Source organism: Rhodamnia argentea, chromosome 4 (genome assembly GCF_020921035.1).
Source record: "Rhodamnia argentea isolate NSW1041297 chromosome 4, ASM2092103v1, whole genome shotgun sequence".
Lineage (NCBI taxonomy): Eukaryota > Viridiplantae > Streptophyta > Magnoliopsida > Myrtales > Myrtaceae > Rhodamnia > Rhodamnia argentea.
This window is the reverse complement of record NC_063153.1, coordinates 28193673-28337851: the sequence shown is the minus strand read 5'-3', so window position 1 is coordinate 28337851 and position 144179 is coordinate 28193673. Positions and strand designations below refer to the sequence as shown.

At 40.1% G+C, this 144179-nt stretch overlaps 7 protein-coding genes and 1 long non-coding RNA gene across 8 annotated transcripts; all 8 read right to left on the bottom strand.

Moving 5' to 3' along the window:
- Nucleotides 1-27415: 27415 nt before the first annotated feature.
- Nucleotides 27416-28462, bottom strand: LOC125314869 (probable inactive receptor kinase At1g48480). The gene has a single exon (XM_048278120.1). It carries the CDS (start codon nucleotides 28460-28462, stop codon nucleotides 27416-27418), a length of 1047 nt encoding a protein of 348 aa, XP_048134077.1.
- A 1989-nt stretch (nucleotides 28463-30451) lies between these two features.
- Nucleotides 30452-31477, bottom strand: LOC125314868. Its single transcript, XM_048278119.1, has 4 exons — nucleotides 31353-31477; nucleotides 30851-30914; nucleotides 30630-30751; nucleotides 30452-30529 (listed from the first exon to the last, which is right to left on the bottom strand). Exons 1-4 carry the CDS (start codon nucleotides 31443-31445, stop codon nucleotides 30452-30454), a joined length of 357 nt encoding a protein of 118 aa, XP_048134076.1. The 5' UTR covers nucleotides 31446-31477.
- Nucleotides 31478-58824: 27347 nt separating this feature from the next.
- LOC115727736 lies at nucleotides 58825-67844 on the bottom strand. The gene is made up of 10 exons (XM_048278118.1): nucleotides 66861-67844; nucleotides 65797-65906; nucleotides 65241-65284; nucleotides 63824-64118; nucleotides 63385-63724; nucleotides 62413-62634; nucleotides 61892-62309; nucleotides 60575-61253; nucleotides 59382-60477; nucleotides 58825-59157 (listed from the first exon to the last, which is right to left on the bottom strand). The coding sequence occupies exons 1-10, from the start codon at nucleotides 67842-67844 to the stop codon at nucleotides 58921-58923; spliced, it is 4425 nt and encodes a 1474-aa protein (XP_048134075.1). The 3' UTR covers nucleotides 58825-58920.
- LOC125314931 lies at nucleotides 64943-65219 on the bottom strand. Its single transcript, XR_007198270.1, has 2 exons — nucleotides 65155-65219; nucleotides 64943-65019 (listed from the first exon to the last, which is right to left on the bottom strand). It is a non-coding gene; the product is annotated as an uncharacterized LOC125314931 (long non-coding RNA).
- Nucleotides 67845-73234: 5390 nt separating the features above from the next.
- Nucleotides 73235-74046, bottom strand: LOC115727735 (disease resistance protein Roq1-like). Its single transcript, XM_030658001.1, has 2 exons — nucleotides 74008-74046; nucleotides 73235-73876 (listed from the first exon to the last, which is right to left on the bottom strand). Exons 1-2 carry the CDS (start codon nucleotides 74044-74046, stop codon nucleotides 73235-73237), a joined length of 681 nt encoding a protein of 226 aa, XP_030513861.1.
- A 15588-nt stretch (nucleotides 74047-89634) lies between these two features.
- LOC115733621 (disease resistance protein RPV1-like) lies at nucleotides 89635-94080 on the bottom strand. The gene is made up of 4 exons (XM_048278117.1): nucleotides 92986-94080; nucleotides 91313-92446; nucleotides 91027-91175; nucleotides 89635-90664 (listed from the first exon to the last, which is right to left on the bottom strand). Exons 1-4 carry the CDS (start codon nucleotides 94078-94080, stop codon nucleotides 89635-89637), a joined length of 3408 nt encoding a protein of 1135 aa, XP_048134074.1.
- Nucleotides 94081-98015: 3935 nt separating this feature from the next.
- On the bottom strand, nucleotides 98016-98537 carry LOC115727733 (disease resistance protein L6-like). Its single transcript, XM_030658000.1, has one exon. It carries the CDS (start codon nucleotides 98535-98537, stop codon nucleotides 98016-98018), a length of 522 nt encoding a protein of 173 aa, XP_030513860.1.
- Nucleotides 98538-122261: 23724 nt separating this feature from the next.
- Nucleotides 122262-126487, bottom strand: LOC115731516 (disease resistance protein RPV1-like). Its single transcript, XM_030662184.2, has 5 exons — nucleotides 125921-126487; nucleotides 125112-125176; nucleotides 123945-125019; nucleotides 123674-123808; nucleotides 122262-123350 (listed from the first exon to the last, which is right to left on the bottom strand). Exons 1-5 carry the CDS (start codon nucleotides 126485-126487, stop codon nucleotides 122262-122264), a joined length of 2931 nt encoding a protein of 976 aa, XP_030518044.2.
- Between the last annotated feature and the right edge of the window lie 17692 nt (nucleotides 126488-144179).

Sequence of the window (144179 nt, the reverse complement as noted above, 5' to 3'; positions counted from 1 at the left end):
CAGGGATTTGTGCTGAATTATGGACAAGTTCCTTAGTGGTTTGTACACTGTCACCGCTATCAGCTGATGAGGATGCACATTCCCTACCAGAAGTTATCTCAAAGTTGGTTGCTGTTACAGCTGCTAGAAAGGCAATAAGAGAATCATTGTCACAGTTGCGAAATAGGCAATATGATACATACCTAATTAGATTACAGGTAGCCTTAGCAGGACTTTGGTGCTCAGGAAGAGAATGTTATCAAATCCTATTGCAGAGTTGCACAAGCTATCAAAGATATCTCCCAAGTTCATCGACTTTGCTTAACAATGATTGGTAAGAAACTTAGAGAAAATAATGTGAACCGATGCCATGAATATGCTCCAATCATGTAGTCAAGAGGCTCTGCAGTCATAGGTCATGGCCCTTAATTGCTCAATTCATTTCCTATATCCCCAGTGAGTTTGCCACCAAAATTCCAAAACTGCCCACTATAGATTGGCAAATAAGCTAGACTCTAAGTTGAATTTGCTGGAGAAATTTTTTGAATTGTAAGGAGTCCCGGCACAATTTTATGAAATGTTGCCTAAAGAGGTTATGTAGCTGTTCCGAAGAGTCTTCACCCATTAAAAGCCAAAAAAGAAGGAAGATTCTAATTATTATGGAAGCATCGCATGGTAACACTTAATCAGAACAGTAAACTCATAGAGAAGTTATCTGTCCGCTCCAAGTTTGTGCTGTATTTTACCTCTAAATGACTAGTTAACCTCTGATTATATAATTGGACAGTGGGATAGAAGTTTGAATGCATAAATTTGAGAATTTGCTCAAGTAAAGATAGTTCAGTCCATGTTCATGAGCCAGAATATTTTTAACTTAGAAAGTTCCACCAAATTCTCTGGCCAGCTTGAAATCGATGTGAAAAATTTTACAACGATTCTAAGGTAAACAGAATAAGCTTCTAGTGAGTATGTGTTACCAGAGTGAACATCTTGAGATAGTTCCAAAGAAGAGACCAGCTGCTGTTTGGGGGACTGCAGGGGTTCAATGTTCTTTTTGGTATGCATTGCACTGAAGCTTACAGGAGATCCATCTTGAGATAGTGAAGAGGAGGCAGAGTCTGAACTTGCATGAGATCCATCAAGCGCTGAATGCACTGAAGGTTCTAACTGGGAGGAAAGCGTTGACAGCAGAGTTGGGGTCGGAAAAGCAGTATCGGACTGGATTGGCCATTCTTGACTTTCATTTTCTTCGTGACTTGTACTAGCATCTCGAGAAAGCAGCACACTGTAAACTGCTTGGTCTTCAAACTGCGGTTCTTGGGCTTCAATCTTCTTGACTCCTTTAAGTAATTGATTCTCTTTTCGCTCTTCATTACCGGAAGAATCAACAGAAACCGGAGAAGCAGCAGGATTCCTTTCCAAGATAGAAATCTAATCAAACATGAATAAGCAAAGATGAATTACCTTCCGAAAAATAAACTCAGACTAAAGATGCCTAGTATAAGAGTGAAGGAATACCTCTTCCCTAAAATCCATGGAATACTGACTCTGGCGATCCCACGGCACATCCATTTGATCAAGCCCTAGCATCAGAACATTTTCCAATAGGTATGCTGTATTAAACATGGCACGGAATATTTTCCACTATAGATTTGTTAAGTAATGCCTGTGTACTCTCAGCGGTCACAGAAGAGCCGTGGATTGTGGCCCGAACTAATCACAATTGGTAGTCAAAGTTAATCAAAAGCGACTGCAAGGGCACACCAAACAATTTATTAGGTAGGTAATGCTAATGCAAGGTGGCTTGCTCATCACCGTTTGTGTACAGGAGGCAATTAGTTCAGCTCAGGAGACCCCCAGTCAGATATTACTCTGCTTCTGCAGGAAACAGGTTGCTTCTTATCCTAGACTATGAAATCCATCCTTGAATTTTGTGGAGCCCCATTTTGCACCAAGAAGAAAAAAGACACAAATGCTTCCACAAAATTACTATGGTAACAGTATGCCACGAATGCTTTAGAAGAAGCATATAATTAACTAAACTGTTTCTTGCCCAACCAAAGAGGCTTCCTGTTAATTCTTCTATTGTTGAAGTACCTTTGTCCCAAGAGAAGGTAAATCATAGAATACAAAAAGCAGAGGCCATAAATACCAGCTCAATGAAACCAGAACACTAAAGCAACATAAAGTAGGTAGAATACGGTACCCTGCCAATGTGACACTTCCAAATTATCAAGAAAGAACATTTAAAAAACGTACCATAAACTCTTTCAGAAACTTCTAGAACCCCATCTGGTGGTTTCCTGCGAAAAGTATCTACTGGGTAAAGCCATAGCTCACCAAGATTAAATCAAATTTCTTCAAGTCAAGCATCTGGAAAGAGTTAGAGCAGCACCCACATCGAGAACAGAAGTCATTCCAGGTGGATATATCCAAGAAGATTGACACATTTCTTGTTTGTGGATTGGTAGACGTAACTTTGGCCTAGGGGAAGCTTTGTGTCATTGATTCGCTTATTTTGGGTGGGGCCCTTCTCTTATTGCATGAAAGATTGTTAGTAGGTAGTTACTCTTACATGTTCTCCCTACTACACTAGTAATGAACGACCCTAAAACTCCTTACTGTTTTAATTTCCATCGGAGATGTGGAAACTCACATGTTTCTACTCCTCTCTTTATTATGACATTGACTTCCTCAGTAATTAACTCGTCTATGGGGAACAATGGCAAAGATTAAATTGATCTTATGTTGCTGGTCATGATGTAGTCAGGCAAACGAAGCTTTTCTGCTAGTCTCTAAATCGACTCACCGAGGACACATATCTTTGTTCACTTGGCTGAATTGGTTGAGCTGCAAGTCCCCTTCTACTTGCATCAGAGAAGATCCATCCTTATTCCCTTCCCTGACCTTGTCAGGCTGTGAGTCCCCATCTCGCTGTCCCCCAGGCCTACACAGTTGCTCAATCTTCCTCCTCACTTCAGACATCCCAGGGCGCTCATACAAATTCGGGGATACACAACTGATCGCCACCTCCAACAGCTTAACCATCCCCCCCTCAATGTGCTGGTACCTCACGAGCTCCGCATCAAAAACATCAGCAAACCTCTCATCTCGAAGAACGTCCTGGACCCACCTAGGAAGATCTAGACCTTGACCTTGCTCCTTGAGGAGAGTTTGGGTGCGCGGCTTCCCGGTCAGGAGCTCCAGAAGCAACTCCCCAAAGCCATACACATCAGCCATTCTCAGTTCGGCTTCGCCCTCCGAGACAGCCGTTGTGAAGAAGGTGAGGCCGTAGCCAGAGACCCGGACCTCGTAGGACGGCATGAGGAGTACTTTGGACGAGTTGATGTTCCCGTGCTGGATATCCTGGGCGTGCAGGTGCTCGATGGTCCGGGCAGCTCCAAGGCCAATTGAAAGCCTGACTTCCCAGCTCAGGGGAGTTCCTTTCCATCGACTATATGGATGCAATCGGTCCGACAAGCTGCCCAGAGGCATGTAATCGTACAAGAGGAACTTCATGTCCTTGCTGTAGAAGTAGCCTCTCAGAGGGAGCAGGTTCTCGTGGTCCATCGCACTGATAGCTTCGACCTTGTCCCAGAAATCCTCAGCTGACAAGACCACATTCTCGAGCATCTTCAAGATCACCGTGATTGTGCCATCCTCCAGGTCAGCCTTGCAAGTCGTCCCCAATGTGCCTTTCCCCAATTCCTGCTTACTGGCCCTCAAAACATCCTCCAAATCGAACTTCTTTGTGGGGTTCCCCAACAACACCAGCTTGTTCCTCGCCGGGCTACACTGCTGCTCGATCTTCCTCCATACCTCAGACATCCGAGGGCGCTTACCCAAATTAGGGGATACACAACTGATCGCCACCTTCAAGAGCTCAACCATCCCCTCAATGTTGTTATACCTCCTGAGCTCCACATAAAAAATTTCAACATTCCAGTCCTCAAGAGCAATGGACAGGACCCACGCAGGAAGATCTACTCCTTCCACCATTTGGCAAGGATGGGTGGGCAGCTTCCCAGTCAGGAGCTCCAGAAGTAACACCCCAAAGCCGTACACATCCGCCGTTCTTGGATCGGCCCCGGTCGCTGTGGTAGGCCTTGGAAAGGGGGAAGGACTTGTCAGGGGGGTGAGCCCATAATCGGTGACCCAGGCCTCATAGGATGGTGTGAGGAGCACGTTGGACGACTTGATGTTCCCGTGATGGATATAGGGACGGCGTTGTGCATGCAGGTACTCGATGGCCCGGGCAGCACCGAGGGCAATCGATAGTCTCACTTCCCAGTTCAGGGGACTCCCTCCCCCTTCTCTGCATCGATGCAATTGGCCCAACAAGCTTCCCTGGGGCATGTAATCGTACAGGAGCCATATCTCGTCTTTTCTGTAGTAGTAACCTCTCAAAGGGAGCAGGTTCCCGTGGTCCATCGCTCCCAAAGCTTCGACCTTGTCCTGGAAATCCTCGGTTGACAAGACCACAGGCTTGGCCTCTTCACAACCACCTTGGTGAAGTCGCCCAGGTCAACATTGTAAGTCGTCCCGAAAGTACCTCTCCCCAGTGACTCTGCACTGGCCCTCAACATATCATCCAAATCGAACCTCTTCGCGAGGTTCCCAAACAACATTAGCTCATTCCTTGCTGGCTCAGACTCTTGCGGCTTGTTGTCAGTCACATTGTGATTCGACGCCGGGTTACTGCGGCTTTTCCTAATGCCGATCCTTCGCCACAGGTTGTTCATCGGTGCCACTTCTTACGCAATGAATGGAAATTGCAAATGGCTCTGGTTCACCACCCAAGCACAACAGCCTTGTTCATTCTTCTTCCCCCCTTTTTGGTTTGGTTCTTCTCATCATTTACTCATCCCATTTTCATCGTTTATCACAAGGAGGTCAATGGCACTGTGCCACGTTAAAGTCCACGTCCCCTAGGGGCCAAAACATGATTTGGCGGGAAGACAGAGGAGGAATGTGACAAAAAGAAAATGTTCTCCAAAAGCTCACTTTTTCGGGGAAAAAACACAGCCTAAGCTACATTTGTGTTACTGTGCAAATAGGACTACCGGACATGCAGCCAAAAGGATGAAGACCAAATTAGAGAGAAACAGAGTCATGGAGCTTAGATTGCAGGTAGTTCATAAAATCAGAGTGATGGAAAAACAATCATGGTTTATGATTAGTTTTGCGTGGAATAACAAAGAATTGGTATCGATGAGCATAGCCAGCGCACAGATATATATTACGGATATACCGTCCTGAGCTCTCAAACATGTCTCAATGTAAAACTTCATAAAATCGTCAAGAAGGACAATCGAATTAGCTATTTCTTTTTTTCGTTTCTCTAATTGATTCAAGTTAATGTGAAGCTGGACAAAAAACGACTCCTACCAAGCTTATAGGATAGCGAAGGAGGCAAAATTGAACCAGACTACACACCGAACAGGGGATGGCGATTCTAAATTATAAAATTAGAATTAACTAACGTAGCTGCCTTTTGACGCAATGACAAGTTTTGCTTTGAAACTCCAAAGTAAAATATGCTCGGGTGGGAGCACTTCCATGATGGGTGACCTCTTGAGAAGGTGCAAATACCTCGAGTGAGTTAAATCCAAGGTAGTGCAATATGGTATCAAAGTAGTGCCCCATCCAATAGGTGTGGCTTGGGGAGTGATCGCCAGGGCCAGAGAGCCTAGATAAGAAGTGATGAGAAGTGGTCACTAGGGCTAGAAGGCCTGGACAAGAAGCGACTTCTTGTAGGAAGCACCTCCTAGCAAGTTTACAATATGGCTAAGAGGGCAGCAATGAACCGAATTATGCATTGAATAGGGGGATAGAGAATTTGGAGCACGGAGGTGCCTTTTGACCTATCGACAAGCTTTGCTTTGGAACTCTAAAGTTAAGTATGCTTAAGTATGGCTCTCAAATTTTATGACATGTAGTTCAAAGAGCAAACCTGTAACGGCCTGGGCCCCACGCGCTCCGCCTGCGCCACTCTGCAAGATATTGTCCGCTTTGGACACACAATCCTCACGGTTTTGTTCCTCCGAGCGTCGCCCATACAACGCTCGCAAAACGCGTCTTAAAAGTCTAAGGGCACCCAAGCTTTATAAACAAGGCCAAGGCTCTCCTCCTAGGCGATGTGGGACGGGGATATCACATAATCCCCCCCTTAGCGGCACAGCGTCCCAGCTGTGCCCTCGGCGGCACCAGCGAGAGCCCGTTGCGGCCCCACATGCGGTCGGAGGTCGGCTCCGATACAAATTGTAACGGCCCGGGCCCCACGCGCTTCATCTGCGCCACTCTGTAAGATATTGTCCGCTTTGGACACACAGTCCTCACGGTTTTGTTCCTCCGAGCGTCGCCCATACAACGCCCGGAAAACGCGTCTTGCAAGTCTAAGGGCACCCAAGCCTTATAAACAAGGCCAAAGCTCTCCTCCTAGGCGATGTGGGACGGGGATGTCACATAATCTCCCCCTTAGCGGCACGGCGTCCCCGCACAGTGCCCTCAGCCACCCACCAGCCCGAGCCCGTTGCGGCCCCACATGCGGTCGGAGGTCGGCTCTGATACCAACCGTAACGGCCTTGGGCCCCACGCGCTTCCATTGCGCCACTTTGCAAGATATTGTCCGCTTTGGACACACGGTCCTCACGGTTTTGTTCCTCCGAGCGTCGCCCATACAACCCCCGGAAAACGCGTCTTGCAAGTCTAAGGGCACCCAAGCCTTATAAACAAGGCCAAGGCTCTCCTCCTAGGCGATGTGGGACGGGGATGTCAAATAATCCCCCCACAGCGGCGACGTCCCCGTGGCCCTCGCTCGCCTGCACGAGCCCGTTGCGGCCCCACATGCGGTCGGAGGTCGGCTCGATACCAAGCAATGCGGCCTTGGGCCCAGCGCTTCCATTGCGCCACTTTGCAAGATATTGTCCGCTTTGGACACACAGTCCTCACGGTTTTGTTCCTCCGGCGTTGCCCTAACGCGCCCGAAAGCGTCTTGCAAATCTAAGGGCACCCAAGCCTTAAAAACAAGGCCAAGGCTCTCCTCCTAGGCGATGTGGGACGGGGATATCACATAATCCCCCCTTAGCGGCACGAGCGTCCCATTTGCCCCTGGCTGTGACGCCCGTTGTGGCCCCGCATGCGATCGGAGGTCGGCTCGATACCAGCTATGCGGCCTTGGGCCCACGCTTCCGCTGCGCCACTTTGCAAGATATTGTCCGCTTTGGACACACGGTCCTCACGGTTTTGTTCCTCCGGCGTCGCCCATACAACGCCGGGAAAACGCGTCTTGCAAGTCTAAGGGCACCCAAGCCTTATAAACAAGGCCAAGGCTCTCCTCCTAGGCAATGTAGGACGGGGATGTCACATAATCCCCTCCTTAGCGGCACAGCGGCACCAGCGAGCCCGTTGCGGCCCCACATGCGGTCGGAGGTCGGCTCTGATACCAGCTGCATCGGCCTTGGGCCCCACGCGCTTCCGCTGCGCCACTTTGCAAGATATTGTCCGCTTTAGACACACGAGTCCTCACGGTTTTGTTCCTCCGAGCGTTGCCCATACAACGCCCGGAAAACGCGCCTTGTAAATCTAAGGGCACCCAAGCCTTATAAACAAGGCCAAGGCTCTCCTCCTAGGCGATGTGGGACGCGTTTTCCGAGCGCTGTATGGGCGACGCTCGGAGGAACAAAACCGTGAGGACCGTGTGTCCAAAGCGGACAATATCTTGCAGAGTGGCGCAATGAAGCGCTGGGCCCAGCCGCTACAATTGGTATCGAGCCGACCTCCGACCGCATGTGGGCCGCAACGGGCTCATGGTGCCGCTGGCAGGGCATGCTGGGACGCCTGTGCGCTAAGGGGGGATTATGTGATATCCCCGTCCCACATTGCCTAGGAGGAGAGCCTTGACCTTGTTTATAAGGCTTGGGTGCCCTTAGATTTGCAAGACGCGTTTTCCGGGCGTTGTATGGGCAACGCCGGAGGAACAAAACCGTGAGGACCGTGTGTCCAAAGCGGACAATATCTTGCAAAGTGGCGCAATGGGAGCGCGTGGGCCCAAGGCCGTTACGCTTGGTATCGAGCCGACCTCCGACCGCATGCTGGGCCGCAACGGCTCGCCTGGGCCGGTATGAGGGCACAGCTGGGACGCCGTGCCGCTAAGGGGGGGATTATGTGACATCCCCGTCCCACATCGCCTAGGAGGAGAGCCTTGGCCTTGTTTATAAGGCTTGGGTGCCCTTAGACTTGCAAGACGCGCTTTCCCGGCGTTGTATGGGCGACGCTCGGAGGAACAAAACCGTGAGGACTGTATGTCCAAAGCGGACAATATCTTGCAAAGTGGCGCAGCGGAAGCGCGTGGGGCCCAAGGCCGTTACAAAACCTGTGAGGCTTGATATGGGACGGTTTAGGGGACAACATCTCAAGTGAGTTAAAATCCAGGTGTGACGCTTTTTATTCATCGCTGATGAACAATGTGATGTGAATTTATTCCGCGGGATTTAATCGGTCAGACACATGATTTCTAGTGAAAGTATGGATAGAGTTTCATTCAAACACCAACGGCGGCACCGGCATGACTTCTCTGTCTCATTCACAATTGTAAATATTAAAATTTTCTCTTTCTCCCCGTTCTTTCAAAATTGCTGTCCCGGATGCGATGTTCCTTGCGTTGACACCGACGGCGGACTTTAGGAACCCCCTCAACCGCCGCCCCCACAACAAACACACGCCGCCCCCCCCCCCCCACAACAAACACACGGTTTCTACTCTACGTCTGCGCTACTTCCCATTGATCCCACTTGGTTTTTCCTACGACTTTCTAAATTCCAAAAATCAATCGATTGATTGAAGGATCGCGTCATGTAAATTTCATAATATATATATATATATATATATATATATATATATTTTTTACGATCATGCTTTCGGACGAGCGGATGCTCTCCTTCTATAATCACAAGCAGCCAATCCTTTTGTCGCAAGCGACAACCTTTTTCGTGGGAACGAGCACTGTCATTATGCAATCACATAAAAATGACAAAAAGAAAGACGAAGCCTACTATTGAGAGAAAGAGAAAGCGTTTGACGAAATTAATGGCCAATGGCCAGAACCGGCTAGTTCCGATTCATGAACCGGCGGTTCGGGCTCATGGCCATAGGTGAACCGGAACCGGAACCTTAAGGGCGATTCCGGTTTCGATTTTGAATCGGCGGTTACGGGCCGGTTCAAGGCTTGGTTCTTGTTCAAAATCGAAAATGGAACCATCGATTCCGGTTCCGGTTCCGGTTCCATTTTTTAAATTTAATTTTAAATAATAAATTATGGAATTATGAAATAATAAATTATCAAATACAAATTGTAAATAGTAATCAAATTTGGGGGAAAAAAGGCAGGGTAAAGGGGCTTGAATTTAATGAACTATCATTAAGTGGCTACATATCTTTTTGGGGATAAAAGAATCAAAGTCCATGTAGTTCTTTTACCTTTGATAACCCATACTTACCTTATCGTCAATCGTCGCTATCTGTTTCGGTACCGGTACCCATGACGGTGGTATCTCCATCATTGAAAAATTCGGCTTCATTGCTGCGATCCATTTCTTGTTGTTGATATTGAGCTTTGTCCAATCATCGACACAAACTTGAGCCTCCACCGAATCCAGAGCTAATCTTAAACGTCGGTCGTCCAAAATGTTGCCTCCAACACTAAATGCTTGTTCAACCATTCTTGTTAAACAAGGAGTTGCTAAAACCTGTCTTGCGATGAGAGCGAGAATTGAGAATTGGGTTAAATGCATCTTCCACCACTCTAGAATTGAGAAAATCGTGCCGCCTTCGGATTCACCAAACTCAAAAGAAATGGTTAAATAGGTCTCTATTTCAGAAATATTTCCTATTGCTCTATTTTGTCTTTTTTATATATTCATCAAAAGTTTGTGCCCTCTACTAATTTTATCTACGTCCTCGCTTTGTATCTCACTAGGTTGGGAAGATCCACTATCACCTAGATTATTTACTACAAAATTCATTATATAATTCTACTATTGTGTTTTTAACCAATAATTGTATAGCTCTAGCATTTACCATTTCAATCAAATGTAAACATTCATAATACGTAGTCAAATAATCACCCAAACCATCTAATTTGATACGTGGATCGAAAATAGAAGCAACCAAGTAAACAAGAGGAATTTCGGTATAATAATGCAATCATTTTGTTCGCATTGCTAATAGTCTGACCTAATTGATAATCTTTTTCATTTTCTTCAAAAACACCATCAATATTAATACACTCTATTAAAAATAAATGCGTAGTAAGATAATAAACACCTGATAAAGAATAAGTTTCATCACTAAAAACTTTTAAAAAATCTAAATTTTTTTTGCAAATATTCCATTCTTGTGGGAACAAATTAATTTTAGAAACATTAGTATAAATAAATGTACATAATGAATCTTTATATGCAAAAGATTGATAAAGCAACTCATACGTAGAATTCCAATAAGTTGGAATATCTCTCGAAAATTTTTTTGGTTTTCTTCTATTTGCTTTACAAAATCTATCCCATTCTTTCATAATTTAGGGATGTTTTCATAAAAATTGAACTGCTATTTTTATTGGGTTGAGAAAAACATCAAATTTTTTTAAACTATCTTGTACACATAAATTTAAAACATGGTAAGCACATCTAATGTGAAAAAATTGGCCACCAAAAGCGGGTTTACAAATCTTTTCTAACTCAAGAATTGAAGCGGTATTTGCCGCATCATTATCAAAATCAACTGAAAAAATTTTATTAAGCAAAAAATATTCTTCTAAAACTTGCCTAATTATTCTATAAATATTATTTGCCGTATGCCTATCATCAAAAATCGAAATGCAATAACTCTTTTTTGAATGTTACAATCATCATATATCCAATGACATGTAATACCCATATAAGAATGAATTTGCCAAGGATCACTCCAAATGTCACTACCTATATACACAGGCCAATTAAAATTCATAAAAAAAATTTAAAACTTATTTTCCTCTTTAAAAAGATCAAAAAGTTAGCGTTTAAGCATATTTCTATAAACATGTTTTGCTTGTGGAGTATATGTAATTTGTATAAAATGATTAATATCAAAATTTTCACCAAAATTAAAAAATAAAAGTTCAACGGCAACACATCTAACTAATTCTTCCTTGTAAACTTTGTTACTGTAATGAAATAAAAGAGGAGTGTTAAGATTGGCGTACCCTGAAATTTATCGTTGGCTAGTGTTGATCCCCGCTTACATTGGATGTTTCAACCTCAGATGTTGCTTAAATGTTCCATAGCCGCCTCCACCTGTGAATTTGTATGTTACCCCACAATATTTACATTTACCCGATACTTGTTTGCGCCTAAATGTTTCTTCGTGAAGTGTTCTCATGTGTCGAATGTGACCTCCCGTTTCGGCTCCTTTGTTGTTGACATTTCTTCGATACCGATAAGAGGATGAAGACTTTCTTGCATTGGGACGTGCTTGACGTTGAGAACAATGTTGATATCATCAACATCGTCTCCTCAATATGCAAAATCACGAGGATCGTGAGGATAATTGGATTCCCCCATCGAACTCTTTTCTCTGTCCTTAGCTCTGCTTCCACTTGCCTTTTTTAAGAGAATTGAGTAGAAAGCGGGTTCAGAAAATTGATAGAATTGAGCAGATTGAGAGAAATTATGAGAAAAAATGAAAAATGAAAATGGGTATTTATAATAGTTAGGATAGAATTAATAAATTAACTTAAAAAGAAAAAATAAAACCAAAAAAGGGGTGGGAGAAAAATGACCGTTGCAAGGCAAGATCGGGGGAAAGAGCCGTTTCCCCACAATTTTTTTATTTTATTTTATTTTTTTTCGAACGGCTATAAAGCCGGTTCATCTATACATGGACCCGTAACCGGCCCATATGGGACGGGCTAGTTTCTATTTGGAACCGGCAAACGGGCCGATTACGGGTTTGACCGGGGGCGGTTCCAAAGTCGGTTGCCGCCCAAAGCAGCCCGTGGCCACCACTATTTGAAGATCTTCAAGGAGTTTTTGGGTTTTTAAAAATGCGTCATGAGTTCAATTGGACTTTTCGATCTTTTGAAGTCTCGGTCCGGAGACATGCTCGAGCCCAATTCAAATTGAATATTGGCATGAAGGATCCGACTAGTTCGGGCTAGAGGAAAGGACTGAGCCGACTTTTCACGAGTCGATTGTTTTCTCTAGCATATTATTGTTGTAGCGATGCGAAGTTCAAAAGCCCGAGACTTTCATTTGAGGAAATCATCTAGAGGAAGTCCGAATTCGAGCCTATTTATTAAAATTAATATCACGAAAAATTCAAAGCTAGTCATTTGATAAATTTACTTTATATTAATTTTTACATCGCCAAAAACTCCAAATTTGTATACGTGTGATAGATTAACCCGAAACTAACTCTTGGGTCACCAAGAAGCATAAACTAATACACGCATGATATATCAACCCTCTATTAGCTTTAGTCAAATTTGACTGTAAATTTGTTAAGCTGGATGACCATAGCGATAACTCAGTTGACTTGACAATTTAATTTAAAAATTCTAGTAGAGGGTAAATGTATCACGCATGTACTAGTTTAGAATCTTTGGTGACTCAAAATTAGTTTGAAGTAAGTTTGGTACGGGTGTCTTGGTATGAGGTTTTTGATAATCCAACATTAATTTGGGATAAAATTGTCATAGGTGTACCGGTATGAGGGTTTTGATGATTCAAAATTAGTTTTGGATAAATTTGCCATAAGTGTACCAGTTTGAGGTTTTTTGTTGTATTAACCGTTTATTATAGTCAATTCGACTCACCTTTACTCAAAAGTTTAAATCTCCGAGTTACATGCGAACTAGCGTATATTTACTTCTCCACACCACATCAAATCCCCAATATGGAATTATTATTTTTTTAACGTGTACTTCAACAATTGAAAGCACCTAGGATCTTCACTGATGTGGAGAGTGAAAGAGTGAAATGTAATGTATACCGTAATTTTCCAATATCAAAGCATTATTTAATACTAAGTTGATAAAAATCGAAAAATAGTGGAGCGTCATATTATCTCGAGGGTAGGAAAGCTCTTCACTTTATCCTGGCCGTGTGATCAAAAGAACGGAATCTCAACTGTCGGAACGATTTGAGCAAAATATGTCGACACCTCAAGTTTTCCTCTATATTTCACAAATCAAACAGTTGTCCTAGGGTTGACCAAAAGTTGACCAAAGTTTGACCGAAGATATCGTGCAGATTGGAAGAGGCATTACGTGGGAATAGTCATAGCATATAAGTAAACGTATGGCAACTGTCCCGTGACAAGAGCCAGCGCTGTCGTAAAAGGATCGGGATAAGCATTCTTCGAGGGGTAGTTGTAATATGTCGTTTGATGAAAGCCGATACATCGTAATGAAGGTTTACATTGTATCGACTGATCTTTAGTGAGCAACATATGAAAGTCTTGCTTAAAAGTTTGTCTCCACCCGTAATATCGCCAAAATGTAACTAGAGAATGTCCTTACACTACGCGGCGTGTGTCGTAAGCTCTGGAAGATCAGTGAGTCTTCCACTTGGAGACATCGAAATGGTCAATCCACTCGGTAGTCGCAAAGCACTGAGACAACTATTGGCTCGATCTCTCAGGACGCTGTTCGATTTTATCAAGTGTCGACAAGAGAGGTTGATTTAGATCTATTGTATTCAGGAAACTCCACTTAATGTATGACGAGAGGATGACCTAATCATCTCTTGTTTTGGACACAGATTGTAATGACAAGAAGATGACATGATCAACTCTGTTTAGATACAATGTGTACATTGTATGTCTGCTTGTCTTCAATATGGAAGGGATGGCAAAAAGAACTGTCTACCTAGCTGACAAACACAAATTCCTATCTTACTCAGTACCTTACATGTTGAATTTTCATATACTCTATCAGATATTTCGAATTTCGAGACCCATATACTGTCAAGATGCAACTTCTCGCAATCATGTATTCGCAAAGATTTTAGTTTCTTGAAACTCGAAGCTGGATCAAGCACCTCATCTAAAGATCTGCATCCTTGTATACACAAGTACTCCAATGACTCCAATCTTCCTTGAATCTTCACAAGATTATGACATCGTCGTACATCAAGTTGTGTAAGCTTCTTCAAGCTTGACAAATTGGGCAACCTCCCAAGTAGAGGAAGTTCATCCAACGTTAACATCATCAAATTCTCCAAACCCTCAAAACTTTTAATTTCAGTTAGACCATGACAGTACCGCAAGTGAAGTTTAGTGAGCTTCTTCAAGTTTGACAGTTCAGGTAATCTCTTCAGTTGTGGAATTTCTATGAGCTTCAAAGTTCTGAGATTCCCCAAATCGTCAATGCTTTTGATGTCGATTAGATTATGGCAGTGCCCCAAATGCAATTCATTGAGCTTCTTCAAGTTTGATAGATTAGGTAACCTCTCCAATAGTGGAATTTCTATGAGCTTCAAAGTTCTGAGACTCGCCAAGCCTTCAATGCTTTGAACATCGATTAGATTAGGGCAGTCCCCCAAATGCAGAATGACTATGTTCATCATGGGAAATCTGGTAATCTTAACTTCCAGGGGAAAATGATGCCACGAAAGCCATCTCAACTTGGAAAGCATAACCATATTGTTTTGTAGATTGGCTGGGAAATCATTTGAAGGCCAATGTTCCTGGAGAACCCTCTCTTCAGGGTATCTTAGACTAGACGGCCTCTCAACTTCTTCGCTCGCAAAATGGTGCAGCAACTGAGGGTCAAACTTTCGCCAAAGAGCTTCAAATTTTTTTATTCCCTGCAACAGTAAAACAAAAGGGCAAGTATATAATATTGAACAAGTATAATCGTCTTTCTGAACATGAAAAACGCTATAACCAAAAAACAAGTTATAAAAGCAATAATGAGATAAGAAAAAACTTCCCTTAAATGTTATAGGGCAAACAATCATAGGGAAAATGTATGAAATTTGCCAGCTTGATGGGGATAATGTAATTGAAATGCAACTTTACCTTCGTTTCCATCACCATTTCCAAACCTTCCTCATGGTTCCACAACTGAGTCTGTTTTTCTCGTTCATCATTACATTCTCGACGTACAATGTCTCTAGCAAGGTCTCTTAGCTGATCGTGCATCCATAACTTATTGTCTTCGCCGATCTTTATCAAGGACATTTTCTGAAGGACCTCGAGACCTTCCTCCGGGAAAAGATTGGAATCTTTCCACGAGTGGAGCACTATCCTTGGATCAAATCCAGTGAAAAGGCAAGCAATATCAAGAAAGATATGCTTTTGCCTATCATCCAAGGCATCATAACTTATTCTCAACTTTCTTTTTACTTCATTGAGAGGAACATGTTTCAACTTCCTCAATATCACATCCCAAACATCTTTGCTTCTGCATGGAAGTAGCTTACCTATAGCCTCCGATGAAAAACATAATTGACATTAACTTAATTCTCGGATTACATCATCTATATATATAGTGAGCATTAGGGCTCACTAATTATAGAAAAGACTAAACTACCCTTTCAACACTCCCCCTCAAGTTGGGGCATAAACATCAAAGAGTCCCAACTTGTTACACAAAGCAATTACTCTACTTCCCTGTAATGACTTAGTGAAAAGATCAGCGAGTTGATCTTCGATCCTTGTGTATTGAAGTGTTATGCTCTTGTTTTGAATTTTTTCTCGCACAAAATGACAATCTACTTCAATATGCTTCGTGCGCTCATGAAAAACTGGATTTGAAGCGATATGCATAGCGGTCTGGTTATCACAACATAGGACTGAGGGACCCGACGATGATATTCTGAGTTCGGATAATAACATCCTCAACCAAATCAACTCACTAGTCACATGAGCCATGGCCCGATATTCCGCCTCAGCACTTGATCAAGACACCACCTGTTATTTCTTACTTTTCCAACTCACAAGATTGCCTCCCAAAAATACGCAGTAACCAGAAGTTGATCGCCTATCAAAAGGACAACCAGCCCAATCAGCATCAGAGTAGCCAATAACATCAAGATGTCCATGATTCTTGAACAATATCCCTTTGCCCGGTGCTCACTTCAAGTATTTAACTATACGTAGTACTGCCTCCCAATGTGTAGTACGAGGAGCACTCATAAATTGACTAACAACACTAACAAAGAAAGATATATCCGGTCGGGTAACAGTTAAATAATTGAGCTTACCCACCAGCCTCCGATACTTACTTGGATTATGAAGTAATTCGCCATGTTCTGCATCAAGCTTCACATTAGGATCCATCGGAGTATTAACGGGTTTCGCTCCAAGAAAACCAGCCTCACCGAGAATATCCAATACATATTTTCGCTGTGATAATGAAATACCATCACGTGAGTAAGCCACCTCAATGCCCAAGAAATATCACAAATAGCCCATATCTTTTGTGCTAAACTCTGCCTGTAAAAACTGTTTCAATTTTTTTATGCCCACAGAATCACTACCGGTAATGATAATATCATCCACATACACAACTAGGAGAACACACCCAGCAGGGGAAGTAGAGCTAAAAAAAGAATGATCTACGATGCAGTGATCGCAAACCAAACCGAATAAGCTGCATCACCGAAACGACCAAACCAGGCACGAGGAGACCGTTTCAACCCATATAATGCCTTGCGCAGCGACAAACAACACGGCAGACTCCCCCTGAGCAACAAATCCCGGGGGTTGCTCCATATATACCTCTTCCGCCAAGTCCCCATGAAGAAAAGCATTCTTGACATCAAGTTGGTGAAGAATCTAACCATAATGGACGGCAAGAGAGATGAAAACACGAACGGAAGGTATCTTTGCTACAGGAGAGAATGTATCATCATAATCAACTCCATATGTTTGGGTGTAGCCTTTGGCTACTAAACGTGCCTTCGACGCTCAACGAGTGCCATATGGTTGAAATTTTATTGTGAAAATCCAACGGCACCCCACACTGTTTCCCGAGTAACGATGTAAGTTGCCATGTCCCATTATCTCGTAGCGCCCGCATTTCATCCTCCATAGCCCGTCGCCAACCTGGATGAGCAAGAGCCTCTGCAATGCACGATGCCAGCACAGACACGGTAGATAAAGAAGCAACAAACGAGGAATATGTAGGAGAAAGACAATCATAGGATAAAAATTGAGAAAGAGGGTAACGAGTATGTGTATGACAAGATAATCCACTATAAGGAGTAAATCGAGGATTAGGTTGACCAACACAAGAACGTGTACCTTTGCGCAATGCAATGGGAATGTCAATAGTAGAATCAGGCTCGGAGGCGACCGGAGGATCAGAAGACGGGACATCGACGGGTGGAGAAACATGAATATCCAAAGTAGGCGGCGACCGTACTACCTCACGTTGAACGGACCGGCGTCGTTGATAGGTCTTGTCGGCGAACTCAAAAGTAGATGATGATGTTGATGGCTCAGGTACACTCGCTAAGGGAATAGGCGGTAGTGGAGCCATAGTCGAAGACAGAACATCTTCGGAAGGAACTACCGTAGAGGAGTAATATGATTGATCCTCGAAAAAGGTTACATCTGCTGAGACATATAATCGCCGTCCCACTGGACTATAACACTTATACCCTTTCCGAGTTCGAGAATACCCAAGAAATACACACTTATAAGCCCGTGGATCGAGCTTATCATGACCAGGAGCAAGACGATGCACAAAACAGACACATCCAAACACACGAAGTGGCAAAGTAAAAAGTGAACTTGTAGGATGGATAATGGAGAAAGGTATGCTCCCATGAAGCACCGAGGATGGAAGGCGATTTATGAGATAGCATGCTGTAAGAATAGCATGCCCCGAGTATATTTTGGGGAGGTTCATATGAAAAAGGAGGCAATGGGCCACATCTAGAAGATGGCGATTTTTTCGTTCAGCTACCCCATTCTGTTGGGGGGTATAGGGACAAGAAGTCCGATGCAAAATCCCATGAGATATAAGAAATGATTGAAAACCAGAGGAAATAGCCATATATTCTTTTGCATTATCGAAACGCAAACATTTAATAGAAACATGATATTGATTGAGAATTTCAAAGTAGAACATACGGAAACAAGAAAAAACTTCAGTTCGATCTTTTATTAAATATAACCACGTCATTCGGGAATAATCATCCACGAATGTAACAAAGTATTTATAACCAGATATGTCACTTACACGACATGGTCCCCAAACATCAGAATATACCAACTCAAAAGGACTTGACACACGACGCCGGACACGAGAAGGAAATGATAACCGATGGTGTTTGCCAAATTGGCAAGCATCACACCGAATATGACTCATAGATTCTGAAATAGGTGAAAAATGACGAAGAATATCGGTTGGTGGATGACCCATACGACAATGCATCCGGAATAAGTCGGAAGCGCTTTTCTTTTGAGCAACTGCGGCAATAAGGTCTTTGTTCAAGTAGTAAAGCCCATTGGACTCATGTCCGCCACCAATCATCCGTTCGGTCCTCGGATCCCGAAAGACACAACGAGTGGAAGTAAACGTTCTTGAACAATTCAAATCTCTAGTAAGAGAACTAACAGAGAGCAAGTTATATGGGAAAGGCGGCAAATGATAAATAGATGAAAGAGTAAGAGAGGGACCCAATGTTGCATTCCCTTGACCAATGATATGGGACCGTGAACCATCGCCGAGTGTAACGGAACTAGGTGATATAGAAGTAATACCAGACAACAACTTAGAATTACCAAATATATGATTTGTGGCGCCAGAGTCTATGACCCAAGTTGTGGGCGCAGAAGAGAGTAAACAAGTTGGACTACCCGAAGAAGTCTGTGCCAAAGTAGCAATAGGAGCATAGGAATCCACCACCTGGTTGGGACGCACTAAGGATTCGTACTCACCGCGAGTTAGCATAATGGTACTAGGTAACTCTTGTGATGATCAAGAACCTTCTGCACAGGAGATTCTACTGCTTTAGCATAAGCAACCGTGGACGAAGCTCGGGATGTAGGATATAGCAATAAGGCTCGGTATGACCAGCTCGCCGACAATGATTGCAATAACGAGAACTTCCAGCACCCTTACCACCATCTCGGCCACGACCTGGTAAAAAGAGAGACCTATCACGACCTCGAGGACCACGCCCCCGGCCTCCACGACCGCCAGCAGACCGAGAAATCATGGCACTTGCTATAGGTGCTGATGATGATGAGTCGTGCACGCATCGAAGTACTCGAGAAAAAACCTCATCTACTGATGGAAGAGTACCCCGAGAGATAATCTGCTGTCGAAGAGAAGAATGAGTAGGACCAAGCCCCCGAAGAAATAACACAACTCTCATATCCTATTGGCGCTTAGCCAGCTCTCTAATGTCATCAGTGGCAGGCAAATAAGTATCCAGTTTCTCACAAAGTGTAGTGAACTTAGAATAATAATCAGATGCAGACATGTCTCCTATACGAAGGTCAAATAGTTCCTCCCACACATCACAAACACGGGTCATATTATCACGACCTGAAAACATAAGAGCACATTTGTCCCAAATAGCTTTGGCCGAGGTACATCGCATAAATTGAGGACTAATCTTGGAATCCATGGTATTCCACAACAATGTCCTAATAGCAGCATCGCCGTAACGCCAATCATCCTCCTTTGTTTTATCCATAGGTGGAGATGAAGTCAAATAACTCAGTTGTTTTGTGGCCAAAAGATATGTTTCGACTGCCATAGACCAAGAAGGGTAATTGGTCCCATCGAGCTTAACAGAGGTCAACTTCAGATTAGTAAGACTAGTATCCATGTTTCCAGAATTACTAGCCATAGTTCAATAATAATATAAAAGTGAACTTACGAAAATTGGCACCTTGTGCACTAAAGGTAATAATTACCACCAATTACCACCAATGGAAATAACTCATCAGAACATAAGCACGAATCAATATAGGGCATTACCAAATCAACATTGTCTTCCACACTCACCGCACCACCGCCGAAGAAAAAGGTTGGTCCGCATCCTTGAAAAAAAAAGAGACACGTGTTCATCCGCAATTGAAGCAAGCTTCGCCCTAACGCTGTAGATCTGGGTTTCAACAACGATTGTGCTAAACTCTGTGAATATGAACAAGGTACTGCAGACAACGAATTCGCCGCCAAGAATCACGGGTGCATACAACACCAAAAAAAAATTGAAACCAAGAGCTCTTCAAATTTCAATGCCGAAACTGATGATGAGCCTCCTAAGCTAATCTTCACCGCAAGAGACCCAACATCATGACTGCAATCTTTCTGTTGCAACACAGAATGAAGCACTACCAAAAAAGAACTTTCTGGCAACCAACCAACCGAACACCATAAATGAATAGAAAACCAAAATTAAAGCATCAGCTCGTGATCTCGCACCATTCCAAGCTGGTGGTGGACATGAACACGTGATTCTTCTTGTTGTTGCAATCATTCGACGAAGGAATTCATTGATCCAATAACAGGAACAGTGGCTGCAGCTGTGGATTCACGTCGCCAGTTTATAATTCGACGAAGGAATTCATCGATCCAACATGGAGACGGAGAGACGGACAAGGGCTCGCCTGGTGGAGTTAGACGACGGCGCCAAGCGTCGAGCGATGCTGGATTTGGGCTGCGTCGGGTGACGTTAGGCAACGCCGGTCGCTATGGATCTAGGGTTGGGTGGTGTCAAGCAATGCCGGGTGGCGTCGGGGCAACGTCGGGTGGCGTCGGGGCAACGCCGACCGCTCTGGATCCTCCTTTCTTTTTTTTTTTTTACTGAAAGGGGAGAAGGGTTTTGGTGACCATAGGCTCTGATACCATGATGAAAAACATAATTGACATTAACTTAATTCTCAGATTACATCATCTATATATATAGTGAGCATTAGGGCTCACTAATTATAGAAAAGACTAAACTACCCTTTCAACAGCCTCAAGAGCAAGAGGAAGACCTCCGGTACTTTTGACCACTTCTGTGGAGAAAGCAACATAATCGTCCGAAGGGTAATCCCTTCCAAAAGCATGTTTGCAAAAAAGTTGAAGAGATTGGTTGAAGTTCATGCTCAGAAGCTCATATGAATAACAAACCTCGGGAACATCGACAATATCCTTGTTTCTACTAGTTATGATAATCCTACTTCCTAAACCGAACCATGCAGGTTTTCCTATCAATGCATCCCAATGGTTCATTTGATCAACATCATCAAGTAACACCAGAACCTTTTTACCACATAACCTTTCTTTTATTATCTTCATTCCTTCCTCAGCATTGCTGATCTTTGACCACTTTTTTTTTAGAATGTCAGAGATTAGTTGATTTTGTAAAGACTCAATGCCCTTTAGCTGTGATGTTTCTCTGACATTAGAAAGAAAGCAACAATCTTCAAAACAATGTGATAGCTGGTTGTATATGATTTTGGCGAGAGTAGTCTTTCCTACACCCCCCATACCATGAATTCCAACAATTTGAGGGTCCTCCGAATCACCACATACCATTTTGTTGATTTCCTTCACATGATGTTCAATGCCAACCAAGCAGTCGGTCACCAGCAGATGAGCCCTTTTCAACTCAGCTAAGACCTTCTGGACAATAAGTTTCACAAGTTCTCCTTCACGCCTTATATTGTGAAAACAAAAAAGAGAAGGAATTAGAAGTATGAAGAAAGAGGTACTTTGAACATTACATAGAAGCCAAGAGGAATCCGGAAAGTAGAAACCACAAAACAAGGTACCTTATGGTCATTGAATCAATGTCCCGCCCTTTTAGGTTGCTAACCTCCTCGAGAGAAGCCTTCCACTTGCTGATAACCTTATCGTCAAATTGCTTCTCGTGAGAAACAAAGGCATCTCCATAAGACCCGGTTTGATGACGAACCTCAGAGGGAGTAACATCATAAAAAATGGGCATGATCTTCTGTCTCCTTGATTTCCTACACTCCACCATTTGGACCAACTCATTAAGACACCATTTACTAAAGGCATAGCCCTTGGAAAAGATGGGAATTGAAATTTTTGAATGGTTGATCGCTTTGAGTAATTCAGGACTGATCTCTTCTCCAATTGACAGCTCTTTATCATCTCTGTATGTGTGGATTCCAGCAGCTATTAAGCACGTATACAAGAAATCCGTAATGCCCGAACGAGTATCAGGTCCTCTGAAACTCAAAAAAACGTCATAGTCATATCTAGATGACATAGAGCCCGATGATGTCACACCATCAAGCTGGCAAGGTTTTTCTTCTTGCAGCATTGTCATTTCAGGGGTTTGCACTGAATTATGGACAAGTCCCTCCATACTGCCACTACTAGCAGCTGACGAGGATGCACAGTCCCTACCAGAAGTTATCTCCAAGTTGGTTATTGTTCCAGCTGATATTTCTCCTTTGCACTCGTGAAATTGAACGTTCTCACCTGCCTTTCAACAGACGTTACGCCAGAAAGTCCATAAGAGAATCTTGGCCATAGCAGCAAAACAAGCATTATGATATTTACCTAAAACTGATTTTTACAGAAATTGGATTACAGGTAGCATTAGCAGGATTATGCTGTTCAGGAAGAGAATATTATCAAGTCCCATTGCAGCAATTCCCTTGTTGTAAAATATATCTCGCAGGTTCGTTAACTTTACTTAACAATAGTTAGTAAGAAACTTTGAAAAAAGAATGTGAACTAATGCCATGAAGATGCACAAATCATGTAGTCAATAACATATGCAGTAATAGGTCATGGCATGGCCAATAATTGCTCGTCATTTGCCAATTACAAAATGAGTTTGTCACCACAATTTCAACAATATCCACTATACATGGGCAGATAAGCTAGACTACAAGTTGGACTTACTAGAGAAAACTTTTGGATCATAGGAAATCCTAAAACAATTTCATGAAATGTTGTCTAAAGAGTGCTGTGTAATGGTTCCATAGAGTCTCAACCATTAACAGCCAAAAACAAGAGAGAAGATTCTCTGGTACTTATTGTGCAAGCATCGCATGGTAGCACTGACCAGAACACTAAACTCATCGAGAAGCGATCTGCCTGCTCTTTTACCTCTAACTGACTGGTTAACATCTTTAGGAGATGATATAGCTGGACAGTGGGATCGAAGTTTGAATGAATAGATTTGAGAAAATCCTCACGTAAAGACAGTTTAGTCAATGTTCATGAGCCAGCATATTTTTACATTTTAAAATTTCACAAAATTTATGCCCAACATAAAATTGAAGAAGCTTGAGGTGAATTATTCACAATGGATGATGGAAGAGTTCCTGAAACAAGCAAGTTCGGAGAAGGGGCATGATGAAGGGGAGCAAATGGGACCCTTTTTATCCTGCTCAATGATGATAAAATAAGTTGGAATGACAGCTGTCTGCAATGTGTCTTCGATTGCAAATTCGTGGTGGCGATGTCAAAGTTAAGAGTTCCTTTAGCTCAGAGCTAGTTAAAGACTAGCGGATAACCAGCCGATAGTGACATGAGGACTATGAAATCATGATGTGAAAGCCAACGAGGATGTCAGGGATTGTACAGAGGAAGAAGAAAATGAACCTGTGAGATTGGACAGTGAGGATGACTGACCATTCCCTTCCACGGTCATGCCACACTGTTGATCCAACTCGAAACTTGGTGAAGTACAGGGTGATTTTGAGGCTAATTCAGAACTTACGAAAGATCCCTCAAGAGCTGAATGAATCGAACTTTCTGACATCGAAGGTGGCACTGGAGGCAAAGTCGCTGCGGACTCAATATTGGACAGTACTGACAGTTCTGGAACTTCATTCTCGTAAGGACTTGTATTGGCATCGGACAGTGTTATAGAGTGGACAGCTCGCCCTTCAGTGGCGAGCTCCTCGGGTGCAATCATTATGAGCGAAGTAGCAACATCCACTTGCAAGAAATCAATCTGCTCATAAACGGATAAGAATCACAAACTGCTTTTGTGGGTTAAAGGAAGGGTCAAATAACAGTTGATTAGTTTGACGTCGAACCAGTACCTCTGCCATAAATTCCTTAGGATATTGGTCCTGGCGATCCCACAGGACATCCATATCCTCAAACTCAAGCTTCAGAACACTGTCCGATATGAATGCAGTATTAAACATGGCCCGAAACCTTGATTCTCCATATTTAAGGTCAGCATCCAAACTCACACACTCAAGCACAACATCGCCTTGAACAATACAATGGATGTCCAATTTAACCGTTTCGCCATCTGCCTGCACTTGCAAAAAGGCACAATTAAAATAGTGAACTAGCATGATATCTATATATTTTGCTTAAACATCCACGGTGAATGGGTGAGCTCGCAGAATAAAATGGATTGGTGGATGAGGCAAGAGGGATAAAAATTGGTGCTCAAGAGGGAATATATATTTTCTTATAATCTTGCATTCCTCAGAGAAGTAGTCAGTACTATGAAGCAAAACGCTATTCCCAGAAAGAAAAACAAAAGAACGTAGCATGTATGATAATTATAGACTCAATATGAGACTCTCTAGTTGTCGCACTGAAGTCATATGCTAAAGTTACATTTGACTACACATCTAAATAGTAGAATGAATGCATCATTTTGCAAAGAGGAAGTTAGGCAAGTTCTCAAATGCGGCATACTTGACATTTTTACAGAATGTGATATGTAAAACAGTGCAACAACGATCTTTTGCAGCTTGATTTTAACAATGTAACAGATTTACAAAGTGAGAACTCCGTTACTAAGACATTCACAACACTAAGATAACTGTGACTGCCTGCAGCTCCTATCCACAAATCCAGCAAGGTTTTACAAACGTCTGAGGTGAAAAAGTTCGGTACTACAAGCCAACCAATACACGGGAGAGCAAATGGAATCACACCTGGCAAACACATAAAGGGTTTACCTGTTTGAGATTATACAAATTACCAACAAAATCAGAATTACCTGTTTGTAATGCCTCACATAGTCACTCCCGTGTGTTGAGAACAGAACTTTGGGAGTTTGACCAGCAACAATAGAGGGGTCCCGTCCTATTATCTTAACAATAGGACGACAACCCCCTTCAGCATCCAAATGAGGAATGAAACTTAGTTTAACACTTTTTATCACAAGTGCTTTATCTGGTGGAGGCCAATCAGAACCAGCGTTCCATGTGGAAACATAGTGGAGGTATCTCAGCTGGGAAGGCAATGGATTCAGGGTCGACGTCAGCTGCAAGAGTTCACGAGGCGCTTTCTTGTAAATCATGTCAAGTGTTTTCTGCTCCCCATCCTGCTTCTTCCTATATAATAAAAGAGAAGCCAACATGAATGCCAAAACCGGCCATGCACCCCTTTGGCAATCCATCAACAGCACGTTCTTTCTCGTATCAGATGACAACCATTCATCGGCATATCTCAAGAAGTTATGGATAATCTCCACTCTCGGTATGGGGCAACCTCCAAAATTTTGAGGGAGTTCCACGACAGTTATATCATTTTCAGACAGCACTTTAGCCATTTGGCTTTGGTTTTCTTGCTCTCCAAAATTGAGCACCATTAAAGAGGCAGCAGGACATTGGTCTTGGATTTTTGCAACTATGCCTCTCATGCAATACTCATACTCTTCATCTTTTAACCAGTCCTTGGTGATTTGGCCCAAAAAGGACCAATCCGTGGTAAGACAGTATTCAAACACTGCATCCACATCCACATATGTAAATTAGTATGTGCGTAAGATTATCGCACAAATATAGATGAAGCTTACAGGAGACATCTATCATCGAGTGTGTGTTCCTTTGGGCACATTATAAACATGATAGACTATGCAATCAATTTACTTCTAGAGGTAAAATTAAGTACCCACTCAAGATAGCGTCCAAATCACGTGTGATGACTTGCTATGCTGTCAAAAGTTGTTTAGAAACGAAACCGAAGAAATGAACTCATAAACTTCCAGAAAAGAGTGACTAGGAAAGGTTCTTGCAAATTAGGAAACCCATGTAATGCAAATCATCTCCATAGAGATGCAGTGCCAGGCCTGACGTCGCACGACCCAGGCAACCGTCAATTGATATTTCCAGAGAAGTGATGAATCAACTAATGAATGCTTATGGCCTTTCACCAGCCAATTTATTTGGGAACGGTGAAATATGCATTTATGACTAGACTGTAGCATCCGCAAGAGCCTGTGATTAACAAGGAAGCAATCACAGAAAGTGCTTGTATCATGTTAGCTCCACCTAAGTATACTTCTTTCTACTCCTAGGCTTTCTAAGCTTTCCAGCCTTTCAAATCAAATAATATCCATTTCAACATCAACATCAACATCACCTTACTTGGCAGGCAAAGTTAATCAAAAGCGACTGCAAGGGCACACGAAACAATTTATTAGGTAAGTAATGCTTATGCAAGGTTGCTTGCTAATCACTGTTTGTTGCTAGAGGCCAATGATGTCAGCTCAGTAGACATCTAGTCAGATGTTACTCTGCTTCTGCAGGAAACAGGTTGTCTCTTATCCTAGACTATGAAATCCATCCTTGATTTTTGTGGAGCCCCATTTTGCACCAAGAAGAAAAAAGCACAAATGCTTCTGCAAAATTACTATGGCAACAGTATGCCACGAATGGTTTAGCAGAAGCATATCATTAACTAAACTGTTTCTTGCCAAACCAAAGAGGCTTCCTGATAATTCTACTATTGTTGAAGTCCCTTTGTCCCAAGAGAAGGTACATCATAGAATACAAAAAGTAGAGGCCATTAATACCAGCTCAGTGAAACCAGAACACTAAAGCAAAATAAAGTAGGTAGAATATGGTACCCTGCCAATGTGACACTTCCAAATTATCAAGAGACCAGTATCGAACATTTAAAAAACTTACCAAAAACTCTTTCAGAAACTTCCAGAATCCCACCTGGTGATTTCCTGCGAAAAGTATCTACTAGGTAAGGCCACGGTTCACCAAGTATTATCGGATTTATTAAATCAAGTTTCTTCAAGTAAAGCATCTTGAAAGAAGTAGAGTAGCACCTACATCGAGAAGGGAAATCCAGAAGCGATCCAGTTCGACATGTCCAGGACCATTTACACATTTCTTTTTGCGGATTGTGACACCTCACTTTGGGCTAGGGGAAGCTGTGTCATCAATTCATTTATTTTCAGTGAAGCCTTCTCTTATTGCATGAGAGATTGTTAGTAGGCAGTTACCCTTACTTGTTTTCCCTACTATACAAGTAATCAATGACCTGAAACTCCTTACTGTTCTCAATTACATCAAAGATGCAAAACTCGCGTGTTTCTATCCCTTCTTCCCAACTCCTCTTCTTTAGTTTGACATACACTTCCTCGCTAATTAACTTGTCTATGGAGAACATTGGAGTTGATTAAATTGATCTTATGTTGCTAAAAGGAGTCATGTAGTTAGGCAGCGAAGCTTTTCTGCCAGTCTCTAAATCAACTCACCGAGTATACATATCATTGTTCAGTTCGCTGAATTGGCCGAGCTGAGAGTCCCTGTCTTCGTCTGGACTAGGAATAAGCAAAGAAGATGGGGACTCACAGTCGGTCCCTTCGCTGACCTTGTCGGACTGTGAGTCCCCACCTTGCTGTCCGACATGGCTACACAGCTCCTCGATCTTTTTCCGTATGATAGACATCCAAGGGCGCCTATGCGGATTCGAGGATACACATCTCATCGCCACGTCCCAGAGCTCAGTCAGCTCCGCATCAAGAACTTGAGCAGTCCCCTCCTCACGAGCAACTGACTGGACCCACGCAGGAAGATCGACACCTTCCTCCCATAGGCGGGGCAGGGTGTGCCGCTTACCGGTCAGGAGCTCCAGAAGAAACACCCCGAAGCCGTACACATCCGCCAGTAACGGGTGGGCCCCACCCGACTGGGAAGACCTTGCGAGGAGGGCAAGGCCGCAATCGGAGACCCGGGCCTCGTAGGACGGCGTGAGGAGGACGTTGGATGACTTGATGTTCCCGTGGTGGTCATTGGGACGACGTTGGGCGTGCAGGTGCTCGATGGCCCGGGCAGCTCCGAGGGCAATCGAAAGCCTGACTTCCCAGCTCAGGGAGGGCCGTCGCCATTCATCGTATTCAAAATGCAATCGGTCCGACAAGCTTCCCAGGGGCATGTAATCGTACAAGAGCAACTTCTGGTCTTTGCTGTAGTAGTAGCCCCTCAGAGGGAGCAGGTTCTCGTGGTCCATCGCTCCCAAAGCTTCGACCGCGTCCTGGAAATCCTCGGCCGACAAGACAACATCCTTGAGCCTCTTCACGACCACCGTGGTGGTCCCGTCCTCCAGATCAACCTTGTAAGTCGTCCCGACCGTCCCTTCCCCCAACACCTCCCAATTGGCCCTCTTAACATCCTCCCAATCGAACCTCTTTGCCGGGTTCCCCAACAACACCAGCTTGTTCTGAGTCGCATTTTTGTCCGACGACGATTTACTGCTGCTGCTCTTCCTTTTGCCGATCCTCCGCCACAGATTGTTCATCGCGGCGTCACTTCTTATCCAGTGATAGCAAATTCCAATGCGCACGTTGGCTCTGGCTCTCCACTTCACCACCCAAGCACAACACCTCTCATCCCATTTTCTTCGTTTACCATCAGGAGGTCAACGGCACTGGGCTGCAACATATCCAAGTCCATTACTTGGGCATTAAGATGGAGGAGAATGTGAAAACAAAATTTATATATACACCAAGTCATTTTGAATATATGTACGAGATTTATTAATCACTTATTAATGTTCATCAAGTAAAAACGCCACTAATCACATTAATCTATCTTGTTTTTCTTTCAAATTAATCTTAATTCTTTTCAGCAGCAAGGCAATTTGTACAGAACATCCGTGCGACTATATTTAGGCATTATGCTAATATCGAATATAAGACAATTGATATGAACTCTAATGACCTAATCAATTGCTAGAACCAGATGAAGACCCAACCCAGCTAGAAGCATAGGGAATTTGGTGCATTGGATCATCTTGGAACTAAAATAACACACAATAAGAGATTGAGTCAACTTGTAAAAGCTCTATAATTCTGCCTTCATACTTTTGGCTGCCTGTTGTGATACTCCAATTGGTACATGAACGCACGAATGTAGCTTAGATTGCATCTAGTATCTTATGCCAAAGAATTGGTATCAATGTTCATTATCGCAAAGGGAGGGCCCTCGCGTGCAAAGGCCATGCACTACAAAAATGGAAGGTTTTAGCCACGAATTTAGCGACGTAAATTTTGGAAAAATTCGTCGCTAATCTATTTTGCGACGAAAATTACGACGGAAAACTATTCGTGGCTAATACGGCGTCTCAAAATTTAGCGACGAAAATTTAACCATTCGTCGCCAATTTGCGACGAAATTTGTGACGAAAAAATATTCGTCGCTAATTAGCGACGATGTTATTCGTCGCAAGTTACCGACTCACTTTGCGACGGAGTACATGCGTGGCAAATTAGCGACGAAAAAGTTAATGGTCGCTATTTTGCGACGGAGTACGTGCGTGGCAACTTAGCAACGAAAAGGTTATTGGTCGCTAATTTAGCGACGAATTATAACAAATTAGTGACCAACAGTTCAGCGACGAACTTTGCAACGTAAAGGTTCCATGGCAAATTAGCGACGAACACATGTGTCGCAATGTGGCGACGAACTTTGCCACGAAGCTTTTTCAGTAGCAAATAATAGGTTTGCGACGAACAGTTTTCCCTAGCAAAGTAGCGACGAACTTGTTCGTCGCAAAGCTCGGCGACGAAGTTGGCGACGAATTATTTTCATCGGTAATTACGTTTCGCTGCCTTTTCGTCACTAAAGCCACATTACTGTTCAAATATTTAGCGACGATATTGGAAATATTCATCGCTAAATTGCGACGAAAATTGGAGGGCGTCGCCGTATTCAGGCTCGAATTTGGGGCATTTGCGTGGAAAAGTTTTGTGGGTAAAATGATTTGTGACGAAAATAGCAACGAAGTGGCTGAAATTAGTGATGACATTATTCTTTTTTGCGACGATTTTTTGTTTATTCTTTAGAGATGAATTTTGCGATGAAAAAACGGACGACGAATTTAGTGACGACCAGGTGCAGGAGGATTTTATAATTTGTGATGATCGTATGGTAAAATAATTTTTTCATTCTTTGATTTTAAATCTAAGTACAAGCAAAATAAATTTCTAGAATTTATATTTACCATTGAGTAAGCAAGTAATAACATGTAAATATTCAAGGACAGATGTTATAGTCACCAAAGAAGAAATTGTAACATCTTAATCCAAAGTAAATATCGACCGATACAGTATATCTTTACATCTATATCATCAATAGGAGATTAGGAAAATGATACAATATTAGATTTTCCTAATAGAAATCCCGAACAGAGAGTACAGAGGAAGTATGAAAAAGTGCAATCGATTATCTCTAGAACCTGACCTTATTGAAAAGGATATCCTTATTGTTTGTATGCATTATGCCATCCTCAAGTGTGCACTTCCACCTGCTCTTCGTCCGTGTCACCTAGCCACACAAAACTACAAACTGCAAACATAGTTTCTACCTAAACAAAGTATGATAGCTCCAAGGCAGATCATCATTGTCATCCTGAAGCAACTGTCATCTTGTCAAATTGAGCTAGAAGTAGGTGCTGAGTATTTTACCTCAGCTCCCTCATCCACATCATCCTCATCATCATCATTTTCATTCAACGGTGGCTCATCTTCATCTTCATCGTCTCCAACATCATTATGAAGTCCAACAGCAGGAGTAGCTCCCTGTAAGTCTGAAGAAAAACAAGAGGGAGATCATCTGAGTCTTGTAATATACTAGTGACACCAAAGGACTGGCTCGCATGTCATAAACTTGCAAAAGTCGCAAATACCATTTGGAGCTGGTGTACTAGCAATGTTGTAATCTTCATTGACGACTCCTTCATAATTGTAAATCTGCAATGCCAAGAAAAGAAACCACATCAGAAGGGAACCAACCAATGAGATTGCTCGTTATCTCCCTTATTCTTGCGAAAGTTGCTCATCTCAAATTGAATCAGCCTTAAATGCAGGGCACGGTATGGATAACAATATTTTTAAGTTCTTTTTTTTTTTTTTTTTTGAGGTGGGAGGAGGGTGGTTATTTGGAATTTTAGGTCAGATCATGGTATACCGTTGCACCTTATGAAGACTTGCTAAAATCTGCAATGACATATAGTTTATCAAGATACGTGCTCATGACATGGATCCTGAAGGCAACTACGGAACTTCCTGCCCACAGCATGAAAAAGGGAAACGCATGAACAAGGAAAATTGACAATTCTATTATTAGAAAAAGCAGAAGAGAGGATGAAGCATTCAATTCAGTGTTGTAATATGTTAAATGTTGCTCACATTGGGAGTAGAAAGCATCTCGTCATAAGGATCAGGAGTTTGCCCATCTACTTGAGGTATCTTTGACAGTGGCCTTCCGACATGTGCCAGCATTTACCTATTTCTGGAGTCTATAGTGGATAGAACAGCCATCTTCTCTGTGATGTGGAAATTTACTGCACCTGAGTTAGCAAATATACAACTAAGCAAATTACAAAAGTTCTGAAAGTGATGCTGAAACTAAATCCACCAGGAAAAGGATGAAATATCCTGCAGCTGGTAAACAGTACATACGTTGGCCCAGGATAAAAAACTGCTTCAACACTTGAAGTAGAAAACAATAACCGAACTTCAAACACCAGATCTACAAGTTTATACTCCCAAAACTCCCCCTGGTTCAAAATCATCTGGCTCATTCGGTTACAAAAAGTATTCATAGAGACTATGAAGTATCAAGGCCTGAGAAAATGGCATTATAGCAACATAAAAGACCAGAGAAAATGTGTGCATGTCGCGCTACCACTAGTGATTCTCTGAGCTGGTCTGGATTTCCAATGCCTTGGGAAACTGAGCACACGTCAATAGTCACTTTCCTTGCTCAACATCTACATAGTGCAGCTTTTTTTTTTTTTGGTAAGGTAAGTATGTATTGATCTTCCAAAAGCTAGATACAAAAAAAACCGTTCACAAAAACCATGAACTCAACATGACACATAGTGTGACATGGAGAGTTCAACGCGAAAAACCCAGAGAAAAACCAGAAAAGTAAAAAAACACAAAAAAAGAGCAGATTAGCTAACAGGCTAGTGGATGAAGGCCAAACATAGTGTGCAGCTTTTTTTTTTTGCTAGAGCTTTAAACCACTAAAACAAAGAAAGTGCTTACAACAGCAACCACCTAAACTGATTCCATCAATTGCACATACAAAATCTGCTTTACTCACAGGACCGTCTTATCTCTCTCTCGATCGACTGAGAGAATAAAGAAACTGGAATAAGCAATTGGCCATATTCAGCAAAATAGAGCCGAAAATATTAGCCAAACCAAATAACAATAAGTACACCTACGTATTTTCACAAGAATTAAAGATCACATAGTAATAGAAATCCTAATAGAAATGATACAGTATTAGATTTTCCTAATGGAAATCCCAAAAGTAATGGAGAAAAAACTCTCATGATTGCACATGATGAAATTAATTGAAGCATACCAAAGAACTGATAACATTTTAACCCAAAGCAAATGCTAACTGATACAATATATGTTTACATTACCCTTTGGTTACTCCATGTTAACTTGGTATTTATAACTCCACAGCCAATCTTGAAGACATATCCGCAGCAGCTACTTTCTGTCGAAGTCTTTCAACTAGATCCTGTGGAAAAAGGAAACAGCAAAGGTAAAGAAAAAGAAGATGCCGGTTAACGTTGACTCCAGCATAATGGAAAGGGATACATCATAAGTGAATGGCTTATACAGCTCGATTAAATGGTTCATTAGTCATCACTAAATGGAAATGTAAAAATGAATGTAGGCTTTAGTATAGATTTTTAACTAGCAGAATGGACTGACCAATACAGCCCTACATACTAATAGAGACAACTACAACATCATTTAGCAAATCAATGAACATAAGAAAATTTTTGAAAAATGAAACAGGCTGAAAAGGAACACCTTGTCAACTCCAGTTCCTCTTCTGCTAGAAATCTGCATAGATTACGAGATATCTCAGGAAAAAAAGCAAACAAAACTACATATTTACAAGCACAAATTCTGCACTAACAAATTGTTGTGCATTGCTTGAGATAGCAGTGAGTAAGTTGGATGACTAGCCTCTGCATGTGCATAAAGAGCATATAACATGAGCAGTTCCATCCTTTAGCAAGCACAAAATTCAAGCGAGAATAGTCTCTCCGACAATGCATATATAAGCTAATCTGCGATTCAATGCATGCAACGAAATAAGTAGCTGTGCACAAAAGAACGAAACCTGAGGTACAGTATCGACAATGATAAATTTGCAAAATACAAGCAAGGAAAAAATGAAACAGTAATGGCCATTAAAGGTGGAAAAGGACTTAAATGAAACAAACGGGTCAAAAACTTAATGGCATAGTAATGGTTTTTCCAATGACTCAGGCAATATATATTTGTAAACTTTGAAGGCGCATGAAAAGAAACAATGAGGGAGCTTCAAAGTTACATATAGTTGAGATAGAGGATTATAACCAAAGGTAGTAAGCCTTCCAAAACATTACTAATAAAAATCAATAAAGCTATAGACAGCTGCAAAAACCTTTCTAACTTACTGTTTATGGAATTAAATCACGGAGAAGAGCCTCAGCATCAATGTCATCATCATTGCGCTGCTCCTCATCGTGCCCATGACCTATTTGATTACCCAAAGGTACAGGAGGAACCTCAGCTGGATTTATGTTGAGGGTTTGCAACACCATTGCCATTTGAGCCTGCAGAGATCTGATTTGGTCATCCTTCCGTGACAATCGTTCTTCTTGCCGTTTCATTTGTTCGTCCTTCTCTGCAAGCAATAGTGTCGGTCGGCTCACTTGTTGTGCTGTTTCATCATCGAGTCGTCTCCTCTTTGAAGCACCCGCATTGGAGGATGAACTTCCACCATCCTTTCCGACCAATTCCCTTGACAAGTTCCCCCAGCCATATATTTTTCCTCACTTCACCCCACCCGACGCCTCTAACCATATTGCCGTATTGTCGGCTGCTGGCTCAGACGCATCCCCACCATCACCGCCACCAGCCGCACTCATTAAAAACTCATCATATTTTTCCTACATCAAAATATTTATGAAAATAAAATAACTTCATATATGTAACTGCCAAAAATATTGCAAGCATTCATGGTTTTGATTCTAGTTTCCATAAAGTCAAAAGTATAACGTCACATACCTTAATAGATCTCGCTCGGTCGCCAACCCATGTCTTATCTTTCTTTTGGAAAACAAGTTCGAATGTGGCTGTATACGTTGGTTCAGTCCCCAAATCATGTGCCTACCAAATTGAAACATAAATGAGTGATTGAATCAAATTAACTTACAACATGTTTAACAAACTTACCAATCTTTTTCTATGCTCCCCAATGTTGATAGAACCCCCAGCATATGTTGTAGACGCAGAAGACCCTTCACTAGAACTGGAAGCTCGATTCTTGGCATTTTGTGCACTTCTTTGCTTCATTTTTTCACCTTCCCAAGTTCTGTTCATTTCAGTCCAATCTTCACCGGTAATAAAGTGTGGCTTCACCTTTTTTGTCTTTGCTTTATTCATCACATTGCGGATGTGATCACCAACTTTTTTCTTAAATATTCTTCTAATTTCATGCTCTTGCAATTCATCCAAGCTGAATTTCCGCTGAAATGAATAGAAAAACAACTAGCTTTATTTACGGCAAACTTTGTTTTGGAGAAAATTGAAATAGAAAACTTACCTTGAACTCGTTCCACCACAACTCTTTCACTTCTTCCGGCGCGCTACTGTAACTAATCCACGGGCCTCTCCAATAGTTATTCACTATTTTATTAAGTTCCCGCACGACCTCCGTAGCATCTTCAAATCTGAAAACAAGGACAATTCACTTGACATCCATATCTACCACCCAAATGATACCCTAAATATTACATTTACTGAAAAATTGAAGTACTTACGAGTCTCTCTACGGGCATATCACACGCTGGCCATGTTCCGTAGCTAAGCTCTCCTGATCATTCGATTGTTCCACTGGAGAAGGTGGAATTGAGGCAGATGGAGGGGTACCATGTAGTGGTGGAGGGCAAGATGAAAGGGAAGGGGAAGATTGTTGGGATGGGGACGGGGACGAGGACGAGGAAGGGGTAGACAAATGGGAAGGGGTTCCTCGGCTTCCTTGTGAAAATGCACCACGCATGTCACCGCCACGTCTATAGTACTGAGAAATAGAAATGTTAGAGAAATATCAGCAAAAATAGACACAATGTATTAGGGACACATAATGACGTACATCGTGAAGCTTACCATTTTGGTTCGGAGAGCACATGAGAAACTTGAGAAATCGAAAGAATCAATGGTTGTCTCCGATAAGGAAATGAATAGGTAGCTAATCATAATGTTCCATCTAAGTAATATGACCAATACCATAGAAAGCATAATGCCAAGAGTTCAAACTCACTTGGGTATTTGCTAAGCGAGATTGGAGGTCCACTTCGTAATCCCTATGCTTCAATGGCTTCCTTTGCACAAGTGGAGCTTTCGCTGCACATAAATATCGACATTACTCCTCCAACATCTACACTCTAACACACACAAGCACCAGCTACCAAGGTATACCATCTCACACCATAAGTGCCAATCTGTCCTATGCGTAGCACCATCTCAACTAGTCCAACCGATTGAACCATTCCTAACCCGAAACCCGAAACCGAAATTTCACAACTAGTCTTTCGTTTTCATCCATTCGAAACCCCAAACAGAAATTTCACAACTAGTCTTTCGTTTTCATCCATTTCAACCCGAAACAGAAATTTCCCAACTAGTCTTTCGTTTTCATCCATTCCAAACCCGAAACAGAAATTTCCACTCAAAGCCTTTCAATTCAATCCTCGTATCCATCCTTCGTATGACCAGAACCCGAAATACATCAAGTCAAGAATTGAACTACAAGTACCCACTAGTAGCAACATTGCTATTCGGATTGCGCATGCGCGGGTGAAAGTGTCTATTGATGATTGATCTCAATTCAGAAAAGTTAAAATTGACATTCTCATGGTTCCGATGACACCTCGTTGATAAAGGGCGTCTCGAGGATAAGGGAATTGAAACCCGTAAGGAAAGAAAGCACGTAAGAAATCTGCATTAATTCAACACATGTGCACCAAAAGGGTTTCATAAACCACGATGATGAGATCGACTAGATCATGATGTCTGTCTATCGATGCATGTATACCGAGTATAATAAGCGTACAAATGCCAAGTACAACTTTTGACGAGGCGGTTTCATTCAATCCTAAATACCATTCGGTAGTCCATACATAAGGTCTACTTGAAAATAATTGGAGTGGGTGTGGTCGAAAAAGCATTGAAACTAAGCAAGACGGCTCGGACTCTATTATCACTATTATTTTTTATTTTCGTTGTGAAGAAAACCGAGTAAATACAAAATGCATCCACACCACCATTGGTCCGTGCAGCAATTTTAGCGTTTGGTGTTTTGCGGGGAAGATGGACACAATGAAGCCATGCCTCCCACCAGCTGTTCCATGAAATAACAATTGTTCTCTTATCTCCGCCAATATTTTAATGTACTACTTCTGGTTCTATATGCCAACAAAACCCACCAAATTGAAACTATAGTCCGGCCAAATTATTCACTAAACTAGATAGATAAAAAAAAAATTCAAGATAAATCGAGATGTAATCAGATAGGAGTCACTGTTATACAGCCCTGCGTCAGCTCCAACCTAATGCCCAAGTACTTTATGGCATTCAATAACTACTTTGACCTTTCTCATTTGGTTATCCTGTGATTTGTTTTCATGGACGTATGTAATCTGCACGACCCCACCCATTCTTTGTCCGTCCTATGAGAAATTGCCTTTCTTTTCTACCAATTATGCAAAATCAAGAGCGTGCCCAACAACTTCCACGCAATTTTTTAAAAGAGGTGCCCAAAGAGAATTGTGTTCATTTGCTCCAAGAGAATCATGGGGAAGTGAATACCTTATAGTACCCACTCGACAAACCCACCTTCCCTTGACAATGTCGCTTGCGTTCGTTTAGCACCAACTCCCAAATCCTGGTACCGTAGTGGAATCGGCACACATACTTAGAGAATTTCGAAGATCGAATGCAAAATAGGGCGACACCCATTCGGAGATCGAAGACTCACCTCAACGCTGGACTTCACCGAAGACAGGAAATTTTTTACGGAGCGAACACCGGAGCTATATCCAGCTTGGTGGGTGACTCGACGTGAACGCTCGTCGATGGTTTCGTCGGATCGGTTCCAGCGGCTCCTGGTGTCGAAGTTGAAGCCCTAGCAAGGAGGCGACGAGCGAGAAGGACGCGAGTTGAGGCACTCGGGCTATTAGGGTTGTTCTTCACACGGCCAAAGCGGAAAAGGCATTTCGGCGTTAAGTTTTTTGTGGACGTTTAGCGACAGACTAAAACATTCGTCGCCAATTTCAACCAAGTACATTAGCGTCGCTAATTAGCCACGAAAAAATTTTTTTTGTTGCTAATGTAATAATTAGTGACGAATATTTTCGTCGCTAATTTGTATGAACTAAAGTAGCGACAAATAGCCCTTTCGTCGCGAATTTACCAAGACATTTAGCGATGACATAATATGTTCGTAGCTAATTAGGGAGGACCGACACTGTCGTCGCGAACCATGTACACAATATTAGCGACGAATGACGTCGTTCCTCACTAATTTATGTCTATGTCTTTCGCGACGATTTATATTAGTTGTCGCTAATTAGCAACGTACGGGTTACGTCGTCACTAAATTTTCAGTATTTAGCGACGTACAGGTTACTTCGTCGCTAAATTTTCAGTATTTAGCGACGGACACATTTTTCGTCGGTACTTGCCAGGAAGTAAATTTGCCACGATAACATCTTTCGTCGCAAATTAGTGAGGAATTTGGTATGTTCGTGCCTAATTAGTGATGAATATTATGTTCGTCGCTAATAGTCCGCCACGAACAAAGTTTTCGTGACTAATTTATTTGGGGACTATTATTAGCGATGAATCATGTAATCGTCGCCAATTTATCAAATTAGCGACGAAAAGTATGTGTCCTCGCTAATTTCGCGACGTGCACCCTATTTCGTCGCAAATTAGCGACGAACTTGGTTTTTTCGTGGCTAATTTGTGACGAATGTTATGTTCGTCGCTAATAGTCTCCGCCGAACAAACTTTGCGTGGCTAATTTATTTGGGGACTATTATTAGCGACGAATCATCTATTTGTCGCCATTTTATAAGGCAAATTAGCGACGGAGAGTATGTGTCGTCGCTAATTTCACCACGCGCATCCTCTTTTTATCGCTATTTCCGGGACAAATTCCTTTTTGTTTAAATTTTGTGCGGTATTGCTTTTAGTTGCAAAATTAGCCATCAAGTTTATATTACTCGCCAACTTTGGCAACGCATAACAATTGTCTTCCACATCATAACAATTAAAATATATAATAATATTCGCAACAAAATTATAATAATAACATTTAAATTAACAAACGTCGTACTAATAATAATAAGTACACATATCATGAAAAAAAGTGTCAAAAGGTCTAATATTCGTCTTCATCTTCACTTCCATCTTCGTCTTGATCTTCATCTTCATCTTCATCTTCTTCGTGAGTATCATCTTCATCCTCTTTCCCAAAATCAGATTCTTCATCAGCACCTACATTTGATTCACGAATTTCAATTTCATCCACATCTATGACTGCTCCACATGGATCTCGTAAAGTTGGAATGTTATATTCCTCAACTTCAATCCTGTCAGAAACTTCCTCTTGTTGATACGTTGTATCCTTCCAGTGTGCCTCGATTTTCCTTCGTGCTTTGGTTTTGCATACAGCCCACCAATCGGCTTTGTCGCATTTCAAACTAGGATATGATGTATAATATACTTGAATTGCTTGTTGTATCAAGACAAATGGTTCATATTTCATATACTTTTTCTTGTGATTTACTTCAACCAGATTAAACTTCCTATGCACCTTCATTCCTCTGATGGGGTCGAACCACATGCACTTAAATAAGATAACCCGCATTAATGGTCCAGGGTACTCTATCTCTATGATTTCATCTAACAAGCCATAAAAATCATCTTTCGCACTACCACCATTGGATGACCGAACACACACACCACTATTCATTGTGGCTTTTCCCATTCCGTATTCTCGAGTGTGAAAATTGTACCCGTTTATGAAATATGCTGGCCAAGTTCGTACCCTTCTTTGTAGACCCCATGACAGATGATATAGCAATCTTTGCTCCTCGACTTGATCAAGATTGCTGTGAACCTGAAGTCGCACACGCAAAGTCAATTTTTTTTTTAATTAATGAATTATAACACATTAATAACTTGCTTTTCCTCCATAAGCAACTTACATATATTTTGAACCATGTTGCAAATTGTTCATCGCACAAACGGTCAAACTCGTTTGGTGGTAGTCCATACATTGAAGTTTGAAAAATCCTATTAACAAATACCATTTATATATTAGCAAATGTTTGGAACACAATAAATATATTTGCAGAAGTACACTTACTTGAAGTATGGCTCCACTTCGGGACAGTTCAGCAAAATATATGTATGGATTGCTCGCCATTCTTGGTCTGTTAAGTAATGAAACTTACTTGCGCCACTTGGTTGACCAAGATAATTGAAAATAGAGAATGATTTGCAATTAGGATTAATGGGCCCCTCATCATTTCTTCCTGCTCTCCGCCTCTTGCAATGCACGTGCGGCTCAAAATAATATGATGCAAATGTTGTCACTTCTTCTACAATATATGCATTACAAATTGAAGCTTCAACACATGCCTTGTTCTTTGCTTTTCTCTTCAAATGATATAAGAACCTAGTTGGAATAGGAAAAAATTCATCGGAACATAATAAGTAATAAAGTAATTTCAAATTTATTAAGCAAATATTTTACCTTTCAAATGGATACACCCAGCGAAATTGGACGGGACCTGCCACTTTGGCCTCGGAAGGCAAGTGAACTAAGAGATGCTCCATTGAATCAAAGAACGATGGAGGGAATATCCTTTCTAAGTTGCAAAGAATTATTGGAATATCTCTCTCTAACTTCTCCATGTGTGATGTTTTTAACACCGTTGAGCAAATATCATGCAAAAAATTACTTAACTCTGTGATGGCACCCCATACAAAGTTCGATAGAAATTCCTTGAAAGCTATTGGAATTAGTCTTTCCATAAATATGTGGCAATCATGGCTCTTCAAATCTGTCAATTTGCATTCATTCAAATCAACACATCTCCCAAGGTTCGAAGCGTATCCATCGGGAAATCGCACGGATTTCAACCATTGACAAACAACCCGTCTCTGTTCCCTGTCCAACATATAAACTGCTTTTGGTTTTGGTCCCCCGCTGCTTGCATCCACATCTAATGCTGGTCGATCACAAATAACTCTCATATCTTTTCTCGCATTCAAGTTATCTTTCGTTTTTCCAGTGACATCCATCACAGTATTGATGACATTATCAAAAACATTCTTTTCCACGTGCATGACGTCAAGATTATGACGAATAAGATGGGTCTTCCAATATGGTAGATCCCAAAATATACTACGCTTAGTCCACTTATGTGTGCTTCCGTATGCAAAAGTCGTGCCATGGGGGTTTTCAACAACAATCGGGAAGTCATGCACTCGCTCCCAAATTTGATCACCAGTCAACCTCAATGGTGGGGGTATTCTTTCAATCCTATTTTTGATGAACTCTTTCTTATTCATTCGAAATGTATGATTTCTGGGTAAAAATTGTCTGTGATAGTCAAAATAGCTGGCCTTCTTACCGTGTTTTAATCTGAATGACTTTGATCTCTCCATACATATCGGACATCCGAAGATCCCAACCGTACTCCATCCAGATAACATCCCATAAGCTGGAAAGTCATTTATCGTCCAAAGAAGTGCAGCCTTCATTATAAATGTTTGATCGGTAGAAATATCATACATAAGAACACCTTCATCCCATAACCGTCGTAACTCCACAATCAATGGTTGCATATAAACATCTATCAATTTTTTCGGATTTTGCGGGCCAGGCACGATCAATGTCAAAAACATATAAGGTGTCTTCATACACATACCGGGTGGCAGATTGTACGGAGTTAAGATAACCGGCCAACATGAATAGCTTTTTCCCGATTTTCCAAATGGGGCAAATCCATCCGCACAGAGACCTAACCCGATGTTTCGAGGCTCCATCGCAAACTCGGGGAATGTTCTACCAAAACATTTCTAGGCCTCTGCATATGAAGGATGACACATCAGACCCTCTTCGGTTTCATGATTTGCATGCCAAGTCATGTGTTCAGCAGTGGCTTGAGACGCATAAAGCCTTTGCAATCTGGGGATTAAGGGCGGATAAAACATTTGCTTGTATGGTCTACGCTTCTGATTACGACCCTATCTCCTGCTAATCTTGTACCTCGGTTGGCTACAAAATTTGCAAAATTCATCATTTTCGTCATCCCCCCAATATAACATACAACCCCCACTACATACATCAAGCCTTACAACTAGAAGACCTAAGTCATCAACAAGCTTCTTCATGTCGTAAAAATCACCTGGCATGATATTATCGCGAGGCATTGCTTCCCGCATTACGTCAACAAAAGAGTTGAAGCATTTCTCGGACACATTATGCTATGCCTTGATATTTAACAGTCTCGCGGTCACCGATAACTTAGTGTGGTTATCACAACCTGCCCATAAAGGTTCATCTGCTGCTTTTAACACTTCCCGGAACCGATTAGATGTAAAAGTTTCATTGTGTACATTCTCATCGGAACCCGTTACTCCTGCCTCTTCAAATTGTGATGCATAACTAGTGCCCACTTGTTCAAATGTAGGAGCAAAACTAGTACTCGCATGGTTTGTTTCTGAAACGAAGTTCTCACCAGCTGCATCAATTACCATCCTCTGGTATGGGTTCAATTGGTTATAATAGCTACATTCTTCCCTAACTGAAAATTGATCACTTCTTCGAAATTCTCCATCGGATGTAAATTGTTCACCATGGCAAGTCCAATTATAATAGTTCGGAGTGAACCCAAATCTACAAAGATGTTCTCTAACTTGATCACACTCATGAAATTTATTATTACTACACTTTTTACACGGACACCTTAACTTACTTCCATCCATCAACTCAAATTTACTACTAGCAAAGGCCAAAAACTGTTCCAACTCGATACGAAACTCATCGGTCAATCCTCGTCGTCCGGATAAGTTCTTATTATACATCCAAGCTCTCTCACTTTGCATTGTGTCTGTACAAATATTACAAATCTCACAAAATATTAAAAATACCATATGCACTATTTACTATTCTTAATTAAAATCATAATATCGTCAAAATTAAAATTCTATCTATGACAAAACAATTACTTTCAAATTGAAAAAAAATGAAAAAAATACTATGTTAAGAAGACATACCTAGGTATTTGACTTAAATCTTTATAGTAAAAAGCGGTCAATTTGATGAGAAGTGCAAGGTTCACTTGTATTGTGAAACCTTCAAATGGACACGTACCTAAAAAAAAAAAATTACTTAAGATTCATGAAGCTTACGGCAATTGATAGAAGAAAATGGTGAAATAAACAACAGTTTATTTTAGGAATAGCATAACACACGAATTTAGAAACGGAAAAAATTAGTTCGTTGCTCATCAGCCACGGACAGATTTGTACGTCTCTAATTTGCGACGGAAAAGCGTGGTCGTCGCAAATTCGCGACGAATTAAATTTCCATCGCAAATTAGCGACGGTCACGCAAATTTGTCTCTAATTACCGTTATGAACATAAAAAACATTTTGTCACAAATATTATCAATAATTTCGCATTACTACACATTTTACAGAGATAACTTAACTTATTTCAATCCATGAGCTCAACTTTACTTTGAAATAAAAAAAAATAACAATGTCGACAAGACTTATCGAACCATCCGATTGAATTTTTTTGTAGGAGAAAGTGGTCAATGATGAAAATTCCGATGCTCGCTTGGATTGCGAAACCTTCAAATGGACACGTACCTAAAAAAAAAAAAATACTTACGATTCATGAAACTTATGGCAATTGATAGAAGAAAAAGGTGAAATAACAACAAATTATTCCATCGTTACCATAAGACACAAATGGGAATAGAGAATACGGGAGGCAAAAAAGAAGCGAGAAAACAGTGGACGAAAGACTTTCACAAGCGAGAAGGTAAAGGGATTTTAAAGAGAGAAGATAAAGTCTAAGTTTTCCTCTTTCACAGCTGATTTATCGCCATTTGCTGCTTTGCCCGCAGCTATGATAGTTTCTGATGAGGTGTTTTCTTTTCGGTGAGCAGAGACTTTCTCTGACATATGTGAAGCACTTGTACTTAGCGACGAAAAACAAATTTCATCGCTAATTAGCGACGATATAACAAATTTCGTCGGTAATTACCGACGAAAAAAATTTCCGTCGGTAATTAGCGACGAAAAAAATTTTCGTCGCTATATTTAACAAATCCATTTTACGACGGAAACAGAAGTTCGTCACTAATTTACAATGACCGAAGCCTTCGTCGCTAAATCTGTCGACCCAATTTACGACGAACAACCGTATTCGTCGCCAAATTCCACGTAAACAGTGGCGACAAAAATCAACGTTCGTGGCTGCATAGCGACGAAACTAATTTCCTCGCAAAATTCGGATGAACATTTAGCGACGAAATATATTTTCGTCGCTAATTAGCCACGGAATAAATTTCCGTCGCAACATTCAAGTACCCAATTAGTGCGGTTGAGCGTCTCGGTAGTACGGTCGGTAAACTCGGTTTCACATCAAGTTCTTCAATCTGCTTTAAGTGACATTATGTCGGTGGCCGGAGGAAGTGACATTATGTAAGTGGGCATTTAATTATAGCTTCGTGCAAATGCAAGGGTGAGAGAAGTTTTCGATTTGCGACGGGAAAAGTATGTCGTCACTAATTAGCTACGAACAGGTATTTCGTCGCTAATCATGTTTCGAAGACAATTGGCGACGAAGAAACAAGTTCGTCGCTAATTAGCGACCGACTTATGATATTTCGTCACTAATTTCCCACTATTCTCTGCTTTGTCGGTACGGTTTGTGCAGGCTTTCTTTACTTTCCTCTAATTGCTCCTGGCCCCCCTCCTTTCTTTGTACGACCAAAAGGAGAGCCCCACTTTTTTCTCAAAAGGAGAGGCACCCTTTTTCCTTTTCAACGTTGAAGAGGCAAAAAGCTTTTGCCTGCAAAAGAAAGCGTGTGGCCGTGCCAATTTTGGGTTCATAAAGCGAGGGGCTGCAGCGAATGTTTAACATTTTTTCACTAATTTTCGACAAAAAGTTCAAAATCGTCGCCAACAGTCGATTGTCTCGTTAGCGACGAAGGACTTTATTTGTCACTAACTAGCGACGAACATAATTTTCATCGTCAAATTATAATTTAGCAACGAACTAATATATTAGTCTCGTCACTAAATTTTAGTTGTCACTCATTAGCGACGAACACTTTTTTCCGTCGCTAATTTATCCAATAAGCCACACTTGACATCATCTTCATAAATTTGGGTCTACATTTCTTAGATTTCATGGATATCACTCTTCTACAAAAAATATCACAGAAAATGAGTGTATCCAACATGCGGATGATAACTAATCGTGCGTCACAAAATGTGACCATCTACACATGGAGCTGGGGCCAAACACTTACTTGGATTTAAGACATAAGCTGGAAAATGATAGTGAAGGACATGAACTTCATATTTAGGAGGATATATATATTTTTTTTGTCAGCGTATAATTTGGTTATTCGGCTGCTATGTTTATATGTATTTTGGATAATGAAACATTTAAAGAAAAAAAATGAGTTCTTAATATAAGAACTATCTCGTGCTTCAATCGAACTTCAAACGTCATGCATTAAAATTTGGATTTCATTTACGACGTGCTAAAAAAATAACGTATTTTAAATTATTTTAGCATGCATTGAAAATTAGTCTTCAATTTATGAAGAAATTTTAAAAAGTAACTAAATAATTAACCCGATAATTAGCGACGAAAACAGATTTCGTCGGTAATTGCTGCAGATGCATTTAGCGACGAAATATACTTTCGTCGCTAATTAGCGATGAAATACTACTTCGTCGCTAATAAGCGACAAAAAAGACTTTCGTCGCAAAATTTTGTTGTCCAACGGTAGTGACGAAGCAATTTGTCATGGCCATTTTCATCGCAAATAAGCGACAAAAATATTTCATCGCTAATTTCGTCGCCAATTAGCAACACACACTTTTCCATGGCCATTTTCGTCTCAAATGAGCTACGAATATTTTATTCTTCGCTACTGTCGTCGCAAATTAGCGACAAATTATTTTCCGTCGCTTATTTCGTCGCAAATTGGCGACGAATAACATATTCGTAGCTAATTGTGTCGCGAATTAGAGACGAAGTTATTAGTCGCTAAATCTGTCACAAATAGCTACAAAAGTTATTTTCGTCGCAATTTAGCGACGAAAATTTTTCCTCGCTAATATTTCGTGGCTAAATCAGTGTTTTTTTGTAGTGATGCGACCATTGAGCTGGTTTTTACAGTTCGATTAGTTTTGCATGACTATATGAATATTCAAACCTCGATAGAGTGGACATTAACTGAAAAAAGTGCTGTGGGAGTTCTATTATAGGAAAGTTAGTCTTATTGTTTGTGAAGAGAGGTGCTAGAGCAAGAGCGTACTTATGGAAATTTAGTGATTCATGCTATTACTTTAATTTGTCATCCGATTAGTGATTAATGCGTCACTCGGATTGATAACACGACTTCTAATGAGTCTAACAAGTTTGGATATATGACTGATTAAAATACTTGACGCCACACCGACCAAGTTTCTTCCGTTATCCGATACCTTAAAAATGACTTGCAATATATGACATTCGATTGAATTGATGAGCACCATTCTAGCGTCCTATGTGATCATCTACTCAACGTGGTCATCCCATTCAGGTAGTCTATCCCGAAGTTTCGTTGTCATGTATTCCCGTTCATGTTAGGGATCATAATTCTGCTTTAGAGCATGAGAACATGTTGTGTCTTTGACTCTTAGTTGGCCTACTATACTACTACACATGCTTCTCGTGCTTCTTTGGGAAGACAAGTTGTCTATCTTTTCTTTCATGAAGAGCGAAATACGATTGGGGTCCACACTTTTACCTTAAGTAACGTAGTTTGTGCTCATCAGAATGATTTGAAGAAGTCTATGAAATTTTCACAAGCATTTTACGATGAAAGCTATTTTTATTCACCAATGATCAACAGTGCCATGCGAATCTATAGAACACGTTGTAATTGGTCAGCCGCGTGATTTCTAGTGCAAGCAAGGACATTACGTCCTCCTATGGTAATGGCAGCATGAGACGGCTTCCTCTTGGTATTTCCCTCCTGGTCAACCACATCACTCGTAGGAAGTGCCCCGGTCACTGACAGCGGACTTCAGTAGTCTCCAACGCGGTTTCTTTTCTACATTTCAGCTCTATGTCCTCGTTGACCTCACATGGCTTTTCCCACAACTTTTTCGAAAGTCTAAATTCCTAAATCAATCAGTCTTCGTAATGAATGTGTCGTGAAAGATCCCTGATTTATTACGAAATCGACACCTAATTACAAATGGAATGGAATGCTCATAGCCTTACATGCGAATGGAACTCTAGACACCAAAACGACTATATTTTGCCAAGAAACGGGCCATGTTGCAATCAGAGATCCCAAATCTCGAGTCTTTATCTAATTAGACATGTGGGCGAAAATTCAAGTGCCAACAAAAGTGAACTACGTTCTTGGTTTAGCCATACCAAAAGCTTTTGATTTGGGGTTGAACATTAGGTGATTCATGTTCTTACTTTAATTTGTCATATGATTAGTGATTAATGCATTACTCCGATTGAAACCATGACTTCTTAATAAGTCTAACAAGTTGTATTTATGACTAATCAAAATTCCTGAGGCTACATGAAGTAAGTCTCCACTTTTCCTGTAGTTAAAACTAATGAAAAAAAAAATTGCAAATGTTATGAAGGGATAACACGGACAAACTAAATATAAATAAGTAGGATTAAGTTCATGAGTTTGTGATAATTTTAATAATTATAGAACGTGAATAAGTTCAAAGTATTATATATATATATATATATACACACACACACACACACACACACAAGGAATGCGATCCCTTGCCATGGTCCATCGCTCCGACAACTACGACCTTGTCCCAGAAATCCTCAGCCGACAAGATCCACATCCTTAAGCCTCTACACGGCCACTGGGGTGGTCTCCTCCTCCAGGTCAGGCTTGAAAGTCGTCCGGACCGTCTCTTTCCCCAGTACCTCCGCACTGACCCTCGAAAGATCCTCAAAATCAAACGTCTTTCGCTGGGTTCCTCAACAACACCAGCTCGTTCCTCTCTGGCTCAAGCTCTCAATGCTTCTTCCTGGTCGCATTTTTCTCTGATGATGATTTACGTATGAATTATGTTACTTATTGAACTGTTATTAACCAAATTAGTCTAAATACTTTTCTATATTAACGCTTGCTAATCATATCGCAGTGAGGGAATTGTATGTAACATTCATAATCAATAATACAAGGGAAAATTTCAAATAAAAGCATGAAGTGATCTCATTTTCTTAAATAATGGCAAGAAATTATCTCATATAAGGAATTTCGGCCTATCGGCGAGCATATGACTATTCCAGCCGTCGTAGAAGGGGTTTCTTAGCCAAAAAAAAATTCTACATATATATTTTTTATTTTTTATTTTTATTTTACTTTACTTTTCTCTTCTTTTCTTTTTTCCTTTTTCTTTTTCCCTCTTCCCTTCAGACGGCGAGGTCGGATCCTTCTTTGAGACCGATATGATCATTTCAAATCCTTATTTGAAATAAGTTTCGCTTCAAATTCTTATTTGAGAACATGAGTGCATTTTATGCTTTTATTTAAAATAATCTCTTATTTAAAATTTTCTCGTAATATGATTTATGAGAATACGGGAGTAGTAGGGAACATTCATTCCACTAATATCTTCAGGCATTCCACTAATGACCTAATTAAATATTGGAAACAAATTAAACCTCAATCCAGCTGGATTTCATGAAAGTTCAACCCTCTTTCGGTTTCTTGTCTACTTTTCCATTGATCTCGCTTAGCTTTTCCCACAACTTTTTCAAAGTCTCAATTCCTAAAATCATAAACTGATTGATTTTAGGAATTTCTTTTTTGGATCAAAAAAAGAAATTCCTAAAATGAGTAATTATGTCGCGAGAGTTGCGAGAGTTCCCTAATAATTTGTTTTTCTAGGGGGACCCTTTCGTGAAAATACACGCTTCCATTCAACAATCAAAAAACTGCCAAAGTGACTCTAATCAGAATTTGGATTAAAATCGTTGTCATGTACCCCCTAAATCTTAAACCCCACTTGTTTTTTTGGTACGAGGTGGCTTCCTGTTGGGGTGGGCACCGGCCTTCGTACTAACAGACTTCGGTTCCATCTGGCCCAGTTTGAGCCTAGCTGGCTAATTTTGTTAGACATATTTCCTATTTGATGATTTTGGTAGAAAGAATTATATTCGTTTGAGGATTTCCAAGGTGTTTTCTGGTATGAATAACCTATTTTTTTTAAATCAAAATGTGTTTCAAAAATATATTATGAGTTGGATTGGGTGTTTCAAACTTTCGAAGCCCAGGTCCAAACACATGCAGAGCCCAAATTTCTTATTGAATATGCACATGAAGGATCGAACTAGTTCGTGGGCCACATTCGATTGAGGAGATCATTGAGAGAAAGTCCAAATCATATATATAGTCGAAGACTAATAAAATATTCAGTTAAATATATAATATATTATGTTTTGTGCTTTGTATCTCGCCCATCAACTATCAACTCTTGGGCAACTCTGGGTCAAACTGATTTTATGAAAATTGAGGCAAATTTTGAGGTGACAACAGTAGGGTTTTAAATTTTAAGAGTTTTAGTCGTATTTATTTATTGTTTGCACAACTATGCAACTTAATTTCCCTTAATATTATTACGTCAGTCCTATAGACATTTTGCAATTATGGTTAACTTTTTTTCAATTGGTTTTCTATTAGTTGGTTTTTTATTCTTAATATTAATTATTCGTAAAGCTGTTAATATAATTTTGTTTTTATGATGATGGATAGTATTTATAATCCTCTAATATCATTTGCTTCTCCAACAAAGAAATTTCTATACTATTCCACTTTGTGAGCGTTTTATTTAGCACAAATTTAAATTGATACTTGCATCAATGAATTGTTGAACATGGGCTATAATGGGAAGAAGTACACTATAAGTGCCATAAGTTGTATACGACACCCACTTTAATGCCAAAAGTTTCAAAACGATTACTTAAGTGTCAACTCCGATTTGCTTGCCAAAAATCCTATGTGCCCAACTCGATAATTGTGGTTTGCATTCTAATTTATATGCAAAACAAAAGATAGAGCGGTTAAGAAGGCGTCATAAATCAATTGGTAACTATTAAAGAAAATGACCGTTAGAAGTTTTATGAAGACAAAAATTAAACATTACAAAACCATTAAATGGTCGTTATATGGCTGTTAGAAAACCATTATGATACCGTTAAAAAACTTGCATTTGGAAATAATGATGGCTAATCACAATGGTCATAATTTTTATCAAAATCATTTTAAAGATATTTCAAAACTGCTGAAATATTCAACAGTTCATTTCCATCGTCTGCAAGGATGCAATCGGCTTGACAAGCTTCCCATGGGCATGTAATCGTACAAGAGCAACTTCATGTCTTTGCTGTAGAAGTAGCCTCTCTGAGGGAGCAGGTTCTCGTGGTCCATCGCTCCCAAGGCTTCGACCTCGTCCCGAAAATCCTCAGCCGACAAGACCACATCCTCGAGCCTCTTCAAGATCACCGAGGTTATCCCATCCTCCAGGTCAACCTTGTAAGTCGTCACAAATGTCCCTTTCCCCAATATCCACTTACTGGCCCTCAAAACATCCTCCCAATCGAACCTCTTCGCAGGGTTCCACAGCAACACCAGCTCGTTCCTTGCCAGCTCAGGCTCTTGCGGCTTGTTCTGGGGTTGCATATTCGTCCAACGACGATTTACTGCTGCTCTTCCTGTTGCGGATCCTTCGCCATAGGTTGTTCATCAGTGTCACTCTGTTATGCAACGAATGGAAACTGGCACTCGTTTGGTTTGGCTCTGGCTTCAGCACCCAAGCACAACAACCTTGTTCATTTTTCTTCCCCTCTTTTTTTGTTTGATTCTTCTCGTCATTTGCTCATCCCATTTTCTCCGTTTATCACATGGAGGTCAATGTCTCCAAGGGGTCAAAACATGATTTGGCGGGAAGACAGAGGAGGAATGTTACTGAACATGCAGCCAAAAAAGGAAAAGGAAGCTGATATGAGTAACTTGTATGAGCCTGTTGGTCCCCTTACGATGAACAAGCCGTCATGGAGCTTAGATTGCAGCTAGTATCCCATGCCATTAATAAAGCGCATCACAGCAGAGAAAATCAGAGTCATGGAAAAACAATGATTGTTTACTTTTGGTTTTGCATGGAATAACAAATAATTGGAATTGATTAGTGTTGGGGTCCATGGAATTTACGGTAGTCCTTTCATGTAAGCAACCACCTCCATGCCCACTGTTGATAGGACAGTTATCAACATCCGTGAAACGACGTGATATTCGTGTTTTTATCTATCATTCCTCCCTCTGCCAAGTTCCTTTAACATAATAAAAGAACAGAGAACAGTGAGAGGATGACAACGACAATTCTCCTTCTCCTTTTCCGAACATGATATTGGGACGAACTCTCTTGCTACATTATGGACATTTAATATGTGAAAAATCGAGGTGCGTTTGTTCCGTGATGCACTTTTCCGATCAGTAATTTAAAATTGATTTTAGGGCTTGTTAATTCCGCATAATCCACTGCGTATATAAATAGGATTCGTTCCCTTCATTGGTATCAGAGCATTTGTTTTTGAATTCTAATCTTGTCTATGTTTATAGTTGAATTATTTGAATTTTGATAAATTTCGTGGGATTTTTGGATAAATGGTTTTTGCGGCTTTTGTGGCTGGCGGGATTTTTAGCCAATTCCTGCCAAATTCCGACAAGTCACAACCTGGCTTTGGACCAGTAGGGTTGGCTCGCAATGGGGGAACAAAAACCCTAAGGTATCTCAACATTTGGTTGTTCGCCAGAGATGAACTTCGCAAAGGAAGTTCGCGGTTAGGGTTTTTGCGTCCGGGTGGTTTTCGCTTGATTCCAGAAAAATTACTTCACCGTTTCCGTTGAATCTTGGACCTACATGGTTGTGCCGACATGATTTTCAAAACCCACTAGTAATTACTAATTTTGGTTTATGGTGTGTTGTCAAAGGAGAATCGGCCGGTGGAAGATCGGCGAAATCCAGCGGATGAATAGTAAAAGGGGGAATTGTTCTCGCAATTTTTGGGAAAGAAGAGCAGGCCCAAAAAAAAAAAAAAGGTAAAAAAAAGAGAAACCGCTCCAGTTCAAAGTGGGTTTCGAACCCACCACCCCCCACCAATCAATCAGGCGCCTTAGACCACTCCAACACGCTAACTTTTCCTCTTAAATTTCGCACGTTATTTTTATTAAAGAAAGAATTTGTTCGTGCAAATTGACGCACGTGAGTGGCACACGCCTGATGGTGAGATACCCATTTTGTCCCTCCACACCAGAAATTCTAGTTTTACCCCTTCCACGCGGTGATTCACCAATATTGCCCCTGGATGCGTGCATTACCCTTTTGACCCCTAATTTGTGCCAAAATTTACATTTTTGCCGCTAGCTGATTAATTTAAATTTTTACCCTTCAGTTAATTTACAATTCAATGCTTGCCCACGTAAATTTGTTGTTTTGCCCTTACATGTAATATTATAAATTTTTTGCATGAAATTAAATATACTTGTCATTTATATCTTGTATCGTGAAATTGGAGTATGATTTGATGAGTTAATTATTTATGTATTAGTTCAAATCATGCTATGCCATGTTATTATTATTATTTTTTTATTACAAGATAGGTGGATCATTATATGAATTATGATCTTTATTTGAGTGGGGAGTTCTATAAAGTTTTAGTAACTTTAGTGAACTCAATTTACATAAATAATTATGTTAATGATAATTTCAAGTGAGTATTCTTAGACGATAATTGGGAACATAGTGAACTTTCGAATTTGAGGCCTTATGTGAAATTATTCATTAATGTAATTAATTAGTGTAAAATAGATGCATAAATGTTAGGCATTAATAGTTCGTAAATACATGTCTATAGAACTTCGTGTTAAGATACAATGGCTACATTATTTTAGAATATCGTAGCTAAGCTTAACGAAGTAGAGATTTTGGACGGCAATGATTATGAAAACTGGAATATTGTAACCCATTATGTGCTGGAAAAACAAGAAGCACTAAAGGCACTTAACCTAGTTATGCAAGAGTCCGAAAATGGGAATACCGCACAATATAGAAGGGAAAGAGAGACATTTGCTACATAGAAAAATATGAACTCTATTGCTCACATTATGTTGTTGAGTAGCATAAAAAAAATTGTTTTATGCGTGAGTTCAGGCATTTATGAAAATACCAAAGTCAAGTGGGAAGCATTAAAGTTAAATTTGGTTTGACATCGGTCACCAAATTGAGACAGATTACTATAAAGTTTGACACTTATATGATACCTCATGTGTAGAATTACGAAATAACTTTTGAGGCGTATGTCAAACATGATAAGTGAACTATAAGATGCAGGCCATATTCTTGATTGATTAGTAGCAACAGTAATCTATTATTCACCTCATAGCTGTGTGCATATGAAAATCTACTTGATCTATAATGAAAAGTAAAGACTTTTTTTTGGATGCTATGCGGCATCTTGAACTAGAGGTGGACCACCTTCTTGCTGCTAAACCAGAAACCAACATTTGTTATACTGGTTCTAGCTCGGATGAGACTTCGTGCTCCAAGCATAAGCATCAAGGTGGGCTCGAGAAGTGGAAGAGCAAGAGAACAGATTCTTCAAGATAGAAACGGAATTTTAACCGATATGGGATAAGAAAGTGTCCTTCTAAGAAAAACATCTCAAATGTGAAATTTTTAACCGTGGCAAGAAGGGTTACTTCATTCATGACTGTGGTGAGCCAAATAAGTTAGATTCCCTTTGTACACTTAAGAGTGTAATTTATGTCTCTAGTTCAGTTTTTGTAATTGAACATTATCCTTTGTGGATTGTAGACTTAGGGGCTACGGATCATGTAGCGAATGATAGAAATACCTTAGTGGAATTTCAACGAATTTCACATGGAGCAAAGTGGATAAATGTGAGAAATAATTCCTGGGTGCAAGTTAAAGGGATTGGCAATACGAATTGAATATGCGTGGTGTTTGCACCATGTTCCTACATGAGGTGTTACATGCTCCAAAAACTTGACAGTTTTTGTTTCTGTATAAGGATTGATTAAACTTGGTTTCAATTTGAACTTTCATTATGATGGTGATGACTTGTCATTAGGACCAAGAGCTGAGTTTCCTTTGTAGTTGATCCATTTGGACGTTTGTGATTCAATGAATGTGAGAACAAGGCATAAGCTATTTAATTCGTCACATTTATAGATTATTACACTCGATTCTGATATGTTGTTTCATGATTTCTCATAAATCTGAGGCATAAGTTGCTTTGAGAATTTTTTTGAGCTTTTAGAAAATCATTTTAAATATAAAAAAAACCCGATCGAGGTTGAGAAAATCTATCCGATCGGTTCAGATGTTTATGTGATAAAAAAGAAATAGAAAAATAGTTGTTTATTCCAACGATTCCTCAATAGAATAGAGTTGTAGAGAGAATGGTCAAGTCTATGATGGCACAAGCTAATTTGCCCATCACCTTTTGAGGTGAAGTTATTTGTTGATTGTTGTTTAGATACTTAATCGTGTGCCTTCTAAATTAGTTACTTTCACTCTATATGTGTTGTAAACAGGTCGAAAATAAGGTTTAAATTTTTTTAGACCTTGGGGATCTGTGGCCTATACCTATAAATTTTCCCACAAGCATGGAAAATCAAGTTCTAGAAACAAAATGAGTATCTTCATAAGATACTAAGAGCACTCGAAAGGGTATGTGTTTTTAGGTTAGCAAGAAAGTGGAAAATGTAATTGAATTCGAATCACGAAATGTCATATGAATTCGAATCACGAGATGCCACATTCTTAGTGAATGAATTTCCGAAAAAGGGTGAGATAATTAAATCTATTCTCTGTTTGAAATCTTGGATAGTGATAATGATTTTAATGGAGCATCTCATCCGGTGGGAGTACTTGTGAGAAGTTGGGAATTTATTTCGAACCAGCCTCACTTGCAACCACCTAATGTGAAGAAGATGTCGTCGTTATCTAATTCGAGTGGGAGTGTAATGGAGAATGAAGTACTAAGTGTACAATCTCTGATTTGGCGAACAAGTCGTAAAAGCTTTTCTTCGTCGATATGTTGACGTTTAAACATTGAAAATAAAGCTTTCATGATCACTCCACAAGAAGAGAATGAATCAAGGAATGTAAATGAGGCCCCGACTTGCCCCGATAAGGAAAAGTAAATATAAGCAATGGAAAAAGAGATGGAGTCAATGACATCAAATCAAGTTTGGGAACTAGTTGATTTTCTGAACGGAAGCAAAACCATTGGGAACAAGTGGATTCTCAAAAGAAAAAGTAAAGCTGATGGCTTGATTGAGAGATATAAGATTTGCTTTACGGTGAAATGGTATAATCAACAAGAAGGAATTGATTATGAAGAATTTTTTTTTCTTGTGGTGAGATTTACCTCAATTCACCTTATTCAGGCAATAGTGATTATTAATATGGATCTTGAATTACATCAGATGGATGTAAAGACTGCGATTCTCAATGGAGAATTGAAAGAAAAAATTTATATCAAATAACCCGTTGAGTTTGTTGCGGAAGGCCAAGTACAAAAACATATGTCAACTTTTGAGATCGATATATGGCCTTAAGCGATCTTCAAGGCAATAGTATATACTTCTTCGTAATATCATAGTGACATATGATTTTGTAATGATTGATGAAGACCACTACATATATATCAAAAGATTCAAATATCAATATATAATCTTATCATTATATGTTGATGATATGCTAAATTGCTAGGAGCAATATGGAGTTTGTTTATACAGTCAAAAATTGGTTATGCTCCAATTTTGAGATAAAAGATATGGTGAATCCGCATATATTCTTGGAGTTAAGATTTCAAGATATTTTTCAGAGATATTGTGATCTCTTTCACAAGAGACTTATATAGATAAAGTCCTTGAATGATTTCGTATGCAATATTATAAACCCAAAATACTCCTATTGTAAGAGGTGAATGTCCGAGCCGCAAAATGTGTTCTAAGACTTCATAAACAAATGAAAAATGGAAAGTGTTCCATCTGCTAGTGCTGTGAAAAGCTTAATGTACGCTATGGGTGTACAAGACCTGATATTTGTTATATAGTTGGAATGGTAAGTGTGCCAATCCAATTCAAGTTAAGCATATTGAATTGCCGTCAAGAGAATCTTGAGGTATTTGAAAGGTACTGCCGAGTTTTTTGCTGAGTTATCAAGGTAGAGATCCGTGCTTTGAAGGCTATATTGATGTTAAATAAGGAAGAGGTTTAGATAAGAGGAAGTGGTTTAGGATTGTGTTCTTACTTAGCAATGGCGCTATATCATAGAGTAGTAAGAAGCAAACATATATAGCCTTATCCACGATAAAAATTGATCATGTGGTGTCATTAGCAGTAGTACAAGAGGGTGTTTGGCTTAAGAGATGTTTGGGTCGGTGAGGTATTGCTAAGGATGCTGCAAGTTCATTTATTTGTTAATTATGATAGCCAAGCAGCAATAGCATATACTAAGAATCCATTACAAGACCAAACACAAAGTCACGAAATATAATTTTGTGAAAGACATGGTTGTATGAAAAGATGTGAACGTACAGTACATATCTACTCATAGAATGATAGCATATCCAATGAAGAAGTCAATTCCTAGAGATGTTTTCCGTAATCATGTATTGACAAATGGATTAGTTCCCTATATTGAAATCTCTATAAGTGCGTTGAAGTGAGAGTACTGGATATTTATATTTCCCAAAGTTCACAATTAATGGTATTTGTTATTATTATTGGTGCCTATAAGCTAGTATAACATTTATACATGTTGATGCTTAGTGCATTACTTTGAGGAGGTATGTCGGGCAGATGAAGATTAACCCACTCATACGGGTAATCGCCTCTATTTACTATGTGATAAATAGAGATAAGACAATTTTAAACTCATTATCTAGGTGACAATTGAGAGCTCGAGCTTAAAATATAGATGTCATCTTGATAGAGTGTCAATATGAGGTCATAATATTTATTATATCCAAAAGTGAAATAACCCACATATTTCACTTTATCTGTCTTTAATGCCAGATGTGAGTTCTGGTGGATTATTTCAAAGAGAGTAGATTTGTTAACTCAAGCTAGACATTGAGTATGTCCGAGCTATCATATGTACGGTATTAAGTTGAAAGACATACGCTCCATAGGAAAAGAGAAAATACCGTAATACGTACTTCATATTACGTATGCATGAGACGACCAATAAGAGTTGGCAGAAGTTTTGATCTCAACTTTTAAGCCGTGTGAGACTCTTGAGGATAAGAGTTACTCAATTAAGTCCCCTCACGACTTTTGCTTATTCTCAAGATTACTATTCGATGTTTGCTATCTTAGGGTGTTACCAATGGTTATGAAATTGATTCGATCTAATGGGACATTTCTAAAAAAGCGAGTTGAACCGAGATTGAGAGGTTTAAGGGAAGAGGAAGATCAACTTATTTTGATGTCACATTCTATCTTTGTGTTCACATGTCGACCAACTATGATTATTTGAGTTTAATCATGATTGTGAATATAATGCATATTCAATACTTAAAGAGATCAAGAGAGATATGATGTAAATGTGATCGATTGATCTAGGGTATTGCATACTGGATCTACTCTAAGTTAATATGCCCATTTTGAGCTGCTATATACTCCCAACGGATGTATGGCAATGAGTTCTCACAGTATGCTGGTCGCACGAATTATTTGTTGATGTGAACTTTGCGTAAAAGAGAGAGAATTATGTTTACCCCTTCGTGGGCGAGTAGGAATTGTTAACCCTTCGTGGGCAAGTGGGAGTTTTTTGCCCTTCGTGGGCAAGTGGGAGATGTTGGGGTCCATGGGATTTACGGTGGTCCGCCCATGTAGCCAACCATCCCCATGTCCACTATTGATAAGGCAGTTATCGACATCCGTGAAACGACGTGATATTCGTGTTTTTATCTATCGTTCCTCCCTCTACCAAGTTCCTTTAACAAAACAAAAGAACAGAGAACAAGAAGAGGACGACAATGACGATTCTCCCTTCTCCTCTTTCGAACGTGATATCGGGACGAACTCTCTCTGTATTGTGAACATTTAATCCGTGAAAAATTGAGGTGCGTTCAGTCTATGATGCACTTCTCCGATCGGTGATTCAAGATTGATTCTAGGGCTTGTTAATTCTGCATAATCCCCTACGTATGTAAATAGGATTCGTTCCCTACAATGAGCATAGCAAGCACACACATATATTTTTCAGATATATCGTCTTGAGTTCTCGAGCGTGTCTTAACGTAAAATTTTATAAAATCGTCAAGGAGAATCGAATTTGCTAGTTTTTTTTCTCTTTTCCAAATTGTTTCTCTGATTGTATCAAGTTTATGTGAAGCTGGCAGTGGGTGTTCGCCATCGCCACAGTTGAAGGAGAGAGGGCCCTCATGCGCAAAGGCCATGTGACCATGTAATCTGTTCTTATAATGATCAATGCCGGCGCCGTCGGTGGTTGTCATCTGTAGTTATGAAATGGAATGTCTTTGAGCTGGTTTTTTACTCTGCAGTTTGATTAGTTTTCGTATGACTAACTGAAAAAAGTGGTGTAGGACGTCCTATTATAGGAAACTGTGTCTAATTGTTAGCGAAGAGAGGTGCCAGAGCAAGGGTAATAGTAATTGGAACTGGGTGATTCTTGTTCTTACTTTGATTAGTCATATGACTGACTTCTTATAAGTCTAACAAGTTGGGATTCATGACTAATCAAAACTCCTGAGGCTACATGAAGTAAGTCTCATCTTTTCTCCACTACCTTAAGTATGACTTGCAATATATGACACTTCCTGGAATTGATGAGCACCATTCTAGAGTCCTATCTGATCAGCGCATCTTCTGTAATAATAGGTATACTCTGGTCGATTGCTGTCGTGAAGACTACTACTTGATGTGGTCATCCCACACAGGTTTTCTTCCGTGAAGCTAGATATTATCATTCACATTAGGGTCACAAAATAGTAAGGAATTGTCACGTATTAACATTCATATTAGGGGTTTTAGAGCATGAGAACTTGTTGTGCCTTTCACTCTTAGTTGGCCTACTATAGTACTATGATACGTTATTGTGTCCTTCTTTACCGTCTGCCTTTAGTGTAATAGCTTTTCGGAAGATATGATATCGAGTGCGCCCAACGAACATTGACATGTTGACAAGAGCCCTCGATGTTGGTCTATTGTACTCGGTAAAACTCCAATTATTTCACGACGAGAGGATGATCTAATGAAACTCTTGTTTAGATATAATGTGTACATTCTATGTCTGTTTATTGTCACTATTGAAGGGACGGCAAAAAAAACTGTCTACCTAACTGACAAACACAAATGCCTATCCTACTCATCATCAAACATGTCGAATTTCCATGTGATCTGTCATTCGAAGGCCTGTTATCCTGAAAAACCCTCACTTCACGGCATCTTAGATATGATAGCCTCCCAACTTCTTCGTTCGCAAAACAGCAGAGCAACCGAGGGTCAAATTTTCGGCAAAGAGCTTCACTTTTTTTTGTTCCCTGCGACAGTAAAACAAAAGGGCAAGTGTATTTTATTGAACATGTATAATCGTCTTACCGAACATGAATCTAAGCATTAATATGAACAAAACACAAGCTACAACAGTAATCATGAGATAAAAAAAAAATATCTTCCCTTAAATATTATTGATCAAACAATCACAGTGAAAAGGCAGGAAATTTGTCAGCTTGATGGGGTTAAAGTAATTGAACTGCAAATTTACCTTCGTTTCCATCACCGTGCCCAAACCTTCCGCATGGTTCCACAATTGTGTCTTCTTTTTCCGTTCCTTATCACACTCTCGACGAATAATGTCTCTACCAAGGCCTCTTAACTGATCATGCATCCATAGCTTATTGTCCTCACCGATTTTTATTAAAGACATTTTCTGAAGGACCTCAAGACCTTCCTCTGGATAGAGATTGGAATCTTTCCAAGAGTGGAGCACTATCCTATGATCAAATCCAGTGAAAAGGCAGGCTATATCAAGAAAGATATGCTTTTGCCAATCATCCAATGCATCATAACTTATTTTCAACTTCCGTTTTACTTCATTGAGAGGAACTTGTTTCAACTTCTTCAACATCACCTCCCAAACATCTTTGCTTCGGCACGGAAGTAGTTTACCTATAGCCTCAAGAGCAAGAGGAAGACCTCCGGTACTTTTGACCACTTCTGTGGAGAAAGCAACATAGTCGTCCGAAGGGTAATCTCTTCCAAAAGCATGTTTGCAAAAAAGTTGAAGAGATTGATTGAAGTTCAGGCTCATGAGCTCATATGGATGACAAACCTTAGGAACATCAATAATGTCCCTATTTCTACTAGTTATGATAATCCTACTTCCTAAACCAAACCATGCAGGTTTTCCTATTAGTGCATCCCAATGAATCATTTGATCAACATCATCAAGCAGCACCAGAACCTTTTTACCACATAACCTTTCTTTTATTATCTTATTTCCTTCCTCAACATTGCTAATGTTTGACCACTGCTTTTTGAGAACATTAGAGATTAGTTGATTCTGCAAACCTTCGATGCCCTTTAGCTCTGCAGTTCCCCTGATGTTAGAAAGGAAGCAACAAGCTTCAAAATGATGCGACAGCCGGTTGAAGATGATTTTGGCAAGAGTAGTCTTTCCTACACCCCCCATACCATGGATTCCGAGAATTCTTATTTCCTCCGAATCGCCACACATCATGGTGTCGATTTCCTTCACATGATTTTCAACTCCTACCAAGCAATCTGTCACCAGTAGATAAGCTGTTTTCAACTCTTTTATAACCTCCTGGACTATCTCGTCTACCAGTTCTCCTTCACCTCTAATGTTATGGAAGGGAAAGGGAAAACATAATTAGAAGAACATGGTAATATTATGTTATTGCGCCAAAATGCTAACACAGAAAACGACACACATACCTATTCTTCTTCGAATTGTCCCATCCGTTTAGATTGGCAATGTGGTTGAGAGCAGCTTTCCATTTACTGATGTTCGCACCAAATTTTTCCTTGTGCGAAAGAAAGGCTACTTCATAAGACCCAATTTGATGACGGACCTCCGCCGGACTAACGTCATAAAAAAGGGGCATAACCTTCTGTCTCCGGGTTATACTACACTCCATCATTTGGACCAACTCATTAAGACACCATTTACTAGAGGCATAGTCCTTAGAAAGGATGGGAATTGCAACTTTTGATTGGCCGATAGCTTTGAGCAACTCAGGACCAAACTCCTCTCCAACTCGGAGCTCTTCATCATCTTTAAATGTGTGAATTCCAGCAGCTAACAAGCTGGTATGGAGGAAATCTGTAATGCCTGAGCGAGTATCTGGCCCTCTGAAACTCAGGAAGACATCATAGTCATATCCAGAAGACATGGAGGCTGATGACGGTGAGCCATTCTGCTGGTATAGTTTTTCCTGTTTTGGCAGCATCATATCAGGGAATTGCCTTGAGCAGGAGACACCTGAAGCAGTAGCTTCCACACTGCCACTATTGACAGCCGACAAAGATGCTGAGTCACTGACAGAAGTCACCCCAACGTTTGTTTCTGTCACAGCTGCTATTTCTTCCCCCCACACAGATTCTGTGCTATCACCTGTTTTATGAAAAATGTAGAGCAATAATGGCCATGAAGAGAATCCAGGCAATTGCAGAACGCAAGGCAACTTTAAGGAATTTGATTTCATTCAACAGAAATTTCCTCATAGTTATAGATCGTGGAGATATGAAGCCTATCCCCGCAGGACGTAGTTACAACTTGTGAAATTTTGAGTCCAACGTGATTTTTTATTCATCTAATTAAATGAAAATAGAGAAGGAAATTTTTTGGTAGTTACTATAGAAGCATTGCATGGTACTATTAGCCAAAAAAGGAAGAGGCCAAAAAAGGAAGAGGAGGAGGAGGAGGGGGAGGAATACAAGAAGCTTGAGGTGAATTATTCACAATGGATGATGGAAAAGTTCCTGAAACAAGCAAGGTCGGAGAAAGGGCACGATGAAGGGGATCAAATGGGACCTTTTTTATCCTGTTCAATATAAGTTGGCATTACAGACATCTGCCATGCATGTTCGATTGCAAATTTATGGTGGCGCTGTCGAAGTTAGAGTTCCTTTGGCTCGGGGCTAATGAAAGGCTAGCAGATAACTATCCAATCATGACACCGGGACTATGAAATCACAATGTGAAATCCAATAAGGATGTCTGGGATTGTACAGAGGAAGTAGAAAATGAACCTGTGAGATCGGACGGTGAGAATGACTGACCATTCCCTTCCAGAGTTGTGCCATATTTTTGATCCAACTCGAAACTTGGTGAAGTGTACAGTGATTTTGTGGCTGATTCATTACTTCCAAAAATTCCCTCAAGAGCTGAATGAACCAAACTTTCTGACAGCGAAGGTGGCATTGGTGGCAAAGTCGGCGTGGACTTAATATTGGACTGTACTGGCAGTTCTGGAACTTCATTCCCGTCAGCACTTGTATTGGCATCATAAGATAGTGTTATAGAGTGGACAGCTCGCCCTTTAGGAGGCAGCGCCTCAGGTGGAATCTTTTTCATGCTTTTCTGTATTCGGTTCTGCTTTTCCTCCTCATCACTGGCAAAATCAACCATTGCGAGCGAAGTAGCAGCATTCACTTGCGAGAAAACAATCTGCTCATACACAGATAAGAATCATGAACAGCTCTCTCAGATTTATAAAATAAAAATAAAAAAAGTCAAATAACAGATGGTTAGTTTGACGTCTAACCAGTACCTCTGCCATAAATTCCTTAGGATATTGATCCTGGTGATCCCACAGGACATCCATACCCTCCAACTCAAGCTTCAGAACACTATCCGATATGAAGGCAGTATTAAACATTGCACGAAACATTGATTCTCCATGTTGAAGATCAGCATCCAAACTCATATACTCGAGCACAATATCGCCTTGAACATTACAATGGACGTCCAATGTAACCGTGTTGCCATCTTCCTGCACTTAAATATATGAACAATTAAAATAGTGAACTAGCATGAGATCTATATTTTTTGCTTAAGCATCCAGGATGCATGGGTGAACTCACTGATCAAAATGGACTGATGGATGAGGCATGTGAGATAAAATTGGTGCTCGAGAGGGAAAATTTAATTTCATACATCTTATTGTATTCCTCAGAGACGAAAACACTATTTCCAGGAAAGCAAAACAAGAGAATGTAGCGTCTAAAGAAGAAAAATAATAGAGTGAAACTCATCCTTCTGACTAGACTGGACGTAAGCATGTATGATGTCTAAGACTCAAAACGAGACTCTCTAGTCGTCGCACTGTGGTCATATTCTGGAGTTACATTTGACTACATATCAGATTATTAGATCGAATGCATTGTCTTGCAAAGAGGAACTTAGGCAAGATCTCAAATGCGGCATACTTCTATTTTTACAGTACGTGATATGTAAAATAGTGCAACAATGAGCTTTTGCAGATTGATTTTGACAGTTTAACAGATTTACAAAGTAAGCACTTTGTTACTAAGACAGTCACAACTCTAAGATAACTGTAACTGCCTGCAGATCCTATCCACAAATCCAGCAAGCTTTTACAACCGTATAATGTGAAAAAGTTTAGTACTAGAAGCCAACCAGTACATGGGAGAGCAAATGGAATCGTACCTGGCAAACATATGCAATAACATTTCGTAAATAATTTGAGATTATACAAATTACCTAAAAAATAAAAAATTACCTGTTTGTAATGCCTCATGTATCCATTCCTTCTTGGTGTTGAGTACAGAACTTTGGCAGTTTGATCAGCAACCATAGAGGTGTCCCGTCCTATTATCTTAACAATAGGACGCCATCCCCCTTCAGCATCCAATTGAGGAACTGAACTTAGTTTAACACTTTTTATCACAAGTGCTTTAGCTGGTGGAGGCCAATCCGAACCAGCTTTCCATGTGGAAACATAGTGGAGGTATCTCAGCTGGGAAGGCAACGGATTCAGTGTCGATGTCAGCAGCAAGAGTTCATGTGGTGCTTTCTTGTAAATCATGTCGAGTGTTTTCTGCTCCCCATCCTGCTTCTTCCCGTATGACAAAAGAGAAGCCAACATGAACGCCAAAACCGGCCACGCACCCCTTTTGCAATGCATCAACAGCATGTTATTTTTCGTATCAGATGACAACCATTCATCGGCAGATCTCAAGAAGTAGTGGATAATCTCCACTCTCGGTATGGGGCAACCTCCATAATTTTGAGGGAGTTCCATGACAGTTATATCATATTCAGACAACACTTTAGCCATTTGACTTTGGTTTTCTTGCTCTCCAAAATTGAGCACCATGGAAGAGGCAGCAGGAAATTCGTCTTGGAGTTTTGCAACTATGTCTCTCATGTGAAACTCATATTCGTCATCCTTCAACCAGTCCGTGGAAATTTGGTCGAAAAAGGACCAATCCATGGTAAGACAGTATTCAAACACTGCATACACATCCACATATGTAAATCATTAAGTGCATAGATTTCCAAACAAATATGGATGAAGTTAACAGGACTCCTATCATCAAGTGTGTCCTTCCTTTGAGCTCAGCATAAACTTAATAGACTATGAATTGACTTCTTGAGGTAAAACGAAGTACTCATACAAGATAGCTTCCGAATCGCGTATGATGACTTGCTATGCTGTCAAAAGTTGTTTAGAAACTAAACCGATTAACCTCATAAACTTCCAGAAACGAGTGACTAGGAAAGGTTCTTGCAAAGTAGGAAACCCATGTACTGCAAATCATTTCCATAGAGGTGCAGCATGATTGATATTTCCAGAGAAGTATGAATCAACTAATGAAATGATGCCCTGAACTTGAAGGATAAGCACCTCATGAGAATCTTCTGCTGATAATAAACCTATTGAATGCTTATGACTTTTCACCGACACGTTCATTTGGGAATGGTGAAATATGCACTTATGACTAGACAATAGCACCCGCAAGAGCCTTTGTGATTAACAAGGAAGCAATCACAGAAAGTGCTCGTAGCCAACTAGCTCGATCGAAGAATACTTCTTTCTACTCCTCATGATTGGCAGACAAAGTTAATGAAAAGCGACAGGAGGCGATTAGTTAGGTAGGTAATGCTTGTGCAAGGTGACCTGCTAATCACCGTTTGTTGATAGGAGGCAATTAGTTCAGCTCGGTAGACCTTCAGTCAGATATTACTCTGCTTCTGCGGGAAACAGGTCGTTGCTTATCCTAGACTATGAAAGCAATCCTTGATTTTGTGGCCCTAGAGCCCCATTTCACACCAACAAAAAAAATTAAATGCTTCTGCAAAATTACTATGGTAACAGCATGCCACGAATGCTTTAGCAGAAGCATATCATTAACTAAACTGTTTCTTGCCAAACCAAAGAGCCTTCCTGTTAATTCTCCTATTGTTGAAGTACCTTAGTCCCAAGAGAAGGTAAATCGTAGAACACAAAAAGTAGAGGCCATTAATACTAGCTCAATGAATCCAGAACCTAAAGCAAAATAAAGTAGGTAGAATATGGTACCCTGCCAATGTGACACTTCCAAATTATCAAGAAAGAACATTTAAAAAACGTACCGTAAACTCTTTCAGAAACTTCTAGAAGCCCATCTGGTGGTTTCCTGCGAAAAGTATCTACTGGGTAAAGCCATCGCTCACCAAGATTAAATCAAATTTCTTCAAGTCAAGCATCTTGAAAGAGCTAGAGCAGCACCCACATCGAGAACAGAGGTCATCCCAGTTGGATATATCCAAGACAATTGACACATTTCTTGTTTGTGGATTGGTAGACGTAACTTTGGGCTAGGGGAAGCTTTGTGTCGTTGATTCATTTATATTGGGTGGAGCCTTCTCTTATTGCATGAAAGATTGTAAGTGGGAAGTTACACTTACTTGTTCTCCCTACTATACAAATAATGAACGACCCTAAAAACTCCTTACTGTTTTTAATTTGCATCGGAGATGCGAAAACTCACATGTTTCTACTCCTCTCTTTATTTTGACATTGACTTCCTCAGTAATTAACACGTCTATGGGAAACATTGGCAAAGATTAAATTGATCTTATGTTGCTAAACGTGGTCATAATGTAGTTAGGCAACCAAGCTTTTCTGCCAGTCTCTAAATCAACTCACCGAGTATACATATCAGTGTTCAGTTCGCTGAACTGGTCGAGCTGCGACTCCTTGTCTACCTGTGCACTAGGAATAAGCGAAGAAGATGTATCCTTGGTCCCGTGGCTGACCTCGTCGGGCTGTGAGTCCCCAGCCCGCTGTCCCCCAGGGCTACACAGCTCCTCGATCTTCCTACGTACCTCAGACATCTGAGGACACTTTCCCGATTTAGGGGATACACAATTATCCGCCACCTGCAACAGCTCAACCATCCCCGTCTCCACATCGTCGTAGCAAGGCGAGAGATCCTCATCCAAAACTCCAACAATCCCCATATTGAGAACCATGCAGTCGACCCACACAGGAAGATCTACAGATTGACCTACCTCATTGCGGTGCTTCGAGTTGGACAGCCGCCCAGTGAGGAGCTCGAGAAGCAACAACCCGAAGCCATACACATCCGCCATTGACGGGTTGGCCCTGGCCTCCTGGTCAGGCCTTGTGAGGTGGGGCAGGTTCCAATCGGAGAGCCGGGCCTCGAAGGACGGCGTGAGGAGGACGTGGTACGAGTTGATGTTCCCGTGGTGGATATCCCGGGCGTGCAGGTATTCGATGGCCCGGGCAGCTCCGAGGGCAATCGATAGCCTGACTTCCCATCTCAGGGGAGTCCCTCCCGATTCGTTCCATCCATGCAATTGGTCCCACAAGCTTCCCAGAGGCATGTAATCGTACAAGAGCAACTTCTGGTGTTTGCTGTACAAGTAACCTGCCAGAGGGAGCAGGTTCTCGTGGTCCATCGCTCCCAAAGCTTCGATTTTGTCCCGGAAATCCTCGGCCGACAAGACCACGTCCTTGAGCCTCTTCACGACCACCGTGGTGCTCCCGTCCTCCAGGTCAACCTTGTAAGACGTCGTGACCGTCCCTTCCCCCAGCAGCTCCCACTTGGCCCTCTCGACATCCTTCCAATCGAACCTCTTTGCCGGGTTCCCCAACAACACCAGCTTGTTCCTTACCGGCTCGGGCTCCTGCGGCTCGTTTTGGTCCCGTGGCTGTGAAGAAGATGTATCCTTGGTCCCGTGGCTGACCTCGTCGGGCTGTGAGTCCCCATCTTGCTGTCCCCCAGGGCTACACAGCTCCTCGATCTTCCTACGTACCTCAGACATCCGAGGACGGTGGCCCGAATTAGGGGATACACAACTGATCGCCACCTGGAACAGCGCAACCATCCCCGTCTCCACATCGTCGTAGCGCCTTACGAGATTCGCATCCAAAACTCCAACAATCCCCATCTGGAGAACCATGTCGTCGACCCACCCAGGAAGATCTACAACTTGACCTACCTCATTGCGGTGCTTCGAGGTGGACAGCCGCCCACTGAGGAGCTCGAGAAGCAAGACCCCGAAGCCATACACATCCGCCTTCGACGGGTCGGCCCTGGCCTCCGGGTCAGGACTTGTGAGGTGGGGCAGGCTCCAATCGGAGACCCGGGCCTCGAAGGACGGCGTGAGGAGGACGTTGTACGACTTGATGTTCCCGTGATGGATATCCCGGGCGTGCAGGTATTCGATGGCCCGGGCAGCTCCGAGGGCAATCGATAGCCTGACTTCCCATCTCAGGGGAGTCCCTCCCGATTCTCTGCATCCATGCAATTGGTCCCACAAGCTTCCCAGGGGCATGTAATCGTACAAGATCAACTTCTGGTCTTTGCTGTACAAGTAACCCCTCAGAGGGAGCAGGTTCTCGTGATCCATCGCTCCCAAAGCTTCGACCTTGTCCTGGAAATCCTCGGCCGACAAGACCACGTCCTTGAGCCTCTTCACGACCACCGTGGTGCTCCCGTCCTCCAGGTCAACCTTGTAAGACGTCATGACCGTCCCTTCCCCCAGCAGCTCCCAATTGGCCCTCTTGACATCCTTCCAATCGAACCTCTTTGCCGGGTTCCCCAACAACACCAGCTTGTTCCTTACCGGCTCGGGCTCCTGCGGCTCGTTTTGGGTTGCATTTTTGTCGGACGACGACTGACCGCTGTTGCTCTTCCTGTTGCCGATCCTTCGCCACAGGTAGTTCATGGTGTCACTTCTTATCCAGTGATAGCAAATTGCAAAGCACAGGTTTGGTTTGGCTCTGGCTTCACCGCCCCAGAACAACAGCCTTCTTCATCCTTCTTCCCCTCTTTTTTGATTTGGTTCTTCTCTTCATTTGCTCATCCCATTTTCTTCGTTTATTACCAGCGGGGTCAACGGCACAGTGCTACACCAAGTCCACGTCCCCCAGGAGCAAGTGTCCCGGACACCGACAGCGAACCATAGTAGTCCCCAACGCGGTTTCTTTTCTACATTTCACCTCTACGTTCTCTTCTCAATCAGTCTTCGGAGTGAATGTGTCGCGAAAGTTCCCTAATATATATATATGCCCAAACACACGGTGTCAACCTAAAAAGTCAACCCTTGATGTATTACGAAATCAGCACCTAATTACAAATGGAATGGAATGCTCTTGGTCTCTAAATGCGAATGGAGCTCTAGACACCAAAACAACCTTTTTCTTTTTTTTGCCGAGAAACGGGCCCTGTTGCAACCAAAGATCCCAAATCTCAAGTTTTTATCTAATTGGACATGCGGAAGAAAATTCAAGTGTCAACAAATGTGAACTACGCTCTTGGTTCAACCGTATCAAAAGCTTTTGATTTGGGTTTTAACATTAGGTGATTTATGCCATGAGTTTTATATCCCATTGAATTATTTATTAGACCTGGGCAAGGTCGAGCTTCGCCGTGGGTTTGCGAGGTTGAGCCTCGATAGGGGTCACCAAGCCTCCCCTCATCCGTCCCTCACCCCTCCCCGGCCATTGCCGACGAATGATGGGGCGGCGGGAGCGAGGGCTCACAACCTCGCCACCATAACTGCTTCCCCCTTCCCCTCCCCCCCTTTTTAGTTTTTTAGTTTACTTTTATGTTTTTCAATATTATATGGATTTTTTTATTGATTTTTAATTTATTTTTTTGCTGATTTGGAAGTTCCGGCAAGCCATGTAGATGCCACGTCAAATTTCCGGCGAAGCTCATCGGAGTTGGCACTGAAATAAACTTTTTTTAGAAAAAATTGACACTCAAATGATAAAAAAAAAATATTTGCACTAAAGTTAGCACCGTAGATAAATATTGACACTCCTAGTGTCTTTTTGCCGAAGAAAAAGGTAATATTACTCTGTGTCTTAACCACATATCCCACAAACTTCCCACGAATCGATCAAATTTTAAACTCAAAGTTCCATTAATTGTGAGATGAGTTATTTTGCCATATACTACGAAGGCCTTTTTTTTTTAACCATTTCTCATATGAAATGAATTTTTATAGGAAATAAAAGGTATTTCTATTGTTTATGACATTAAAGACGTGTTTACTAGGAAGAGGGATACTTGAGAACACGTCATCATGAAAATGAGGCTTCTTACCATATTTTTCACACACAAAAGGTTAAATGTCGTTAACGACGTTACCCGTAAAACAATGTTTTAACACTCGAAGATGCCTCTCACTACATTCGAAAATATGTTTTCACAGAATGAATATTCTTACATAATTTATGACATATCTAATGTTCCATGAGCTCAATTATCATCACAAAAAAAGTTACCACATTAGACACGTATTTACCTCAGATAATTCGTCAAGTAAGACAGCAAATGTGTCCTAGAAAAGACTTTTCCTCCTTGGTAAATATATAACTTGAGTAGGAAAACTGCAGAATTGCTAGAAAAAATTAGATTTTGTGGTCAAAGATCTCGTTTGATTTTTCAATTCTAAATGTAATAAAAATCCCCAGGTCCTCACTAACGTGTCTAAAAATGTGTCAATATGTGTAATAAAATAGGATAACATATTATTGACAAAAAAATAATTAAATAGGATAACATATTAAGATTATCGCAATTTACTACATTGTTGACACATCTCATACACGTCCTTGTCAATTGACTAAAAAAAAATCCGCAGTCATTTGATCCTTAACAAGCGGCCCGTTGTTCCCATGGGCTCTCGAGAGTCGCCATTTCATTAACGGGAAGCACAGGCTTAGGAACCAATATAATTGATGTAATTAGAATAATAAGCTGGTGTGTGGACCTAGACTTATCGAAGTGCTTAGGGGTTGCCTTCTAGGCATTATCCGGTGAATGAGCATTCCCATTATTGCTCCAAGTAGGGTTTTTCCTTTCACTTCTAGTAATCTTCCTCTGCGAGTGCTTAGTCGTTGCTTTCTAGGCATTATCCTCGAGAGTTTGCCAGTCAAGAATGAGCAAATCTTACGTGCGTCCCGTGCATATGAGCCCACTCCACCACAACCATCAAATTACGTGGGTGTCTCTATTATCTAATTGCCGAGATGAGGTGAGCTCATGTTCGGGATTGCATACAAGAATTCTTGGCGCGGAGCCTCGGCAACTAGTTCACACAAATACAATTGGGGACGGTTCTACCTCTATGTTCAAATTCAAAAGTTATCGGTAGTTGGAGAGTTCTCTCTCTGTTTAATGATAATTGAATGACAGAGGCAGTATCAATCACATGCTTAGGCTAAATTTTTTCCGTACATTGGACCTTGGCCCTCCATTTGCAGTAAACATATGTCCTAATTATTTGTATAAGTAGTAGTTAACATGGCAAGACATGGTTGGCTACCTCCTTTTTTTTTTTTTTTTTTTACTACCAACCAAAACATAGCCACCTATATATTATTTCTTTAGAAAAAAAAAATTCCGCTCAAATCGTTGGCGCCTAAATGAAAATCCACACCTCATTTTGAAATTAATCTATATCCCTTCCACTACAAACGGCAAATTCACTACATGTCTGGGCCCTTCTTGCAATGAATCGCATCTTTTGAATGATTGAGAAATCTTCGAGGCACTCGTTATAATAATCATTACAAGTCGAATTTGATCTTTCAGCTCCAACCATATCCGAAGAGCCCACAGTAGAGAGCTAATAAGTAATAATAAACAAAATGCGTATACCTTCTCCTCGCCAAAAAGCACAAGAAATCGCGGATAAGCAGAGAGGAAGGCACTTGAAATTGGGTATTGCCCATTAACGATGTAAACCATTTGACGGGAAAAACCAAATCTCGGGTGAAATGCCCGATGACAAGGAGGAGTGAGCTATTTCAAAGAACGTAAATCGCTGGTTTATGATCATTCAATTTGGAACTAAGTATACAAATTTACTTGAATGTCTTCGTTTAAGTTCTTGTGCCGTATTGTAGTCTTAACGGTATTTAGGTAAATGGAGGGGCTTCTATTTAGAAACATTACCATTTGCCTCTTGAATTCGGGATAGTTACCAAAAAAAAAAAAAAAAAAAAATCGTAAACATAATGAGATTGTGTCAATTCTGTCCCACCTTTTAATTTGGCCAATTTAAAAGGTCATGCCCAGCTAAAATTTTCCCTAGTTCAGCGGAAAAGCATTTCTACTTAAACTATAAAATGACAGTTGCCACAGTAGGAAACCAATCTAAAGGAAATGCAACATCTGAAGGAGAAATGTCGTAAGCTTTTAGAAGTGTGTTGGAAGCCGCGAATGTTTGATTAAGGATGAGTCGTAGGGGTATAAAAAAGTAAATGATCAATACCATGAAAAACCTTAAACTAAAATACATGTGACAAATTTATCCTAAATTATTTTTTTAACTACCAAAAACACTAAACTGGTACATTTGTGATCAACTTACCCTAAATAAATTTTTTTAAATGAAAAACCCAAAACTAGTACACCTTTCACCAATTCAATCTTCGTTAAATTAGGTTAATACCATGAAAAAAATCTTAAATTGATACACATGGGAAAAACATAGGATAGAAACCCTAAACTGTTACATCTATGTACTGCCACATGTTATCCAACTCAGCAATTTGACTGTTAGATTTAACGAAAACTAACGAAGGGTAAACTAATTATAAGTGTACCCGTTTGGAGTAAATTTGTCGCAAATATACTAATTTAAGGTTTTTTTTGTGGTAAAAAAATTGTTTGGGAAAGATTTTTCACAAGTGTTCCAGTTTAGGATTTTTCGTGGTATTAACCAAAAAAAAAATGCACAAAAATGAAAAATGAAATACTAAGCCAAATACCCCGAAAACACCTTATTATAAGATAATGGTAAAGACAAAGAACCATAAGGGTAGCTATGGAAGGTAAGAGGTTGTGAGGTTGTCTGATTCCGAACTCTAATAATTAGCGTCATTCACAGAGGGAGAGATTCTCATCATGGAAAATGAGACCAAGCGGAAAATTACAAAAAAAAAATCATATATTTAATTTTTTGGTCGAAGTCCTAAACCCGTTGAAATTGTACCAACTTAGTCTTAATTTTTTTTGTCAACTCAGTCTATTTGGCCGACCAACGCTGACATAGAAAATTTTTAATAATATTGCAACACTTTTTCAATTTTGTAATTATTTTTATTTTTCTAATAATTTTTTCTATCTCTTTTTTTTTTTCATTTTTCTTTTATTGGTTGGGCCGGCAAGAGGCTGTTGGCCCCTGGGCGAGGGCCTGTGGGTTGTTTAGCGGGAATCTGGAAGATTCATAGGTATTTTTGTATTCTTTACCGAGTTACGGTTCTAATGCTGCTCATTTCGTGCGATTTGTTTGCGCGATTATGGAAAACGAGGCCAAAAGCGCCCAAGCGATTGATTTCCTTCGACATTACATCAATACTTGCAATATTTCGTGGGTTGTTTCCATAATTACCTGAATCTTTTGAAACCAGTCATGGACGACAGAGTTGCGGGGTCTCAAACTTGGTCGCTCGAAACCTCAAAATCCGGAAATTTGTGTTCTTTTGGGAGTGCCAATGGCTTCAAATGGCCCGTGCGGATTCGGCTGATATCCGGCTGCATTTTTGTTTTTACTACTGGTATCAGCACTGAATTTTCTTTACTCCGTGAAGTTTTCGTTGAGGAAATTATAAGGAAATTCTGAGATTTTTAGTTCTGGATATACAGTCACTGTCAGTGGCGGATGGATGCTAAGTTGCTAACTCTCCAGTTCATAAGGATGTGAAAATATTACAATACGATTTTCTCATTGCAGGAACATAGAGAAGTACGATTTTCCACTAATTTTATCTTACTTCTCGTCCTTCTAGGACGTCCAGGACCTACGTTTCCTCCTCGTTGCCCACCACCTGATAATGTTGCCGTACTTGTACTCTGTCTCTGCTTGACAAGAGAATAGGAGGACAAGGTTCCAATATCAGAGGGAGCTTCCACTCCCATTGTGCTCTGAACAATGTCAAATAAATGTTCTGCCTCATCACAAACGTCCAAAGCTCCCTCATGGATTCCTTTAACTGGTCTGTTCTCTAGCTCCCTGTCACGTTCTTGGCGAACAATGTCTCTACCAAGGTCTCTTGGCTCAACGTGACAACCATAGCTTATTGGCTTCTACAATTCTTATCAAAGACCTCTGCGGGAGGGCTTGAAGACCTTCACCTGGGAAGAGATCGGAAGTCCACATGTGAAGCACATTCGTTTTATCAAATCCAACGTTAAAACAGGCCAATTAAGAAAGATCTGCTTTTGCCGATAATGCAAAGCGTCATGACATATTTTTAACTTTCTCTGAGCTTCCTCATGAGGAACCGTTTCCAGCTTCTCCAATGTAACACCCCAAACATCTTTGCTTTTACCCCATAGTAGTGAACCTATAACCTCAAGAGCAAGAGGAAGACCTCCTGTAATTTTTACTGCTTCATTGGGGAGAGCAGCATACTCATCCGATGGATGATCTCCTCTAAAATCATGTCTGCAAAAAAGTTGAAGAGAATGTTTGAAGCCCATTCCAGTAAGCTCATAAATGCAACACACCTCAGGCACATTGAAGACACCCATGTTTCTACTGGTGATAATCATCCTACTTCCTTTTCCAAACCACACTGGCCTTCCCATGAGTGCATTCAAATGAATTCTTTCATCAAAATCATCAGGTAGAACCAGAACCTTTTTGCCACACAACCTTTCTTTTATTTTCTTTATTCCATCATCAACATTACTGATATCCGACCAGTTTCTTTTGAGGATATCAGAGAGTAGCTGATTCTGCAAACATTCAATTCCTTTTAGATGGGAGGTTTCTCTGACGTTAGAAAGAAAGCAACAATCTTCAAAATGATGGGATAGTTGGTTGTGTATGATTTTGGCAAGAGTAGTCTTTCCTACACCCCCCATACCATGTATTCCGAGAATTTGTATGTCATCTGAATCGCCATATACCATTCTATTGATTTTCCTTCTTATGATGTTCCATGCCGGCCAAGCATTCAGTGACCAGTAGATAAGCCTTTTTCAACTCAGCTATAGCCTTCTGGACAATAAGGTTTACAAGCTCTCCTTCATGTCTTATATTGTGAAAGCAAAACCGAAAAACAATTTGAAGTTTGAAGAAGATGGTATGTTGAGCACTATATAGAAGCTACGATGAATCAGATAAGTAGAAACCACAAAACTGAGTACCTAGCGGTTGTCGAATCAATGTCCTACCCTTTTAGATCACCAACCTCCTTGAGAGCAACCTTCTACTTGCTGATAACATTAGGGTCAAATTGCTTCTCATGCGAAACAAGGCCACTTTATAAGACCCAGTTTGATGACGAACCTCGGATGGTGAAACATAGTAAAAAATTGGCACGATCCTTTGTCTCCTTGATTTCCTACACTCCATCATTAGGACCAACTCATTCAGACAACATTTACTAATGGCATAGCCCCTGAAAAAGATGGGAATAGAAATTTTTGAATGGTTGATTGCCTTGAGCAACTCAGGACTGATCTCATCTCCAATTCTCAGCTCTTCATCATCTCTATATGTGTGGATTCCAGCAGCTCATAAGCTTGCATACAGGAAATCCGTGATGCCCCAGCAAGTATTAGGTCATCTATAGCTCAAGATAACGTCATAGTCATATCCAGATGACGTGGAAGATGAAGATGTTACTGTTGATGCATCAAGGCTGCACGATCTATTTTCTGTTGAGTCAGTTTGTTAAAATCCTATTTTGTAGGGGAATTTAGTTGCATGTTATCTATTTTGTTAGCTTGTTGCAGATTTATTCTGTTAGTTTGTTACAGATTTATTTTGTTAGTTTGTTGATGACTTTTGTGGATCAAGCAATCTGTTACTTAGTGGGTAACGTGTGTTTAGTGGGCAACCAAAAAAAAAAAAAGATTTAGTCTGTATTTAAGTATTTTTTTCAGTTTTCTGAATAAGAACATAAGCAGTTTTCCTTTCCATACGTTCTGCTTGCTGCAAATACACAGCTTTTGCTATCAATTTTTCTTTTGTTCTTTGAGAAAACAACATTGGTATCAGAGCCTTCTTGATCTTAAGGGGCTGTGAGTGACTTGTGAGATTGATTGAGAGGAGTGTCCGCATCCATAGAAGACGAAGGCAAGATGGAGGCGGGATCGAGTGTTTTTTCAATGGCTCCACCGGTGTTTGATGGAGAAAATTATCAAACCCGGGCGGTGAGAATGCGAGCCTATCTAGAGGGTTGTGATTTTTGGGAAGTCATGGAACAAGATTATGAAGTTGCTCCCCTTCCCGACAATCCAACCATCAATCAGATCAAGTTTCACAAGGAGAAGACGACAAGGAAGGCAAAGGCAAAGTCTTGTTTATATGCTGCGGTCTCACCTGCTATTTTCAGCAGAATTATGGCTTGTGAATTAGCCAAAGCTATCTGGGACTTCCTCAAAGATGAGTATCAAGGAGATGAGAAGATTAGAAGCATGAAGGGGCTAAATCTGATCACGTACTTCGAGAGACTGCAGATGAAGGAGTCCGAGACAATTAAGGAGCATTCCGATAAGTTGATAAGCATTGCAAATCAGGCAAGAGTTCTAGGCACCGACCTCTCCGATAATAGGCTAGTGCAGAAAATTCTTGTCTCTTTGCCCGAAAGGTTTGAGGCAACCATTGCCTCTTTGGATAATACCAAGGATTTGTCTCGGATCAAGTTGGCAGAATTGCTTAGTGCTCTACAAGCACAAGAGAAGAGGAGGTTAATGAGGTTGGAAGGAAGTACAAAAGGTGCTTTGCGGGCCAAAAAACAACGGAATGTAGGAGGGAAAGGCAAGAAGTGGAAAGGGAAGAAATGGAATAGCGGTAGTGGTTCGGAAGCTGCTGCAAGAGAGAACGGTGCATACAACTCCAAGAACAATTAAGGAAGGTATTCCTCATGTCAGCACTGTGGAAAACGGAATCATCTGCGCTTTAGGTGTTGGAAGAGGCCGGATGTAAAGTGCAGAAAATGTCATGAGCATGGACACATTTGAGAAGTTTTGCAAAGAGAAGGGAGATCAACAACAAGGTGAGGCACATGCTGCAGCCCAGCAAGAGGTAGATCAACTGTTTGTTGCCTCTTGTTTCTCTTCTAGTACTCCATGTGAAAGTTGGCTTGTTGATAGTGGTTGCACAAATCACATGACAAGTGATGAAAAGTTATTTATAGACCTTGACAAGTCATTGAAGTCAAGAGTGAGGATTGGGAATGGGGAGTATTTAGAAGTGAAAGGTAAAGGGACCGTAGCTATAGAGAGTTGTGCTAGAACTAAATTGGTTTCTGATGTGATGTATGTGCCCGAGATTAATTAGAATTTGCTGAGTGTGGGACAGTTGGTAGAAAAAGGATTTAAGGTGATATTTGAAGAGGGGAAGTGTTTAATCTTTGACTCCGGTGGTCAGGAGTTGTTCAAGATAAAAATGCAACAGAAGAGTTTTTCTCCGAATCCTTGCGAGAAAGATCAGGTGGCATTCAAGTGCCGGGCCGTTGCTTCAGAGATATGGTACAAGAGGTGAGGGCACTTTCATCATAAAGGCGTCTTGTTCATGCAGAGGAATGAAATGGCAACTAGGTTACCAAGTCCGGAGGAGCAAATCACAAAGTGCAAGGCCTGTTTGCTGGGCAAACAGACAAGACTTCCCTTCAAAGAATCCACTTGGAGAGCTACGGAGAAGCTGCACCTGATTCATACAGATCTCTATGGTCCACAAGTGACTCCTTCACTAAATGGCAGCAGATATTTCATTATTTTCATTGATGATTATACCATAATGCGTTGGATTTACTTCATGAAGCAAAAGTCAGAAGTTACCGAGGTATTTCTGAAGTTTAAAAGATGGGTTGAGAACCAAAGTGGTCGCAAGATTCAGGTCATTAGATCCGATAATGGAACAGAATACACTTTGCGTAGGTTTAACTCTTTTTGTGAAGAGGCTGGAATTGAGCATCAGCTTAGTGCTCCTTACTCTCCACAACAAAATGGAGTAAGTGAGAGGAAGAATAGAACCATTATGGAGATGACTAGGTGTCTGCTGCATGAGAAGAATCTGCCAAAAGAATTTTAGGCAGAAGCAACAAACACGATAGTTTTTCTGCTGAATAGACCGCCTACAAGGGTATTGGAGAAGAAAACTCCCTTTGAAGCTTGGTTTGGTGTCAAGCCAATTCTAAGAAATTTGAAGGTGTTTGGTTGTCTATGTTTTTCTCATATTCCACAGGTCAAGAGAGACAAGCTCGGGGAGAAAGTCGAACCTGGAATCTTTGTTGGCTATAGTTTAGTGTTAAAAGCCTACAAAATCTATCAACCACAAACAGGGAAGGTGATCACAAGCGGGGATGTTCGGTTCCTGGAAGATGAGCAATGGGACTGGACAGAGGAGTCACAAGGCAAGCACAAGGAGGTCTCACTGGAACCCGACAAGTTGGTAGATGATGTTTCGGTTAGAGGTACCAGATCTCTAACCGATATATATCAGAGGTGTAGTGTGGCTGTTTTAGAACCTGTTGGTTATGAGGAAGCTAAAAGTGATCAGAGGTGGATGAATGCAATGAAGGAAGAGTTGGCCATGATAGAAAAGAACCGGACATGGGAGCTAGTGGAGAGGCCTAAAGACAGGAAGGTAATTGGAGTAAAATAGGTTTTCAAGACCAAACTCAATCTTGATGGCTTAGTGAATAAGCATGAGGCCAGGTTGGTGGTGAAGGGATATGCACGGGTTTGGGGAGTTGATTTCTCAGAAACCTTTGCTCCTGTTGCAAGATTGGATACAATTAGAATGACTCTTGCTTTGGCAGCTCAACAAGGATGGAAGGTGTATCAGTTAGATGTGAAATCTGCTTTTTTGAATGGAGTGTTGTCGGAGGAGATTTATGTTGAGCAGCCAGAAGGTTTTGTCACACCAGGCCAAGAGGAGAAAGTTTATTTGCTGAAAAAGGCTCTCTATGGCTTGAGGCAAGCTCCCGGAGCATGGTATAGTAAGATGGATGAGTACTTGTTGTGTCTAGGTTTCAAGAAAAGTCTCAGTGAATCCACTCTATATGTCAAGAAGTTAGTATCCGACTTAGAGTTGGTGTCTCTTTATGTGGATGATATCTTGGTGACGGGAAATAATAGTGCTCTAGATATCGCATTTAAGTAAGAGATGATGAAGATGTTTGAAATGACCGATCTTGGTGAGATGTCGTATTTTCCGGGGATGGAGGTTAGGCGGACTCAAAATGAAGTTTTTATTTGTTAGAAGTACTTGAAGGAGATCCTGAAGAGATTCAACATGGAGGAGTGCAAGAGTGCGAGTACTCCAATGGGTCAGAAGGAAAAGCTTCAAAAGAAGGATGGATCGAAACCCGCAAATGAAAGAGTTTATAGAAGTTTGATTGGCTGTCTTATGTATCTCACCGCAACTAGGCCGGACATCATGTTTACTGTAAGTGTCTTGTCTAGATTTCTTAATTGTGCAAGTCGCTTGCATATGGTAGCTACAAAGAGGGTGTTGAGGTACTTGAAAGGTAGTTTTTCATATGGAATTAAGTTCTACAAAATTCAGGAGTTTAAGTTGCGGGGGTATTCTGATAGTGACTGGACAGGATCAGTGGATGATATGAGGAGCACTTCAGGTTATTGCTTTACATTTGGGTCGGCATATTTTTCCTGGTGTTCAAAGAAGCAGGAAATAGTAGCACAATCAATTGCGAAGGCTGAGTTCATTGCAGCTACTGCAGCTGTGAATCAAGCATTATGGTTGAAGAAGTCGATGGATGATCTGTATTTGGAGCAAGAAGAAGGCATAGAAGTATTTGTGGATAATCAAGCTACTCTGGCCATTTCACGTAATCCAGTATTTCATGGAAAAACAAAGCATTTTAAGGTCAGATATTTCTTCTTGAGAGAAGTGCAAAAGGCTGGAGAGGTGAACCCGATGTACTGCAGTTCGAAAAACCAAATTGCAGATATATTTACTAAGTCGTTTCATGTTGGTTGATTCAAACTTCTCGGGGCAAAGTTAGGAGTGTGCAACACTTGATCCAGGAGGAGAGTGTTGATGCATCAAGGCCGCACGATCTATTTTCTGTTGAGTCCGTTTGTTAGAGTCCTATTTTGTAGGGGTGTTTAGTTGCATGTTATCTATTCCGTTACCTTGCTGCAAATTTATTCTGTTAGTTTGTTACGGATTTATTCTATTAGTTTGTTGCTGACTTTTGTGGATCAAGCAATCTGTTACTTAGTGGGTAACGTGTGTTTAGTGGGCCAAAAAAAAAAAAAGCTTTAGTCTGTATTTAAGTATTTTTTTCGGTTTTACGAATAAGAACATAAGCGGTTTTCCTTTCCATACGTTCGACTTACTGCAAATACACAACTTTTGCTGTCAATTTTTCTTTTGTTCTTTGAGAAAACAACAGTTACACGATTGAGCTGGTGATGTTTTTCTTCTTGCAGTATTGTCATTTCGGGTACTCGTGCTGAATTACGGGGCAAGTTCCTAAGTGGCTTCTATACGCCTTGTGCTAACTGCGGATGAGGATGCACAATCCCCACCAGAAGTTATCTCCAATTTGGTCGCTTGCTATTCCTTCTTCCCGCTTGTGAGATTGAAAGTTCTTACCTTTTGTTCAGAAACATACGCCGAGAAAGGCCATTAGAGAATCTTGGTCATTGCAGCAAAAAAGTGCACTAGGCTTTGAGTTGCATCAGGTACTTTCCAATGCCCACTAAACCTCCCTAGCCTCCTTCAACATCAAATTTCCGACCAAGGCATCTTACATAATGCCTCAACTTTTTAGTAAATCGCGAACCACTCATCTCCATGTTACCGTCCACAATATTCCTATTAACCAAACAAGACTCATATTGACAAAAAGGGCAAAACAAAAAGAAAAAAAGAAACTTCACTTCGAAGAACATCCCCGCAACCACCGCACTTGTAAAAAGGGTAATGGGCAAGCTCCGGCAAGCAGCACACGGAAATGGGACACCGAAACAGCCGAACTTTGGCCGCGTCCGCCATTCGTAAATGGAAAACCTCGGAGAACCAAAGGGATAGCCCCAAGCGGAAGATCAAAAGCTTCTTCTTTTGTTAGATGGGAGAAAATCGGGAGGAGAGAAGGTTACTGAGCTGAATTCGTAAGGCATCTTTGTGGTCCCTAACGTGAGGCGAAAGGGACATGACATGCGGGTTCACGAAGAGTTGACATTCCAAGTCTTCGATTTTGCAAGTCACGGGGCTTTTCCCGCTCCGAATCTACTAGGATGTGAGGTCCTAAATTACCGAAGGAGGGCGGGGCTCGAGATGCATGTGTGGGAGTAGCTACATGTATCACGGGAGTATCTAAAAATAACTATCAGATGACATATTATTTTATGTATAAATGAGTATTTATATGTTCGACCAAAAAAAATTGAGTACGTTGCACGGTAAAAAAAAAAAGGCGGAAGGATACCTCAAGTGACAATATTTGTGTATAGCACTCACTTTAGTGCCATTTTTTTTTTGGGATCATTTAAGTGTCAATTTTTTTGTAAAACGGTTATTTCAGTGCCAACTCCGGTGAGTCCGGCAGGAAATCATAGTTCACAATTTTTTATTAATTAACTAATCATGCATGGCTCGCGAGAGATCCTAGTTAGCTTCTAAAGTACAAACGACGTCATTTAGCCAATTTCTATAAGAGACTTTTGGTGTCATAAGTTGTAAATTATGATCGTTTGAGTATCAAGTTTTTCTGAAATTGATTACTTAAGTGCCATAAGTCGTAAAATGTGATCATTTGAGTGCTATAAGTTTAAGACATCCGAGCCATATCGATCAATTGATGTCGTTCTCTTTGCACACGTGGAGTTGATCTTTTTATCTAAAAGAGCCATGTCACTAAATCATTTGAATTAAAAATGCCATGTTACTAAATTGTTTTAAATAAAAATGCCACGTGTTTACTTTGAACGGAATCTTTCGCCATTAGCACTTAAATGATCGTTTTTTCTCTGATTTGACACTTAAGTGAGCCGACAAAAAATTTTGGTATCAAAGGAAGCACCGTATAAAAATATTATCACTTAAAGTGTACTCTTGCCATTAAAAAATATTACTTTTTATTTGTCGGAATTTTTGTCCGCATTAGATTCTGAAAAATACAATATTAGTTTTGAGGTATCTGGTGATTGAAATCAAAGGTCACTGATATGATTACAAATTCCACGAGAACTTATTGACCACCATGAAATTTACTTCTTTTTTTTCAAACGCGAGAGAAGCGACTATTTAAATGAGTGGTACAATGAGCGATATGACACATATCAAGTCTAGACTTAAATATGTAAGTCCGATGGGTACAGTAATAGTATGCTACATTAATTAGCATACTAACTTTGTTGACCCATATCTTAATATGGGTCAACAAATCCCTACTCAAAATTTACGCAATGATCGTTCATTATATACAAAATAAAAGACGGAAATTAAGCTAAAAAAATTCACCTTATGAAAAATATTTATTGACAAAACAAAACCTTTAGTTGAATGAAGATTATAACAAAATCCATTGTTATATCAATTAATAAAAAAAATGAATCTCCATAGATCCCGATTGAAATAAATTCTTTTAACACTCCCCGTCGAATTAGAGCATCCAGCTCACATATGACAAGTGCATCTTTCTCTCAAAGTTTGTGACCAAGCACTCTGTAAGCCAGACCTTACACTAAATAAGAATGTGAACACATTGAACCAGATTTGACAAGCGGAATAACACACGTCATCATAATGTTGACACATCTTTCTTACACATACTTGACAAAATCATGTAGAAACTCCAGTTGAATTGCGGCAAACTAAACCGCATCACCCTACGATTCTCAAATTTGGTTGCTCGATGAAGGTGTCCTCAACTCCAGCTCTTACATCTACGCGGATACTTTGCGGCGAGTTCGCTCCTCCATTACACTCACAATTGAAGATATGTCCTACCAAGGATAACATCCATGAAGGCTTTGTATTTTTTAATGACTTAAATAAAATTTGTATTAGAAAATCACAATTTTGACCAAAATGATGTCCTTTTAGCCAGTCAACACCACGCAGGATAGAGGAAATAAATATTAACCATGTTAGCTTTCTTGGTTAATCAAACTGAATGGAGCAAACGGAAGGACTCAACTGCATAAATTCAATAATTTTTAGGATATGGTTGCGCTTTGTGTTAAAAATATGTATCGAGTTGAGCATGAAGCGAAAATCTAAATATTTCGAAGTGAATATTTCCTGTTTTGTCTTGATATCAAGTTAGAATCATCCAAGCAAAATAGAGAAGGAAAATATTGTCGGATTAATATTCGGATTCCGTAGATTTTGTATGGGATGAAATCTGTTTTGAAATCTATCGATATCTATCTTTTTGAGTAGTTAGAGCCGACCAAGGAAAGCAAAAAACAAAAGTCAACTTCGTTGGCCGAATTCTGTTGGGACTCCTTGGCCAAGTGAGACTCCATGCATTTATAAATATATTTCTTGATGATAGTGAGGTGTGCCTTTCAGAGAAGTTGCGAGTGATGCTGTGAGCGCTCAAAGTCCAAAAGGAAGCATCGCATACGTGAGTGCTTGGGCCGCCGCTCTTGATTTGCAGAAGGACTTCATCGTGGGCATTCAAACTTTCAAGAATTACATCCGAAACAATTAGTGTCCAAACTAATTAAATCTTGTGAAAAGATTTGTGTAATTCCTTTATGAGATTGAGAGATTATTTTGTGAGGAATTGGAGGCTAAATACTGTGTGTTATTGAATGTAATTAGGGGGTTGGGAGAAACTAAGAGTGTTTGAGTGACTCGAGTATGACCTGTAATTTGTGTATCGTTTGTTTTACAGTGGAATTCGTTGCTGCTCTCTCCATGTACATAGGTCTCTACAACCAAACCAAGTACATCTATTATCCGATTTATTTTCTTGTTACGTCTATATATCGTTTGATCGCTTGTTTCGCACAACCGGTATCAGAGCTAGGCTTGCTTGAGTTGAAGCGAATCGATGGCGACAAATGAAGTTAAAGTGAAAATCGAAAGATTTTAGGGAAAAAATTTTGGTTTCGGGAAGATACTGATTTAGGATTATCTATATTAGATGAGACTGCACTTGCCTCTTTTTGAGGAGAAACTAGAGATGATGAAGCATGCTGATTGGAAATTGCTGGATAGACGAGCAATGTGTGTTATTCGGGCGACGTTAGTTCGTAATGTTGCGTTTAATACCGTAAAAGAGAATACTACTACGGGTGTGATGAAAGTCCTATCGGATATGTACGAGAAGTTATATGCGATCAATAAGGCCTATTTGATATGACGTCCGTTTAATTTGAATATGAGCAAAGGTGCGTTAGTTGTCGATCATATCATCGAATTCAATGTGATTGTTAGTCAATTGAATTCAGTTGATATTAACTTTGAAGATGAGATATGTGTTTTGATTCTATTATCCTCATTGTCCGATTATTGAAATACTACTATTACTACTATTAGTAATTCTTCCGGGTTAGCAAGTTTGACGTATGATGGGATTCGAGATGTAATTCTGAGTGAGGACATCCATAAAAGAGAATCCGGCGAATTTGTGTCTACTGCTTTAGGAGGTGAAAATAGCGGAAGAAATGGCACTCATGTTAGTAGAAATAGTATGAACTTGAATAGACATAGTCGGTCTAGGACTGGTGGTGTTGTTCGTTGGAATTGTAACAAGAGGGTCATCTTAGAAAGGACTGCTTTAAGCTAAAAAACGAGAAATGTAAGAAAATTAGAGTTGAATCTACGGATGATGTTGCAATTATGGCTGATAATTCTGATAGTGTCGATAGTATCTTGTCCGTCATGGAGGATTCATTATTTGATGGATGGATCATGGATTCTAGTCGTTCGTTTCACATTACACCAAATAAAAACCAGTAAATTTTATTAGTGCACTGGTAGTGGTAAAGTATAGTTAGGGAACAACGCTGAATACGATATTGTGGGTATTGGTGATGTTAAAATCAAAATGCATGGTGGTATTGTAATGACATTGACTGAAGTAAGACAGGTTCTAGAATTGAAAAAGAACTTAATTTCCTTGAGTGCACCCTAGATTTAGTTGGATGCGGGTGTTTTTCACAAGATATAGTCTCGAAGGTGGTTCGAGGTGCCATGGTGATAATGAAAGGAATCAAGCATGGTGGCTAATATGACCTTCAAGGTGAGACATTGATAAGTTTCGCTCCGGAGACATCGGCATTTACTCGAGGGGTATAACAACCGCTTGAAGAAAATTTAGGTGTTTGTGCAGATGCACAAGTTTAATGTTGTTGTTAGGAACATGTGGTCGAGAGCTTTGAACGAGATAAGGACTGGTAAGTCAATCAATTATGTGCGAACCGACAATAGCATGAAGTTTTGCTCGGAGTTGGTAAATAAATTTTGCCCGAAAAAGGGCATAATGAAGTACTACACTAGTACCATTAAACCACAACATTTTGCAGAATTTATGAGCAGAACATTACTAGAGACTTCCAATAAAATGATCTCTAGTGCTAGTATGACTAGGAGAATTCTAGCGAATGCACTTAGTATGGTGAGCTACTTAGTGAATAGATCTCTATTGATTGTGATCGGATATCGGACTCCTGAAGAAGTGGTCGGGTAACATTGATGATTATTCTATTTTTAGAATGCTTGATGGTTCGTGTCATTATTGAGTAAATGATGGTAAACTCGATGTGAGGGCAAAGTGTATAATCCATGGCTATGCACGAGGTGAGTGGGGCTATCAATTGTAGTGGCCGAATATAAATTCACCTGTTCGTAGCGGAGAAGTTACTTTGGGCAAGTTTCAGTACTTCAAGCTAGGAGTGATTATAGCGGTATTCATACGGATCTAGACGATGTTCGGTTTGAGGTGGAGTTACAACAAAAAACTCTTGATGTGGCGAGTACTAGTGAAATAATCGACACGGATAGTGCTTGTAATGAGATGGAGCCCGTAGAGCCAACTGTTGCTGTAATCGCCAATATTGACAAGGTACGTATTCAATTTCCCGACATATGTGGATGCAATAGTGATTTTGCTTTATCTACGGCTGAGAAGGTTATGTCGGGAAGTCCTTATGGACTAGTTAAAAGTGCATATGGAGTTGGTGTTACGATGAGGTCCACCGTTATGTCGAATTTCAAGCGTGACTTGGAGTTGGATGAAGTTTGTGGTAGTTGAGCCCATCGGAGCATGTTGGGAGAGGAGTAGCTATGAAATTCGAATTAACAACACAACGATTGTGATATGACTCCAACGTCAAGTTAAGGTGGAGATTGCTAAAAATATGTTTCAAATTTAATCTCGAAGTGAAAATCTAAATATTCCGAATTGAATGTTTCCTATTTTGTCTTGAAGTCAAGTTAGAATCATTCAAGCAAAATAGAGAAGGAAAATATTGTCGGATTAATATTCGGATTCCATAGATTTTGTATGGGACCAAATCTATTTTGAAATCCATCGATATCTGTCCTTTTGAGTTGTTAGAACCGGCCAAGGAAAGTAGAAAAACAAAGTTGACTTCGTTGGCCAAATTCTATCGGGACTTCACGGCCAAGAGGGACTCCATGCATTTATAAATATATTTCTGGAGGATAGCAAGATGTGCCTTGTAGATAGTCACGGCCGGTTCGGTGGAACCGCCGGTTCCGGTTCCACGAAAAGGTGGAACCGGAACCGGCCGTGTATAATGGCGGTTCCGGGCCGGTTCCGGTTCCGATTCGGAACCGGCGGTTCCGGTTCGGAACCGGCGGTTCATTCCGATTCCTTTTTAAAAATAATTTTTAAAATAATAAATAATAAAATAAATATAATAAATTATAAATTATAAAATACAATTAAATTGTACATTGTAATAAAATATGGGGAAAAAAAGAAGAAGGAATGGGCTTGAACTTAATGAATTATTATTAAGCGCCTACATATCTTCTTGGGGATAGAAGAATCAAAGCCCATGTAGTTCTTTTACCTTTGAGAACCCCAACTTACCTCATCGTCAATCGTCGCTACCCGTTATGGTACCCGTGGCGATGGTATGTCCAACATCATCGCTAAAAAATTCGTGTTCACGATCTAACTCTTGGTGTCGATATTTCGCCCTCGTCCAATCGCCGACACAAGCTTGAGCTTCCACGAGTCCGGGCTTAATCTTGAAGGCGAGAGTCCAAAATTAATCCTCGAGAACTAAATGCTTGTTCAACTGCAACCGTTGAAGAAGGGGTTGCTAATATTTGACGAGCGATGAGGGCGAGAACTGGATACTCGATTTGGTGACTCTTCCACCACTTCGGGATTTCAAATCTGTACTATGTTACGCATCACGAAACTCAAATTGAGTGGTTAAATATTTTTCTAATTCAGAAATACTACCTGTTGCCCCTTTTTGTTTTTTTTGCCTACTCTTAAGCATATTATACCCACTACTAAGTGAACTACCACCTTCGCTACGTGAGGCGGGAGATTGTAAAGATCCAGAATCACTTAAACCATATCTACTACAAAATTCTCCATATAATGCTACTATAGATTCTTTAACATGTCATAATATATTTGAAATATCTATTAAATCATCCAAATATAAACAATCATGATAATACACATTCAAATAATCTTGTAAACCGTCTAATTTAATACGTGGATAAAAAACAATACCAACTAAATAGACAAGAGGAATTTGCAAATAATAATGCAACCATTTTTCTCGTATTACTAAAATAGTTTGACCTAATTCGGTATCATTTTCATATTCACTAAAAACACTACTAATATTAACACACTCTATTAAAAATAAATGCGTTGTAGGATAATAAATACCAGATAAAGTCTTAGTAGCATCATTAAAAATTTTCAAAATATCTAAAATTTTCTTGCAAACGTCCCAATGTTGAGGAAGTAAAGTAATTTCGGGAATATTTTGTGAAATAAACATACATAATAAATCTTTATATTCAAAAGTTTGCCGAAGCAACTCGTACGTAGAATTCCAACGAGTCGGAATATCTTTTGGAAATCTTCTTGCCATTCTCCCATTTTGTTTACAAAAATTTCCCCATGATTTCATACATTGGGGACGACTCCATAAAAATTTAATTGCACTTTTTATTGGGGCGAGAGAAGTGTCAAAAGTTCGTAAACCATTTTGTACACATAAATTTAAAACATGACAAGCACATCTAATGTGAAAAAATTGTCCGCCAAAAGTGGGTTTGCAAATATTTTCTAATTCGGGAATAGAAGAGGTATTTGCGGCGGCATTATCAAAACCAATTGAAAATACTTTATTTATTAAATTATATTCTTCTAAAACTTGCCTAATTATTCTATAAATATTATGAGCCGAATGGCTTTCATCAAAAACTCGGAATGCAATAAGTCTTTTTTGAATCATCCAATTGTCATCTATCCAATGACACGTGACACCCATATAAGAATGAATTTGCCAAGGATCACTCCAAATATTGCTACCTATATGCACACGTCCATTGAATTCGGCAAAAAATTTTGCTAAAGATTTTTTTCCTTTTTTATAAAGATGAAAAACTTCGCGTTTAAGAGTATTTTTTGGAATAGTTGGCGCTTGCGGAACCAACGCAGTATTTATCAAATATTTCATATTAAATTTTCACCAGTATTAAACGGAGCATGATCAAGGGCAACATATTCACCTAATGTTTGTTTATAAAGTGCTTCAGTGAAACGAAATAAAGGATGAGGCTTAGAAGTGGCGTACCCGGAAATTTGTTGTTGCGTATTGTCGATCCCCGTTTGCGTTGGATGTTTTTTCGTCAAATGCCGACGGAATGTTCCGTAGCCGTCTCCTTTCGTGAATTTAAATATTTGCGAACAATATTTACATTTTACATTATACTTACCTTCGACTTCATCACGTACCTTGTCGAAGTGTAGTCACAAGTCCGATGTATTATCTCGGCCCTTCCGTTCCGGCTCATTTGCCGTTGACGTTTCTTCGACACCAGTGGGAGGATGAAGACTTTCTTGTGTTGGGATGTGCTCGACGTTCGGAATCGGGACATAGTTGATATTATCGTCGTCGTCTTCCCAACTTGCATACTCACGAGGATCATATTCGGGAATAGGATACTCGGAATCTCCCATAGTCATCTTGCCCTTGTCAGCATTTCTGCTTCCACTTGCCATTTTTGAGAGAATTGATCGGAAATCCGATTGAGAGAATTGAGTCGGGATTGAGAGAATTGGGAGAATTTGAGTGATTTGAGAGGATTTCGAAGAGAATTCGAGAGATTGTTCAGAGAATTTGTGACAAAAATGAAAGGGGAAGCATATGCATTTATAGGCAAGAATCATTTTTAATTCTTTTTTTTTTTTTTATCCAAAGCAACGGCCAAATTGGCCGTTGCACATTGGCAACGGCCCAAAGGGGGGAGAGGGGGGGCCCGGGGGCGAGAGCCCAATTGGCCGTTGCACATTGGCAACGGCCCAAAGGGGGGAGGGGGGGCCGGGGCGCGAGAGCCCAACGGCTCTCCGCCCAGACTTTTTTTTTTTTGGGACGGTTCCCACGTTTCCGGAACCGGAACCGGCCCGTGGGCCCGGTCAACGGGCCGGTTCCGGGCCCACGGGCCCAAATGGCCCCCTCTACTTGTAGAGAAGTTGCAAGTGATGCCGCGAGCACTCACAATCCAAAAGAAACACACACGAGTGCTTGGGGCGCCACTCTTGATTTGCATAAGGACTTCATCTTGGGCTTGTGAAGTTTCAACAATTATATCTAAAATAATTAGTGTCCAAGCTAATTAAATCTTGTGGTAAGATTTGTATAATTCCTTTATGAGATTGAGAGATTATTTCGTAAGGAATTGTGGGTTAAACACTGTGTGCTTTATTGAATGTAATTGGGGGTTTCAGAAATACTGAGAGTGTTTGAGTGACTTGGGCGTGGTCTGTAATCTGTGTATTGCTTGTTCTATAGTAGAATTTGTTATTGCTTTTTTCGTGAATGTAGGTCTTTACGACGAAACTACGTATATCCGATATCCAATTTATTTTCTTACTCTGTCTAATTATCATTCGATTGCTTGTTTCGCGCAATATTTTGTATATTTTAAAATTCAATTATACTTTTGTTACAAGTTTTAGGAGTTTCAATATACTTGTAAAAAAAAAAAAGAGAGAGAGAGAGAGACAACTATGTCTATGCTTTTGTACCTGGTATGGATGACTTCGAATATTCCTTGGTTGTCCCTTTCGCACTCTGTGACATCATCTCATTTCATTACTCCAACGTCAAAGAATGTCGTCTTCGAATTGTTTTTTCCAGACAAAAGTAACAACGAAAATTTTACATCAACAACAATTGCAATTTCTGCTGAAGAAGATTCCAAGCATAACAAAGCGCGGAACATAGCGGACAATTTCAGCGACATCGCAGGTCCAATCTTCAAATATACCCTCGTGTTCATAACTCGCATAGAACTTCGTAGCATGACAGCGTCAAATCTAGAGTTAGAGCCCATCAAATACCATTTGAAACAAATTATTGCATGAATGTGCAGATGCGCCTGAATGTCCAATTTTTTCTATCTTGCACTCTAGCAGATTGTCCAGCAGTTCACGCCCGGAAAGATCCTCCACCGGTGTACCTACAATATAAAGCTCTGATAGGTTCTTCAAATTCGAAATATCAAGTGTGGTCAGTGACTGGCAATCCAAGATATGAAGCTCTGAGACAGTCGAGGAGATCTGCGGAATGCATTGGAGACTTTCGCAATCTTCGAGGTAAAGAAACTTCAAGTGAGAAAGGGCACTTAGATCAGGAGATAGGTTAGTCATGTGTGGGATCTTCAATGCCAAGACTTGCAATTTGTATAACCTCCCAAGCCACCAAGGCATGGGAACTTGCTCCGACTCAGATGGCCCTCCCATTAACAACACCAGTTGTTTCAAGTTGATCAGGTTCGAAAGATCGGGAAGAGCTACCAGGGATTCTGACCAGATTGCCAGAGAAGTCAAGCTCACTGGAAGTTTAGGCATGGCAGATATACCCTCTGAACTATAGCATTGCCATATTCTCAGCACTTGCAGGTTCTCCAGCCTTTCCATAGAATCGGGCAACTCTGTGATAGTTGAAAAGGACAGATCGAGCTTAGTCAACGACTGTAGTTGTCCAATGAAGTATGGAAGTCTGTTTATGAACAGACTTCCATACAACGACAAGAGCTCGAGACTTGCCATTTCTCCAATGGCGTGAGGCAAGTGCGTTATAGCTGTGTTTGCCAAAGAAAGCTTTGACAAAGAAGTTGGAAGGTTGACTGAACCCGATATTTCTCCGACACAAGTTCCATCAAGGAGAAGTACTGTTAGACTTGGCAAGCCACCCAGCTCTTCAGGCAGATGCCGGAGTTCCCTGCAACCCATTAAGCTCAAGAAAACCAAGTTCTTCAATTCACCGATTGACGAGTCAATTTCAGCCAATTCATCACAGTAGTCAAGAATCAATCTCTCCAATGTGAGTAATTCAGACAGATCGGGAGTCCTGATCAAGCGATCGCATCGCGTAAGTTTAAGAACTTTCAATTTGCTTGCTGTCTGCAACACCAATATGGTAACTTGTACATAAATTTTATGGGGAGAGAATGAAAATAGTAAGAAGATTGTTCTAAAACAAAAGGTACCTTGACATGTCTCCATCCGTCCCAATCATGTGTAATTTTACTCCGTGAAAAATCAAGGATGACTAAATTGCTCATTGAAAAATAAGTCAATACCGGTGCCCGCCGAGGAAAATTATGCCACATGAGCCATCTCAAATTTGGAAGGAATTCTTTCTTCTTTTTTAATATGTTCATCCGTGAAAAAATCAAAGATTTGTTATGCCAGAGTAGGATAGCTTCTGACATGAGACGCTCAACCGACTCGTGACGGGGGGATGAGCTGTCCACTTCAAGGAGCTTTAGATTTCGTAGATCCGCAAATCCTTCAAGAGGGAAATGGTACTCCAAAACTTCCTCAAACTCCAGAGAGAGGGCTTCAAGCTTTTCATTTCTCTGAATATTGAAACAAGACAAATTTATGAAAAAGGAAGGATACAGTTCGATAATTAAGAGACAAATATAGGGGCAAAGTTGGAATTTCACAAGGACAGACCACAATTACATAGAGTAATCAGGCACCCAAGTCTTACCTTCTTTCCTTGTAGTACGTCCAGTGCCTCCTTGTTCCGGGCTGATCGACCTCCACTTTCTTGAGAAGCAATTTTCCTACCAAGATATTTGAGATGATCATGCATCCAAAACTTATTGTCTTTTTCAATCTTAATTAGTGACATCAATTGAAGAACTTCAAGACTGTGTGTTGGGCATAATTCACCATCTCCCCACATGTACATAACCATATTCTTATCATATCCGATGAAAAGACAAGCTATATCAAGAAATATTTGTTGTTGGCAAGGATCTAATGCTTCGTAGCTTATCATCAATTTACTTTGAATTGCTTCAATACGACCCTTTTTCCACTTCTCCTGGTACTCCTTCCAGATAATTTCTTTTTGTGCACATAATGATGAACCCATCACCTCAAGAACCAATGGAAGACCTTGGGCTATCTTCACAATTTCTCTAGACTGCTCTAATTTTTCTAGTGGAGGGTGATCTCTTCCGAAAGCATGCTTGCTGAATGGCTGGAGCGATCTCTTCGAATCCATCTCACCAACTGGATAAATCAATTTAACATCAAATTTATGAAGAACAATTTCATTTCTTGTGGTTATAAGTATCAAGGTTCCTGGACCGAAGCAACAGCGCCTCCCCAAGAGTGCAATTAATTGACTGTTTTCGTCAACATCATCAAGAAGAATAAGAGCTTCCAAACTGGAAAATCTCTCTTCTATCATCCTTATTCCCTCGTCGACACAATCAACAGGTGGATGTGCCTGTCTTGAAAGGTTTGAAATTAGACGGTTCTGCAAATATACAATTCCTTTTGAGTTTGAATTCTCTCTAACATCATCAAGGTAACAGCAACGAGCAAAGTTCCGGGAAAGCTTGTTGTAGACTACTTTGGCAAGAGTCGTTTTTCCAATGCCACCCATGCCGTGAATTCTCACGATTTTTACATCATCCATGTTGGTGCCTATCATTTCCAGAATTTCCTTCACGCTGTGGTCAACTCCAACCAAGGAGTCAGTAACCACCAAATAAGCCTCTTTCAGCTCACTTAAAACCTTGGTAACGACATGTTTAACCAGTTGTCCTTCGTGCCTGACGATGGAAACGATGAGAAAGGCCAAGACGAAAAGAAAGTTAGAACCGGCAAGCTGAAATGCACGACATCAGGAATTGATTACACTTGCGCTGTGGAAGCCGAAGGAGGCAACAAGAAGAGCAACTGCAAGTGCAACTTATGCATTGCGTTAATCAGGAAGAATAAATTCATGGACATGCTAGGCAGATGCTCAAACCATGTGCAGATTTAGAACAGCTACTCAACCATCAAGTACAATAGATTTTTTTTTCCCCGTGTATTTCGGATGTGTACACTGAAAGAGATATTGAAAATTCTCTATATTGATAATGAATAATTGTTTACACTTTTCATGATTTTATAGGGAAATGTACAGAAGATTGATTGCTTAGTTTAAGCAAAGAATCCCAAAATATATGCAACAAGAAAGGTAACAAAATAACAGAAAATAATATCAAAAAATCAGACTTGATTACATTCCTTTATACGCCCCCGCAAGATGGAATTGCCATCAGAAACACCAATCTTGTGTCGAAGTTGATGAGCTCGTTGTCTTGATAATGGCTTTGTGAGAATGTCGGCGAGTTGATCGTATGTCGAGATATGGGAGACTTGAAGACGGTGTGTCTGGACAAGCTCTCGAACAAAATGGTAGTCAATAGCAATATGTTTCATGCGAGAATGGAAGACCGGATTAGCACAGACATATGTTGCACCAATATTGTCACAATGGATGATAGGGGGTTGTGTTGAATGAATTGCCAGCTCTTGAAGGAGATTTTGGACCCAAAGAATTTCAGCCGAGGTTGTGGCGATGGCCCTATATTCGGCCTCGGTAGAGGAGCGTGCAATAGATTTTTGTTTCCGAGAACTCCATGAAATGGGATTAGCACCAATGTAGATAATAAATCCAGAAGTGGAAGTACGGTCATCCGAATTACCAGCCCAATCGGCATCGGAGTAAGCATGAAGTGTCGGAGTGGTATCACGACGCAAGTGTAAGCCGTGAAAGATAGTACTCTTGAGATAGCGCAGTAGTCTCTTGGCTGCCGTCCAATGGGTATCGTTGGGTTTATGCATGAACTGTGATAACTTATTGACCGTGTAAGCAATGTCTGGTCGGGTAATAAGAAGGTATTGTAAGCCACCAATTAAACTTCGAAAATCCGTTGGATTTGTGAGTTCGATGCCACCATGAATAGTCAAAGAAGTACCCGTTGCCATGGGTGTGCTAACCTCTTTAGCAGCAGTCATTTTATGGCGCTCAAGAAGGTCCCAAATATACTTGTGTTGGGATAAAAGTATACCATGTCGAGTAGGTACTACTTCAACTCCCAAGAAGTAGTGTAGAGACCCAAGATCTTTCCCAGAAAATCGGTGGGAGAGCAAGGCAATGAATTGGTTCACAACTTTGGAATCACTTCCAGTGATGATGAGATCATCAACATAGACTAGAAAATACATGTATTTCCCATTTTTGGAGTAGATAAAAAGAGAACTATCCACTTTGGAGTTGACGAAAGAATGATCAAGGAGAAAGGCACTTAACTCATTGTACCATGCGCGGGGAGCCTGTCCGAGCCCATAAATTGCTTTGCGTAATTTACAGACATGATTGGGTTTGGTAGGATCCCCGTAGCCAGGAGGTTGCATCATATAGACTTCTTCTTCAAGAGTGCCTTGTAGAAAGGCATTATTTACATCCATCCGTCGTAAATCCCAACCACGCATAAGAGCCAAGGATAGAACCGTTCGAATGGTGGTAGGTTTGATAACAGGACTCAAGGTTTCTTTGAAGTCCACACTAGGCATTTGATGAAAGCCTTTGGCCACCAAACGAGCCTTGTACCGTTCTATACTACCATCGGATCGTCGCTTGATTCGATACACCCATCTGCAGCCAACAATGTTAAATGAAGGATTATGGGGAACAAGTTCCCAAGTGCCATTGCGAAGTAAGGCATTGATTTCGTCCGACATAGCAGCCCGCCATTTGGGATCGATTGAGGCTTGAGTAATCCCACTTGGTTCAATGGGTTGAGGTAACGGATGTTTAGTGGTGAGGGTATGGATTTGTTTGGGTTTGTAAATATTGTTTCTTGAACGGGTAATCATAGGGTGGGTACGGATGGGAGGGTTTGGCTCGAGTTGGGTAGTAGGATTGACGGGTAAGGTGGTGGTGCGCTCGGGTAGGAATTCGTGAGTAGGACTTTGGTTTGGGACATTACCATAGAGAGAATCGGAAGGAGCATGTGTGGTGTCAATTTGGATAGCAATGTCAAGAGTGTGGTGTGGCTCATTTGGTGCTGGTGCGGTATTGGGAAGTGCATTTGTATTCGAGGAAGACAATACAGGCCGAGGAGTGAGTTGCGATGTTACCCGCGGGCTTGGCAGAGGCGGAGCAGGATCAGGCAGCGGCACAGACGGAAGAGGTGGAACCGGACAGGATGCTAATGGTGGAGTTGGATGATGTGAAACAGGTCGACTGAGGGTGACATAAGGGAAAATATGTTCTTCGAACACAACATGACGAGAGAGAAAGAGACGTTTGCTAAACGGGTCAAAACATTTGTAAGCACTTTGCGTCAAGCAGTAACCGAGGAAAATACATGGACGAGATCGGAAATCCAATTTGGTTTTGGTGTACGGACGTAACCAAGGGTAGCATAGACATCCAAAAGTACGAAGTTTGAGATAATTCGGTTTAGTACCAAAAAGAGCATGATAGGGAGAGTGAAGATCTAGGGTGCTGGTTGGAAAACGATTAATGAGATAACATGCGGTTTGAAAAGCATAACTCCAAAATTTAGATGGAAGAGCGGCTTTATGGAGGAGTGAGAGACCGGTTTCAACAATATGCCGATGACGACGTTCTGCAATGCCATTGTGTTACGGTGTGTGAGGAGGAGTGGTAAGGTGAGATATACCATGTTTTATAAAAAAACTTTTGAGTTTAATGTATTCTCCTCCGCCATCAGAGTAAAAGGTTCGAATAGATTGTTGAAACTGTTTTTCCACAATTGGTTTGAATTGTTCAAAAACGGATGTAACATCAGATTTTTGACGTAATGGATATAACCAAATGTATCGAGTAAAGTGGTCAATGAAGATAACATAATACCGAAAGCCATCAATTGATAAAGTGGAAGCTGGAGCCCAAACATCAGAATAAATTAAATCAAGCGGATGACGACTAACAAGTGTCGAAAAATAAAAAGGCAACTTGTGACTCTTGCTACACCGACAAGCGTCGCGGGACAACTTATTATCTGAACTAAACTCATTAGATGAAGGAAGCATAAAACTCTTAATAATATGGTGCAGAATTTTGGAAGAGGGATGTCCTAATCGATTGTGCCAAACTACCGTCCGAGCTCGTTCTCCAACCAAGGCCATTGGATATTGTAACGAAGAGGGTAATCGATACATTCCATCGCTAAGCTCTCCTCGGAGTATTGTCGCCCCCGTGCGAAGTTCCTTCACAATAAAATAAGAGGCAAAAAATTCATGGGAAACTTGATTAGAATGACAAAGTTGCGATACCGAAAGTAAATTTTTGGTTATATTTGGAGCACACAAAACATTGGTTAGGCGGAATTTAGATTGAGGATAATGTAAAGTGGTAGAACCAGTGTGGGATATTTTCAAACCTGCACCATTACCAATGACGATTTCGTCGGGTCCTTCATAATCATTGTGCAGCGACAAGTTGGCGAGATCGTTTGTAACATGATGAGACACTCCGGAGTCAACAATCCATCCCGAATCGCGACTAGCTTCAGCTATATTCATCTCGGGTTCACGACGGGTATCTTGAAACCGATAGCACATCTTTGCTAAGTGCCCGGGTTGATCACACAATTGACATACAATGCGTGAACCATATGAAGAACCATCACGGTTATTGTTTCGGCCTTCATACTCGCCATCATTCCAACCGATTCTGCTATCATTGCGGCCTTCATTTCTATTGTGAAAGCGGCTATTTTTGTTGCGTCCATTGTTGCGGTAGGTGCCAGCAGACCGGTTGTATTGATTAGAGAAACGTGAACTGTCCTTCACACGATTATTACGGCTTGTGTAGTAAGCAGAAACAGGAGTTGTATCTCGGGCGGATTCTTCTTGTTGAAGAAAGATTTCGTACGCGATTAGCTTATCATGAAGTTCTTCAAAGCTAATGGGATTTTCCCGAGCACGTATCGCAGCGGATATCTCCTTGAACTCCGATCCAAGTCCGCGGAGAACATGAATGACAAGATCATCATTACTTAAGGGAGTATCGATGAGTGCCAATTCATCCGCAATGGACCCGATGTGTTGCAAAAATTCGGAGACAGATCTTGAGTGACGGCGAACCGAGGACAATTGATCCTTCAAGTGCATAACCCATGAACGCGAGTTATACGCGTATAAGTTGGTGAGTTTCACCCATGCTTCTCGCGAGGTTTGGCTCGACGCAATAAGAGGAACAATATTTTCAGAGACGGAGGCAAAGACCGCATGAAGAAGCAGCTGGTCTTGTCGAATCCAGCTGGTATATGCGGGAATGACAGCAAATGCAGTGCCGTCACTAAGCATTGTTGGAGGACACGAGAGTGTGCCATCAATGTAGCCCTTTAAATCGTATCCAATGAGCGGGGCATTGAACCGGGCCTTCCAAGAAGGGAAGTTGGTGTCCGTGAGTTTCAACGGCAATTGAGCGGCGGCCGAAAAAGAGATTAAACCGGCAGGAGCAGCAGAAACACCATCGGTTGTAGTCGAAGATCCTACAGAGGCGGCCATTGACGAGCAACAGAAGAGAAAACCGGGATCGAGAAGGAAACTCCGTGAGAGCAAATTAGGTGTGCTATGATACCATGAAAGAGATATTGAAAATTCTCTATATTGATAATGAATAATTGTTTACACTTTACATGATTTTATAGGGAAATGTACAGAAGATTGATTGCTTAGTTTAAGCAAAGAATCCCAAAATATATGCAACAAGAAAGGTAACAAAATAACAGAAAATAATATAAAAAAATCAGACTTGATTACATTCCTTTATATACACAAGCTTCTCTTTCACAAAATAGCTTTACCATTAGAAAATGATATACATCTCAAGTGTTCTGGACAATAAGCGAGAGATCCACTAAGTTTCTCCATTAATTTCCGGCAGACAATATGACGAATGTTTATATGCACCGCTGATTATGTAGATATGCATAAATGTTTTCAAATCGTAGGTCATAAATATTTTTGTGGATGAACGCGGAAAAGTTAAATTAAAATGTCGAAACATTATTCGAACAAAGGGAACCAACGGAGCTTCAATTTTTCCAGGTAAAACAAAACATAATTTTTTCAAACCTCGCGCGTATACTGGCTTTCTACTGGGAAGTACAACAGAAAAGTATTTGTACTTAAAATTCTTGTGTACCATAAAGGCAACAAAGCATCCAATGTGTCATGGTCTCTTGCATTCGCGCCAACATGACACAATCCCATTTGTGCAATTTCTATGGATTGATAAGAGAGAATGATATCATAAGATTCGTAGTCCACACAGCAATTGAAAAGAAACTGCAAGCAAGAGAGCTTCCATTTTGGCATGCAATTTAAGGATGGAAGAATCGGTACCTGTCTCCGTTTACTATGTCCTACCCCTTTAACCCTCCAACCTCTTTGAGAGCAGCTCTCCACTTCCGGATGGTCGCATTGTCCACACGCTTCTTGTCTTTGTGCACGAGCAAGGCCTCACCATAACCTCCGGTTTGATATCGAACCTTGGATGGTTCGACATAGTAGAAAAGGGGAATAATTATTTGTCCATTCCTCCTACAGTCCACCATATGAGCTAGCTCATTAAGGCACCATTTGCTAGAAGCATATCCTTTAGAGAAGATGGGTATGGAGATCTTCGATTGCTCAATCGCTCCAAGAAGGTCTGGGCCGATCTCTTCACCGATGCGAAGCTCTTCGTTGTCACAGTATGTGCGGACTCCTGCTTCTTTGAGACGGCAGTAAAGATGATCGGTGATGCCCGTGCGCGTATCCGGTCCTCTAAAGCTCAAGAACACTTCATGGTCACACCCTTCCACTGTTTCAGGCATTTGCATTGGTTTCTGGTTCCCAGAAGAACCAGCTTCTCCAATGCCACTGATGGATGCAGGGGCTTCCATAGCGCAGACCAGTTGCAGAGAAAATGAAGCACCACAGGAGTTACATAAGGAGGGCAATTAGTGCGGCAAAAAAATAATAATAATAATAGCAAGGGAAACGGAAGTGCCAGGGCCGTGGGGGATGAGGATAGGGCCACTAACTATGAAAAAGAGAGAGAAGAAAAAATGTGAATAGAAAGTAAAGGGGAAAATGACGCAAATAGTTATTGAATTTTGGTTCAACGTCGTTGGAGTTTTAATTTGTTCAATGTGATGCCTTGATTTAGCTTTATGTGTAATGTCATTTCTAAACTTTTGGTGTATATAAAAACGTTCAATTTATCTTTTCATTAATTGAAGGAATTTGCTGATTTGTCTTCCAATCGGGTAGCTTTGCTCAAACCAGGATATAATCATCTTGCTATGTCTCATTTGTTCTATTTGAAAAAAAATAATTATCCATTACATGGATAATTCACGTGTAATTTATTTTTTCTTTTTTTGTTCGATGTTCAAACTTATCAAATTAAAAACCAAATCAACAAAACTTGAAATTATGAAAGGATAATATTATATATTTTCATATAGTTTGTGAACTAAATTTAATATTTATTAAAAGTTCGAAGTTCATAATGAACAAATTAGAATCGTAGAGATTACATTTTGCCAAGTTGATGAACAAGAATAAATATTACCGCAAATTAAAACAAGCACGATCTTTTTATAATTTATCTTATGGATCTCAAGACAAAGTTTCTCAGGGCCATCAATCTGGAGGACGCAAGCTCTTCGGGAACTGCGCCTGGCCTGGAAGGCAGAGCCAATAGCCCATGCTCTCTAGTTTTATAATGATAGTTTTGGCCTCTCGTGCACGCATTTGAAGATGCCAACACTATCAGAAAATAATTTCAATTGACAAAAAACAATTCCCCAGTCGTTGCCTTCTCGTGGTCCCGACTTACGCTCTCTAGCGGCCTTAGCAACCAGTCCTTCCTATTGGCTCTCAGAGTCACCATTTCATTATTGAGAAGCATAGGCTTACGCGTTTACATTATTGAAGTTATTAGAATAACAAGCTCGTGGATTGACCTAGACTTTGGAAAGTGCTTGGTCGTTGCCTTCTAGGCATTATCCTCGGATTTTGCTAGTTTAAGAATGAGTAAATCTTGTATGCATCCGTTGCATATGAGCCCACTCCACCTCAGCCGTTAAATCATGGGATGTCTGTATTATCCAATGGCCAAGATAAAGGGGGCTCATGTTCGGGGGGGCATACAAGAATTTTTAGTACGAAATCTTGGCAATTCATTCAGGCAAATATAACTAGTGGCAGTTCTACCTCTATATTCTAACAAAGAAGTTAACGGGAGTTGGGAAATTCTCTCTTTGTTTAAGAAAGATTGAATGATTGAGAGCTGTATTAATCACATGTTTAGAATAATCTTTGCCTTCTTGTGGACCGCGGCACTCAACTTGCAGTAAACAAATTCCCTAATTATTTGCATTAGTCGTAGTTAGAATAATCTTTGCCTTCTTGTGGTCAGCTACGTACTATTTCTTTCTAGCAGCCAAAACATACCAGCCTTTATTTCTTCAAAAAAATAGTCCTGCCGACACCCTCGCCACTTGAATAAAAAGGCCAACATGATTTTTGTTAGCTGTCACAACCAAAACATAACTACCTATGTCAGCTCAATACATAGTGAACGTTCATACACTTGAAATTTCGCATGGTATATAAGCAGTAAATGACGACATAACAACCACAAAACATCCTAATAGTACATCAAAATTCAACATTAAGCTGTTATGTCCCTTCCACTACAAACTGCAATTTCACAACATGTCTGGCCCTTTCTTGCATGTACCCAAAAAAAGCAAACTTATAAATACAGGCTTGCAATTAGTCGAACTGAGTCAGCTTTACGTGTGAATCCCATCTTTCTAAAGTTTGTGAAACTGCAACACTGGGCGACAATGGCGCAGCATCCAGTCGTACTTGTCCAATAGTCTGCCCTTATCCCTTTTATGGATCGTAATAGGGATGGACAAGACAAATCGGTCGAACTGGGAACCATCCAGATCGAGCCAACCCTGACTTCTAAGGATTCAAAAATGCAGAACATGAGATCCTCATTCTACTACCCCTTCGAATTTGCAGATCATTTCACTGAACTTCGTAGCCTGATGGAGGCGAATCTAGAGTTCCAGCACCGAATGATCTGGGCAGCTGTGCCGGTCAAACACCATTTTAAGCAAATTCTTCACCACAATATTCTGAACATATGAATTTTCATTTTTTTTTTCTATCTTCCACTGTAGCAGATTGTCTAGCAGTTCACTCGCGGAAAGATCCTCCACCGGTGTACCTAGAATATAAAGCTCGAGTAGGTTCTTCAAATCTGAAATATCAAGTGTGGTCAGTGAACGACAATTCATGATATGAAGCTTCGAGACACTCAAGGAGATCTGTGGACTGCATTGGAAACTTTCGCACTGTAAGAGGTAAAGAAACTTCAAGTGAGAAAGGGCACCTAGCTCTGGAGAGAGGTTAGTGATGTGTGGGATCGACAATGCCAAGGTAGTCAGCCATCGACAATTCATCGATTGCTTCCACGTTTGCTACTCTTCATGAACTGCTCGACCACATTCTTGTGTAGTTATTTCTAGCAGTTATTTCTACCATATATAAGAGGTTTATACCCATCGATAGCCTTGTGACGTTTTGCAGCGACTTGAATCTGTTGACAAAACTTTCTCTAAAATTCTTTATTGCAAGTACAACATGTGGATGAAAAAGCTTATACCATTCCAAACCTGGTGTTCGGACTTAAGACGAAGTCATCACGTATTTGTTTCTGAATAAATTGAATCATATTATTCAGATGGAGTTGGATATTACTTCTGAAGATTCAACTTTTATCTTTGGAGAAGACTTATGTGAAACATCAACAAGAACTTTATCAAAGCTCATGTTCACTGTTCTAGTCTGTTCAGATTCAAGAGACTCTTTTACTTGAGAAGACTGCTTTTGAATTATGTTCAGATTTTGTAATATATTCTTTTCAAATTCTGAAGACCCGCATTAACGGGTTTCCGTTTTGGCTGCGTTATTTATGAAAGTTTTTAATCTTTGATTGACACGATTATTATATAAACAGAGTGGTAGAATACCCTTAATTGGAAATTACCTTCCATGGGATAAGAAAACTTTCATATTTGAACAACTATGCTTATGAAAACTAAATATTTAGTTGTATGGATGACTGAATCCGAATGGTTTAGATTCTACACCAACCGTAAATCTCTCTAGATACGGTATCTTCTAATGATGATTGATGACATCTAATCGGTGATTGAAGAGCGATCCTTGAGAGGACCTTTGCAACGGCTAGTTCAAAGTCAAAAGAGTATAAAAGGGGATCCATGGTGATAGATACGGTGTGCGATCAGAACTTACAATTCCAAAGTGCTTGAGTTATACAAATTGATACACTTGTTCTTAAGAACGAAATACTTTGTCTTTGAGAGGTCTATAAGAGTGTGAAAGTATGATATCACTTGTAGCCTTTCAACAATTCATCTAGTAAAATCCAACCTGTTGGCTCTCAGCATGGGAGAGTAGACATAGGTTTAATCTAAGACCAGCTATTATAAATTTTGTGTGCAATTCTCTCAAATTCTAAACTTATTCTACTATGTTTAGACTATTGCACTTTCTCGTTATGAATCATATACTAAAGTTTATTCAAATTCTGTTTTAACTTGCTTAATTCCGCATTAAGTTTTAATTTGTTCAAAATCACTTATTCACCCCATCTAGGTGATATTATTAGAAACAACAAGTGGTATCAGAGTAGGTTGCACATTATTCTGAAGTGTTTTACTTCAGAGTTAACGATCTGTCATGTCTAGCAATAATTTTTAGGATCATGTGATACTCGGTTCAACAACAAACCTTCTCACTTTGATGGAAAGGACTATAATGTTTGATGCAACAAAACGAAATGGTTCTTCAAGGCATCGGATAATCTAATGTGGGATATTGTATTAACGGAGTAGTTCCTACCACTAAAGCAACTCCCTTCATAGGAAATGAGGGAAACAATAATACTAATGCTGCAACTCTTTCGGATATTGAAAAAGAGAACATAGACTTGACTCTAAAGCTGTTTATTAAGTAATTTATGCTTTATCTACTCCTATGTACAATCGTGTTGCAGAGGAAGAATCATCAAAAACTATATGGGACAAACTCCATGTCACATATCAAGGAACTGATAGAGTGAAAGAAACTAATCTTAGCATTCTGCCGAGTGACTACGAAGCTTTGAGGATGAAGCCAAATGAATCAATCGTTGAAATGATTGACGGGTTTCAAATATTAGTCGGTGTCTTGCTCGACAAGGTGCTCCTGGCGCCGAATCCCTATAGGTCCGAAAAATCCTTCAAGGATTAACAAACTACTGAAACTATATCAAGCCATCCTTTCAAGAATATCAAACAATCAACTCCTTATCCATTGATGAGCTTGTTGGAATCTTACAATCGTATGAAATGAAACATGTCAACAAAACAAAGGACACAAAAGATAAGAAGCCAATTGCTTTAAAATCTAACATTTATTACAAGTTGCTAGATTCTGAAGATGAAGAAGAAGATGATAAAGAGCTTGCATTGATGGTAAAGAAGTTCAAAAAGATGGCCCGAAAGTGTAGAAACTTCAAAGGCAATAAATCATTCAAACAAAATGATCAAAAACAGCCAAGTAATAACAAACAAGAAAGCAAGGACGTTGTTTGTTTTCATTGCAAGAAGGTAGAACACATCAAGTCCGAATGTCCACTTCTAAAGAAAGGACAAAGTCAAATATGAAAAATACAAGAAGGCACTGAAAATAGTGATGAAGACTATGCTTACATATGTCTCATGGCGAAGTCAAATTCAAATTCAGATTTAGATTTAGATTAAGACTTAGATGTTGAGGTATGTTCTTCCGAAATCCCAAATGAAGTTTCCGAGTATATTAAGGAACTATGTACAAACTATGAAGAAGCTCCCAAAAAGGTCTCTAAGTTGAAAAAGGAAGTTTCAGTGTTAAAGCAACAAAATATTTCTTAAAAAGACAAGATCGAATTTCTGCAAAGTAAATTTCATCAAATAAAGAAAATCGAGATTTGATTTTGAGAAAAAATGATTCTTTGAAAATTGATATTGAAAATATTTCAAAAAGATTTTTTTAAAGTTCGAAAATTTTATAAAATATTATTTCCAAGCAAGTCATGTACAAAGACAAATATGGCCTTAGTCTTAAAAAGGAAAGCAATCTTAAAAATAAATTTCCTGAAACCGGTGATAGGATTTTGCAAAAGCCTTACCAATCTACATATCAACATCATTCTCATAAATAATTTACAAAATCTGCTGGCCGAATGTATATCTCAAACGGTGGTATTTCAAATCATCTCAGATATAATTGTTTGAAAGTTTGGAGACCTATCAATAGAAATGTTTCAACTGCGACTAACTCTAAAGGACCCAAGAAAATATTGATACCAAAGAAGCGGTGAGTTGTCTCCATCTTGCAGGTACCAAGAAGAAGAAAGAATAAATGGTTTCTTGATAGTGGTTGTTCAAGCTACATGACTGCTGATCGATAAAGATTTATTCAATCGACATAATTCATTGGTAGAAGTGTGTTTTTTTTAGGAAACAACAAGGAAAAAGTGATGGGCAAAGGAACTATGAAAATTGAGAATCTTACCATCAATGACGTCTCCTTAGTCAAAAGACTGAACTACAATTTGATCTCAATTATGTGATTCTGGATATCAAATATTATTTCAATATACAAAATGTTTAGGAAGACAAGAAACAAAGCTTCACCGGTCGACGACATGGAAACATCTACCTTCCGGATTCTGATTACGAAGACATCAAGTGCCCCATCTCTATCAAGGATAAATCTGAACTTTGGCATAGAAAGCTAGATCATATCAGCGTCAAGCATATTGCAAAACTATCATCCAAGAAATTGGTTTGAGGCTTACCACAAACAAAGTTAAAAAAATCTAGACTTTGTTTAGCATGCACTCTTGAAAAACAGGTGAGAAGTTCTCTTAAAGCAAATAATCATGTTTCCACTAAACGTGTACTAGAGCTTCTACATATGGACATCTTTAGGCCAAACATAACTCTAAGTCTTAGAGTTAAGAGATACTGCCATATTATTGTTGATGAATATTCAAGATTTACATTGGTTTTATTTCTTGCTCAAAAAAACGAAGCCTTCTCTTCTTTTTCAAAGTCCACCAAAAAGGTTTAGAATGAGAAAGGTTACACTATTTTCTACATAAAAATCGATCATGAGGGAGAATTTAAAAATCAATTTTTATTTTTTTATTTTTGAGGTGATTTTGGAATTCAACACAATTTCTCTTCCCCTTACACGCCTTAACAAAATGGGGGTGATGGAAAGAAAAGATAGTTCTCTGCAAGAAATGACAAGAACTCTTTTGACAGAAAGAAATAGCTTCGCATTTTTGGGCTGAAGCTAGCTCAACAGCATGTTATATTCTAAACCATGTTTCTTTGAGACCTATTCTTGAGAAAACCCTCTATGAGCTCTTTAAAGAAAGAAAACCCGATCTTGCATATTTTCATGCGTTTGGTTGTAAATTTTTTATACTAAAGAATGCTAATGATCATGTTAGTAAGTTTGATAAGAAGTCATATGAAGGAATATTCTTAAGATACCCAACAAATGAGCAAAGCATACTGCGTTTACAATAAAAACTCTCGTGTTGTTGAAGAATCCATAAACGTCAAGTTTGATGAAAATATTGAGAAACAGAATGATCAATCTGAATATGCTTAAGTGTAACAACTCGAATTTTCATCGGGTTAAGTCCATGAGCGGCATAGGTTAATTTGAGACTTTGTCGATGGCACATAGGATTATTGACAAAAGGACAAGGCACGCTTATAATTATTTTCGGTCCAGTAAAGTGAGATTATTTGAAAAATTAGTACGTCTAGTGGAAATTATACTAGTGGGCTGAATTACACTTGGAAGAGTGCTTGATGGACAATTGTTCAAGCTAGGGTGTGCATGAATGACAAGTGGCACCCATGTATTAATCTTCCCCACCACTATATAAGCTCGCTCTTTGCTCTCTCCTCTCATTTTTGCATGAAACTCACAAGAACACTCTTCTCCTCTCTTGGCCGTGAGCTCTCTCTCCCTCTTGCTCTTGCGCTGACTCAAATCTCTCCCAATCTCTCTCGTTCGTGAAGAGGAGGGTGAGTTCGAGCGGCATGGTGGTGGCCCCGTGGTGGTTTTCGTGCGCGAATCTAAGGCGGGTAGAATTTGTAACCCATCAATTATTAGTTTTCTGATTTCTGGGAGCATGTTGCCTATCTTAGTTGCGTGTGTTAAATTTTAGTACGATAGACTTCCTCGAGACTTGAATAAAATGATTTGATGGTTGGGTCGTCGCAATAAAGCGACAAATGGTGGATTGGGTGCATAAAACCCGAAAGTGAGATTGTGGACGCGAAGGGCCCTGACCGATTTGCATGTCTCAAAATCTTGTTTGAGGGATTGCTATTGATGTTGGATTAGCGAATATTGAGGTTAATTGGGTGAAATGGGTGTTGGATTGTGGTTGGGTTCTCATGAGAAGGTCGGCGGTGGCTTTGTATGAACATATGACTAATTTCAGCGGCTTGTAAGTTGTTTTTCTTGCGTGAACAGCATGCTTTGAGTTCTGATTTGAGTGGTTTAGTGGTCGACTTTAAGATATTGGACGTTGATGGTCTGACCCGAGTACCTTTGGGATTTGGTCTTCATTGTGGATTGTTTTGAGTACCTTCAGTGTGCAATTTTTATGACTCACAACTTGATTGTGTGGCATGATTATTCCATGAATGACAATTGCTGATTATTGACGCGCTAGAGATGCAACAGCCGGAATTTTTTTGAATTAATTGACGAGCGGAAATGCATTATTGCTTGATACACACTTTTGGGCTCGAGTTGGTTCGTAGGAAGATCAAGGTTTTGAGATGGCCATTTAACTAGTGGACATGAGGGATATGTGATTGGTAAATTGACCGGTGATCGGTTTATTTTTTGGAACTTGTATGATCGGGAGACGAAAAATTTGGTCCCAGAAACCCCGAGAAATCCCCCTTAATCGAGCCACTCTATCCCCCACATGTATAAGACAACCCCAACCCCACCCCCCCTTCTCGGTCATTTTCTCCTCCCATTTTTTTTTGTGGACAGCACCCTTCCTCCACCGACTCTCTTTCTCTTCTTCCTCTTCATTTTCTTCGGCACCTGTGAGCTCCCTCTTGCCCGAGCTTTGGCCGGCGACAGCCTAGCTTGTCAATGGTGGATTCTCGATCCTTTGAGCCCCGACAACAGCCCTCAAAGTCATGGCTCTCCCTCTCTCTCGTCCCTCTCGGATTTGTGCACGCAAGGACAAAGAAGAGGCCGGTTCAAGCTCGTCCGGAAGGCGAATCGAGCTCCATTTTTTCCTACATGACCATAAGATCGTGCACAATTCAGATCTACGGGATGATCATCGAGGAAGTTAGCAAAACGTTGTGAAATTGAGCTAGACCAAAGTTAGAGGAGGAGACCCACGGTTCGTTCAGTGTCGATTTAAGCTCCGTTTTCTTCGAACGAGATCCCAGGCAAGCAGTTATCTATCCTTACTACTAGATTGTTCATTCTTCATTAGTTTTGGCACGAATTCTTGGTGTTTGGAAATGGGTATGTCGATGCGTTAGTGAGGAAGGCGGCGACCCATTATATAACCCCTTTTCAGATCGACAGCAAGGACGAGGCTGATGTGATACTATGGAATATAGGAAGAACATTGGAGCTTGGAGTTGGTATCCATTAGTCGAGTATAGTTATCGTGCCTTGAAGTTTTCTTGTAATCTTTCAACTTTTGTAAGGAACTATTTATATATATATATATATATATATATATATGTAAACTCAATCTTTCCCAAGTCTATCGCTTGTGAGTCGTGTGTTTTATCGGGTATACAAAACGCATGAGTAAAACTATAACTTTAGGCGTCGTGCCTGTCTAATTGTTTTACATGTACTTGTATTATTTTTATTTTAGTCTTCTGCATGCGCCTCTGTATTATATATAATATAATATCAGAACAAAATGCGTTAAGTGAGTGAGTAAGGACAACCTCTCACATGAGATGGTATTAGAGCTAGAGGATCGAGAGGCCGGGTCCCGACAAGAGATTTTACTTGCGGAGTTTCGGCTCACTTTCGTTGATTGTAACCTTTTTCAGATTAGCTAGCCTTTGATGGTAGCAATGTCGAGCAGCGGATATGCTATGGTGGTGGCGTTGGAGCACGTTGATGGTGCCAATCAGTAGTCGAGAGTAGTTTTTCCCCTTTTAAATCCTCCCAGTGTACGCATTTGTTTTGTTTAAAAGAATTATGTACATTAACGACTAGGTATATTTAAATAAAATCAGTTCAAGCTTTGGCAAATGATCCATTTCTCCACTTGCCCTTTAGTAGTATTAGTAAAGACATGTCCCCTAGCCTAGCACCAACAAGAAGGAAGATCAAATGTCATTTTCAGAACTTGTTGAGCCTATGTAAAGATATTCTCTTTTGAGATCAGGTGGCTTTGGCTTTGGCTTTGCCCCGCCTTTCTGTGGCAACCTCCCAGTCCCGTTACCTACTTACTAATCGCACTATGCTTTAATATGATATTATGTATAAAACAGAGGACACATGCGGAAGACGACACAAAAATAATATGGCCATACAATCACATACAAGTGCATGAGAACAAACTGCAAGCGTGGAGCCCTAAAGGATATGGTCTCATAGGGTTCACTAACCTGTACGTGATAGACAATAAATACACCGCACATGACATAGAACATCACATATCTAAAAGACATCTTATATATATAGTTAGCTAGTTCATATAATATACATTTAACAAAACGAACCAGTACACTTAGAGGATTTCAAAAGATTATATCTACTCCTAAACACTGTCCGCGATCATCAATATCACCCCTACCATGACCTTCAACAAGAATAGCCATCGTATTTTCATCCATAGCCACCCGTATCTGGGTATCGAAAAAAAGGGTAAAAACTATGGAGAGAGCCGAAGCTCAGCAAGTAAAATACCAACCGAAATGACTAAATAACCATTTAATTCATAGAATCAGAGCGAATCTACACAATAAGTACTAAGGCACCCAACAATCAAATCATCACAAAAACGTATGCAAAGGGCACAGTTACGGCTAGTAGAAGTCAATCAACATCGACTATGCACTTCCCATCACAATACCAAAATAGCATTCAGAACTTAGTCTATAAACTATAACCTCCACAAACCGCATCCATTACCCATGGCCAGATGTTCAGGCATGACTCCTCCCCATTTTTTGTCGACTTGACCCAAACTCGTCACCAACTAACCACAATTATCATCTACTAAAAATTATAAGAGATCAATTCGGGTCCTGTACTTAACTTGTAAGCTCAAGGTGCTCTATTGCTCCTATAGGGCTTCTCGGCCACCCTCTCTCTTTCACACCACCACTTCCATTTCAACAGGATTGGTCAACAACCGTGGCGAGTTAGCCTCTAGATACGAGTTTCCCATAGCCGTACGACTGTGATTGAACCAACAAAACCAACATGCAAGGTTATTTAGTCCACTACGCAAAAACAATTTAGTTTCAGCATTCTTCGCGACCATGCCGCCTCAACTACCTCAATTCGAAAACAAAGGTTAATGTAGCGGCAAGTATTAGTAGACTACTTGTCTCAGGTTAAAGCTCGAAGAAAATAGAAGTGAATTCGATGCCAATCGAGCTCGGGCCGATTCTTCCCTTTTTACGCCGCGGTTACCGAGAGGGCGATGGGGAAGAGAGCGTCATGGAGCGACTTCAAGGGCTGGATTGCAAAATTAGAAGGGCTCATAGACCACCAGCGTCAAGCTGCGTTGTCACCGATTAGAGGTGTCAAACGGGTGGGTCGGATCGAGTTTGGGTAGGATCGAATATGATCCGACTCATATTGACCTATTTAACCCGTTTTGACCCATTTTTATATAGTATAAATTTAATGACTCACACCCGACCCGACCCATACTCGACTCGTATTTCTTAGAATTTCTATATTTAACTAAATCAAATAATACTTATTCTAGTAATTTTATACAAAAAAAATAATGTTAAAATACTTTTATGAAATATAAATTTAGTAAATTTTTTTAAACTTTTTTAAAGATATTTTTATTTTATTTTTTGCTTTTTCTTTTCTCGTTTTTCTTTTCTTTCTTTTGTTTCCTTTTTCTTTAATTTTTTCTTTTTTGCTCCTTCCTCCTCCCTCCTCCATCCGAAACTCCTCTTACGTCCGATTGTAGGGCTTCGGCGACGGCCGACAGCCCGACAACCGGCCATGTCTCGGTGACTACAGCTCGGCCGATCCAAGTGAGCACGAGCTCACTCGAGGCCGGCGAGCTCGCGATTCCCCGGATCCCGACAAGCTCGGGGCTCACCGGATCCCATTCCCTAGGCCGGATCCACCGAGCTTAGACTTGAAGCTTACGTCGAATTCGTCAAAGCACTTGTATGCCTTCCGATTCGCCCGCGGGTAAAGTACGGAGCCGACAAGCGTCCTCTACGTATTGCGGGACACCGAAGTTCCGAATTACGCACCCATACATGCCCCTCATCGAGTTCGAGGTGCTTACCTTGGAGCCGTTCTTCTACACCACGAAGCTCCCCCCACAAGTGCCCTACGGTAGCAGCCAGACGGTCGGTTTTTTAACCTGTTCGCCTTCAAACGGACGGTCCCAGTTTCGTTTCATGCCACAAAAACAATCTTTCTACCATCCTCTCGCTCTCTTGCTCTTTAGATCTTCACGTGATTACGGGAGCTTCGGGATCGGAAATGGCAAAGACAAAGCCGACGACTCATGACGCATAGTAAGAGTCTTAGGTAAGAGTCTTACGGCGGAGGACCCGCCGGCTTGAAGGTGCGAATGTTTTTGGGCTCTCGATTGTCTTTGAGATTCATCTCTTTACACACGCATACGCACATATGCATATGAAACTACCACCAGACCGTGTCTGTGTTGAAGTGACGAAGTTTGCCCAAAAAACAGGTTAAAGTAGCTTCCCCCTCATCAGTCATCGGGCCTTGCAGAGTTGAAAAATGGGTTAAAATATGGGTCAATGAAGTGACCCATATTTTAACCTGTTTTTTGGGCTTCACATTTTTACAACCCATTTTAGCCCATTTTAGAAAAAAGTGAGTTACCCATGTAGAATGGGGCCATCTCAAACTGAGTTATAAAATGGGTACATAACCCACATTGCCGGCTCTATGACACCGACGCACAAACGAGAGGAAGAGAGCTAAGGTGAGAGGTCCACCAAGAGAGAAAAAAAGAGAGAATTGAGAGCTCTTGAGTTTTCTTGCAATCAAATGGTGAAGGAGAGAGAGAGTGTGTCATTCGGTGGGGCTTCATCCAAGAAGGGAGGAGAGAGAGAGAGAGAAGTGGGGAGTTGTCATCCAGAAGGAGAAGGAAAGTGGTGAGTGGTGTGTTACGCGGAGGGCAAGTGGCATAAGGGCGGGTTAAAAATTTCTTCATAGTTTAATTACGAACCAAATTCGCATCGGACTGCTTTCGTACTCTTAACGCTCAAATAAAATTTCACCAACGGCCAAATAAAATTATCACGCCCAAAATATACCATTACGCTAATAATCCTTCGCGCCAAAATAAAAATAATCTCCCAAAACATAATTTCGGATAATTCGAATCTGACATCGACCATTCCGCTCGTAAATCCAATTGGGTAAGAATTTAGGCTGTCATAATTTCATCCATTTATGAGGTACGATCAAAGAATCGGTCGAGGGCGAAATAGTCTTTGTCTGGCCGATGGCCTGATGTCGGGTTGGTATGGAGTTGCCTAGGTCTTCTAGCACGACTACAGGTCCTAAGCTCGTGCAAAGATTGTGTAGGGCCGTTTGAGGATTAATCGGGCTAATGCATAGTTGAAGTTAAGAATCTGCCCATTGCCCTTGAATTGATTCGGCAATTCTTCAAGCATTGCCTGAATGATTCGGTAGCGGGTTACTCTATACATTCAGTTGATCGGCTAGTTGGAATGAAAGCGCTCTAGCCTCCAGTAAATCCTGAATGTGGTGTTTGAACACCATACAATTGTCGGTTGCATGCCTAGGCTCATTCTGATGATAATCACATTTCTTCGATGGGTCATACTTTGAGAAAAGTCACATAGTTAGTCGCAATAGCACTGTGTTTAAAAGTCCTTTCTTGTGCAAAACAACCAACACCTAGGATACAGTTCCAGGGAGAGGGGTAAATTGCCGATTCTTATGCTAATATCCTCTTTGATCTTGCGAACCGAAGTTAGCTGGCTGTTGATTATGGACTTACACCTTAGTTGCTTGAGTTGGGGCTTTCTAAATATAAGTCATGTTCACTTGTGGAGCTGATTCTTTGTCCTTCTTTGTTGGGAACCATTTTCCAATAGAACTGGTATCACCATACCATCCTTTTTTCAGGCCAATCTCTACTTATTTACCCATCGCAATGAGTTAACTGAACATTGAAGCGGCGGTTCCAAGCATAGTGACTGCATAGCTTGAGTAAGAGTAAATACAAACAACCTCATGAGTTCTCGTTCCAGTGGATCTGGCCTGAGATGAGCCGCGATATTCCTCCACCTCGTGGCTTATTAATTTACAGTCTCGCCCTTCTTCATCTCCGCTTGCTCAAGGTTTTCTCTAAAGATGACGATACCCAGGTTAAACTTCAAGTGCTTCACGAATGCATTGGCGGCTCCTTCCCAACTTTTCATGCGATTAATATTATAATCGGTATACCAACTCATCACCATATCCTTCAGACTAGCTTGGAAAGTTTGAACCATCAAAGGGCCATTGGGGACATACTTTTTCATCCTTACCTAATACATCTGGACATGCTGAACAAGATTAAATGCGTTGTCATACTTCTCAAAGTCATGCATCTTAAACTTGTCCGACACCTGCACCTAGACGCGGCCGGTTCGGTGGAACCGCCGGTTCCGGTTCGAGAACCGGCCGTGAAAAATGGCGGTTCCGGTTCCGAACCGGAACCGGCGGTTCGAACCGAACCGGAACCGGCGGTTCCGGGCGGTTCCGGTTCGGAACCGCCGATTCATTCCGATTCATTTTTAATAATAATTTTTAAAATAATAAATAATAAAATAAATATAATAAATTATAAATTATAAAATACAATTAAATTGTACATTGTAATAAAATATGGGAAAAAAAAAAAAGGGAATGGGCTTGAACTTAATGAATTATCATTAAGCGACCTACATATCTTCTTGGGTATAGAAGAATCAAAGCCCATGTAGTTCTTTTTACCTTTGAGAACCCCAACTTACCTCATCGTCAATCGTCGCTACCCGTTGTGGTACCCGTGGCGGTGGTATCTCCAACATCATCGCTAAAAAATTCGTGTTCACGATCTAACTCTTGGTGTCGATATTTCGCCCTCGTCCAATCGCCGACACAAGCTTGAGCTTCCACAGAGTCCGGGCTTAATCTTGAACGGCGAGAGTCCAAAATTAATCCTCCGAGAACTAAATGCTTGTTCAACCGCAACCGTTGAAGAAGGGATTGCTAATATTTGACGAGCGATGAGGGCGAGAACCTGGATACTCGATTTGGTGACTCTTCCACCACTTCAGGATTTCGAAATCGTACTATGTTCCGCATCACGAAACTCAAATTGAGTGGTTAAATATTTTTCTAATTCAGAAATATTACCTGTTGTCCCTTTTTGTTTTTTTTGCCTACTCTTAAGCATATTATACCCTCTACTAAGTGAACTACCACCTTCGCTACGTGAGGCGGTAGATTGTAAAGATCCGGAATCACTTAAACCATATCTACTACAAAATTCTCCATATAATGCTACTATAGATTCTTTAACATGTCCTAATATATTTAAAATATCTATTGAATCATCCAAATGTAAACAATCATGATAATACACATTCAAATAATCTTGTAAACCGTCTAATTTAATACGTGGATCAAAAACAATACCAACTAAATAGACAAGAGGAATTTGCAAATAATAATGCAACCATTTTTCTCGCATTACTAAAATAGTTTGACCTAATTCGGTATCTTTTTCATATTCACTAAAAACACTACTAATATTAACACACTCTATTAAAAATAAATGCGTTGTAGGATAATAAATACCAGATAAAGTCTTAGTAGCATCATTAAAAATTTTCAAAATATCTAAAATTTTCTTGCAAACGTCCCAATGTTGAGGAAGTAAAGTAATTTCGGGAATATTTTGTGAAATAAACATACATAATAAATCTTTATATTCAAAAGTTTGCCGAAGCAACTCGTGCGTAGAATTCCAACGAGTCGGAATATCTTTTGGAAATCTTCTTGGCCTTCTCCCATTTTGTTTACAAAATTTTCCCCATGATTTCATACATTGGGGACGACTCCATAAAAATTTAATTGCACTTTTTATTGGGGCGAGAGAAGTGTCAAGAGTTCGTAAACCATTTTGTACACATAAATTTAAAACATGACAAGCACATCTAATGTGAAAAAATTGTCCGCCAAAAGTGGGTTTGCAAATATTTTCTAATTCGGGAATAGAAGCGGTATTTGCGGCGGCATTATCAAAACCAATTGAAAATACTTTATTTATTAAATTATATTCTTCTAAAACTTGCCTAATTATTCTATAAATATTATGAGCCGAATGGCTTTCATCAAAAACTCGGAATGCAATAAGTCTTTTTGAATCATCCAATTGTCATCTATCCAATGACACGTGACACCCATATAACAATGAATTTGCCAAGGATCACTCCAAATATCGCTACCTATATGCACACGTCCATTGAATTCCGCAAAAAATTTTGCTAAAGATTTTTTTCCTTTTTTATAAAGATGAAAAACTTCGCGTTTAAGAGTATTTTTTGGAATAGTTGGCGCTATGCGAACCAACGCAGTATTTATCAAATATTTCATATTAAAATTTTCACCAGTATTAAACGGAGCATGATCAAGGGCAACATATTCACCTAATGTTTGTTTATAAAGTGCTTCGGTGAAACGAAATAAAGGATGAGGCTTAGAAGTGGCGTACCCGGAAATTTGTTGTTGCGTATTGTCGATCCCCGCTTGCGTTGGATGTTTTTTCGTCAAATGCCGACGGAATGTTCCGTAGCCGTCTCCTTTCGTGAATTTATAAGTTTGTGAACAATATTTACATTTTACATTATACTTACCTTCGACTTCATCACGTACCTTGTCGAAGTGTAGCCACAAGTCCGATGTATTATCTCGGCCCTTCCGTTCCGGCTCATTTGCCGTTGACGTTTCTTCGACACCAGTGGGAGGATGAAGACTTTCTTGTGTTGGGATGTGCTCGACGTTCGGAATCGGGACATAGTTGATATTATCGTCGTCGTCTTCCCAACTTGCATACTCACGAGGATCGTATTCATGAAAGGGATAGTCGGAATCTCCCATAGCCATCTTGCCCTTGTCAGCATTTACGCTTCCACTTGCCATTTTTTGAGAGAATTGATCGGGATTGAGAGAATTGGGAGAATTTGAGCGATTTGAGAGGATTTTAGAGAGAATTCGAGAGATTGTTCAGAGAATTTGTGACAAAAATGAAAGGGGAAGCATATGTATTTATAGGCAAGAATCATTTTTTTTTTTTTTTTTTTTTTTAAAAATGAAAAGCAACGGCCAAATTGGCCGTTGCACGTTGGCAACGGCCCAAAGCGGGCGCGGGGGAAGGGGGAGTGGGGGCCGGGGCAGAGGCCCAACGGCTCTCCCGGCCCCCCCCACCTTTTTTTTTTTTTTTGCGGTTCGGAACCGGCCCGGAACCGCCGGTTCCGGGCCGTTTCCGGGCCGGTTCCGGGTTGGAACCGTGGGCCCGGTCAACGGGCCGGTTCCGGGCCCACGGGCCCAAATGGCACTCACTACCTGCACCCTTGTATAGATCAATAAATCAAAGGGAGCTAGGCTATACGTTCCTTCAATCTCACATAAATGTTGCTCCATCCGGGTGGTCCATAACGTAAAGCAAAAGGCATGACATGCAGGGTCACGAAAAGTGGGAAAATTACCAAAAAAGTCATAAACCTATGGTAATTGTGCCAATTAAATTCTAGACCTTTTTTTGGCCAATTTAGTTCTAAACTTTTTATAATTATGCCATTTCAATCCATCCAGTGAATTTTAGCCGGCCGATGCTAACGTGAATGCCAATCAACTGGCAATTGAATATTTTAATATTTTTGAAATTTTTTTATGATTTTTAGTTTATTTTATTTTATTTTTTATTGCTTTTTCTTTTTCCATCTTTTTTTCTTCCCCCTCCCCTCCCCACCTCTAGCCGGTCGCCATATTCCGGCGACCGGCCAGAGGTATGGCCGACCCTCGCCCGATACCGCACTATTCTTGGGCGAGGCAATGATGGCAAAGTTGAGGCTCACCGGGCCATGTGAGGCTTGACCTCGCCGGCCCATATATGGGCTTGCGAGGTCGAGCCTCGCCCGGCCATACCGGGGCCCGACCTCGCCATCGCTGCCTTGCCATGATCGGATGAGGTCGACCCCCGCCATGGCCAAGTTAGGGACAACCTCTCCGATCGTGCCTCTAGCCGGTTGTCGGACTATAGCGATTAGGTGGAGGTTGGAAGGGGAGGCGCAAGGAAAAAGAATAGAAAATAACAATTATCAAATAATATTAAAATATTCGATTGTCGGCCGGTCGATATCCACATCGGCATCGACCAGTCAAAATTTCCTAGATTGATTGAAATTGCACAATTGCAAAAGGTTTAGGATTGAATCAGCTAAAAAAAAATTTATGACTGAATTGGCACAATTAAAATAAGTTTAAGACTTTTTTAATAAGTTTTTCCATGAAAATTTGACTTTCCAAGTCTTAGATTTTGCAAGTCACGGAGCTTTTCCCGCTCCGAAACTTCTATCCATGTGAGGTCCTAAATCGCAAAAGGAGGGCAGGACATGGAGATGCATGTGTGGCAGGAGCTACACGTGTCATGGGAGTATATAAAAAAGGGTTACTAACAGCAAAAATCTCAAGTCACTACTTTTACGACAAGTTTATCTCAAAATAACTTTTTGATCATCAAAAACCTCAAACTTATACATATTTGATAAATTCTCTCCATTAGTTTTCGCTTAATCTTACCGTCAAATTGTTGAATTAAATGATATGTGACAATTGACGGGTGCACTAGTTTAGGATTTTTTATCCTCCGTTTATTACGATTGTACCAATTTGTGATTTTTCGTAATATTATCTTAATTTAACAGAAACCAATGAATAATAAATTTGTGTATCGGTTTGGGATTTTTTTGGAAATATCCACAAATAATTATCAAATAACATATTTTTTTATGTATAAATGAATATTTATATCCCAGGGATATACATATATGTTGCGAAGTGAAAAAGAAATACTTGTTATTTGTTTGAATTTTTGCCTATATTACATTAGATTTGTTTGGCGGAAAATAAATTATTCAAAAAATATTTTTCAAATAATCATTGTTTATATAGCTTGCAAAAATAAATGAACAAAATTCCTTTCATCGGTCACTAAAATATTAAGATATTAATTGTCGCCACTAATAAATTTTTTCATTGGCTAATTATTTCAAACGATATGAGCGACTTTTTTTGAAAATATTTCCCAATAGTTCAATAAGTAAGCCTCCATTTGTTTCGCAAAAAATGAACTATTTAAAAAATATTTTCTAAAAAATGATAGCTGAAATCGCTTGAACTAATTAGTCAATCGAAAATATTTTTAGTGTCGACAATAATATATGTCTAAACATTTTCATGGATGATAAAAATATTTTTGTTCTTTCATTGTCGTTGACAACATAAGCAATCATTTTTAGGAAATTTTTTTTCGAATAACAAGTGAATTATTATCTATTTTATTAGGTTTCTAATTAACCATCATTTCCAATTCACTGGGAAACAAGTTAATTTTAACGTATTTGGCGATTGAAATGGAAGTACAGTGACATGATTACAAATTCTAATAGAACTTAGTGACCACCGTGAAATTGACTGTTTGTCTTTTCCGAACGCTAGAGAAGCGACCATTAAAATGAGTGGAATAGTAAGCAATATGACACATAGTAAGTGCGGAGTTAAAATAAGTAAGTCCGATTTAACATACAATAAGAGTATGCTACATTAATTTGCATACTAACTTTGTCTATCCATATCTAAATATACTCCGTATTGTCATCCACTATTTTAAATGCATTATTATCTAAACGTTGGTTAGAATATAAGGCCTACTATTTAAATAACTTTGCATTTTATTATCTCATGATCGAGATCAAGTGGGCTCATGTTCAAGGTGCATAAATCAAATGCAACTGGTGGCGGTGACGGTCCTACCTCTATGTTTAAACTCAGAAATTATCGGTAATTAGACAGTTCTCTCTCTGTTTAGTAATAATTGAATGACTGAGAACAGTATCAATCTCATGCTTAGAATAGCCTTCTTGCGACTTTGGCCCTCAATTTGCAGTAAAAAACATGCCCTAATTATCCTTATAAGTTCGGATCGGCATTCCAATTTCCAAAGTCAACTCTCTATAATCCATCATCTGTCCTGGCAAGGTTAGACTCCCCTGCTCAGTCAAACGTCAACTCTCCCGACTTCATCAAAATTGTGGAGAGCTAGTCTCGGCACACGCGTGCAAACAGGAACAACGTAAAAGTGGAGTGGACGAGGGATGCATGACGGGATTTGCGAGATCTCAAATCCCTACTCAAAATTTACGCGATGACCGATCATTATAAACAAAATAGAAGACAAACATTTAGCTCAAATAATTGGTCTTATGAAAATATATATTAACAAAACAAAACCTTTAATTGAATGAAGATTATAACAAAACCATTGTAATATGAATTGCTAAAAAATGAATATTCTAGATCCAGATCGAAACAAATTCTTTCTACACTTCCCTTCGAGATGGAGCATCCAACTCGCATATGACAAGTGCAACTTTCTTCCAAATTCTGTGACCAAATACCCTGTAAATCATACCTTACACTAAATAAGAATGTGAATACATTGAGCCAGATTAGAAAGCGCAGATAAAACACGTAAGAAAGTTGAAATATCTGTGTTATACAAGCTTTATATAATCATGTAGAAACACCACTTGAATTGCGGCAAACTAAACTGCATTATCCCACGCCTCTCAATTTTGGCTGCTCAATGAAGATATGCTCTATTCCAGCTCTTGCATCTACCGACGTGTGGTGACTTCGCTCGTCGATTACACTCCCAATTGAAGATGTGTCCTACAAAGAATATAATCCATGGTAGGCATTATATTTTTTCAGAATTTTGCTTATTTTTCTAATATTGTTGACACCTAAATTTTGATTTTTTTTTAAATTATTTTCACAAAAATGAGAATTAGCCTTGATTCTCACAAAAAAATTAGTTTTCATGTATTGCTATATAACTTAAGCATGCATTGCATTTGTGTTATTTCGCGCCGATGATAGGATTTGGATTCGGATTGACATGCGGAAGACTGGTGCCCATATTCCATAATTCGGCCATCATAAGGGAGCAAGTGTCGAAAATCACAAGGCCTTAGGGTCTAATTTTCAGTCCACTAAATTTTGATTTCGAAAAAGGCCTTTTAATTAAAGTTTACTAATCAAAATAAGGCCAAAACTTAAGCCCGCATTATCAGATTTTGACCTAGGGTTTCTCTATATAAACATGGCTAGGTCACATGAAAGAGGGGAGGCCACATAATTTTACATACACGGCAGAATAGGGGGCCAATTGATACATGGCCAGAGAGCTTCACTAGGAGGTCGACACCAAAAAGACACCAAAAAGATAGAAAACGAGAGAAGCTGTTGGAGAGGGTGAGAAGCAAGATTTCTTTCCACGTTTTTTTCCTTTTTTGCAGGTTCTCAGGCCATCCATGGACAACATCAGACACGGCAAAAGAGAACCAAAACATGAAGAGGAAATAAGACAAGTGCGTGGCAACAGAGGAGCATGATTAGTGAAGGAAATTCCAGAATTTATGCTTCTTATTTCTCTCCCAGCTGTTGCGTTTGGTTCTCGTCCTTTTCTCGTTCTTTTTTCCACAGATTAAATCAAACCCACACTGAAGAGTCCTTGCTTCAGCCGCCGCCGTCTCACATTCTAGCTCAGCCCTGCCGATTCAAGCTCACGTTCTGTCGCTGCTCGGTCCGAGTTTGCTTTGCTGTTCGTCCAAGTTTTTGTTGGCCAATTCGATCCGGTTTTGCAGCTGTTCCACCCCCTGATCCATCGCTGTTTGGTATTGTTTCACGTGCTGTTTGGTCCCTGAGTTGCTGCTACTCTGGAGGCTGATTTCGCCGATGTTTGGCGCCGATCGAGCTGCTGTTTGGAGCTGTTCAGGCTGCTGTTTGCTGTTGTTCGAGCTGCAGTTTGGTGTTTATTTTTGCTACTGATTGTTGTCGATTTAACTGCTGTCCAGAGGCATTTTGCTGCTGTTTGGAATCCAAAACAACCCTGTTTTTGGACGATTTTGCTTATTAAACAGTGCAGTTTTTCTTCTGCAGGATTTACGGTGATCTACCTATTGTTTTGTGGAAGATTTCCTTTTTAGTTTTTCAGCCAATTGGTGCTCAAATTATTGATGCAAATTGAGCCTTGTTGAAGCAACAAAATCGCCTTTGCCGAAGTCCTTAACGCGTGCGGAATTCTCTAGATCAAGCCAATCATCCGAGCTTGGTGCGCAATTTTCGAGCAAGGTTTGAATTAGGAAATTCCAATTCGCAAGATAAGGTAAAATTCTACTCTTAGATATCAAAGTTATCTTGTTTGAATTTGTCCGGACTACTTGACATTATCCATAAGGATTTTTGCTTAAATTGGAAAATTAGAATCTTGAGCAAATCTTGTGGATATTATGCCTATCTCTAGAATATTTGACATCTTTGGTTGCTCTATTTAAAATTTCCGAATCCTAAGCATATTGGATAAGATCCGTATCTCGGTTGGGAATTCTGAATATATCTTTAAAATTCGAGGAATTATCTAAAAAATTTCAGATCTCGAGAGATAACTTTTCTTGAATTAAAAGATATCAATCCTTTGTGGATAGGAGCTTATCTCCTTGAAAATTCCGGAATCCTCTAAGGATTTCCGAAAATTCAATAAATATTTGAACATTTTAAAACAAAATTGCTTATAATATATGCTCCCTTGTGCCTGCCCCTTCGGAATATTAAATTGCAAGCCCTAACCATGATCTTATGGGGTGGGACGGCAATTTAGTATAAGATTTCGTATTCCGCCCTTTTGCGAGAAGGGACGTTGATATCTTATACCACTATCCGCATACTAGCTCGAATCCCCGAGAATGTAGCGAATAAAATCTTGCTATAGCCCGGATCTTCGGGAATGGGAAGATTTATCGGAAAATCAGATTTAAAGGTATATTATAGGCATTTTTGTTTAATTTTGTTCAAATTCATCCGGTTCAATTCAAAAATTCGAAAAAATAAAAAAAAATGGAAAATCCAAAAAAATAAAAAAAATGAAAAAATCCGAAAATAAAAAAAATGGAAATCAAAATCACAAATCATCAATCGGGAAAAGGCATTTTCATGAAATTTGGTACCGAAAGGGTGTTAATTAAAAATTAACATAATCAAGTCCCCGAACCCTAAATCTCCGATTGGCAAAAAATAAAGTATTCTCCCGTACTTTATTTAGGTATCTAATCTACCTACCAAAAAAGATTAGTGGCGGCTCCTAAATTAAAAATTAAACCTAAGTTGCGAATTGGTAGGGCTTGGGAGAGTCCGTATTAGGTTAGTTAATTCATCTAATTAACCTAATAATCCATTAACCTAAATTAATTTTTAGGTCGCGACAAATATGACTTAAATAAAGTTTGCATTAGAAAATCATGTTTTGACCAAAGTGATGTTGTTTTAGCCATGTTACGTAACATAGAGAAAATAAAATCACGTCAGCATTTTTGGTTAATCAAATTGTACGAAGCTAATGGAAGGACTTGATGGCACAAGTTTGAAAATTTTTAAGATTTGATTGCATTTTATAAGTTTTAGGATTTAACTGCACTTTCGTGACAACTTTTAGGACTTCCAACATAACTATTACACAAAAAAAAAAAAAAAAAAAAAAAAAGGAGACAACTCCGTCTAAGCTTCTGTACCTGATATGCACGACTTCAAATATTGCCTGGTTGTCCCTTTCACACTCTGTAACATCATCTCATTTAACTACAACAACAAAGAAAGTCCTCTTAGAATTGTTTTTTTCCAGACAAAAGTAGCAACGAAAATTCTATATCAACAGCAATTGCAATTTCCGCTGAAGAAGCTTCCAAGGATTCAATAATGCGGCGACATAAAATCCTCGTTCTATTACACCTTCGAATTTGCAGATAATTCCAGCGACATTGCAGGCCCATTCTTCAAATATATCCTCGTGGTCCTAACTCGCACAGAACTATGTAGCCTGACAGAGGCGAATCAAGAGTTCCAGCACGGAATAATCTGAGCAGCTGTGGCGATCAAATACCGTCTTAAGCAAATTCTTCATGAAATACCATTTCAATCAAATTCCGCCGCAGTGTATACTGAACGGAATAATTGTCATTCTTTTCTATCTTGCACTCTAGCAGATTGTCTAGCTGTTCACGCCCGGAAAGATCCTCTACCGGTGTACCTACAATATAAAGCTCAGATAGGTTCTTCAAATTCGAAATATCAAGTGCGGTCAGTGACCAGCAACCCAAGATATGAAGCTTGGAGACAGTCGAGGAGATTTGTGGAATGCATTGGAGACTTCTGCAATCTTGGAGGTAAAGGAACTTCAAGTGAGAAAGGGCACCTAGCTCACGAGACAGGTTGGTCATGTGTGGGATCGATAATGCCAAGAGTTGCAATTTGGATAACCTCCCAAGCCGCCAAGGCAAGGGAACCTGCTCCAACTCACATGGCCCTTCCATTAACAACACCAGCTGTTTTAAGTTGATCAGGTTCGAAAGATCAGGAATAGCTACCAGGGATTTCAACGAGATTGCCAGAGAAGTCAAGCTTACTGGAAGTTTGGGCACGGCAGATATTCTTATTGAATCATTGGTTGGAAATATTCTCAGCACTTGTAGGTTCTCCAGACTTTCCATAGAATCGGGCAACCCGGAGATAGTTGAATAGGATAGATCGAGCTCAGTCAACGAGTGTAGTTGTCCAATGGAGCGTGGAAGTCTATTTATCCAAGAGCATCGTGACAAAGACAAGTGGTTGAGACTTGTCAACGCGCCAATGGAGTCGGGCAAGTGCCTTATGGATGTCATCGCTAAAGAAAGCTTCGACAAAGAAGTTGGAAGGTTGATTGTACCCGATATTTCTCTGATACAAGTTCTATCAAGGAGAAGTACTGTTAGACTTGGCAAGCCGCCTAGCTCTTCAGGCAGATGCCGGAGTTCCTGGCAACCTATTAAGCTCAAGAAAACCAAGTTCTTCAATTCACCGATTGACGAGTCAATTTCAGCCAATTCTTGACATTCATCAAGAATCAATCTCTCTAGTGTGGGTAATTCAGACAGATCAGGAGTCTTCGTCAAGCGGGTGCAACTTGAAAGATTAAGAACTTTCAATTTACATGCTCTCTGCAACACCAATATGGTAGCATGTGGATAAATTTTACAAAAAGAGAACGACAACAGCAAGAAGATTATTCTAGAAAAAAAGGTACCTTGACATGTCTCCATCCGTCCCAATCATGTGTGATTGTACTCGAGGAAAAATCAAGGATGACTAAACTGTTCATTGAAAAGTAAGTCATCCTGAGTGCTCGCCACGGAAAATTATGCCACATGAGCCATCTTAAATTTGGGAGGAGTTGTTTCTTTCTTTTCAATATGTTCATCGGTGAAAAAATCCAACATTTGTTATGCCAAAGTAGGGTGGCTTGTGAAATGGAACTTTCAACCCAGTCGTAATTGAAGGATTCGCTGTCCACTCGAAGGAACCTTAGATTTGGTAGCGTTGTGAATCCTTCAAGAGGGAGACGGTACTCCCGACAATCCCCAAACTCCAGACAGAGGGCTTCGACCTTTTCATTTCCCTGAATATCGAAACAAGACAAATTTATGAAAAGGAAGGATACAGTTAGTTATTAAGAGACGAATCTTGGGACAAAGTTAGAATTTCACAAGAACAGACCTCAATTATATTTGAGTGATCAAAGACCCAGTACTTACCTTCTTTCTCTGTATTACATCTAGTGCCTCCTTGTAGTTCCACAATCTGCTGTTCTGGGCGATTTCCCTACCAAGATCCTTGAGATGATCATGCATCCAAAGCTTATTGTCTTTTTCAATTTTAATTAATGACATCATTTGAAGAACTTCAAGACCGTGTGCTGGGAATAATTCACAATCTTCCCAGAGGTACATAGCAGTATTCTTATCATATCCGATGAAAAGATAAGCTATATCAAGAAATATTTGCTTTTGGCAAGGATCCAATGCTTCGTAGCTTATCATCAATTTACTTTGAATTGCTTCAATACGACCCTTTTTCCACTTCTCCAGGTACTCATTCCATATATCTTCTCTTTGTGCACATAATGATAAAGCTGAACCCATCACCTCAAGAACCAATGGAAGACCTTGGGCTATCTTCACAATTTCTCTAGACTGCTCTAATTTTTCTAGTGGGGGGTGATCTCTTCTGAAAGCATGCTTGCTGAATAGCTGAAGCGATCTCTTCAAATCCATCTCACCAACTGGATAAATCAATTTTACATCAAATTTACGAAGAACAATTTCATTTCTTGTGGTTATAAGTATCAAGGTTCCTGGACCAAAGCAACAACACCTCCCCAAGAGTGCACTTAATTGACTGTTTTCGTCAACATCATCAAGAAGAATAAGAGCTTCCAAACTGGAAAATCTCTCTTCTATCATCCTTATTCCCTCGTCGACGCAATCGACAGGTGGATGTGCCTGTCCCGAAAGGTTTGAAATTAGACGGTTCTGCAAATGTACAATTCCTTTCAAGTTTGAAGTGTCTCTAACATCGTCAAGGTAACAGCAATGAGCAAAGTCCCGGGAAAGCTTGTTGTAGACTACTTTGGCAAGAGTCGTTTTTCCGATGCCACCCATGCCGTGAATTCCCACGATTTTTACATCATCCATGTTGGTGCCTATCATCCCTAGAATTTCCTTCACACTGTGGTCAACTCCAACCAAGGAGTCAGTAACCACCAAATAAGCCTTTTTCAGCTCACTTAAAACCTTGGTAACGATATGTTTAACCAGTTGTCCTTCGTGCCTAACGATGAAAACGATGAGAAAGGCCAAGACATAAAGAAAGTTAGAATCGGCAAGCTGAAATATTGGACATCAGGAATTGACAACAATTACGCTGTGGAAACCACAGGAGGCAAGAAGAAGAGCAACTGCAAGTGCAACTTATGTATTGCGTTAATCTGGAAGAACAAATTCATGGACATGCTAGGCAAATGCTCAAACCTTGTTCACAGCTACTCAATCATCAAGTACAATATTTATTTTTTATGTGTATTTCGGATGTCTACACAAGCTTCTCTTTCACAAACTAGCTTCACGATTAGCACATCATATATGTCTCAAGTGTTCTGAACGATAAATGAGAGATCCATTAAGTTTCTCCATTAATTTCTAGCGTACAATATGACGAATATTGATATGCACCTCTCATTATATAGTTATGCATAAATGTTTTCAAATCTTAGGTCATAAATATTTTTGTGGATGAACGAGGAAAAGTCAAATTAAAATGTCGTAACATTACTTGAACAAAGGGAACCAACGTAACTTCAAATTTTCCAAGTAAAACAAGACATAATTTTTTTCAAACCTCGTGCGTATACTGGCTTTCTACTGGGAAGTACAACAGAAAAGCATTTGTACTTAAATTTCTCTGGTACCATAAAGACAACAAAGGAAAAGCATTCAATGTGTCATTGTCTCTTGCAATCGCGCCAACATGACACAATCGCATTTGTGCAATTTCAATGGATTGATTAGAGAGAAAGATATTTGACCAAAAAAATAATAATAAGATCCGTAGTCCACAAAGCAATTGAAAAGAAACTGCAAGCAAGAGAACTTCCATTTTGGCATGCAATTTAAGGATGGAAGATTCGGCACCTATCCCCGTTTTTTATGTCCCACCCCTTTAACCCCCCAACCTCTTTGAGAGCAGCTCTCCACTTCCGGATGGTCGCATTGTCCACCCGCTTCTTGTCTTTGTGCGCAAGCAAGGCCTCACCATAACCACTGGTTAGATATCGAACCTCGGATGGTTTGACATGGTAGAAAAGAGGCGTGATTATTTGTCCCTTCCTCCTACAGCCCACCATATGAGCTAGCTCATTAAGACACCATTTGCTGGAAGCATATCCTTCAGAGAAGATGGGTATGGAGATCTTCGATTGCTCAATTGCTCCAAGAAGCTCTGGGCCGATCTCTTCACCGATGCGAAGCTCTTTGTTGTCAAGGTATGTGCGGACTCCTGCGTCTTTGAGACGACAATAAAGATGATCGGTGATGCCCGTGCGCGTATCCGGTCCACTGAAGCTCAAGAACACTTCATAGTCACACCCTTCCACTGCTTCAGGCATTTGCATTGGTTTCTGGTTCCGGGAAGAACCAGCTTCTCCAATGCCGAAGATAGACGCAATGGCTTTCATAGCGCGACCAGTTGCAGAGAAAATGAAGAACCACAGTCGTACCAGTTGGGCAAAAGCAGATTTCATAGCGCGACCAGTTGCAGAGAAAGTGAAGCACCACAGTCGTACCAGTTCGGAAAAAGCAGTGTTTTAAGCTCTATGAAGCTGGAAGTTACTAGCCAAGTAGTAGATTTAAAACAAATCTCAGGGAGGCGGAACTCAAAGCACATGCCCTCTAGTTTTTGTATTATTACTTTTGGGTTCTCGGTGCGGAATTGTCAAGATGCCGATGGCATCAAAGAGAATATTCCTGTCTTCATGATTCAAATTAAAACATAACATGTGCTTAGCACCATTTCATAGCATTTCCATTTCACCCGCTCCAAAGTCTTCACGTGACACTCGTAAATCTAGACTAAAAATATATATTATTCTGTCGTAAATCCATCTAAGAGCAGCAAAATCAAATTCCAATACACGAAAAATGTGCCCTTGCTGCACGTATTAGTCAGCTAAATTAAATAAATTGTACATTTATTAATGTCGGGGTGGTTTCCTTTATCTGTAATCTTTACTTGAAAAACAAATCAATTTTCCTATTGTATGCTTAAAAAGTGCCTTGGATGCATTCATTAAGGGTAGTCGTAAAAAAAAAAATTCAACTTAATTATTTGTCACCAGCTTAATTAAAAGAAAAATGTGGAGAGCTTCTTCTTCTTCTCATAAAAAAATTCTCGAACTCCTTCTGAAACTCCTTTCATGTTCCAATGCGAAAAAATACTGGGCTTTTTAATATTCAATGCCAAGATCCGACTATTGAAGGAATTGGTAAATCCCCGTGGCACTTTTTGTCTCTCAAGGATATACCAAGTTAGAATATTAACATTAATTCGGCAATATTAAAATCTTTCTTTTTTTATCAGTAAATGGGTGTGACAAAACATCTGTGATCTCGCCAAGTATTACCAACACTATTTAACAGGAATTAGTGTAATCAAATCACCGTATTTTTTAATCAATATTAACAACATCTACTATATCTTTAAGTATTACCAACAATATTTCAAAAAACTACTAATAAAGAACCATGATAAAAAGGATAACGAAGCAATCCTTCTAAAAAAATACGAGGAACAAAAAAAAGAGGGGGAGGAGGGTGTGGGGCGAGTGCTATTTCAAACCATTATATGGCTAATTCCACCAAACTTTCACCAAAAAGACAAAATCGCCATCAATCTTCAATGGCAATTCAAAGTGCTGGCCCAAACTTATTCACTTTCATTCTATTTTCAGTTTTCCTACTTCTATGTAGGATCTAGTTGCTATAATTAAGATTTAAGTATGTTGTACTTTTTTTCTTGTGGGAATCCCATGTATATTAAAGGTGCTATATTTTCAATATATTGTTACATTTTACTCATGTAAAAATTAGTTTCGAAGAAAAGAGGAACTTTCAAGAAACCTAATTAATTATTTTCAACCTTGTCTAACAGATTGGAGGATTAACTGACAGTAAAATCTAGAAAAAAAAAACTTTGCATTGATACCTTTTTAACGCAATCACTTGTTTATAAACTTTCACATTTGTTGTGTGTATCACTGTCATGCTCTTTCTTATCAACTGTTTAATGACCTGTTCAAACCAAAAAAAAGAAAAAAAACCTCTATGAATAAGTTCTTTTAATTAAAATCATGGCTATATTTTTCGATGTGAAACTTTAAAAGAGGAAATGTAATAGCATCATAACATTCAAAAAATAAATTTTCTATTTAAAAAAATGCCAGTGAAATCACATCATTTTGGATTAACAAAAATTAGCATCATCCATGTTGTATTTTCCAAAAAATATCAAGACGATAAAGGATTTGACGGTGACATGCACAAGTAAAGCAAAAGTTTACGAAGATGAGATTGTTTTACAAGATTGTCTAGATCCTACTTGACAATTAACCCATAAATCTGCTCAACAACCTTAAAAAGAATTAGTTTTCTTGGATGTAAAATCTAAAAATAAAAAGAATATTAATTTCTATTGTATACACGAGATAGCCATATTAAACAAATACAAAACATGTGAAATGCTTAATTATGACAAATAGTTTCTAAATAAAAACAGAAAAGGAATGAAAAGAAGGAAAGTAAATAAATTTAGAGTTACCACTTTAAATTGCAATTAAATGATTGAGGGCAATTTTTCCTTTTTAGTGAAAATATGGGGTGAATTTACTTATATAAGGAGCGCAATTAGGGCGGCAAAAAAAGAAGAAGAAAAAACACATAGCAAGGGAGGCGGAGGTGCCAGGGCTGTCGGGGATGAGGATAAGACCACTAACTATTAAAAAAAAGAAGAAGGAAAAATGTGCATAGAAAGTGAATTTGAAGTTTTAATTTATTCAATGTGATCCCTTGATTTAGCCTTATGTGTAATGTCGTTTCTAAACTTTTGGTATATATGAAAATGTTCAATTTATCCTTTCATTAATTCAAGGAATTTGCTGATTTGTCTTCCAATCCAGTAATCTTGCTCAAAATTTGGATATAATCCGCTTGATATGTCTCATTTGTTCTATTTGAAAAAAAAATGATTATCCATGTTATTTGATTACGTAGATTTTCGTAATTTGATAACGTAGATTGCAGATCCTAATTTGCCAATATAATTACATGGATAATTCATGCGTAATTTTTTTTTTTTTTGGTTCAATGTTCAAACTTACCAAATTGAAAATCAAATCAACAAAACTTGAAATTATGAAATAGTAACATTGGATATTTTCATATAGTTTAGGGAATAAATTGAATATTTACTAAAAATTCGGGAATCATAATGAACAAATTAAAATTTTCGAGATTACATTTTGTCAAGTTACTGAACAAGTATAAAGACCGCCGCAAATTAAAACAAGCACAACCTTTTTATAATTTATCTCATGGATCTCATGACAAAGTTTCTCAGGGCCATCAATCTCAAGGAAGCAAGCTTTTCGCCTATGCCTGGAAGGCAGAGCCAATAGCACATGCTCTCTAGTTTTATAATGATACTTTTGGCTTCTCGTGCGGGCATTTCAAGATGCCAACACCATCAGAAAATAATCCCAATTGAAATTGACTTATCTCATACAATTGACCAAAAGCACTTCCTCAGTCGTTGCCTTCTTGACCTACACTTAGGAAAGTGCTTAGTCGTTTCCTTCTAGGCATTATCCTCGGAGTATGCCAGTTCAAGAATGAGCAAATCTTGCATACATCCGTTGCATATAAGCCCACTCCACCACAACCGTTAAATCATGGCCCATGGGTTGTCTATATTATCCAATGGCCGAGATCAAGGGGGGCCCGTGTTTGGGGTGCCCACAAGAATTTTTGGTGCGAAGCCTCCGCAATTCATTCAGGCAAATACAACTGGTGGCGGTTCCACATCTATCTTCTAACAAAAAAGTTATCGGTAGTAGGGAAGTTCTCTCTCTATCTAATAATAATTGAATGACCGAGAACAATATTAATCACATGCTTAGAATGATCTTTGCCTTCTTGTTGGACCTGGGCCCTCAACTTGCAGTAAACAAATTCCCTAATTATTTGCACTAGTCGTCGTTAGAAATGTCAGAGACCAGCACAACCGACTGCGAGGCGGAGATGATTTGGAAGATTGGCTGCTCTGTGGTTGAGTGCGGCAAAGCAGTGCCGATGATCATTGCTACCACACCATCAGCGAAGATCGCATTGCTCAATGAGTACACTGGATCATCTTCGGAGGGAGCTCAAAACGTGATGATTGCCGTCTCGGCACAAACGACAAGCACCCGAGGCGATAGAGCATGACCTAGTTGACTGAAGGTTAGAGATTGAAGATTTTGAGGAGTTTTAAGTCCGCGCCGGGCATGTCTACGCCGGAGGAGGAACAGAAGACAAGGAGGGTGATCGTCGACTTCAATTGGTCCCATTCTTCGATGGCCTTCAAGGCTGCTGCCATGCCGAGCTCTGGGATCATGTCAATTGTCAAATCTTGACATGGGTTTCAGTGATGCGGTGCTGTACGAGCATAAAGCTGTATTTTGCTTGAGAATTTGTTCGTTCAAGTAAAAATATCGCTTCTTCATCGAAGATTTCTCACCTTTAAATAAGCATCTTGATAAAACCATATCAATTCGACAGAATCACTACTAATAGATAAAGCATTTCCATCACCGTCGTTGAAAACCAGATAGAGTTCATATATTTCCTAGCACTTTAAATTTTGAAGAAAAACGGTTCATTTAACATGATATCGAAGTATAGGAGAAGATTTCAAATGACAAAGCTAAGTGAACAATATCAAAGGTGACAGCAGAGGGCAAAGACTGCATATTGTACGGGAAAAGTGCGAAAAAAGTCATAAATCTATTACATTGGTGCCAATTCATTACTTAGCCTTTTGATTGTGCCAGTTTAATCCTAAACATTTTGCATTTGTGCCAATTGAATTCATCTAGCCTATTTTGGCCCAAAATCGATGGCAGGGATGTTGGTCGTCCTAACTAGCATAAACGGCGTTGACGTGGGTATTTTTTTTTAAAAAATTTTGAATATTTTATGGGTTTTTTCTTTTTCTTTTTTCCTTTTATTTTCTTTACTCTTGTTTTTTCTTGATTGAAGGCTGACGAGGGCCCCTGGCCGACCCTTGGAAGATATTTCAAGAATGACGGAGAACTATAGAGTGGTTAAAGAAAATAATCTCAAGGACCTCACACCTATCAAGTGCTATTTATGAATTTTTTTTTTTTTGTTTGTCCTATATCTAGCTCTCCTTTCTTCTACTTTTGCTCTCCCTTTTCGCAAAGCGCGGATGTCAAACCCCGCAGCAATGATACTAACATCCCCATCCCCCCATCTCTTTACCAACAGTGTCACATGCCTGTTGAAACTATTTATGGAATTGAAAAACAGAATGCAACAACGCATTCTTGTACTTGAAAAGTACAAGAGAATGTTGGTTTTGTGGATGATCTAAAACAGGCATGTGGGCTTACAAATGCGGACGAACTTCTCCTTCACATTTGTCAAATGCTGAGTGTTGGTGACGCGAAACAAAAAGTCAGGATAGTCTTCCTGATTGATACAGTTTGAAGGGTTAGCTGTGCCCAAGGCCAGAATTGCTGCTGGAACTTTGCACCCACAAGACTCCTCCATCACTGAAATTCCAAAGTACAAAGATACGCAAGGACTAACAGGATTACTGTTTTATGAAGATTGCATAGAAGGTGGGTACCTATCAACTGAATTCCTATTTAGATTAGATGGATCGTTAACTCCTACTAGGGATGGGGTCGCTAGGGTGGTTATATACGTTGCAATGTGCCAGAGCATTACAGCCGCGTTTAGCTGTTCGTAGATAAACTCGGTCCAATTTGACGGTTCTATTTTGAAAAGACAGACCGGAAAATTAGATAAGTTTCTATCATGATATTTTGAGAAGGAAATACTCATGAATCAAAGAGAGCTTTGGCAAAGGATGGGCAGCTGTCCAAACAACGATTGCGACCAAGCAACCCTTTGTCCATGTGATCGAACAGCTCACACAAATTTGACTAACGTAGGTCGAGAGTATCCAAGAAAAGTTCCAAATAAGCGGTTTAGGAAAATTTTGACTTTGAATCTCACACTCTGATATTATGTCAAATTTGAGGTAAACATTGTCGGAAGATGCGGTTTAGCATTTAGATATTCTAATATTCCCCTCACACGCGAGGTTGAATTTGGCTAGAGATTAAAGCCTCGCACCCTAGTAAGACTAAAACTCATGATCATCTATTCTAGTATTTGGTAAGGTTTTATTGCAACCATTGTCAACTTTGTAGCGAAGAGAATGGACAAGTTTTACATAATTTCGTAAAGGGAAATGATTTCCTAACATTCAAACAAGATCGTCTATTATTTCTGACTATAGATCCACATACCATCATCGAGTGTTTTGCATAAAGTGTTCATTAATTGGAAAATTATGGGGTCAGAAATAATAATAGTACTATTAAACTATTAGGGTAGCAGCTCTCTTTCGTAAATAGTAGCCACATGAAAGGTTCGCCAATTTCTTGCATCATTTACTCCCCTATGTTCTCTCTCGTTGAATTCTAGCATTTGATGAATATGACCCCACCTCCAAATGCCAATTCGAAAGGGGTGATCTTTTGCAAACGCCGCCTTGGACCACATCTTTTCACTCTCCTTTTTTTTTTCTTCTCTTCTTTTTTTTTTTTTTTGAATTTTTTTCGACTATTTTGGCACTGTTGATATGTTCATCAAGAAATTCAACTAACCTCTTCAATGTGCAACTACGGAACTACCTAGGAATGTACGTTGATTCACTAGCATGAAGCAAATCTACAACCCCTTAATGGTCCAAATATAATCACAAGCGAAAAATATTCATGCTCCACAGCGTAAATGCCGATCATTTTCTCGAAGTAACGATGGATGTTTTCCTTTTTTTGTGTGTATTTATTTTATGGAGAGAGAAAGGAGAGTAGAGGAGTACTTTCTTTAGTAAACGTTGTTATCTTTCATTGTCTTCTTGGAAGTTTTCTTTTAGCTTCCTTATAGACATGAAGATAGTGTCTTTCAAACACACCTTTTCGTGGGACGTCTCTCAAATAGTGCCTCACAAATGGACCTTTTCATCAACACATCCACCCCGTCATGGACTTAAATTTAACATTTCCCACTCAAATATGATGGGCTTGATAATGCTCTATCAAGAATGTAAGGTATTCAACATCGACTACTTTAGAAACAATCCATACCGACATAAGTCGTATGACTAGTGAGTACACATGCACTTGAGAGCTTAGATTATGAACTTGTTAGTGATACATAACGGCTACAATCGAAAAATAAATAATGTCTCATATTAGCCCAGACATTTTTTGTTACATTTGTCCAAGTATACCTAGCCCTTAAAGGCTATATACTTAACTATTCTTAGATTGCCATGTATTTACAATTATATCTATACCCACAATATGCGATATAATTGGTGGACCAATAAATATATGTGCTAGGTGTAAAGCAACAATAGTCTTCATTTGCACACACGTCTCTCTCCATTTCAAAACAACTACTTTCCTAGACACATCCCATAAAGCCATATTAATTTCATGACCACCAGTAATATGCTGAAGTAGTAACATTGATCCGTTACTTTGAGAACATAGTTAGAAGTAACATAGGGTACAAAATGAGGTAATCAATTCATAAATTACCTCAAGGACTCACATGATGAGTAAACATGGATAATTATACTCATCTCCATTATTCGTCGAATAAAGTACATGTAGTATAAATTACATGCTATATCGGATTTCTCTTACGATAAAAGCGCATGTCATTCATCAAACATATCCACTGTACGGATTTTAGCCTAAACATAGTCACCAGCTTCTCATATACATAAGTTTAGCCCGAGTATTATATTAGCTCGCTCTCTACGACGTCCAATTAAGCACTCGCATTCGGCTTCCATCGAGCATACATGATTATGGGACTATCATGTTCGATCTTATTACATAAGTCATAGACCTCATCTTGATTCCAATCAAGGCGACATAAAATACATTGCATACCAAATTTGCTCTTCCAACATCCTTCATTTATATCATATGTATCGAATTTGCTCTTCCAGCTTCCTTCATACATATTTTTTCATTTCAACTCGCTTCACTACAAAAAAAAACAAGGATTTAACCACGGATTTTGCCACGAAAAATTGACCAAAATTCGTCGCCAAACTGATGTAAATTAAAAAAAAATCTTTGTATTGTTTGAAACAATCTCCACGGGCGTGGTTTGGAAGATTTTCTGAAGCTGTACTTTCTTTTGGACTGTCTCGATGTGATAATGATCACTCTTTCTTTTATAGACAATCGGGGAAAGGCAAATTATTCTTGATTGTATACGTGGATGACGTTATCATCATAGGAGATGACTTGGTTGGCATAGCTGAACTAAAGATTTATCTTCAGAAGCGGTTTCAAACGAAGGACTTAGGAAAATTGAAGTATTTCTTAGGAATTGAAACAACGCAGTAACAGAAAGGTATTGTTTTGTCACAGCAAAAATATGTCACGGATTTACTCACCGAGACAGGTATGCTAGGATCAAAGCCTCGACTCACCCATGGAACAAGGAGTTAAACCGGTTCTTTGAGGGAGGAGAACTTTTTATGATCCCGAGAGATATAGAAGATTAGTAGACAAACTGAATTATCTCTCGCTTACTCGTCCAGACATTGCTTTTCCAGTTAGTGTGGTAAGTTAGTTTCTATCTTCCCCTCGTACATCTCACCGGAATGCAGTGATTCGAATTTTGAGGTACTTGAAGAAGACTCTAGGAAAAGGAATTGTTTACAAGAACCATGGTCATATCAGAGTTGAAGGGCTTTCTAATGCTGATTGGGCGGGGTCTCCAGATGATAGGAGGTCAACTATTGGCTATTGTACTTTGGTTGGAGGAAATCTGGTGTCATGGAAGAGTAAGAAGGAGAATGTTGTGGCCCGCTCCGGTCTTGAATCAGAATATAGAGCTATGGCACAAATGACATGTGAATTGGTGTGGATTCAACAACTATTGACTTAGGCTTTATAACTTCGGTCCCTATGCCTCTATGATGTGATAATAAGGCTGCGGTGCATATAGCCTCCAACCCCGTGTTTCATGAGAGAACAAAACATATTGAGGTTGATTGTCATTTCATTCGAGAGAAGCCGCAAAGTGGGATGATTCTTCCCAGTCATATTAGAATTAGTGAACAACTTGCAGACATTTTTACTAAATCTTTGGGTAGTGGGAGGATAGAATATATTTGTAACAAGCGGGGCATGATCAATATATTTGCTCTAGCCGGAGGGGGAGCGTTAGAGGTATAAAGGGTAAATTGGTCTTTAGGTTCCTTGGGTCTTATTTAATGTAAAAACTCCTCATTAGTGAAATATACGAAATACGTTTACACCCATCATACGCCAGTCCATACACAACTCGAAAAATCCCCTGTCTCCGAATCACTTATCCCACGCATGCATCATTAGTTACCAAAATTTTAGTGGACAACCTAAAAACTATGCTGACCTTTTGGGATATAAGAAGTAACTCATTTGAGGTTAATGGAGCTACATCTACACTGCCCAATCCATACTCTCTGAAATTGTAATCACTTTGACTTGCTGAATCGACCTAAAAACTATGCTGGAGGACCGCTTTTGACCTTAATGTAGCTACGTCTACACTGCCCAATTAAAGGAAATCGTAAGATTGAACTCCCACACCCCCCAAATATCCGATTTCAGCCAAGTCAAGATACAAAAGAGAATTACCTCCCTTAAATCGGAATGTAGTATTGTTATTGCAATATGCAGCCTCCACGACCTGACATTCTCAAGAGGCATCCAAAAATCGTGCCTCTGTCCATCCCCAACATCATTGACATTGAAACCGCAAGAGCTGGAATAGATATTTACATTAGCAAACAATCACAAGTCACTACGTATAAAGAAAGATTGAAAACTTCTCACTTCTAAAGCGGATAGACATTTTGGATCTTTTGAGGCAAAAAATGAAGACTAAGCGAAACAGAATTGTTGAGAACATAATATAATCTAAGAAATAGGAGTGACAAGAGCTCAGACGATTTTAACTACGGTTTTAACTTTTCGTTTTTCTTCCAGAATTTTCTTGAATCCATGCCAAAGCATGATTAAAACAATGAACAGGGGCTCATAATTTGCATTCCTATACGTAAAACCGGGTATGGAACAACGGATTCAATAAATGACTGAGATTCGGGGGCTGGAAGATTGAAATCTGCAGAGTTCTTGGACATTTCAGGAAACTTGAAAATTCGCCGGACATGATACTTTTAAAGAAATTATGGGAGCTATAGTTGCAAGGCTTCAATAAGTAACTCAGATTCCAGGACTCCAGAATGTGAAACAATTGAAATACTAAGACATTTCTATGAGATACCAAATTTGTCAAACTAAAGGAAAGATAATCAGCATGAATGTTTTTGGACGTTGAACCTTGACAAAATTGGCACCCGACACTTGACAACTTACCAGCTCTAACCGAAATCTCTAGATCTAGCGTCGCCTAGGCCCGGCGAGCTCGGATCCAGCGTTACCGGCATCCGGCGAGCCTTGTAGGGGCGTCGCCAAGGCCGCCGAGCCCACTTCCGGCATCACCGGACGTCGCCTAGATCTGGTCGCCGGCACCTAGTAAGCCTTTCAAGGACGTCGCCCGGCGTCGCCTAGGCAAGTGAGTCCAAATCCGGGGTCACCCACGTCGACCAACCTTGCGGGGACGTTGTCCGGCTTCGGTGAGCCTAGACCATCACCCTCGCACTCGGTTTTGACTTCACAACCGATTGTCTCTCGGTTATGAACCCACATATTTGATTTTTTAGCGGATTGATGGTTGTTGAACTTCAAAACAGGAGTGTAGAAATGCTCACTCGTTAATTAGGCTTGCTTGTTATGTAGGTAGCTCCAAATTAGAGATATGGATGTGTCCGTGGAGTGTTTCTTGATTTTTTGGAGCCGATATGAAGGCGATTGTGTGAGTTTTGGAGCTTTTGGAGTTGATTATTGATTATTGGGGCTTTTGTGGATTGATGCGATAATTTTGAATTCCGGTGGATTATTAACTGTTAAGGATGAGTGATCTTGATACGAGTAAAGTTGAGGGTGGTTCTGGGAAGAATAATACTGTGATGACCGAGATGATTTCTTCCTCGTCTAATCGAATTCTTGATAAGAAGTTTGAGGGTAGTGCTAACTTTCATCAATGGAAGAAAATTGTGAAGCTTACTTTAACAGGCGGGAATCAACACAGACACTTAACCGAGCCTAAGCCTAGAGATGATTAGAATTGGGATGTTATTGATGCACGTATTACGGGTCAAATGTTAAACTATATGGAGAGTAATATAGTTGATTTAGTAACTCATATTGACACGATTAAAGAACTGTAGGAGTATTTGGATGTATTATATTCAGGCCAAAATTACCTGTCAAGGGTAAATGATTTATCACAGGAATTTTACCGATCTGAGAGGAAGGGGCGTTCTATTACGCAAGATTTTGTTGATTTTAAGAGAATGTATTGAGGAATTGAATGTTCTTCCTATTTCAGCCAATGTTCAACAAATGCAACTTCAAAGAGAACAATTGGTTGGGATTCCTAGGAGGTCTTGGCCCTAAATATGAAACCGTTAGATCTCAAATTCTTGTAGGAGAGACCTTTGCCTCACTCACGGATACGTTTGCTAGGGTTCTTCGGGTATCTCGTGAGTCTTCTCGGGAACCTACTCCTATGGCGGATAATTCGGCTCGTGTCACAATTTCAAGCTAGTAGTGGAAGTAGCGGCGATGGAGGAAACCGTGGAGGATATAATGGACGTGGTGGTCGAGGGGGAGGTCGAGGCACGGGAATAGGGAGAAGCCAAGGCCAACAACATCTTTATGGACTATCTCAAACGTCTACTGATAGCTCAAGGGCAACATGGACTTGTCATTACTATGGCAAACTTGATCATATTCAGAAATTTTGCTACAAGTTACATGGAAGACCAAGGCGGTAGCAACAGTTTGCAAACACCGCATCTGGTACCGATTCTTTTTCAAAGGCTTCTAAGAGCAAGGTAGTGGTTATATCCGAAGAGGAATTTGCTCAGTACAATTAGTCTCAAAGTTCACAACCTACTTCCACTACTACTTTGGTCCGGACAGGTAATGCTACTACGTGTCTTTTAGCTACTTACCATCTTTGGATTATTGATTCGGGGGCTTCTGATCACATGTCAGGTCTTCAAGGTAAATTTTTCTCTCTTACTCCATCTTCATCCACAGTTACATTAGCCAATGGTTCATCTACGCATGTTAAGGGGGTAAGCACAGTTCATCCAACTCCTTCATTGCTATTATCCTCCATCCTTTATCTTCCACAATTTCCATTTAATCTCATGTCGGTTAGTAAGTCAACTAAAAGCTTTCAATGTTCAACAACATTCTATCCCGATTCTTGTATATTCCAGGATCTTGCTATGAAGAGGACGATTGGCAAAGGACGTCGGGAAGGGGGTATACGTGCTTGAAGACTCAACTTCCTTTGCATGTTTTGGTGTTACTTCTCTATATCGGATCCACTGTTGTCTTGGTCATCCTTTTCTATACAGTCTTTACAAATTAGATCCCGGTTTTAAGTCTCTTTTCGGTTTACAATGTGAGTCATGCCAACTTGGCAAATTACATCGTGTTAGTTATCCGCCTCAAGTCATTAAACGAAGCAGAATCTCCTTTTTGTTAGTTCATTAAGATGTTTGGGGTCCATGTCATGTGACTTCAAATTGGGTATTAGATATTTTGTTCCTTTTGTCGATGACTACTCCGGAGTAACTTGGTTATATCTAATGAAAATCGTTCAGAGTTGTTTTCTATATTTCGTGCATTTATATCTGAAATTTACACTCATTTTGCTGTGTATGTTAAAGTTTTGTGTTTTGACAATGTTAAGGAGTACTTTTCTACACCTTTTTCTGATTTTATAACAATATGGTATGATTCATGAATCTTCTTGTCCCGATACACCACAACAGAATGGTGTTGCTGAAAGGAAGAATAGATATTTGTTGGAAGTTATTAGATCTATGCTGTTTGAGATGAAGGTCCCTAAAACCTTTTGGTCTAATGCTGTCTTGACTGCATTCTATCTCATTAATCGCATGCCTTCTTCTATTTTGCGAGGTGCTATTCCATTTTTTACTTTATTTCCAAATCAGCCACTATTTGGCTTACCACCTCGTATTTTTGATTGTCTGTTTTATTCGTGATAATCAACCTGCAATATCAAAACTTGATCCCAGGGCTATCAAGTGTATATTTCTAGGCTACTCCCGTACTCAAAAAGGGTATCGTTGCTATTCTCCACTGCTGAAAAAGTACTTCATAACTGGTGATATTTCATTTCTTGAATCCACACTTTATCATGATGTTCCAATTTACGTGTCTTGAGTTGGATGAAGAATTCCACGTGACCACCATTCGGTCAACTATTCCAATTGTTTCCCTTGTTTCTACGCAGGAACCACATCCTTTACAAGTTTATACTCAACGTCCTCATGTTCATACTTTCCCCCTTCCTGCCGCCATTACTACGCCATCTTCCATCCTAGATCCGCCATTAGTTGGTCTTTCTCCCGTGTCTGATCTTGGTTTTTCTATTGCTCATCGCAAAGGTACACGTGCTTGTACTCAATATTCTATTGCAAAGTTTATTTCATACTCTTTTGTGTCTTCTTCTTTTCGATCCTTTTTATCTACTGTTGAGCAATATCTTATTCCCAAGTCTGCGTCACAAATTTGGACTCTTTGATAATGTCCTTTTTGCTTAACTCGATGCAATCATATATTGCAAAAGGATATTTGCTTCTTGATCTTGCGTCACAAATTTGGACGGCTACAAGGGATACTTATGGTCAACTTGGGAACGACGCATAGGTGTATGAACTTCAAAAAAAGGTTTATGACACCACTCAGAAGGAGATGACTATATTTCAATATTATGCTGAACTTCCGAGTTTGTGGCTAGAGATAGATCATTATGCTAATTATCAACCAACCAATGATGCGGGCGTTGCTGCCTACAAGAGGCATGTGGACAAGCACAGAGTTTATGATTTCTTGCTAGGATTAAATGTTGAATATGATCATATACGTATTCAAGTTCTTAGCCGGTCTCCATTCCCTACTTTGGAATAGTCCCGTGCCCTAGTTCACTTTGAAGAAAGCTGTAGGGCAACAATGCTTCATTCCTGCGTTGATCGATCCGCTCTACAAACCAATGCCGGCACTATTGCCAAATCTGGTTCGTTCTTTCATTCTAATGATGCCTCTAAGGAAGTGGTCAAGTGTGAACACCGTCATAAGCCGTATCATACTAAGGCTACCCGCTAGAAATTACATGGAAAACCTACCGATTTTGAGGCAAAAAACGAGGCAAATCATATTGAAATTGTTCATGCTTGTCGCGACCCTCCTCGAATCGGGATGTGAGGAAGAGGGCTAATGGGTCGCCCTTCCGGCCCGATTGCGTGTGGACCTTCGGACGCGGGCCCCTCCCAAGGCCCATTACCCAAATCGCGGCGGAGGATGAAATCGGGATCGACCTTTCGGTGCGGTCTAGTGGCATGTGCTACGTGTGCATGCCTTCGAGTCGCCACCAATCGTTTCGTGGAAGGTACGATTGGAAACCCTATCGAATAGTTGAGAGTTTCTATTCGATTCTCGGAGAACCCGAGAAGTGGGTTCGGGGACTTAGTTACGCCGACTATCAGAATCGACGCCCTTTCGGTACCTAAGTTGATTGAATTTTCTAATCTCGAATTTCATGCAGATGAGTGGGGTACGAATCCTAAATCTAGGAGTTCATGCGGATGGGAGTGACTATCCTAGCAATCACAATCAATCGGAGTAAATGCGCAAATCAAGGAATCCATAACGTGCGGATAAATCGCATCAAATCAGCGTGTCATTCCTAGTATAGCCCTATTGGCTTAGAGAAGGGACATTCAAAGCATAGGAGAGGATCGGGAGTGATTTGGAAGCGATTCGCCCATGAGGGGCAAAATCGTAATTTCGAGAAAATTTGAAGACGATTTGCCAAAAAAGGGCAAAATCGTCATTTCGGAGGAGATTCGGAGTGAGAAATGTTGAAAATAGGATTGGCCACCTAAACTGACCCATTTCCTAATTTCCGACATTTTTTTGAAATTTTCTGGAATTTTCTAGAGACAAATTACCCCTAAAGGGTAAAATTGTCAATTTTGAAAAGATCGGGAGAAGAAATCTCAAAAATAGGATTGGCCAGTTGATTGTGGCCATTCCTCAATTTTTGAGAATTTTTGGAATTTTTGGGAATTTTCTACAATTTTTCCTAATTTTTTTGGATTTTTTAATGATTTTTTGATTTTTGATTTTGATTTTTTTTTTTTTCGGACCGGGTCAACCCGGTCAACGGACCGAGTCAACCCGGTCCACGGACCGGTCAGCTCGGTCCGAACCCACGCCCGGACCGGCTTCCCCAAAAACGGCGCCGTTCGAATAGTTGGCGCCCAAAATTTCGAAAATTCCCGCTTGAAAGAAAATTGACGCTCGTGATTTCGCCACGTGGCGCGACGTCGACAGCCGGATCACGCGACCGGAACCAACGGCTCAGATTAAAGAGAGACTCGATCTCCACCGTACATTCTAAACACCAAGATCAACGGCCCGGATCGAATGGTAAGATTAAATCTCAACCGTTCGATCTAATCATTTTTTATTTTCCGAAAACGATTTTTTTTTTTTATAATTCGAAAATTCGAAAATTTGATCCAACGATCGGAGTGGTGACGCGTGGCCAAACTTGGGCCACGCGATCACAAAATATTTTTTATTTTTTCGAAAAATGGAATATACTTGAAAAATGATTTTTATTTTTCAAAAATCCGAGATCTAGACACGTGGCGTATGGAGAGCCGTCGGATCATTTCATTTCCGTTATAACAAAAATGCCGACGTGGCTGCCACATGGCTGCCACGTCGTTGACACGTAGACGTTGACTCGGTCAACTTTCGTTGACCGGTCAACGTCGTCACCGGAGAAGACGACCGGCGCCGGCGGATCTCACCGGCGCCTCGTCGGAAATCAATTCCGACGTGCAAATCCTCCCCGAACTTCGCGATTTCAACGTCAAACGATTTCTCAGCCGTTCTCGATTAACATATTCCGGTTTCGAAACCAAACGCCTAACTTACCGAACACCCGCAACTACTAGTTTCCGGCCAAAAAAATGCAGATTCCGGCGAGCTTGAAAAAGTGTAGAACGTCCGTCAACTTGGCTATTTTCAATGCGAACTGATTCCTTATCCCTACTGCATCAATATAGCTCCTATTTTTCGCACCAAAGGCGTACTCTAACAAACTTAGTTCCGCATATCCGATGCATCCAGAATCGTTTCCCGACGAAACCTTACCCTAGCCTTTTCTAACTCATTTCGGATCATCTACTTGACTACGCCTTATCAACAATGGACGAAGAAACTTACCTGGTTACCAGAAACGAGTTGGAAACTTCTTCCACGGATCTCGCGAACTAAGAATGGGTTCGGGAACGCAGGGATGCAGACTTGGTTTTCATGTGAGGAAAATGCAAAGAGAGCAATAGCACATGATCAGAATGAGTTCCACAGTCATCTAGGCTTAAGATCGCGTAGAAAACGGGATCCATTGGAGCTATATCGTGAAGGACAAGTTTACGGATGTGCGACGGAGCTCACCTGTCTCAACGGTCGCCGAAGAAGTTCGCCGGAATCGGTACGCTCCCGAGGTCCAGATGAAACTCCCGAAGGCGATGGTGTAGTTTGGCGTCGTTCAAATCGCCTCCTCAAATTGGAACTGCGAGCTCCTTGGTTATCCAAAAAACCAGTAGCTTTCCTCCCCCCCCCCTTTCTTCTGTAATGGCGTCCTCCCCTTTTTTCTTTTTTCTCTGAATGCCCCCTCTCCTCCTTTTTTGCGAGCACGAGTTTTTGTTTTTGTTCACTCGTCTCTAACCGTCGGACGTTCTAGAGGCTTCTCGAAGCTTCGTCGCTGGATAACAAACTCAAAAACCGGATCCCCTCTCTCCCGTGCGCCCGTGACCTCTTGGAGAAGACGATGAATAGTGCCGGGTCACCGGGTCGGATCCGCCCGACCCGGCAGACCCGGTTCGTGCAAAAAGGCAAAATTGAGGTAGTAATTAGCACTTTTTCGTAAAATTGATGCCAAAATTCATTTTCCCAACATGGATTCCCTTTGGAAATGTGGTTTCTATGAAAACTACTCTACGAATTGAGTGAAAACCCCAAATGTTGGTTAGGATCCGAAAATGATTTTTTCAAAATTGGAACCCTTAATGAAAGAATTAGCATCAATTGAGCCTACCATTAGATTCAAGAGGTCAAAAACTATAGGATAGGCGTCTTGGGGTTCCATGGGTGCCTCTTAGTGAGATTTAATTTTGAATTTGGCCTTCTAGGGACTAAAATGAAAGAATTTTATGTGCAATTAAGTCCCCTAATGCCAAAATTGAGCAAATTAAGGCGCAATTGGACCAGAAAGTGAAATGGAATACTAGAGAATCATGTCACAACCTTAATAATGAAGAAAGAAAAATAAAATGACCCCAAATGGTATTTTTATGTCTAATTTGTGAGGTGCATTTGTGAAGGAACACACAAATCCGAAATGGAATTTTCAAAATTCAAGAGGTCAAAATGAAAAGGAAATTAAAAGAAAAATACTGACTATTTTTCTGTATTTTGGTTACCTCGAATGGTATTTTTCTGGATTTTTTTGGGTATTTTCCTATTTTCCGAAAAATATCAAAAAATGCGAAAAATATGAAAAATTATTTTTTGTTCAAAAATGGTTCCTTGAGCTTGGCCAAGGCTACCAAAGTTGATTTTACAATTTTCTAATTTTTTGTGAATTTTTTTATGAATTTTCAAAAGTAAATCGAAAAAAAAGATGATTAAAAATCGGGTGTCAATAACTGCCCCTCTTTGGGAGTGATCTTGTGAGAGGTCACTTCCAAAGATAAGGTGACACCTGAAATCTAATCGACTCAATTGGGGAAAGAGAAAAGAAAGAATTGTGACATTTGATTTTCAAGCGTTCCCGCTGATAAGCTCTTATCTAAAATGAGGTCTCATGCGGTAGTTATAAAAAGATAGT

Coding starts and splice junctions, on each gene's coding strand:
- LOC115731516 (XM_030662184.2), bottom strand. CDS start 126,487: ATGAAATCTGCTTTTGCCCAACTGGTACGACTGTGGTTCTTCATTTTC. Junction 125,177..125,920: donor GGAGAGCTGCTCTCAAAGAG/GTTGGGGGGTTA, acceptor TTGTTCTTCCAG/ATTAACGCAATACATAAGTT. Junction 123,809..123,944: donor ATGTAATACAGAGAAAGAAG/GTAAGTACTGGG, acceptor TTCGATATTCAG/GGAAATGAAAAGGTCGAAGC.
- LOC125314868 (XM_048278119.1), bottom strand. CDS start 31,445: ATGCTGGCACATGTCGGAAGGCCACTGTCAAAGATACCTCAAGTAGAT. Junction 30,915..31,352: donor AGATGCTTTCTACTCCCAAT/GTGAGCAACATT, acceptor TTGGCATTGCAG/ATTTACAATTATGAAGGAGT. Junction 30,530..30,629: donor ATGTGGATGAGGGAGCTGAG/GTAAAATACTCA, acceptor TACTTTGTTTAG/GTAGAAACTATGTTTGCAGT.
- LOC115733621 (XM_048278117.1), bottom strand. CDS start 94,080: ATGGATGTAAATAATGCCTTTCTACAAGGCACTCTTGAAGAAGAAGTC. Junction 91,176..91,312: donor ACGTACTACAAGGAAAGAAG/GTAAGACTTGGG, acceptor TTCAATATTCAG/AGAAATGAAAAGCTTGAAGC. Junction 90,665..91,026: donor GAGTCGGTTGAGCGTCTCAT/GTCAGAAGCTAT, acceptor TCGCTTGATCAG/GACTCCCGATCTGTCTGAAT.
- LOC115727736 (XM_048278118.1), bottom strand. CDS start 67,844: ATGAACTACCTGTGGCGAAGGATCGGCAACAGGAAGAGCAACAGCGGT. Junction 64,119..65,240: donor AGTTTCTGAAAGAGTTTACG/GTACGTTTTTTA, acceptor ATGTGTATGCAG/TGTTTGAATACTGTCTTACC. Junction 60,478..60,574: donor GACAATTCGAAGAAGAATAG/GTATGTGTGTCG, acceptor CCATAACATTAG/AGGTGAAGGAGAACTGGTAG.
- LOC115727735 (XM_030658001.1), bottom strand. CDS start 74,046: ATGGCGATTCAGATGACATACAAATTCTCGGAATACATG. Junction 73,877..74,007: donor ACAAATTCTCGGAATACATG/GTATGGGGGGTG, acceptor GAATGTTTGCAG/AATCAGCTACTCTCTGATAT.
- LOC115727733 (XM_030658000.1), bottom strand. CDS start 98,537: ATGGAAGCCCCTGCATCCATCAGTGGCATTGGAGAAGCTGGTTCTTCT.
- LOC125314869 (XM_048278120.1), bottom strand. CDS start 28,462: ATGAACAATCTGTGGCGGAGGATCGGCAAAAGGAAGAGCAGCAGCAGT.